The following is a 144,179-nucleotide window of genomic DNA, read 5'->3' as shown; positions in this document are numbered from 1 at the left end:
TGGTACGCAGACATAGTCAACTATCTAGTTTGCAAGCAATTTTCTGAAGAGTATACCGCCCACCAAAAGAAGAGGCTCAAACATGAATGCAAATTTTATTATTGGGATGAGCTGAATCTGTATAAGAGTGGGTCAAACCAGATTATGCGACTATGTGTACCGGATGCTGCTCATCAACGCATATTATCACAATGTCATGAATCACTATATGGTGGACACTTTGGAGGGCAGCGCACCACGATAAAAGTCTTACAAAGTGGGTACTATTGACCAACATTATTTAAGGATGCCAGAGATTGCGCAATGAAATGTGACCGGTGCCAACGCACGGGTAACATTTCATGGAAACATGCGAAGCCCATGAACATCATTCTAGAACTGGAGTTGTTCGACATTTGGGACATTAATTTCATGGGACCATTCCCATCTTTGAATAGTCACAAGTATATTATGTTAGTCGTCGACTATGTGTCCAAGTAGGTAGAAGCAATAACATGCGCCGCAAGTGATGCAGCAGTAGTCTCCAAATTCCTGAAGAAAAATATTTTCACGCGTTTTGGCACTCCACCTGCCATAATAAGTGACGAAGGCTCCCACTTTGTCAATTACTCTGTCAAAAATCTGCTGCTGAAATATAATATCCTCTAAAAAGTGGCCACCGCATACCATCCACAGACGAATGGTCAGGCTGAAGTGTCCAACCGAGAAGTTAAGTTGATATTGGAGAAGGTGGTGAAGCCTTCGTGAAAAGATTGGGCAAAAAAGTTGGACGATGCGTTGTGGGCATACCGGACTGCCTATAAAACACCGATAGGCATGTCTCCGTATGTGTTGGTATTTGGTAAAGCATGCCATTTGCCATTGGAGCTGGAACACAAAGCGTTGTGGGCGGTGAAGAAGCTCGACTTCGACTTAAAAGCAGCAGGGGAAGCAAGAAAGCTACAACTGGTCGAGCTTGATGAGTGGAGAACGCAAGCTTACGAAAATGCCAAAATATACAAAGAACGAGCAAAACGTTGGCATGACAGCCGGCTATGCGGTAAAAATCTCCATGTCGGACAAAAGGTTTTACTCTTCAACTCATGGCTATGGCTCTTTCCTGGCAAGTTAAAGTCGCGTGGTCCGGACCTTTTATAATTAAAGAAATATTCCAGCATGGTGCGGTTGAGCTAATTACTGAGGAAGGGACCCGTACATTTAAGGTTAATGGGAAAAGAGTCAAGGCATATTGGGGGGGTGATTTTCAGCGAGAAAAGACCTCTGTAGACCTGAGAAACCCGGAATAAAGGAAAAATGGAGTGGCCCCTGTGCTAGCATGCAACAAAAAAATCATCTGGGGCGCAAGTCTTCTAGAGTATCCTTTTGCTTACTTATGATTCATGTACGCTCATTACTACGAATTTTCAATTATCGTTTATCTATCTACATTTTACTTTTTTTAAGAAAAAGCGAGAAATTTTTTTGTTAACTTCTGTTTATTATTATTTGACCCTCTCAATGTTTTCTTTGCAAACGATCAAAGTACACAATTACAGAGGCGCTACATGAAAATGCAACTACTTTATTTCGTCACCGCATTGCAAAGAAAGAAGATCGCCGCAAAGCAGGATGCGTCAACGAAAAATGCGGGCGACAACGCAAATTTGGGGGTTGTATTCTTCCTTGACTTTATTCCAAATTCTGCATTATCACATTGCATTTTAATTTTGAAAATTTTATCACCGCATCCTCTTTGGTTACCACAATCATTTAACATTGATAATTATGATCGCTGCAAAGTAAGTCACCCCATGCTTTCTCTTTGCTAATTATGATTTCAATGATGAAATACATGTGTCTATTTTTTCATGTACACTAAAGTCAACTTAATTTTAGGACAATCTCCTCATGAAATATTTCTAAAAGTTAGTGGTTTGCTAGTTTTCTTTCAAACTAATTTACAAAACTTCCTAAGAGTTTTGCTAGTTTTCTAAAAGTTAGTGGTTTGCTAGTTTTCTTTCAAACTAATTTACAAAACTTCCTAAGAACATCGCATTACTTCTTTCAATTTTTTGGCAATGAGGACATTGCCGCATTTTAAATTTGGGGGTGAGGTATTTACTTTTGACCTTGCTATTTTGCTATTCTTCAAAAAAAAATCATAACGTTGCGATCGGATCCTACTCGTAGTTGGATGTCCGCATGACACACGTGGGGGCAAGCCAAAACGAAAGTAGGAATCGTGATCAACGCATAAAAAAAATGACCGCAACTCTGCTGCCGAATGGGTATGAGTTTAGTCTGAGAAAGAGCACCCTACCCGTAGTTGTATGTCCGCATGATACACGTGGGGGCAAGCCAAAACGAAGGCGAGGTACTTGGATCAGCGCAAGGTCAGAGAAAAATAATAATGTCAAAAATATGCAAGGATAAAAATCATTTAACACCCTAGTGAAAAAAAAATTTTGAAATAAATCATGCGATGTCATGGAATCTAGTAAAGTATTTTTAAAGGTTAAACTTGCGGTCCTTAGGTCTTAGAAATATCTTAAGAAGAGACTTGAATAAGAATTAAGAAAATTTTGGTGTATAGGATTTGAATATAGTATCCTTGAGAAATCTAGGAAAAGAGATTGCAGTCGACTTTCTAAAGGAAATCTTTAGCTTATGCTTGAGGACAAGCATTGTTTAAATTTGGGGGTGTGATAACGGACAGAAATGCACTTTATTACAATGCTAAGTTATTAAACAATGTAGGCTTGCGTTGATAAAATGTATAAGATTGCTTCCAAAAAGCATTAAGTTTATAACATTGCGGTCGCATGCGTTCATCGCATAAAAACAATTAACTTTTGTATTTTTGTGTAGAATATGCGTTGACGCAAAGTGTAATATGTGATCACAAGAAGGCAACGATCGAGTGTACCATTACCGCAAGGCTTTGCGGTGATCTGTGCTCGCAAATATTTGTTCAAGAAGGATTGCCGCATAGAGTCGGCGCAACTTGGTGGGCGCATCTGGGTGAAAAATATAATAAATCATGATGGGACAGAAAGCTGATGACAGTCGAGTCCGAATTAAGTTGACAAGCCGCTAATGAACTACTGTAGCAAGTACACTCAACTTTTCGGTGACAAATATTCGGTGCATTAGTTAGAGAATTAATGCCATCCCATCAGTGCAATCATAAGAGAGAAGAAGCCTTTCACCCCGAAGCTCTATAAATACCGAAGGCAACCTTCAGAGAAGGGGTTTTTCTTTTCGTCCAGTTCAACAGTAGAAAAATCTCTCCATAGTTAAAAGTAGCCTTGTTCTTAGATTTTCTTTTATTTAAGGCGGAAGCGAGAGAAGCAAGATTGTGCCGAGCGATCATTCCGGTGAACTTGGAAGAGTGCCTAAAGCGTCGAGATCGGAGAGAGGGCTAGCTCTGTGGAAGCAGAAATATCTTTTGAACAGAATAGAGTTGATAGTGTAAAAGCCTTGGGAAGCAGGGGATTGCTACTAGGCTCTCTATCCTTATCTTCCATTGTCATTTTGTACTTAAACTTATCTATAGAAATGGAATCTACTTCTTTATCTTTGTTCACTCTCTGTTTATTACGCATGAGTAGCTAAATCTGCCGAATGGGTTGAGAAGCACTTAGCTAGCATAACTGGGGATCTTCATTCTATGCGATTATCTTGTATTATGTATGCATCATTTGTCCATTAGAGATACTCAGAAGGGTAGTCTAAGGACAGAATCTAGACTTGGAAAAGTCAGGTTAGAATCTAGGCTCGAGAGAGTCAGATTAGAACGCATAATCAAGAAATATGAGCTTAGGAATAAGCATTGTTTGCTATTAACGCATCGCATGCATCCTAGAGATAGGGTATGATTATGTGCGGTCACCTTGTCGTTGTGTGCATCTTGCATCATTGCATAAGCAAAAAATAGAGACTTAGGAATAAGCTCTATGGACATTATCGCATTCATCACATGCGTCCTAGAACTAGGAGCACCGCATTTGCATTGGAAAATGATTTGCTGTCGCATGAGAATAGCATGATCGCATAGTCTGACGCATTCCCTGGGTAACGCTAGCTAAAGACCTTCTCAACCCGTTCCTCTACATATTTAGTGTCTCTACCGCATAATAAATCTTTTCTCAAATCCACCGCATACTTTTTATACCGCAAACAACAACCCAAAAACATTTATTTGATTTATTGGTTACTGCAAAGTCTTCTTGAAAATTATCACCGCATACCATTTTTCTTAGTCCCTGAGTTCGACCCTGGACTTACCAGGAAACTCAGTGGAATTTATATTTGGATTCTGCTAAGAAAACTTGTTGCTCAACACATTCCCATCACCGCAATTCATTCCATTATTTCATCACATAAAATAACGCATCAATTGGCAGATGCATATTTAGAACCACTTCCAAATCAGTCAAGAATTTTCTGAGCCATACTACTTATTTAATTGTTTCACATGCAGCTACATATTGGCTTCCATGGTAGAGTCAACAATACAACTTTGTTTGATGCTTCTCCATACTATAGCTCCTTCGTTTAGAGTGAATACTGATCCCAAAGTAGATTTCTTAAAATCTACATCAATCTGAAAATCAGAATCAGTGTATCCCGTAAGGATCAAATCCTTATAACCATACACGAGCATATAGTCCCTCGTTCTCCAAAGATACTTGAGGATATTCTTAACATCAATCCAATGACTATGTCCAGGGTTGAACTGAAACTTGCTGGCTATCCCGACTACAAAGAGTATGTCTGGGCATATACACAACATAGCATACATCAACCTCCCGACTGTTGATGCATAAGGAATTTTTTTCATTCTCTCAACTTCTTGAGGTGTCTTAGGATACTGTTTCTTAGACAAATAGATTATGTGTCTAAAAGGCAACAAACCTCTTTTAGAATTTTGCATATTATATCTTGACAACATTTTGTCAATATATGATGCTTGAGATAGTGCTAGCATTTTGTTCTTGTGATTCCAAACTATTTGGATTCCAAGAACATATTGTGCATCTTCTAAATCTTTCATTTGAAATTGCGATGCTAGTCATCTCTTCATGTCAGCAAGGAAACCTATCTCATTCCCAATGAGCAGAATATCAACATAAAGTACCAGGGAAGCTACAGTCTTGTTGACTATCTTCTTTCGTCAACATTTTGTTCAAAGCCATAAAATTTGATCGCAGTGTCAAATATTATATTCTAAGATTGAGATACTTATTTTAACCCTTAAATGGATTTTTTAAGCTTGCAAACTTTTTTCTCTTGACTCTGTTCAATGTGTTGGAATTGATACCCTAAATCTCGTAGAGTTCTATAGTTTGTAAACCTTATATGAACAAACATTTATGTGATTAATATTCACTTCTATCTATGAAATATATGATATTTTAGTTGCATTAATCACAAATCAATAAACTTACATCCAAGGTTATCGTTGTAACTTAAACATGTATGTGGAGACATACAGATGAATCATGTTTAATTGATAACCTAAATGGTCTGTAGTATATGGATAAGGTTAGGTACCTTATCCTAGTGACACTACGAGTATGGCCCGCTTTGTAGGTAATACAAATGTTGTAAAGTGCTACAAATGATCTGATCATGATCATTCATGTATTAGACATGAAGCGGGATATTCTATGCAAAGAAGTTTGTATAAGATCATACCACGAAATGCTTAGTCTCGTTATATAATGTCGTTCATAATAGAGACTTTTATTCCACTAGGATGAACATAGGTAACATGACCTTAATCCTGATTGAGTTGTGAACTCCTGCCTATGAGGGCGGTCCTTTGATTTGCATGGGTAAGAGTGGCCAGATCGCCGACTCAACAAGCCTACCATTTTGGGGATTAATCTTTTTAGAGAGCTAGGAACTCAGCTACACAAAAGAGAATTCACTCCTTTCCCGAAACAGGGGTAAGTAGATAAATTGCTCCCTTAAGGGCTGATTTCGAGTCTTGAATAATGTGGCGCCGCACTTTCTCTTGGCCAGAGAGGGGTTTAGTTATAGTGGGACTATGATCTATTGTTCATTAGAGGGATCAGTTGTACTTAAGGAGTTAGATGTAACTACATGGGCAAAACAGTAATTTGGCCCAGCTGTACTTACGAGCAATTTGTGAAGGGTCATCATACTGTTGATTGGTTATATCCAATGGACACAAATATATCTGTAGTGCGAAGAGTGCAGCTATCGATCTTTAGTAGAGTGCCTGACAGTTAACGGATGGTGGATAATGTGATTAAAAAGTTTTCACGTACCATTGAAGCTTCAGGCTACAGGTCTATAAGGTCCCCTTGGTGGCTCAAAATGATTTAGTCGATAATCAGTTTTTGGGTTAATTTGAAATGTTCAAATTAATAAGAGAGAATTTAATTATATATGATATAATTGACATAATGTATATGATACATTATAGTTTAATTAGTGAAACAAATATTTGAATATGATTCAAATATATTTTCTGTGAATAAGATTCATAGTTGTTAAATTTAATATAAATATGATTTATATTAAATGTCATAAAATAGAGAAAAAAAACTATGGTTTATATATTGTATATGATGCAATATTAAAACTATATGTTATAAATATAATATGATAAGTTGGTTATCATATTTATTTATATTATTAATTATATTTGATAATTATCCCATTTTTTCTCTCAAACCACCTTTAATGAGAAGTTAAACAGTTTTGTGGCAAATTGGGATAACTGAAATATGATTTTATTATTCCAAAGATCTGAGTTACACGATAGAGATCTACTACACGATTTCCTTGAGAGTCTATGCGATAGACACTTAGACTAAATGATTGGGAATTCTTTCTATGTGATAGAGTTGTCTTCCTCGATCGTCTTCCTCCTCCAACACCAAAAACACCCTCTAACCAAAATAGCCAGAGCTCACGTTTCTTGGGTTCTCACCCCGAGAATACCAAGGTAACCAAGTGGTTGTGTCTTCCTTTGGTTCGAGTTTGGTTGTTGTTGCTCGAGGTGTACGTGCTGTTCAAAGTGAATAAGTAAGTTCGAGGGATTTACTAGAGGAAAAGTTCTTCAAAGGTATAATCTCTAAACTCTATTTCTTATTAGAAAGCATGTTGTTATTTAGTTTTATGCATAATCTGTATTGTTGACTGTTAATGTTTGTTTCAATCTAAATGAGATTTAGACGATCCACTTCCGCTCAAAAGTTCTCTGAAAAACGGGTTCCTTAAATTGGTATCAGAGACAGGTTGTGTTCTGATTTCCAAATTCCATTTTCTATATTGAATCGTTTACAGTTTGGTGGATTTTATTTCTGCATTGCGTTTAATAGTTAAATGCATATGGATGTTGTTGATGGATGTTTCAGGATAGTTGTCTCTGTTTATGGTTTTCCTTTTACATTTACAAAAGTTATTTGTAAGGGCCCTTGCGTTTTTTGGCATAATTTCTTGCAATCAAGTATGTGTTCGTTTAGAGTTTTGAGTCGTTCATGAAGCAGCAGTCGCAAGGGTTTAGTTCGTTTCGGCAGAGAAGAAGAAACGGTGGTCACATCGTGTAGCTTAAACTAGACGATCGTTTAGATTTGGCTATGCGTTCATGTAGAGTTTCTGCACAATTGTGTAGCATTTGGTAAATGGTCGCATAGCTAATGCTACGCGATCATGTAAAGTGTTTACTTGATCGTGTTGTGTTGGTTACATGATCGCATAGGTGCTCGAGGTGTAAACGATCACGCGGTATTTGATACTCGACGCAAGACAAATGCGCTAAACGATCGTGTAGACTATCATGCTAATCGCATAGTCAATAGCTACACGATCGCATGGTATACGATACTCGATCATGTAAACTATCATGCTCATCGAATAGTCGTTAGCTACACGATCATATGGCATGCGTTACTCATAGCGCGTTGCACTATCACGTGGACTTTCATGCTCATCGCATAGTCCAAAGCTACGTGATCGTTGCTGCACGATCCTTTACACTCGACACGCGTTACTCGACGATTAGAGGATTTGCTACACGATCAAGCTACGAGGCTTCAAGGCGAGTAGTTCAAGACCCGATTCACCTGTTCGAACCAAAGGACTCAAACTTTTGTAATAGATTAGCCTGTCTTTTCTGGTTTTTAAGATATACTATCCCGGTCCATCAACTTTTATTAAACATGCATGTGATGTATGTTTATTTTATATGCCATAATATCATATAGTTTTAAAACCTACCATAGATTATGCATTTTTCATGCACCATTTTTATATTATATATGTTATAATATATTAGTATGCATGATTAAATTACATTAAGCATGCTCATGCATCATATAATATAAGAGTTATAATATATGCATGCATCATCTATATTATAAATGTTATAATATAAGGTTGAACGTATGTATAGTGTATATGCTTAGTTCATTACCTTATTATATAAAAGTTATATATTAGTAATAAATGAACATTGCACGAAACATGACATTTAGGCTTATTTATAATTGTTATAAATATCTTATGTATGTCTAGCTAGCAATGATTGAATGGTTTTAATTGTTTCATTTTTTATAAGTGTTATAATTAATGAAATTAGAATTAAAATCAATAATAAAGAGTTTCATGCACACTTTAGGCTTTAATCATTTTAAAAGTGTTTTAAAATTTGATTGAGATAGACTTAAGATCATGTTTCTAATGAGATTAGAAATCTAAGTTTAATCTTTTAAATCAGTTTAATAGGATTAAATTGATTCTAATAAAAGATTAAATATGTAACAAATGTATCTATAAGGGACCTTCTGGCTAAGGCTGGGGTACTTAAGTCGATGGAAACGTCGCAATCCTACCTGGGAACCTACCTGGAAAGGTAAATTAGATAGATTTGTTACATATATGCAAATTTGATGAAAGTTTGTTAAAGAGTTTAATAAGACTTGAATCAAACTTGTTTAATCATCAAAAGCAAGTGTTGTTTTTTAGCAAATTAAACAAACCACTTAGATAAAATTAGTAGTCGGATTTTCTAAGTTAATGGACCCTAGGTAGAACATTCAATGGGAGGTAAATGAGGTATATGATACTTTACTTTACTTCTACACGTTTCTCCCTAAAAGTTCACACCGTGAGATCTATCCTCGATCTCGAGGCACCTCTGAAGTGTCCCCTTACGGGTGGCATTTGGGTAGGTCAATACCAAGGCGAATAGAGAGAATGTTCATGGTAAATGGGAGTGGGACGTGTGACAACACATCCCTTGGTCTCTCTGTAACGACCCGACCCCCTAGGACTTAAGTTAGACCGTTACAAAATACATGCATGCATGGAACTTAAAACGACACTCTGTTATGGTGAAATAAATGTTAATTAAATAAGGTAAGTTCAAAAGAGTTTCATTAAATTCAAACATTAAAAACAACAGTAGGGTACCTATAAATCATAAATGATAATAAATAAGTCTGAAAACGATTCTTAATAGCAAGTTTTAAACATCAAAACTGAAAGTTAAGAAAAACATGAAAAGAAATCTAAATCTCATGAGCGGAAGCATAAAACTGATCCCAGTGGCTCGATCACGGATTCCGTTTGTCACTCGCTAGCGCGTCCCTACTCTTACCTGAAACATAAACATGAGAAATGGTGAGTATAAAATACTCCGTAAGTAACCTCACTACTGGGGTCAGGCTAGGCATCTATGTCCTCTAGATGCCTACCTCTAGTAGAACATATAAAATGCTCTAGTCCTCATGGGACACATTCATACATGAAAAACTTATTTTTATCCTACTATAGTTAAGTATGCCCACTATGTCTAGTAAGTTTCGTAGGACCCACAACCTCTGGTGAATCTCGAAGGAAACACAAATCTCTTACATACGTATGGTTATGCATACACCTCTTTCATGTAGACATAACCCACTTAATGTGTACCTCTTTCGTACACATGGTAACGTATACACTTCTTTCATATACACATAACCCATTGAATGTGTACCTCTTTCATACACATGGTTATGTATACACATAACCCACTGAGTATGTATCTCTTTCGTACATCCCAAATCCTCTCTATAAATGTAGGGATGTGTACCTCTTTCGTACACATGGTTATGTATACACCTCTTTCGTATACACATAACCCACTGAGTATGTACCTCTTTCGTACACCTCAGATCCTCTCTATAAATGTAGGGATGTGTATCTCTTTCGTACACATGGTTATGTATTCACCTCTTTCGTGTACACATAACCCACTGAGTATGTACCCTTTTCGTACACCCTAAATCCTCTCTATAAATGTAGGGATGCATACCTCTTTCGTACACATGGTTATGTATACACCTCTTTCATATACATATAACCCACTGAGTACGTACATCCCAGATTCTCTCTATAAATGTAAGGATGCATACCCCTTTCGTACACATGGTTATGTATACACCTCTTTTGTATACACATAACTCACTGAGTATGTACCTCTTTCGTACACCCCAGTACCCTCTAGGTATGTATCACTTTCATACACACCAGCCCTAGTACATCTCTTTCATGTACTAGTGCCCTTGGACGTGTATCACTTTCATGCAGTCACATAGTCTGGAAAGGAAAAAATATTGCATCTAACTTCATATTACATATAGCGGTCACATAATTATGAATTCTCTAAAATCTCATGATCAAGGCCTTGATCATGTTAATTAACCTCAACATACATAATTAATCTAGTATTAATGAAACCACTCTAGTACATCACTTTCATGCACTAACTATTGTAAACAATCAAACATTTGAAATTTCATAATACATCATATAGCTTACACACTTTCATAATAAATCACATAAATAAGCACATCAACAAAATGCTCCAACTTTTACCTAACTTTAAGACATTCTCATAGTAGTGCTGCTTAACTCATAATTTAGGGTCATGCTCAATCATCCTTTTAATATATCTCATAAAATTCTAAATCATACTCATACATTAACATGCTTCAGACATATTATCACATGTTTATATATCTTTTCTAAACAGTCCATTAAATCTCAAAACAGTCAAAATTATCCTTGTAACTAGTCTTACAATCCCCAACATAAATCATAAATTTATTAGCACAAAGGCGGTTCCAGTAGTAAGATTACTTGCCTCAACTTGGTAAAAAAATACAAAACAAAATCTCCTTAGAACTTATTTAGCACGCTTGAATCAACCTAAAGTTGTGGCTTGGTCCAAGACAAATTCCAATACTCGATGTAATTAGTCAATCTGATCATGAATTAAATCCAAAATCAATAACTTAATTTTCCCACTATTACTCTCAATCCAAAAGAATAACCATCCACCAACTTACAAAACTTACCGATTTTCACCAATTTTCTGCAAAACAAGATGGTATCTAGCTTGATGGTCAAAGCCTCAAAACTTTCAAACCTTGAATCTAAGTTTCAAACCAAAGAGAAGTTACTAATTTAACCCAAAATCAAAGGGGTGAACTTCATATCCCAAATTATAAGGAAAAATAAGTCCTACCCAAGGTTTTCCTCAAAATTCAGGCAAAGATCGGGACAATGGCGGCCGACGGCGCGTTGACTTGTGGTTGCCATAGATAAGCAGTGTGTGTTGCTGTCGGACGGCATAAAATGTTTAGGTTAACGGTTGGTAGTGAGGGTCTTGCATGAGGAGGGTTTGCGAGAGTGGGAGAGAAGAGGAATTTTTAGTTTACAGATTTTATTCACCAGCGATTACGAACAAACCAGAGCTTCAAACAACGATCCAACCGTTCAAAATGAAACTCTATATGTCTCGAATAGGCTGACCAAATTTGACACCATCTAACGGTTCAAACTCTGGAAATCGACAATTTTGTGAAAGCTATCGCTGAAAAAACCGAATTGCCCCAATTTTTTACCTCTTTTCACTCTCATTTAATTTCGAAAAAAATCTCAATTATTTTATTTTTTCCAAATTTTGAAAAGATAAATAAAATATTTTATCACAATATCTCCAAAATCTCCAAAGATTCTATTAAATTTAGAAATCAATTAACTTTTCAAATTATCTTAATTTAGGCTTCAAAAACCAAAATTAAAGGGTATAAGATCCATCAATTTGATACAAATATTTAAATCAATTCAAAACCACATGAAGTTAATTATCTTTTTTTTTTTTGTTATTTATTTTTTTTAAGTTGGCTCTAAAATCCAAAATCAAAGGGAAGCAAAAATCAATATTTTCAAGATAATCAGTTCGAATATCTAATCAATTAAATTCAATTTAACCAATAAAAGTTTTTCAATTATTTCAATTTAACCCCAATTTTCTAAATGAAAGGGAAATTTAAACTCAATAATTTTAGATAATTAACTTAAATTTTCCTGAAATTCGGGATGTTACACTATAGGTTGGATAAATTTTTTGTGCATCGCCTCGTGGCACCCTGGGAGTGTCCCCTTAAAGAATGACAGTTCTGCACAACTCTTTATTTGATCTCCATAAATGGATAGGGTTGTTTTAATCTCTTATCCTAATCAGTTTTTCCCTAAGGTTGGCTTAGGGTGGGACTCTAAGGCCTAAAATAAGGAGTTACACTTATACAGAATTGTTATGTTAACAAATTTTGGACCGAACAATGGTGTCTATTTGATTCAGTTATAAGGAGTTGTTTCTATCTAATGGTTGAAATTGTCTCATTCTAGTGAAAGGGCACTTGATCACCCTATGGTGACTTTTATCTTGCCTCACTAGAGCATCATTACAAAATAGATGTCACTTAGGGTGCACTAGAACTATTTTACTAAAACTTGATTGATTTTCTAAAAGTGATTTAGTGCAAGTAGACTTATTAAGTTTGTTCATTTTTAGCATTTTTATTATGACTATCGCTAACTATCTTTACTTGTCGTCCATAAACTGGCTGACGAAATTTACACTAGTTGGAAAAACACTATTAACACGATATTAATCATCGATGACCTTTTCTTCATCCTTTTGGAGAAGTGTCTTCGTATTCCACCTCATATTGTTGCTCGAAACATTTGAGAAGCGTACGAGCATTGAACACGGGCGAACAAAAAGGCCTGGGCGTATATCTTGGCCAGCCTTAACGATGTTTTGGCCAAGAAGCATGAGCCCATGATCACTACACGTGAGATCATGGAGTCCCTGAGGGGAATATTCGGATAACCGTCCGCGCAACTCAGGCACGACACTCTATAGTACATCTTCAATTCATGCATGAAAGAGGGAACATCTGTTCGAGAACATGTTCTCAACATGATGTTCGATTCAACGTGGCGAAAATGAACAGGTCGAGCATCAATGAGGCCAGCCAGGTTAGCATTATTCGGGAGTTGTTACCAGAAAGCTTCCTTCACTTTATTAGCAACGCTGTTCTAAATAGGGTTGACTACAACCTTACAACTCTACTCAGTGAGTTGCAGACTTTCTAATATTTGGTGAAAAGCAAGGAGAATAAGGTTGGTGAAGCAAATGTTGCTTCATCATCCAAAAAGTTCCATAAAGGTTCGACCTCTGGAGCTAAGTCTACACCTTCTTCCTCCAGAAAGTGGAAGAAGAAGAATGGTGGTAAGGGGAAGGCGCTTACTAACCCATAACCTACTACTCCAAGGGTAGGCAACCAGTGAGGGTTGACAAGGAAAAGTGTTTCTATTGCAACAAGGATGGGCACTAGAAGTGGAATTGCCCAAGATATTTGGCTGAGAAGAAAAAGGCCAAACAAGGTAAACGTGATTTACTAGTTTTGGAAACTTGTTTAGTAGAGAATGATGTTCTACTTGGATTACTAACTCTAGGGCCACTAACTATGTTTGTTCTTCATTTCAGGGAATTAGTTCCTGTCGGTAGCTTGGTGCTGATGAGATGACGATGCGAGTTGGAACCGAGCACATCTTCTCAGCTGTGCTAGTGGGTGGTCTCTGGTTGACTTCACAGAATAGATTTATCATTCTAAATGATGTATATGTAGTTCCCAAGTTAAATAGAAACTTAATTTCTGTAAAGTCTTTGCTTGAATGTAATTATCAACTAAATTTTTCTGTTAATAAAGTGTTTATTTCAAAAAATAGTGTTGATATTTGTTTTGCACAACTGGAAAGTAATTTTTATATGCTAAGGTCGTTAGCAACAAATGCCCTCCATAACATAGAGATGTTTAAAATTGTCGTAACTCAAAATAAGAGACTTAAAATTTCTCCTAAAGAAAATGCTCAACTTTGGCACCTAAGATTAGGACACATCGATCTCAATAGGATTGAGAGGTTGGTGAAGAATGGACTTCTAAACGAGTAAGAAGAAAAATTTTTACTTGTGTGTGAGTCATGCCTTGAAGGAAAAATAACTAAAATACCTTTTACTGGAAAAGGTTATAGGGCCAAAAGGTCTCTAGAACTAGTGCATTCAGATCTTTGTGGTCCGATGAATGTATGAGCTAGGGGAAGTGATGGATATTTTATCACTTTCACTGATGATTATTCTAGGTATGGGTACATTTCTTTAATGCAACATAAGTCTAAATCTTTTAAAAAGTTCAAGGCTGAAGTTGAAAACGCATTAAATAGAACGATTAAAACACTTCGATCTTATCGATGTGGAGAGTTTTTAGATTCTAATTTCTAGAACTATATGATAGAACATGCAATTATTTCCCAACTCTCAGCACTTGGTACACCTTAACAAAATGGTGTATCAGAAAGGAGAAATCGAACCCTGTTGGACATGGTTCGGTCTATGATGAGATACTCTTCCTTACCTAACTCATTTTGGGATTTTGTACTGGAGACTGCAGCTTATATCCTGAATTGTGTTCCCTCCAAGAGTGTTGCCAGAACACCTTTAGAGTTATGGAATGATCGTAAAGCTAGTTTACATCATTTCCATATCTGGGGTGCCCAGCACATGTGCTTGAGCCTAATCTTAAGAAACTGGAACCACGTTCAAGGTTATGCTTATTTGTAGGATACCTCAAGGAACGAAAGGAGATTATTTTATGATCTTAAAGAAAACAAAGTATTTGTATCGACAAATGCTACTTTTCTTGAGAAGGATCATATAAGGGAGCACAGACCTAGAAGTAAAATTATGTTGAATGAGCTTTCCAAAGAAACTACCGAAACTTCAACGAGAGTTGTTGAAGGGCCTATTGCCTCAACAAAAATTGTTGACGTAGGTTCATCTAGTAGGTAAAATCCACCTCAAGTGTTAAGGGAACCTCGACGTAGTGGAAGGGTTGCGAATCCACATATTCGCTATATGGGTTTAACTGAAATCCTAGCTATGGTAGCTGATGATGAGATTGAGATCCACTGTCTTATAAGAAGGCGATGAAGGATGTTGACAGAGATGAATGGATCAAAACCATGGATCTCAAAATAGAGTCTATATATTTCAATTCAGTTTGGGATCTTGTAGATCAACCTGATAGGGTTAAACCTATAGGTTGTAAATGAATCTATAAGAGGAAACGGGGTGCTGATGGGAAGGTGCAAAGCTTCAAGGCTAGACTAGTGGCAAAGGGTTATACCCAGGTAAAGGGAATCGACTATAAAGAGACTTTCTCACCTATTTCCATGCTTAAGTCATTTTGGATCCTCCCATCCATTGCCTCATATTATGACTATGAGATATGGAAAATGGATGTCAAGACTGCTTTTCTTAATAGAAATCTTGAGGAGACTATTTATATGGTGCAGCCTAAAGGATTCATAGTCCAAGGTCAAGAGAAAAATGTTTGTAAGCTGAATCAATCCATTTATGGACTGAAACAGACATCTTGATCTTGGAATATAAGGTTTGATACTACAATCAAATCTTATAACTTTAATCAGAATGTTGATGAGCCTTGTGTATACAAAAAGATCATCAACAGTTCAGTAGTTTTCCTAGTCTTATATGTAGATGATATCCTACTCATTGGGAATGATGTAGGCTTACTGACTATAGTTAAAAATTAGCTAGCTACCCAATTCCAAATGAAATATTTGGGAGAGGCTTAGTGTGTTCTTGGTATTCAGATCCTTCGGGATCGAAAGAATAAAATGCTAGCACTGTTTCAGACATCGTATATTGACAAAATGTTGATCAAGTATTCGATGCAGAATTTCAAGAGGGGCCTTTTGCCTTTCAGGCACGGAGTTACTTTGTCTAAGAAACAGTGTCCTAAGATACCTCAAAAGGTTGAGGAAATGAGACGGGTCCCCTATGCATCTGCCATAGGTAGTCTGATATATGCGATGTTATGTACTAAACTTGACATCTGCTATGCAGTGGAGATATTCAGTAGATATCAGTCTAATCCAGGATATGATCAATGGACATATGTCAAGAACATCCTCAAGTGTCTTCAGAGAACAAGGGACTACATGCTTGTGTATGATTCTAAGGATTTTATCCTTACAAGATACACGAACTCTAATTTTTAGACTGATAAGGATTCTTGGAAATCCACTTTAGGATCAATGTTCACTCTTAACAGTGGCGAAGCACCAAGCAGGTGTGCATTGCAGACTCCACCATGGAGGCTGAGTATGTAGCAGCTTTTGAATCTACTAAGGAGGTCGTTTGGCTTAGAAAATTCCTGACTAATCTGGAAGTTGTTCTAGACATGTCAAAGCCCATCACACTTTATTGTGATAATAGTGGTGTTGTGGCTAATTCTCGTGAGCCTAAGAGTCACAAGCCGACAAGCACATTGAGTGAAAATACCATCTCATCTGAGAGATTGTGCATCGAGGGACGTGATTGCCACGAAGATAAATTCGGAGCACAACGTTGCTAATCCATTTACAAAGGCCCTCACGGCTACAGTGTTTGAAGGTCACCTGCAAAGTATGGGTCTATGGGATAGACCCGGTTGGACTAGGGCAAGTGGGAGATCTTGTACTGGGTGTATTGTGCCCTAGTTTATTATTTTATGTACTTGTAATTTGATTATCTTGTACACCCCACTAGCTTTAGGACAAGTGGGAGATTGTTGGGGTTGATGCCCTAAATCTCGTACGGTCCTATAGTTTGTAAACATTATATGAACAAACATTTCTGTGATTAATAATATATGATATTTTATTCACTTTTGTCTATGAAATATATGATACTTTAGTTGCATTAATCACAAACTAATAAACTAACATCCAAGGTTATTGTTGTAATGTAAACATGTATGTGGAGACATACAGGTGGATCATGTTTAAGTGATAACCTAAATGGTCTGTAATTTATGGATAAGGCTGGGTACCTTATCCTGATGACACTACGAGTATAACCCCACTTTGTCGAGTATAACCCCGCTTTGTAGGTGTTACAAATGTTGTAAAGTGCTACAAATGATCTAATCTTGATCATTCATGTATTAGATATACGAGCATGGATATTCTATACAAAGGAGTTTGTATAAGAGCGAACCACGAAATGCTTAGTCTCTTTATATAACGTCGTTCATAATAGAGACTTTTATTTCACTAGGATAACCATAGGTAACATGATCTTAATCCTAAGTGAGTTGTGAACTCTATTTATGAGGGCGGTCCTTTGATTTTCATGGATGAGAATGCCCAGATCGCCGACTCAACAAGCCTACCATTTTAGGGATTCGTCTGATTGGGGAGCTGGGAACTCAGCTACATAATATAGAATTCATTCCTTCCCCAAAGTAGTGGTAAGTAGATAAATTGCTCCCTTAAGGGCTGATTCTGGATCTTGAACAATGTGGCGCCACACCCTCTCCTGGCCCGAGAGGGGTTTAGTCATGGTGGGACTATGATCTATGATTCATTAGAGGAATTGGTGGTACTTAAGAGTTAGATGTAACTATAGGGGAAAAACGGTAATTTGGCCCAGCTGTACTTACGAGCAATTTGTGAATGGTCATCGTACTGTTGATTGGTTATATCCAATGGACACATAAATAAATCTATAGTGCGAAGAGTGCAGCTATCGATCTTTAATGGAATGCCCGACAATTAACGGATGGTGGATAATGTGATTAAAGAGTTTAATTAGTTATTCACGTACCGTTGGAGTTTCAAGCTACAAGTCCATAAGGTCCCCTTAGTAGCTCAAAAGAATTTAGTTGAGAATAATTTTTTGGGTTAATTTGAAATGTTCAAATTAATGAGAGAGAATTTAATTATATATGATATAATTAAATTAATTCAATTATATATGATATAATTGACCTAATGTATATGATACATTATAGTTTAATTAGAAGAACAAATATTTGAATATGATTCAAATATATTTTCTTGAATAAGATTCATAGTTGTTAAATTTAATATAAATATGATTTATATTAAATGCCATAAAATAGAGAAAAAGAACTATGGTTTATATATTGTATATGATGCAATATTAAAACTATAGGTTATAAATATAATATGATAAGTTAGTTATCATATTTATTTGTATTATTAATTATATTTGATAATTATCTCATTTTTCTCTTAAACCACCCTTAGTGGGAAGTTAAACAGTTTTGTGGTAAATTGGGATAACTGAAATATGATTTTATTATTCCAAAGATCCAATTTACACGATAAAGATCTACTACACGATTTCCTTGAGCGTCTATGTGATAGATACTTAGACTAAATGATTGAGAATTCTTTCTATGCGATAGACTTATCTTCCTCGATCGTCTTCCTCCTCCAACACCAAAAACACCCTCTAACCAAAATAGCCAGAGCCCACCACTCTTGGGTTCTTACTTCGAGAATACCAAGGTAACCAAGTGGTTGTGTCTTTCTTTGGTTCGAGTTTGGTTGCTACTGTTCAAAGTTCGAGGGATTTACTAGAAGAAAAGTTCTTCAAAGGTATAATCTCTAAACTCAATTTCTTATTATAAAGCATGTTGTAATTTAGTTTTAAGCATAATTTGTATTGTTGACTGTAAATATTTATTTCAATCGAAATGGGATTTGGACGATCCATTTCCACTCAAAGGTTCTTTGAAAAACGAGTTCCTTCACAATGCACCCTTTTGGTTGAAACATATAAATACTTTCATCAAGATGAGCATTCAAAAAAGTTGTCTTAACATCCATTTGTCATATTTCATAATCATAAAAAGCAGCAATAGATAAAAGTATTCTAATAGATTTAATCATGGCAACAGGTAGTCTACCCCCTTTCTTTGGATAAAAATTTTTGCCACGATTTTAGCTTTGTAAATTTGTACCTTACCAGTTTGTTCTCATTTTCTCTTGTAGATCCACTTGCAATCAATAGACTTTACCCCATCTGATTTATCTAGAAGTTCCCAGACAAAGCTAAAGTTAGACTCCATTTCAAGGTCCATAGCTTTTATCCATTGGTCTTTATCTACATCCTCCATTGTCTGTTTAAAGGTCAATGGATCCTCTAAGCCATCATCAGGTATGACGACCTGAGTTTCTATTAAACCCATGTATTGATCAAGCTGTTGAACAATCCTCCCACTACGTCGAGGCATTCTCAATTTCGTGAGAAGGATATGACAAGTCAATTTCATTAACAACTTTTGTTGAAGGACCAACTTGATCAACAAATTTTGTTGATTTTTCTGTAAATTCTCTAGACATCTCATTTAATTCCAGTTTACTGCGAGTTTGATGATTTCTTAAGTGGTCTTCCTCTAAGAATGAGATCCACAACTACCTACCCTCTCGGACAGTTGGTTATTACTACTTAACTCAATGAGTGATCATAGGCAAGCATTTAAACAATCATACATTAAGCAAACAGGGTAATTTTTACAGAATAAGCTTAGTTCATCGCATTAACCCTCCCCCTCACCCCGTGAAAAATAGTTACTCATGTTAGAAGAGAAAATGAAGGTAGAGATGGAGAAGATGGTGAAGATAACCATGGTAATAATACGATGAAGATAGAATAGTTATTTACAAAACGAATAATCTCTTAAATAGAATGTAATACAACAACAAAAAGTAGTAGAAAAGTGAAAGGAATGCAGTTATCAGCAATTTCTTACTTCTAACATATGGATGTCAAGGCTACGAAGCTCCGATGATGAATCTGGATGAAGTTTGGAAGATGGAAGTTTTCTTGTTAAAATCTCAAAGTCTCTCTCTATGTGTATCTATGTTTGTATATCGGGCGTCAATGCTCTATTTATAGAGCCACGCACTAGAAACTGTTTGGAATTCCCGCTCTGATTAGTCATTATCATCTAACATGGTAAGTGCAGATGTCGACATATCAATCATAATCAACATTCTGGATGCTTGATAGAAGATCGCTGGGCTCAGAGATCCCGAGGCATGTGACCAATTGTTTGTTCATCGAGTAGGAGTTCAGCGCATGCAACGAAGTCCTGTGATCAACTGCAAAATAGACACTTTTGGCGCAATTTACTCATGATATGCGGTCAGCGAGAAACTTTAGTGCACTTTAGCATAAGAATAATATTCAACATGAATTCCTAGCCTAATCAACGCATATTTGCCTATTATATTCTAAGTAAAAGACTACAATAACTTGTATTTCAACAAGTTAACAAAGCTAAAATGTTGCTTATTATGAACTTGTTAGAAATGGTTGGTGGTTGATTGATGCTACTCTATGAAGATTTTATGATAAAACTAAATATGATAAATCTTTTGACAGAAACATAAGTTAATGGTTTGAACAAAAACTTGAGTCAACTCTTATTTTTATGAGTAGGGGCTAAGGAGTTCCTACAGGTTGCAGTGAATAGGACATACTTTTACTTAATGTGAATAAATTTATTTTTCAATTTGAGCTTTTTAAGTGTTTCGATACGGTTTCTTTTTCAACTAATTTCATACTTAAGCAAGCAAACTACCATTTAATTGTTTAAAGCGTGGTTTTGTCTTTTGTTAACATAAATAGGTAGTCCATGTTTCTCAATTTTGGTGGATAACCTCACCTTATGGGTGACTAGTTTTCATTGAGGCCAATCATTAAAAAATAAGCCTTCAATTAGTGTTTATCAAATGGTTATTCTCTCTCATTCCCTTATAAAGTTTTAAAGTAAATTGTAGGTTTATGGTTGCATTTACTTGGAGATAAAATAGACAGATCGTCGGTTGCAAGTACCAAACTATTGATGAGAGATTTTGGCAGGTACATAATACTTCTTCAATCAGAGTTATTTTGGGAAATTGCTGGAATGTTTCTGCATCTTTCAATATGCTATTTGGCTAGGTACATCGATATTGAATCAATCAAACGCGTAATTTTAGTGTTTCTTTCTTAGCATAGTTATTGCCCTAAGCTTTGTTGATGCTGAGCATATTTTTCAATTGTTGCTTGCTTTATTTCCAACTAAATTATGGAGGTGGGGAAGATCTGCTATGATTTTTTTCTGTTATTCATTTGTTTTTCTTTCTTCTTCTTCTTCTTCTTCTTCTTCTTCTTCTTCTTCTTCTTCTTCTTCTTCTTCTTCTTCTTCTTTCTTTTTTGTTTTTTCAGTTGATGCAAGTGATTCATATTTCCCTTGTTCCTGCAGTTTAGTAGTTTGGGTATTTATTTTGAAGTTTTTCGTTTTCTATTTTCATCTTAGAAATATTAAACATCTCGATGTGTTTCTTGATTTGATAGATTGTGATAACTTCTTCAACCTCACTCCAACAACTTGCTCAATTTCCTTATCGAAGATTTCAATGTCGATTTCACCACAAGTGAGAACTTCCTCACAAATTTCGATTCAATTCAACTCATGATCCATCTTTCACTTCATCCAACTCGACAACATCAAACTCTTTATCTAGTAGATAAACCTTTACACGAGCAAAAAGATTAGAAAAAAAATGAAAGTTCAATTATTCTATGATGTATAATCTTGAATGCTTGTGAAATTTATATTTTATCATCTTATATGGTTGCAAATTATATTTGGTGTACTTTTATTGTTGGATAATTTCTTTATTTTGTAATATATAAATGGATTATGCAATTTTAATTATGAAAGGAAGTTATAGAATTTGATGAATTATCAAGTATTTAATGTGTGTATTTAGCTAAAAATAAATATTTGTAATGTTAATTGATTACGACATTTCAATGTGTGAGTTGTAGCATAAAACTAAGGTTATATATGATATAATAGCATTAAGAAAAGGTCAGTATATGCTAAAGATAGCACTAATGAAAGTTATTATATGATAAAGATAATACTAAAAAAAACTATAATATGGTAGCATTAAGAACAAGTTATTATACATCAAAGATAGCCTTAATAATTAACGCCGTAAAATGTTTTCATATCAATGTATATATGTTATATCTTCTTATCTTTAATAGCATTGGTTATAGCTACACAAAAATGCTATAAAAAGTCTTGGACTTTTAATAACATGGGTTGTCAGGATCTATGTAAAAACGCTTAAAAGGAAAACGTTATAGAAGCCTTTTTAAGCGTTTTTTGTTAGCTAACTTATTTTTTATTTCTTGTAGTGAAATAGGTTTAACTTTCAAAAATCAAAAGTATGAAATAAAATTGTTGCCAAACGGAGCCTATTTTTTTTAGTTTTCAAATTTTGACTTTTTTTTTTTTTTTTTTTTTTTGTAACCTAGGTAGATAACAAAGGAAAAAATTTTAGAGGTGGAAATAGTGTTTATAGGCTAAATTTAAAAAAAAAAAAAATGAAATAAAAAATTAAATGGCTACCAAACGAGGCCATAGTTTTTTTTAACTTGTTTTTGTTTTTACAATTTGTCTAATAACTCGATTAATATTTTATTTAAGAAAGATGAAAACTATAGTCAAGAATTTTGGAGGAAATAAGCATAAATCTTTAGAAAAATAAAAATAAAAACGAAATCGTAATCAAACGGAGTCTATTTTTTTTACTATAATTAATTAATGTTTTACCCTAATGATAAATTTGAAATAATTATGAAAGTAGAAGTTAATGTATATTAAGGGTAAATATCAATTTATACCTTTAAACCTTTTGGTCGTATCAATTTAAGCCCTAGACTAATAATTTTATCAATTTAAACCCTATACTCCAAACTAATAATTGTCTCAATTTTTTTATCAATTTAAACTCTAAACTAATAATTGTATCGATTCAACCATTGAATTTTCATAAGTGTATCTATCTAAACATTGAACTTTCTTAAATATATCAATTTAAATCTTAAACTCTCATAAGTATCCAAATAAAATATAATAAAGAATTTAAATTGATACAATTATTAATTTAAAATTTAAATGGTAAAACTTCCAAAATTTTAGAGATATAAATTTATCATAATATTAAATAAGAGCCTTTTTCAAACAAGATGAAACCTCTTTTTTGCTTTTTTCTTTTTTTTGGTAATTTAACAATGGTTTAATTTTTAATTATATAATTCGAGATTTGTTAGCAAGTTATAAAATAGAAATTCCGAGCTTGCCGAAAATAAATTTGTGGGAATTATCTGTTAAAAAAAAAAAAAAAAAAAAAAAGGAATTGACAGCTGTGGGATTTGAACCCACGCCCTTTCGGACCAGAGCCTAAATCTGGCGCCTTAGACCACTCGGCCAAACTGTCTGTATTGAGAGGGAAATAGTAGTTAAACAATTAAAGTATAAATTAGAAGGAATTGGGCTCAGAAAAGAAAAGGCTAACATACGATGGAAAACAAACCGGCCCAATTAATTCCACAGGCACGCGCATGGCACGTGAGGAAAAATCCGAATCTGTTGTCCCAGTTGGTGGCGAAGCAAGCACAGCCTTATCAAATTGTGTGGCGAAGAATGCAGATTGTAGAATGTAGATAGAAAAATCCCCATTCCTTCTCCCAATCTTAACCCCATTTCTCAATCCGCCATTGTCATCTTCCTCAAACCTCCAAAACCTCCATCTCCACGCAGCCATGGCGAACGTAATCATGGCCTCTTCCAAGCCCCTCTCCCCTCCTCTTTCCATCTCCAACAAAACCCCCAAATTCTCCATCCCCAAAACCCTAGCCCTAATCCCATCATTCCTCAAAAAGCCCCAATCGATCTCTCTCTCCTCCTCTACTCTCAAATCCCTCTCCCTCTTCGCCGCCACATCCCTCTCCTTCGCTCCCCCTTCCCTCGCCGAAGAGATCGAGAAGGCCGCCCTCTTCGACTTCAACCTCACTCTCCCAATCATGATGGCTCAATTCCTCCTTCTCATGGTGGCTCTCGACAAAATCTACTTCTCCCCACTGGGTAAATTCATGGATGAAAGAGACTCCGCCATTAAAGAGAAGCTCAACAGCGTCAAAGACACCTCCGAGGAGGTCAAGCAGCTTGACGAGCAAGCTGCCGCTGTCATGAGGGCTGCTAGGGCGGAGATTTCGGCGGCGCTTACGAAGATGAAGAAGGAAACTCAGGCGGAGGTGGAGGAGAAACTGGCGGAAGGGAGGAAGAAAATTGATGCGGAGTTGCAGGAGGCATTGGCGAACTTGGAGAATCAGAAAGTGGAAACCATTAAATCCCTCGATGCTCAAATTGCAGCTCTTAGTGACGAGATCGTCAAGAAGGTTCTTCCCGTTTAAATCAATTTCTGTTGTGTCCTGTTCTTAGGGTTCTAATTGCCATACCTACCACCGATCTGATTGTCATATGGGTTTCGTTCTGTTTTGATTTCTACTTATATATATTTTTTGCCTTGTAATCATAATGAACGAACAATTCAATGTATAAACAATTAAACATCGTTTTTTTTATTTTTATTTTTCCACTTAAACTGCTTACTTTTAATTTATTGTTAATTCTCAATTTTACCCGTAATGTATTCAATTTTTCCAACCAAGCTCAAATGTTCTACATATCATGATATTTTTCAATTAATTAAGTCATTGGATAAACTTATATGGAGAAGCGTGTAGATGACTTTCGATGCAAGGTTTGCCTTGTTAATTACGTCTATTATAACAAAATTGCAAATTTGGAAGGAAGCTATTATCACATAAAATCTCTTCAGAAATTGTATGAAAATTAGGTTTAAAAATGGTAAAATAACATTAAGTTAATTTTGCATAATAAAATGCACGAGTGCAAGTGATTTTGAAGTGCCTAAAAGCCTCAAAAATTACATATTATATACTTAAATTTTTGCAATCCATTTTTCTATACCATTTAAATATAAAACTATACAAATTCAAGTGAGCAATACTTGGACATTACATCTCACTCTAATAACATACACAAATATAAAAAATATTTTGATAAAGAAATAAGAATAGGGTTGATAGATATTAACTATAACACACCTGAATATTTTTCAATTTAAGATACTCATCTATTTTGAGTCAAGATTATATTTGACTAACAAGTAAAAATTTCATATGCAATTATACACAAATTCTAACCGGAAAAAGATCATCATAGGAATATAATTGCCAATGGTAACAACTAATGGGAATAGCCATACTTAGATTGGGTCGATATCCGAGCCCATGTAGTTTGTCGAGTAAGTTTATGGGCTTTCAGAAAACACTAAAGCCACTACAGCCCAGCCCATAACAAACAGCCCATTCCAAGCACCAGCTTAAAAGTTGAAAGACTTTTCTGTTTAAATAATAGACAAAATAAGTAATAATAAAGAAAGAAAACAAGAAGAAGATGGGCAACAGCTATCAAAAAGAAAAATCCATCTTCATCTACAAAAGCATTTCCACATAAAAGGTCTCTTCAATGGGTCCAACTCTACTGACCTTTTTCCTCTAAAGCTTTAAAATTTCAATCAAACAACTCACTATTATATAGTGGAAAATCTCTACCAAGATTTATTTTTATTTTTTTCTCTAAATAATTAAATGAAAATTTAAAAAAAAAAAAACACACACACACACACAAACAAGTAGACAGTATCTAAGTGTGGCCGATCATAAGCTATAAAGTGCACATAAATAATTAGTTCAAGTTAGGTTTGCTTGGATGTGACTCTCTAAAGATAAGCACTCATCATTTCTTTTTACATATTTATTTTTTCCTTTTCTTAATACCTATATATCTTCCCATCCTCTCGTTTCTTTCGTTATCTTCCCATGTTCTATTTATCAATGAATGTGGTATAAATTTGACATATCATTGTATCAAAAAGTACCATATCCACTCTAATGTAGTTTTTGTCCATTTTACACCAGATTTAGCAAATTTTATCAATATCCAACCTTTTTTTGTGTGCCAATACATTGTATATTCAGTCAATCATACAAGGAATATTATTTGATTCATTATCAAATTGTCAAAGCTCACTTTTTAGTACTTGAAACGTTTTCTTATAATGTTTTCAAGAGATTCAAACAGATTCTAATTTTTATATATAAACAATTCATTATAGTGTTTTTTTTTTTTAACAAAAAAAAAAGTAACAATTAATTATAGTGTTGAACCGCGATTAACCATATATTTTTGTACATAATTTGTAAATTGACCAAGCATATGTTTGTGGAGCCCACGAAATATAAACTTTTGTAGGTTAATAACAATAATCATTTTCCCTACACCACTACTCTCTTAGATGGGTCGTTCGTAGGGTCAACAATTTGAGAAATGTTGTTTATTTATTAGTCTATTTCATGTGGGGGGGAAACCACACTTTTACTACGAGAATAATTGAGAATTTTTAGAATATATTAAAAAAAACCGAGAAAAAACAATAATTTACGTGAAAAACTATATAAAACTAGAGATAACTTGTTACTCATTTCAAAAATAAAATTCACTGTGTTGTTGTAATCAGATTGAATTTTCTCTCTTGATACTAATTATGGAAACATTTTTTTAAAATGTTTGTATCACTCATTTTCTCAACACTCAAATTAGAAAATATGAAAATAAAATTTAACTTAAGTTAACATACTTAAACTTGAAAGTGTTTCTAATTAAAAATTTTGAAACCAAAATCATAAGGTCATTTAATTATGTATCATGTATTACTTTCAATACCCCATTTAGAATTGAAACTCGTGACTTTTCCGTTCATTTTTACTGTTTAAATTTGTCTCTTCAAAAAATTTGCCAAAACCCAACATGTTACAATGTTATAGAGAAGTTTAATCAAATCAAAAGCTCAATATCATGATTATAACAATATTTAAATTCCCGTTTGATAATTATTTTGTTTTTTGTTTTTTGTTTTTTAAAATTAAATCTTACATATTTCTGAAGTACAATTGTCGAATTTTTAATTAAATTTTCAAAAATAAAAGTAAGTTTTAACCTCTACTTTTTTAAAAAAAAATTGGCTTGATTTTTTAAATCACTGGTAAAAATTAGATTATAAATTAAGGAATTTAGAGGTGATGTAGTGTTTATAAACTTAATCTTTAAAAATAGAAAACACAAAATGAAATGGTTACCAAACAAGAGGTAAATAATTCAAAAATGGGTTTTGCAATTTCACATACTAAAAAGTGAAATAAGACAAAAATGGAAATAAAACTAAAAATTATGGTTTAAATACTAGTTTGTTAATATATTTCTAGCTTTTTTTCAAACTACATGTACTTATAGAGAGAGTTGTTAAATACACTCTCAAATCGTATATGTCGATTATTGTACTATTAAAAGTAGATTATTAAAATGATTAGCAAGGTGAATGTACATGAATCAAAATGAAAAATTAAAAAAAGAAACAAAAAAACAAAAATAGTAATTAAAACATTAAAAATTGATTGGTTTCACATGCAAGTAAGAGGTTGTATTACTATTGACCTCAAAATTAGAATATAATATAACTCAACTGGCATAATACTTATACTATCGATCTCAAAGTTAGAGGTTTAATTCTCTTATCTCACATTTTAATTACAATATCTTTAATAAAAAAAAAAGAAAAAAAAATACATAAAAAAATTGATTGGTTTCACGTGCAAGTGAGTAATAATGAAATTGGTGAAAGAAACAAAAATATAAGAAAAGAAATTAAACGCCCGTGTGGGAGGGATCAGGGATGCAATATTTACTTTTTACTTTTTACTTTACCTAAGGTTAAAAAGGGAAAAAAAGGGAAGAAGAAGAGTGGTATTTGGGTTAGGGTTTGACTTGAGGAAAAGGGTAATGGTGGGGTCAAAGATCTGGCATGATCAAAATGGAGGGTGAGGATGTAAGGAAAAAAGAAGAAAATGAAATCTGGACGGTTGAAAAGAGAGATGATATTGTAATCTGAGAGATGTGAAAGGTGGTGTATGCAAAGCTCTTTAATGATCATGTTATCATGTTTCTGTGTTAGTACCCCTCGCGTGCCCTTCAACAGTTCTTTTTCTGTACACCCCCTTTTTCTTTTTCTTTTTCTATTCCCCCCCTCTTATTTCTCATTTATTTCCATCTTAGGCCCCACCTTTTCCCCTTCCCCACCATCTCTTCCCCCTTTCTTATTCTTATTATCCCATTTTTTATACATGTTTTATTTCTTTTTTTTTAGTACTATTTTCATCCAGATGTGTAGTTTTGTTGACTGATTGATACGACGGTGGATATGTTAATCATTAGAGATGTTTATTTGTTCTAGTTTTATTACCATTCTTTTTTCATTATACCATGCTCTATTGTTTGTCTTAATTATATAATTTCTCCACTCATATTACAGATATTTAATCTCTCTTTTATTCAATTAATTATTGACATATTTAAAACATACTCATTTCTTGTGATCTTAATTCATAATAATTTCATTTGTTGAAAAAAAAATTACTTGTTTTAAATAATATTATTGTGTTTGTTCATACTTGAGTTTGATATCAATGGTAAAATAATTAAATTGGTGTGTTACTTAGCCATTAACACTCCAATAATCAAATTTATAGAGGAATAAAGTTGAGAACTCAAAGTATTCTTAGCGGATCTTGAATGTATATTATTATGCACTTTTGCTTAGGTTAAGATATCGTTGTAACAGTCACTTGGTTAATTACTCATTTAGGTGATTAATTTGGCTGTTACTAATTTAGTTTGATAGTTACGTGTTGTTGGATTACTTCATTCGTGAATCCAACCATATGTAGCTGGTTTTAAAAACAAAAAAACAAAAAATTCATGGCCAACCCATAGGTCAAATTTGTATGAAGTTATGGCTCAGCCTTTGTCTTTCTTGACTAGATCAGTCTTTATAGTACTTATTGACTTCAATTCACTTCATAATGGACTATTCCATACGGTGACTTCCATACTTAGTCAAATAATATATTCATCACCACTCAAAACGTAATTTAGCGGTTAAGCGATAAACTTTGATTTTCAATATGATTGAAGAAAACGCCCAGGTTTAAATAAATTGTTTTTTATACAGAAAAAGACAAAATTGAAAAGTTTTAAAAGGTTGTTATTGAAATTTAAAAGGAAGTATGCAATATGGACAAAACTACATATTTAATATAAAAAGCCCTGTCCTATAAGTCAAAATTTCTATATTAACGTTAAAGATAGTCAAAGTGATTTGATACTTGGACTGTCAGTAAAAGTATAAAATATATATATTGCCATTGGATATTAGTTATTTTTTCTTTTTCCTTACCCCCCCCCCCCCCCCCCCCCCCAAAAAAAAAAAAAAACCTTTAACTAAACATCTCAATTACTTTTTACTGTTTTTAATTTTTTAGAAAAATAAATACTTGGAAATGGTTCGTATTTATGATTTCTATGTATTTGATGTGTAAACTATTTTAGTTTGGAAAGAAATTAGTTAACACTATAGCAAATAATTTTAAAAAATAATGAATATAAAATATTAAAAACGGTAATAAATAGTAAATACCGTATCAAATTAGAGTTTTGAAATAGTATTTATTGTAGTTAATTTGAGGTTTTGAAATAGTTTTTATTGTAGCAAGAGATGATTATTATATTTTGATGATAATCATTGCTCCAAACACCCCCTAATATATAAGTATTTTTTTTTTTCGAAAGATATAAGCATTACATTTTTTTTACAAAGCATCTAATATAAAATATATAACATGGGCAATTTGAATATTTGCATATAAATTTTTTACATCAAATATTTAAAATTTCAAAACATTGAGGTATTAGCTTCTTAGAAGTTGATGCTATTGCTAGAGGAGCTGAAAGATGTTGAGTCGGAGTGGTCAGGCAAATCTGCCACTTGGAGTGGGGTCTGATTCTTTGGAGATTATCGAGTTCCCTAATAATAAAGTGTCTTCATTTGATTAAATTTATATTTTCATTGAGAATATATATTTATTTATTTATTTATTTATGTTTGAGAATACTATTAAATTAGCCGATCACTTTTGTCACATTCACAGGTAGGAGAATAAAGTTGTTAATGCTTTCGTAAATTTGATATCCTCTCAAACTTGTTATTTGATGTATAGAGATATTTTGTAGATAGCATTCTCTCCTCATTCTTGATGGGAGCTCAATGAATAATTAATTGTGTGTATTTAACTAGGAAACATACTACTAAACATAAGAAATAATTTTTGAATGGAAAAGGACTAAATGAGAAAAAATAACATCAAATTTAAAATGTGAATGAAAACTTAGGGATTGCTTAGGAGGCTGAAATGCAATTAAGATTACCGAAAATCATAGAAGTTTTGAAATGAGTGAGAAATCAAGGACGGACTAAAAGTGGGTTAGTGAAGTGTAAAAACAAAAGAAAAGATGATTGGATTGAAAACTTTGGGAAGTAAATGAGTTTGTTGTTACATATTAGGCCCAAGATACTCAGTTTAAACATGGGTTTTGGGAGAAAAATCTAAAAATATAGTAGCTATTTTAAATATTTGCAAATATGAAAGTGTTAGACCAGTCAACTTTTAAATTTTTCTAATTTTCAATTTTGTCCTCCCTTATCTTGTTACATGTCTTTTTTTTTCTTTTTTTTTAAAAAAAAAAATCTTTCATCTTCTCTAATTTTTTCTTTCCTTTCTTCCATTTTTTTATTTTCTTTATGTTTCTCATTTTTATTTTATTTTCTTTGTCTGAATTTTTATTTTTAAAATTTTATTTCCTTTCTCTGATTTTTTATATTTTTTTTTCTTTCTCCGATTTTTTTTCTTTTTTTTATTTTCTTTCATTTCTCTAGTTTATTTTTCTTTTTTTATTTTCTTCCCTTGATAAAATGTTATCATGGATAGCATGTTATCAGTAATATTATGATATCATGCTATCAGTGAAAACTTTTATGCACGATCAAACAATCTTGAGGAATCATTTCATCTCAGATACTACATTACACAATACATAAATACTACTAGTGATATCTTTACATTGATAGTAATAGAAATATATCACTAACAATAGCTATCAATGATATCCTCTATGACTATCAATATAGAAGGATATCATTCTATATCCATATGCATCAATAACGACATACAAACATGTCACATGTATCAACAAATCAATCAAAAGGCCTCGATAGAAACATATCAAAACATTATCATTGATAGAAACATATAAACAATAACCACTATTTGGCGATCATTGATAGCAACTGATAGCCAATTTCTAAAATTGAAAGTTATAACTAATAGCAGTATCATTAATAACAGTTATCAATTATAGCAATTGATAGCATATTTCTCGAATTGAAAGTTGTCGCTGATAGTAGCTATCAGTTGCTATCACTAATAGCTATTAGTGTTATTTACTAATAGGAACATCATAGATAGCAATTCATAATAGCTATTAATTATAACAATAGATAGTACATTTATTAAATTGAAAGTAATCACTGATTGCAACTAACAACGATAGCAACCAATAGCATACTTCTCAAATCGAAAATTATCACCGATAGCTATCAGCATTCTATTGTGGAGCCCAAAACAGTCCGTTAATATAATGGAGGCAATGACCATAATTAGGTGGAATTAGGGGGGGTGTTTGATTGGTAAAAAATTGGGAATGAATTATGCATGAGAAAGAAAGAAAGCAGGGGGGCGTGGAAAGCACGTGCCGAGTATAAAAGTGTGATTTGGGCATTATGGTTCTGGAAAATGGTAAGAGATGACGTCAAGCGTATCTAGGCGAAGGGGGGCCCACAAGGTTTTTTCTTTTTTCTTTTTTTCTTTTTTTCTTTTTAAATAATACTAATAATAAAAAAAAGAATAAGAAGAAAAAAATGGTTGGTCAATGGGGGGAAGTGGAGAAGAAGACAAAGTGAGAAATGAAATAAATGATGTATAGTGTGGACATGGAGGTTGGGGGCTTAGGTCTTTTCCATCATGCTACGTGTACGGTGTGATCAGATTCGGCACTGCCACGTCGTCTTAGCTGTGATGGGACCACCTTTTCTTGGGGACCACTCTCACCCCCAAATCTCTGAAAATCTACTGCCACTTGATTCTCTGTCAACCCCCAAATTCTATCGCCAATTTTGGAAGCAACCCATTTATTACTCTCTTTCACGCTTTCACCCCTCCTTCCTTTTCATTTTTCCTTTTTCCCCCCACCTCTCTCTTTTTTCTCTCCCGGTAAATCTTTTTTTTCTCCGTTTCTTCTATATTAATATAATTACATCACATGCTTCAAATGTCCAAATCTCAATATTACGAAAATATCACATAAATATCAATTAAAAACATATATACTTCTTAAATAACTAAAAAAAAAAATTAGTCTTATAAAACTCTTACAAAGAATTCATGTGGCACCAACAGATTTTATTGAATCATATAGACCACTTATGAAGATTTATTAAATCATAACAACTAAATATTAACTTTTAAAATGATAGAGACTAAATTTTAACTTTTTTTTTTTCAAATTTCAAAAATTAAATTTGTAATTCAACCTTATTTTTAATATTATATTACATTAATAACAAAATTTGATACAGAGTTACATTTTTTATTTAGTTGCAAATTAAGTGAGTTGCATATTTAAACATATGTGTCATTTGACAAAAGGAGAATATTTGTATTAGTGGTTATTTGTGAAATGAAAACCCATCATAAACTATAAATTGTACAACTTTTTGAAAAACGTACTTATGTTGTAATTATTATTAAGTACTTATTGATCTCAGTCCATGTCATGTATGGGCCATTAGACTTATTACGTATAAACAATAAGATTTTTATTTTTATTTTTTTGAATATTATTGCAACTGTTTTGCAATAAAAACATCAAATTGAATCGATGGATGCGGCCGTTCTATATAATTGTGTTTTTTTTTCTTCTTTTAATTAAAGAAATGCCATTGAATGGAAAGAAACAAAGAGAGAACTAATTAAGTAATTGGAGAGAATTAAAATGATGAGAAAAGATTGTGGGTTTTCCCAATGATGTTTAAAAAGGGAAGCTGATATCAGGCCTTTAACTTTTTTGTTGAATAAAAGCATAACTTTAGGGTTAAAGAACTCGTGAACTCTTTGGAACCTACTCCCCTTGTATTTCACAATACCATCTTCTCTTTTAACTCATGCAAAAATTACTTTTTCCTTTTCACTCTCCCATATATATATATATATATATAAAGAAAAAAAGAAAAAAAAGTACGAACTATTTCATTCCACCAGTGTTTTATGGTCCTAAATCTAATGCACTTGGCTCATATAACATTATTAGCCTATTTGAATTCACTTGAAAATAAAATGTTTTTGAAAAATTCATTAATATTCATGTATTTCACAACTATTTCTCTATAGTATTCTTTATATAAAAGTTTGGATGGTTTTTTATATACTAAAAGTATCATTATTAATGTCGAACTATTATAAAGAAAACAATAAAATACTATGAAATAATAATTGTTGGCGGTGATGATTAGTGGCTGTCGGAATTGGAAGTAAATGACTTTTGGGACGTTTAGGGAATTTTAAAAATTATACAAATTTGAGAGAGATTAACCATTAAACAGTTAAAAGCCATTATTCTAAAAGTTGATTTCAAGTTGTTATCTTATATAATGAGTGGGAATGTTGAGATGGCATTTACAATCAGCTTAACTTGTCCATTACTACTTATGTGAAATCGACGAGGGCTGGACTCGACCATCCCTACGATCAAGATTTTTACATACTCCTCTCAACGACGGTGGACCCGTAGTGTTTCGTGGGTTTAGACCGTCTTGGTTGGCATGAGTTTATTGAGATGACTACCATTTTAGAAGAAAAAGGATAGGTTTAGAAGAGGGTGCTGATGAGAGTGAGAAAAGGAAGATTTGGTTATGTGGTAATGGTAGATTCGGAAACATAGGATTCTTAAAAAAAAAACTTTTCTGGGTTTCACAACGTTGCTTCGACTTCAGCCTTTGTTGCTTAGATTCACTCAAACTGTTTTAAAAGCTGTGTCCTTTTTTCCCACTTCCCAATCCAATCCCCCTCTTCCTCTCCCCATTCCCGCGCGTGCTCCTCACACCCCTTTCTATTATTATTATTTTAAAATTAAATTTAATTAATTATATCCTACTATAATTTCCAGTTGACTCTTGTAATATTTTTCTAATACATTTTTTTTTTCCTTTTAATTATTTATTCCATATCCCATGATCCCAACCTCATTGGATCATAATTGCACAAACTATTTCTTCATTTCCATCACCACACTCAAATTTTATACCCCAACTTTATTTCAATTTTAAAATGCGACAATTAAATGATAAAGTATAAGATTTATTTATAGTTTTATACTGACTCATGTGTTTTTAAAATTGCATGATAAAATGTCTCTTTTTAGTTTATATTGCACTCAACTTTCATAAGGTAACTACTATGAGAAAGTTGACTTTGATTGAACCATGAATTGAGTAAAAAAGTTTGAGAGGATGGGAGAAGATCTTTTGTGATGTAGTCATATGTTAAGTCAATTATGACTGCGCATGATTGAAGATCAAATATCACTCAAAAAAAGTGTATAAAGTTTGTTGTTACTTTTCTTCTATTATTATATATACTTGTTCGTCATTTTCATATACCTAATGATTTTTGTAGATTATGGGGTGATTCTACTCATTATTCTAATGGTTATTTTACTCTTAACATGTTATGGTCAATATTTTTTTTTCTTAGAATCAGATACTATAAGTTTATGATATATATTTTGTGTATATCTCTCCACCTATTTTTATGTACATGATAAGTTTGCTTGACTAAATACATCATTTTCAACATATAGCTAATTTACTTTTATAAACCGTATTGATTAGATCGAAGTCTTTAAAATAGATTCTACGATATTTTATTGGATTTTCTTATTATTAAAGGACTTGTATCTACCTTAATCTACCACTCTACCACCACTAATAAATGATATAGAACCATTTGTTAGCTATGGGAAAGACGCAACAATTGCTTAGGGGAAAGTTTTAGAGCGTTTGGTATTTTGTTCTTCCATTTGCATTTGCAATAAATTTCTCACTTAATTGTCAAAATCACCTTGTGATGATACATCACATCAATATTTATTGAGTCTCTTCAAAGATTTTTTTGGCAGACCATCAAATCTTGGGTAGTTAATTTCTACCTCCATTTATTTATTGCTCTTATTTTATACGTGCATACATACATAAATGACCATTGAATAATGGATGTCTTGGTAGTTAATTTCACTCCACGTTGGAAAAAAGAAAAGAAGAGGAAAAAAAAAAACTTGGGTTCCTTCAATTTTTAAGGAATACAAATTTAGCTTTTAAATTTTAATTTATATCGTTTCAATCTCTGTATTTATTTTTCGAATAATTTATACACTCTTGACATTAGTCATATTGTTGGATTGTTGTTATGATCATAAAGCTTTTATGTAGCTTATTATGATGCGCTCTGAGTCCTTGTGAGTAGTCTAGATGGACACGTATAGTTTACGAAATTGAAGTATCTAGACAATTAGTGCATCTAAGTCTTCGTCTTTGTGCTATAAGACTATCCTTCACATCGAGGTAGATTGAGACCCTTGGTTCGATTTGCTATTGGTGATGGACGTCGTTGTTTAGTTTGATTTGACCATTGGTTGGAAAGGGGCCTTATCCTCCAACAGTTTAGTACTATAGTTATTTTGGATGCATATAGTTCTCGCAAAGGTTGGTGCTTTATGTACCTTGGTACTAACCTTCTAATTCTAGAGAGATGGTTGATGTCTCTTTGCAAGTACATTTGATGGTGGTTAAGGTTAGTCGAGATGATAGTATAACATGGCTTCCTTTTCATTCTGGTGTGTTTTTCGGTCACTAGTGCTAGAGTACTTACGTTCTAGGCATCTTGTGGTGTCTTGGGATATTCTCCTTTAGGTTGACGGTATTATTTTCAAACATTCATTTATTACCTGGCTTACTGTTCGTAATCGATTACAAATGCGATATTATATTCATAGATATTTCTCTGTTATACTGAGTGACTGTGTGTCCGCATGTGCACAGATGGAGTTGAGTCTAGATATCACTTATTCTTTGAACTACATTAGGATGTTTTATTGTCCAAACTACATTAGGATGCAAAGTTTAATTGGATTTGTCATTTTAATGTCGGTAATCGGCTAAGGTGTAAGGTCTGGAGAGTTGTTTGGTATGTTTGTTATGTTGTTATATATCGAGTCGTCCTTAGGTGATTAGTTTGACTATTTAGTCTAAGGTTCTTATTATTATTATTTTTAAGTGTCGTGAGGCTTCTCTTGTGGGAACTCAATCGACTCTTCCTCTTAGGATATTTTTCCTTATGTTGTGTATGCTTGTTTTCCTTTTGTTTGGTTGGTTTTGTCATTATTCGTTCTTTCGTTTTTGTGACATTTTGTTCGTGTCTGGACCTCAAGCTGAGAGGTCACTCTCTTTTTACTAATCCATTACCTTTGGGGAAAAACTATGAATGATAACAATATTGTTACTTTTAACATTTTTTTTCTTTGTTTTATATATATATATATATATAAACACTCAAAGTAAAAATTTAAAAATAAACTCGAGTTTTATTTCAAATGACAAAATTAACACGATTTCATAAATAAAAACCATAAATTTATGTGGATCAGAGGATCCAACTTTTGGATCGTTACTCCATTTGTTAACATCAATCAAAAGAATGAATTTTAAACCTTAATAAATATTATTCACTTGTTTGACATGTGGGTAAATAATTTGATGCTATTCATTTGATATGTTTTGTTTTCTTTAATTGTTTTTCTTTGTTTGCTTTAAATTGTTTTTTAGTCAACGAGACAAAATAATTAAGATTTGTTTAAAATCGATGTATCTTCATCATCTACACTCGATGTTAATGAGGAAAAAAGTATGGTTTTACTTTATGCAATTTAATCAAATTAAATGTCTCACCACATATTTGTTTTCCATCACATTTCATATGTCTAGAAACAAATCTAGATCACTGTCAAGTAATCAAAATAAATTAAAATCAATAAACATGCACATTTAAGGCATATTTGATATTTGTACGGGTTTTTTTTTCCAAAAAAGATATTTAAACTGTTTTTTTTTTTTAATGACAGCTTGAGTGAGAAAATATCCGATTTAATTTTCATTTTTATTAAGAAAGTTTAGATACTATCTTAGTCCATAAATTTTAAATCTCATTCTATTTTGTTTCTTAAACTCGTCTATTTTAGTTCCTGAACTTTTAAAAAATGTTTATTTATTTTGATTTTTGCTATTAAGATTAAGTTAACTTTTAAGGATGAAATATGTTTAAGAATGAAATTGCATTTAACACGGGTTGAGCAAGATGAAGATGAAGTAAAATGCCAATGACTAGTGTGTCCAAATAGTAAATGGTCAAAATCTTGAACCCAAATGATTTTTGAGATCTCCTATAAATCGCTTAATTCAAAATTGAAATCATAGATTTTTTAGTGTGACTAATTTATTTGACAACCTAATCATAAAAAAATACAAGTCATTTAACCATCCTGTTTGAGAGTTAGCAGAATTTTAATAGCATAGACCATAGTAAGTAATTTGTATAAATTTAGAGACTAGAATGGACAATTTTAAAAATTTAGATGCTAGAATAGAAACTTTGATGGACAATTTTAAAAATTTAGATGCTAGAATAGAACCAAATTCAAAGTTGAGAGAAACAAAATAAGATTTAAATTTATTTGATTGGGAAAAAATCAAAATAAAACAAAACAAAATCTGGAGCTTTTAAATATAAAATAAGAAAAATAGTATGTTACAATCCATCCAACACATTTACTTTATAAGGACAAAAACAAAATTAAAATAATTACCTTACCAAAAGAAGGGTTAATTGTTAAATTCGTCTATATCAGAAAATAATAATACTAATTAAAAAGTAGAAAAACATGATAAACTCACATTTGTTGTGAATTTGGCGAGTACAACGAGAACACTATGAAAAAATATAATATAATAACAATACATAATAAAATAAATAAATATTAAAATAAAAATATGAAAATTTAAAATTCCTAAAATTCTCCAATCCTTTATTTGCTTTTCTCACCGATGTGTAAAGATCCACCAAATACTATTATTTATAAGCAATTTGACAAGTAGGAGGTAGAATGAAGTGGACACTAAGATAAGTATCTATACGACACTTGGACTTCATGTAGAATGACACATTAGGGTTGACAACGAGACGGAGCGGGGCCAGGGATGCACTCCTCGTCCTCGTCCCCGTGGGGATTTTTAATCCTCGTCCTTGCCCCATTCCCCATTTTGAGGAGTCGGAGTCGGGGTCGGAATCAAGGAATCCCCATCCGGGGATCGGGTCCCTGCGAGGAAAATTCCCTCGCCCATTAGTTTTTCTTTTTAATTTTTGAATTTAAAATCAATAATTTTTTGTATTTCTATTGAAATTATACACTTTTTAGGTAACAAGTTAGTATTATTATTGTTTTATTTATTTATTTATTTTAATAATAAAAAATATTTTAAAATTTAATAAAAAGTTAAAGTTAATTATATTAAAAAAATTAAAAAATAAAAACAGTAAGCTACTGTTATATATGTCTCATTAAAAACCTTACTAGGAAAGTTCCAATGGGAAAAAACTCTAGTGAAAGAAAAACAGTACATATTTCATATATATTTATACTATAAAATAATACAATATATTTACTACCCTCGTGAAAACGTCACTAAAGATCTTTGAGTTGTTGCATTCCCATGTTGTGCATCAATTTTTCAGAGGTTGCGGTTGGTAATGATTTTGTAAATAAGTCTGTCAGGTTATCTTTCGAACAAATTTGTTGTACAGTGATGTCACCATTTTCATTAAGACCATGAGTATAGAAAAGCTTTGGTGAAATATGTTTTGTTCTATCTCCTTTAATATATCATATTTTGATTTGGGATGTGCATGTTATGTTATCTTCGTATAATATCGTTGGAAATTTTTTTACTAGAAGACAAACCACATGTTCCACGAATGTGCCGAGTCATTAATCTTAGCCATACACATTCTTGACTAGCCTTGTGAATTGCAAGGATTTCAGCATTATTTGAAGAAGTGGCTGTTGTAGTCTATTTTATTGATCGCCATGATACCACAGTTCCTGCACATGTAAATAGATAACCTATTTGAGATCTATCTTTGTGTGAATAAGATAAATATCAGATTTTGCATAACTAACTAGATCAAATTTTGATTTATTTGAATAAAACAAACTCATATCAATCATTCCTCAGAGACAACAGAGTATCTGTTTAATTTCATTCCAATGTCTTTTTGTTAGAGAAGAACTATATCTTGCTAATATATAGATTGAAAAATGCAATATATGATCTTGTATTATTAGCATGATGCATAAGAGCACCAATTGTACTAAGATATGGTACTTCAAGACCAAGAAGTTTTTCATTATTATCTTGAGGTCGAAATATATATTTCTTCACATATAGTGAATGAAGTTCCACTGGAATGTTCAATGGATGTGCTTTGTCCACATAAAAACTTTTCAAAACTTTTCTTGTATAAGTTAATTGATGAACAAATATCTCATCTATAAATGCTCAATTTGCAAGCCAATGCAAAATTTTGTTTCTCCAAGATCTTTCATCTTAAATTATTTCTTAAGATATTTTATTGCCTTTGAAAACTCTTAAGGAGTTCCAATTATATTTAAATCATCAACATATACAGTTATAATAACAAATTCTAACTGTGATTTCTTTACAAAAATACATGGATATATTGAATTGTTTTGGTATCCTTCGTTCAACAAATATCCACTTAGGCGATTGTACTGCATTCGTCCCGTTTCAATCCACATAGCGATCTCTGTCACTTTATTGAATACTGTTCCCGGGAATTTGATATATGTTTTAGGTACCTTAAATCCTTTTGAAATTCTCATATAAATATCATCATCAAGAGATTCATATAAATATGTTCTGACTACATCCATAAGATGCATATCCAGACTTTTGTACATAGGCAGACCAATTGAATATTTTAGTGTAATTGCATTCACCATCGGAGAATACGTCTCCTCATAACCAATACTAGATCTTTATGGAAAAACCTTTTGTTATTAGTCTTGCTTTATATCTTGTGACCTCAATATTTTCATTTTTTTTTCTTACAAAAAACCATCTGTAACTTACAGATTTGACACCTTATGGTGTTCGAACTATTGGTAAAAAAACCTGACGTTTTGAACGTGAGTTTAATTCTGCCTCGATTGTTTTTTTCCACTAAAACCAATCTTTTCTATGTTGACATTATTCAACGGATTTTGGTTCAGAATCTTCATTTTCAAAGATAAGAGCAACATCATATGTAAAAATGTTGTTATAACTATATGAGTTCAATTTCATCTTTTTCCGGTCGTGACATAGTTTATTAAAGTCTCATTATTATCTTTATGTATGATACTTTTCTCATTAGTCATGTCATGAATTTCTTCTTAGGCATTTACATCCTCAACCAAGTCTTCTTGACTATTAATTATTTTTCTTTTTCGAGAATTTTTATCTTTGGAATCTACTAGTCTACCACACTTCTGGTGTATTCCAAACTCATTAGTGACAACTTGCTGTGTTGTGATATCAATTTTTGATGGAACATTTGAAGTTGGTATATGTGAGTTAGTTACTTTCTTGCATCTATAAATGCATTTGGTAACTGATTGGCTATATTTTGCAAATGAATTATCTTTTGAACTTCAAGTTCACATTGATCTGTACAATGATCTAAATAAGACAATAACTATACATTCCATGTAATTTCTTTTTTCAACTTTTTAATTTCTTCCCCTAATGTTGAAAAGTTTGTCTCATTAAAATGACAATTAGCAAACCGTACAGTAAATACATCACCTGTCAGGGGTTTAAGTATTTGATAATTGATGAGGAATAACATCCAATATATATTCCTAACTTTCTCTTTTGAGGACCCATATTAGTGAATTGTGGTGGAGCAATTGGAACATATACTGCACATAAAAAAAATTCTCATATGGAAAATATTTGGCTTGTGGCCATAAGTTAATTGTAATGACGAGTACTTATGATAAGCTACTGGTCTAATGCGTACAAGTGACGTTGCATGCAAAATAACATGTCCTCATACAGATGTAGCAAGCTTAGCCTCATAAGCAATGGTCTAGCAATTAACTGCAAACGTTTTATGATGATTCTATTAAACCATTTTGTGTATGGACATGAGCTATAAGATGTTCAACACTTATCCCAATTGACATTCAATAATTATCAAAAACTTTAGATGTAAATTCACCAACATTATCAAAACGAATGACCTTAATTGTATAATCAGGATATTGTGCTCTTAATTATTGAGCAAGTTAATCCTACAAATACAAGATTTTGACTTGATAATAAGCACACGTGTGATCATCTGTTGGATGCACCTATTAATACCATAAAATATTTAAATTGTCCACTTCGTGGGTTAATAGATCCACATACATCATCATGAATTCGTTTTAAGAATGCAAGTGATTCAGTCCCCACTTTGATTGGTGATGGTCTAATGATTATTTTTCCTTGAGAGCAAGCTGATAGCTCTAAAAAAAAAGCTATTATTCCTAATTTAATTTGGACTCGTTTATGGATTTTATGTGTTAATTGTATTATTTTGTAGTACCAAGCAACCGAGAGGTAGAACCTAGCATTTGGAGCTAAATGGGGTTAATCTGAAGCAATTTGGAGTTGATTTGAGCATTTGAGCTTCAAAGGAGTATAAATGACCAAACCGTCCTTGTGGAAGTGTCACAATGTTCGTTATATACCTAAGCCCCAACGATCGCGCAATGTCGAAAGGCAGTAGCATCAGACGCAAGGCAGTGTTACAAAGCTACGGATTCTTCGATGCGATTGCCAACCTTCCACGGGGATTTTCTTTAGACCATTCACAGGGTAGCGTTGCAACGTTACGGCTAATTCTATATATACTCTAATTCTCCCTCTTGCTCTAGAAATTAGATGGACTCAATTCCTAAATTATATTTACCCTTTGCATTTTAATTTCTTGCATGTTTTTAATTCTACAAAAAACAAAACTCCCACTTTGACTACTTTTCATAGTCAATTTTAGCTTAGAAGAGATCTAATTTTTTGTCTCACTATGGTTCAACGTCGTACTTATCACTATTGCTAGGTTTTTGTAGTAATAAAGTAGTTTGGTGATTTATAAGTATTCTTTTAATTGGTTTGAGGTTTACTAACGATGTAAATCCCAGTTTGTCGCAAGCATCACATGATAATTAATTAGATTGAAGAACCTTTTGGCTCTTCAATGGGTGTCTATTTGAATTCTCAACAATTCTCCTCATCTTTATAGATTCTGAATGACTTAATCGGTCAGCCAAATTGTAAATGTGTCTAGATTTATGAACTTCAAATTCATTATTGCATATGTTTTACTCGTATATGAGTATAATATAATCCAGAAGATAAAGCATAGAACTCTTTCAGTATACGTTTTTCATATGATATAAAAATACTCCATATTATTCTTTCTATCAGTCTCATTACGATAACCATTGCAACGTATATCTTTAAGACTAAGTAGATTTCTCTTTAATTGACTAGAGAACAATACATTGTCAATTGTGAATTTTATTCCTCTAGGCAAAATAATACTTGTTTTTCTAAATCTTTAATTAGGTTTGCAAAACCTGATATTGTATTAATTTTTATTTCCGGTATTGTCATTTTGGAAAAATGTTTTGTACTTGTAAATATTGTATGTGTAGTTGTATTGTCTACGAGACATATATCTTCTTTACTCATTTTTTAGTCATCTAGCATATGAAAATTATCCAGGTTTATTCATTAAAACAAAAAAATTACATTAAGAAAAATAATATTTGGAATACACAAAGGTCAACATCTACTAAGAGGAAAAAGAACATGGAGATGAATAAAAAAAACGTTAGAGTATAGATATTTTCAAAATTAAAGGAAACATTTGATGTTCCATAAATTCTTCCGATTTTCTCTTTAAAAGATTCAAAGAAGTCTGTCAGAACCAAGTTTTGAAGGAGCTTTTATTCAAGATTACCTACAAGCGGAAACGAATCTTTGCAATTCATTGTGACAGAATTCCACATATACATTCAAATATACTAAAATGCATTCATAATGCTAAAGAGACCGAGAGATCATACCAGATGAAGACTTCTTCTTCACAGCAAATCAGAAACTCAATCGTCTACCTCGAACAGTCTCAACACGAATAGAAGGAAACGGAGATGACACCATCACTCAGAGCCTCAGTATTCTTAGAATGAGAATCCATAGGTGGGCTTTGTTCGGATTTGGTAGAGGGAAGAAAAAAGAGAGATCGTATACAACGATTAATCAAGTGAGAGATAGGCTCGTCTATCGTATAGACAAAATGCTTGATCGTTTAGGTGAAGTATATAATTGTGTAGAAAAAAAGATAAGCGATCGTCTAAACGATCATATAGAAAAACTAAGCGATCGTCTATACGATCGTTTAGTAAATATCGGGCGCTAAACGATTGCTTAGGAAAAGGGTAAACGATCGTTTAGTAAATAGCGTGTGTGGGTGTAATCGTTAAGCGATCACTTAGCACTATCGTATAGGTAAATAATCGTACAAACACTATCGTATAGGCACATATTTTCTAAGCGATGACACACTTCAACACAGTGACCGCGCATCTCATGCTTAATACACATTGAGCTATTTATGCGTCTCAAAGTGATTTTTCAATTCATTCATCCGTTATTAAAATAGAAGAGATGTCGTCCCATTTCCCTTTTAATCGTCCAATTAATGAACAATGAATATGATCACATCATATTCATAACTTAATATCATATATCAATCATAGTATTTTTCCTCCACTAGATATAAATCATATTTATATCCAATTTCCTCCAAATTAATGTATCTCATACATAAAGCTAATTATATCATATATAATTAACTAGTTCAATTATATCATATATAATCGAACTCCCTCTTGTCAATTTGAACATTTCAAACTGAGCCAAAAATTGACTCTCAACTTGTATCTAAGCTACCAAAGGGACCTTATGGACCTAAGGCTCGAAGCTCCAACGGTACATGAATAGCTGACTAAACTTTTTAGTCATGATGTCCACCATCTGTAGTTGCCAAACATTCCACTAAAGACCGACAACTGCAATCTTCTTACCACATATATATTTATGTGTCCATCTAAAGGTCAATTTACCGTATTGCCCCTGTAGTTACATCTTACTCCTTAAGTCCACTAATCCCTCTAATGAACAATACAACATAGTCTTACTATGTGTGAACACCTCTCAGCCCATGAGAAGGTGTGTGGCACCACGTCGTTCAAGCTTCAGGATCAGCCCTTAAGAGAGCAATCTATCTACTTACCTCTGCTTCGGGGAATGAGTGAGCTCCATCTTGTGAAGCTGAGTTCCCAGTTCTCAAATCAGATGAATCCCCAAAGTGGTAGATTTGAGTCGGTACTCTGACCACTTGCACTCATGCAAATCAAAGGACCGCCCTCAATGGCAGAAGTTTTCAACTCATTTAGGATTGAGGTTATGTTACCTATGGTCATCTTAGTGAAGTGAAGTCTTAGTCATGAATGGAGTTATATGATGAGACATTAACACTTCGAGGTCAGGTCTTATCAAACTCTTTGTATAGGATGCCCCCGTTGCATGTCCACTACACGAATGATCAGGATTAGACCATCTGTGACAAGTCACAATATTTGTAATAATTCCACAAAGCAGGTCACGTCCGTAGTGTTACCAGGATGAGGTTTCCCTCCTATATCCATATACTACAGACTATTTTGGTTGTCATTTAAGACATGATCCACTTGTATGTCACTATATACATGCTTAAGTTACATAAAGACAATCAAGGATATTAAGTTTATTAGTTTGTGGTAAAATAAAAAACATCTAAACGTGCAAGTCAAGAAGTGAAGCAAATATCATATATATTATACATCACAAGTGTTCTTACAAAGTTGTTTACAGACTATAGGACACAAGACTTTAGGTCACAAACCCCAACAAGTTTGTCATATGGGATGGGTCAAATATGTCATTATCTTGGTATGCAAAATTTGCTTCCACATTCTTCCATTTTTCTTCTAAGGAGGCTTGATAGAGATTAACTAAGTGTTTTGACGTACAACAGGTATGTGACTAATGCTCAATCATTCTGCATCAGAAGCATTTATTTTCAATACCTTTTGAATTCTTATCTTGTAGAGCTTTTCCTTTGTGATCATCATTTTGTGTGGTTCTTTTGAAATTTAAATGATTAGGACGATTATCACAAAAATAATTATTTCTTCATTTGCCATGGTCATGAGCTCGATCGCGACCATGACCTCAACCACGATTATTAACATTCACAACATTCACTCAGGGAATAGTGTTGTTCTAGTTGGTCGAGATTCATGGTTTTTCATCCATAATTTGTTATTTCATTCTGTCACGAGAAGACATTAGATGAGTGCATAATATTTTCGAAATATTTCTCTTGATATTGCTACTGCAAGAGCATTTCTGAAATGTAGAACAATGTCTTATCTAACATATTGATTTAAAATTTTGGAGCCTAAAATGCATCCATTTACGATGAGCTTTAGGAAGAAAAAACTTTTTTTTTTTTATGATCACATTTTTTATTTCATCTAGGTGTATTTTGACATCAAACACTAATGACAAATAATTATTACCATTAATATCAAATGCTACAAATTCTAATTGTATAATACTTTTCATTGTAATACTATTACAAAATATTATATTTATATTAGAAATTTAATAGATATTAAATATGCAAAATAATATTATATCTATTAATTATAATGGAGAGAGAAAAATCGACATGCCTTTTGGACCTACCTTTAGCATGGAAAACGATAGGAGCTCGCGCTGATAACGTGTTGTGAACTTGAGGAGTTCAACAAGAACATGGATATGAGAAAATATAGTATAATTATAATATATATAAAAATAAATAAAGCATAGCATATAATAAAACAAAACAAAATAAGAAAATATAAAAATTATGTAAATAGAAAATATGAAAATTTAAAATTCTCTAAAATTCTCCTTCTCACCAATGTATAAATTACCAAGATCTATCAAATGCCACTATTTATAGGAAATTTGGCAAGTAAAAGGTGGAATGAAGTGGACACTAAGGATGAGTATCCATGAGGCACTTGAACTTCAGGTAAAATAACACGTGGTGGTGATTGAAGAATTGCACACGCTCTTTTAGGACACTGATAATGGATACTAATGTGCATTTATTTTATCATAATATTTATATTAACATTGATATTTACGTGATGGAAAAAGTTCATTTTAGAAAAAATAATAATAATAAAAGGAAAAAAAAAAGGCATTTGCACGAATCTTCATAGGTTTTGGAAATAAATTGGAATGTTATGTGACAGATAGGACAACAGGATAATTAAATTATCTAAGATAATGTGTGTGTATAAATATATATCGGGGCGGAAATGTATTAAAAGTCGGACCATGGATTCCGAATCAGATAGTCAAAATCTCGGGGCTCCACCTTTTTTTTTTTTTTTTAAAAAAAATTATTATTATTATTATTATTTTTTTTTTATTAACTACAAAGTTTGGTTCAAACTTGCAAATTGCACCATCATTTCCCTCTACCCTAAAATTTAATTTAATGAACTGATATCATTATCTAAAATGTTTCCATATGGTAGCAATATATATATATATATATTTATTGTATCAATGATTTCATCTTTTTGACACCTTCCTTTACTTGACAATTTCAAACTCAATATTGATATCACTACAAGAAATCTACCATTTAGTGACGAAAATCTAGCGACTAAAAATATAGCATCGCATCTCTAGGGATGAAATACACTTTTCGTTGCAGAGGTTGCGACGAATACATAAAAAGTCGCAAATTTGCAACTATAAATCCTGTTCGTCGCACAACTCATGCAATTAAAAAGTAATAGTCACATGGTAAGGTGCGACTATTGCCATTTACGTCGCACTATGTGACGAAACGTGGGAAAAGTCGCTGACCTAAATTGCGATTAAAACTCAATTAGTCGTAAATTGCAACTTTTTCTGCCTTTGTCGCGTACCCAATTAATTAGACGAGACATAATGGCACTATAAGGTATGTGACGAAACCACATTTAGTTGCATGATACGACGATTCAGGTCGTAGTCACAAATTGTAAATCTTTTCTCCATTTTCCTTTCTTCTTCGTTTACCGCATCATTCTTTAGGGTTTGTTTTTTTTCTTCTTCCAACCCAAAACTTCACGTCATCTGTCAGGATTTTTTTCTTCTCTCTCTCATCCATTAACCGCAATTACTGTCGGCACGCCTCTGGTAGCCTTCTGTTCACCACACATCATTGTCATAGGTGGGTTTTCTTCATCATCTCTCTCTATTCCGTTTCTATATCCTCATTTGTCGCGTCTCTCAACCTCATCTCGCAGGTCTTCATAAACTACCGAAAGTCGCAGCTATCGAGCATCTTTGCCCCTTGATTGTAATTTGGAGAATGGTTGTATAGTTTGTATGTGTTCGAAGTGAGTTTTGGAGGATATTTTGTGGGTTCAAAGTGTGGATTGGAAGTCATTGTGTGATTATGGATTGATGAGTTTAATGTGCAAGTTGGAAGTCGTTGACATTTTGGCAAGTAACATATAGTTGTGTCTATTTACTTGAATTATATGACTCCATTATAAGGTTGATTTCGTTCTTAATTAAGTCATTTGAAAGTTTTTAGGTCCTTCCATCATGTTGAAAGTAATTAATTATTCTTATTATGATAGAACATTGAAAGTTATACACATTTTTATTTATTTTAAATAAGTTTACGATAAGTTTATATATATCGTCTGATGCTTGTTCATAGGATATTTGAATTTATTATGTATTTAAAATATAACTTGGAGAACAGTTGTTAGTTAAATTGTATGTATTTGAAGTGAGTTTTGGATGATGCTTTGGGTGTTCAAACTGTGTTTTGGAAGTCATTGTTTGATTGTGGGTTGGAAGTCATTGTGTGAGTTGGAAGTTATTGACATCTTGGCCAGTTATCTAAATTGAGTCTATATGCTTATTTTTTTGGGTTGGAAGTCATTGTGTGATTGTAGAATTGGAAGCATTTGATTATTCGTTAAGCTCCTAAATTAAAAGTTTGTAGACTCTTCCATTGTGTTGGAAGCATTTGATTATTCCTATTATTATAGAATGTTGATATATATATATATATATATATCTACCTATTTTTATTTAATCAAAACAAGTTCATGATAAGTTTCTATATGTATGATGTTTTTTTTCCATAAGATAAATTATGGATAAAATTTGAATAAAACCGCAAAATAGACAGTGCAAAGAGTATATTGATGGAATAAGAACATTTATTAGTTTGGAAGAGAAACATGTTATGAAGGAAGAACATCATAAGAATGAAAGAAATAGAGCCGCTATAGAAGAAGAGTTACGAAGTCAACGAGAAGAGTACAATAGAAAATTCAGGGAAATGAATGAAATCCTAAAAAAATTTTCCGACGGAAGATCTTCTCTCAACAAGGTAATTTTATTAGTTTCAACTTATTTTCACATTAGTCAAATTAATGTTAAATTATGTATTGTGATTTTGGCTTGTGGTATAATTATGAATAGTTGTGTTTACCGTTAGAAATATTGGAGGGGGGAGGGGGGGGGGGGGGGAGATTAAGAATGTGTATAGTTATGTTAGGATTTGATGAGTTTATATTCATTATGTCATTTCATTATGTGAGATTGAGTTTTTATGTTACTTATGTTGTTATTTGATCATTTATTGTTAGGTTTGTTATCTTGTTGTGGTAGCAACTGAAAGAGTTCTATAGTTATTTATGATTGCAAAATGTATTGTTCATTGCAAAACACTAGTGAAAGAATTTTTGTATATGGTTCTTCCTATATATGTTCTCTTTGCACTGTTGTCTGTTCTCCCCTTTGTCTTCTTGGCTACCTCTTTCCATGGTCGTTTGTGATAATCACATAACTTAATTATGTTTGAAAATAGCTTGATATGTGTATATTTACGTGTGCAAGACTAAACTGAAATTTGGTGATAAATATTCACAATTTCTAGAATAATGCATTTGGTTTTGTATATTCTGAACTAAATCATGAACTTGTTGGTACGTATCATGATTTAAATTTTATTTTAAATTATTTCTTTTTGTCGTAGTAGATATTAAAGATTCTAGACATGTAGTAGTATGATATATTAGAAGATGTTGAATATATTAAATCTCAATTACTATGATATCAGGGATAATTTTCGTGATTTAACTAATATTGCATCTGATGTTTGCAACAGAGATAATGTTTGAAATTATTAATATTTTTGGAAAGATTATTAAATTTTTCGATGAAAATTATAACATCCCAAAATTAATGCATTGAAAACGAATGAACAAACAAACAAGCGTCGCAGTATGCAACAAATGAACAATTTCGTTACGCATTGCCTACAAAATAAACGTTGCGTCATGCGACAAAATAAAAAAGTCACATATTATGACTAAAAGAAAAAACATCGCATAGTGCGACGAAACAAAAAACGTCGCATACTGCAACTACGACAGAAAGTCGCACAATGCAACAAATATGGTAAGTCGCATGATGTGAACAATGAAGAAAGTCACATGTTGCGACTATTTAACTAAGTTGCATTATGCCGCGATAACGTACGACGTTTCCCTTATCATCGCTTATTGCGATGTTTTGCAAATAAACGACGCAAAAACCTTTCAGCGGCTAACATTTAGTTACAATTGGTTGCGAATAATATTTTTAATCACCAATAGGTTTTTACAACAAATGTTTTTCTTTAGAGACGATTTTTTTCGTCTCTAAATGCCGGTTTTCTTGTAGTGTATTGTGAAGATTGAGGATTAAGTGGGGATGAGAGCTATAGTTTGAGAGTGTAAGGATGATATGATGTTAGTGGCTTAACGCAATAAAAAAGACCGTGAGATCAATGAAATTTGCAAAAGCAATGTTGCTTGATGACATGTCATTAACCAATGAGAGAGACTTTATCCACAATTGTGTGAAAATTGACTATTTGATTATGTTGAATCTCCGTGTGGAGCATTTTTCACTTTAAAATATTACAATCACTACCAATACAACATCAAAGTTTTATTAAGGGATTACTTCAAATTTTGAAGACTTCTAATAATGTTGCACGTATTCTTGAAACTCATGTCCAAAGATATTATCGAAACAAAATATGATTTAAATATCAAACCCACACTTTAAGCTCATGTGACATTATAGAATTGGTTGGGACATTTATACACTCAATCAAAAGGTTATAATTTAAAATTCTGACCTTATGTATATCTTGCCGAACAAAAAAAAAGGTCATAGAAATTAAATTAGAACGTGGAAAGTAAATCGAAAAAAAAAATGAAGAAGAATTGTAAATTAAATAAGGGCGAAGGGGTTGATTTAGAGACGTGATTTACACGTGCGATGGTTTCGCGTGGGAATGGATGAGCTACTTAATTATCTGTTGCAAGGTATTATGGTCGGGACAACGTTGATAAACAAAACAAAACACACCCTCAAAAATATATTAAAAGACCCTCCATTATTCGAACATCTTAGATAAGAGCCATCTTTTCCAAACACCTCTCCTCCCCCCTTCCCCTTCCCCTCTCTGTTCTTCTTTCTTTTATTTTCTTTTGCCTCCAAAACCCTCCATTAGAAAGCCTCTTCTTCGTCTTCGTCTTCTTCTTCTTCTTCTTCTTCTTAAAGATTACTCCTTTTTTCACACTCAAATCCACTCTTAACAACAGAAATGTTTGCAGCAGAAAATGGTCTTAAAGGAGACCCCAGGCTTCAAGGCATATCTCAAGCCATTCGAGTCGTTCCTCACTTCCCCAAGCCTGGTTTGTTCTTATTTGTTCTTCATTTATGCTCGTCGGTTTGTATAGAAAATGATGATTTTGTAATAATTTTGAATTGGGATCTTCTGTTTTTAGTGGCAGAGTATGTTGGTCTGTTTTAAATTGTAATTTGAGATTGATATTATTTTTGGATTTTTGCTGACAGGGATAATGTTTCAAGATATTACTACGTTGTTGCTGGATCATAAGGCGTTTAAGGATACTGTCGACATTTTTGTAGATCGTTACAGGGGAATGAACATTTCTGTTGTTGCTGGTTTTCTTCCCCTTTCCTTCTCTATTTTTTTCTTTTTAACATAATGGAAGAAAGTGGTGTTTCTCTTACCGACATTGCCTGGTGTTTTTTCTTATTTTTTCAGTGATGAAAAGTTGTTAAGATTTTGTTCGATTTTATTTTTCTTGTAACTTTGTTGGTGTTTTTTTTCCCATCTCCCCTGTTTTTTATTTGTCAGCTTAAATAGAGAAGAACTATAGGTTTGTCGAGGAGTGATTTCTTCTTCTCGTTTTCTTTTTCTTTTTCCTTTTTTTTTTAAATTTTATTTTACTGAATTTAATCTTTCTCTCTCTTCATTCACACGGTTCATTGGATGTTCCTTGAAGGAAAGTAAAACTTTCTTCTTGTACTTTGCTGTCGACATCTCTTACCCCTTTTAAAAAACACAATGCTTTCGTAAGAAATTATGATTATCTTTTTAAACTTTTTTTCCCCTCAATTACCACTTCTATCAAACACGTTTTAGATATTTTCCTCATTAAATAGACTTTGATCTGATTTTGCAAATCCTGTATTTAGGGGTAGAAGCCAGGGGATTCATGTTTGGCCCGTCAATTGCCTTAGCCATTGGAGCAAAGTTCGTTCCTTTACGAAAACCCAGGAAGCTTCCTGGTAAAAGTTTTGATTTTCGTAGCATTTAGGATGTGGGGTTGGCTAATTTTATTAAATTTTTTTCATTTTTACTGTGTTATAGGTGAAGTGATTTCAGAAGCTTATGATTTGGAGTATGGAACCGATTGCTTAGAAATGCAGATAGATGCTGTTAAGACTGGTGAACGTGCATTGGTTATTGATGATTTGGTAGCCACTGGTGGAACATTATCGGCAGCAATTAGGCTTTTGGGTTGGTACTCTGTTTTTTAGTTTTATAAATTTTAATAAGAACATGATCTTGTAGAAGTTGAGGTTGGATGCCATAATTTTAGGATATTTCTTATCAGTAAACCTTAGAAGCAAATCCGCGGGAAATCTTTGCTTGTATTTTTGTCCATGGTTTTTTCCGAACTAGAAAACAAAAATATCGAATTCATAATGGGTTTTAGATTTCTTGATTAAAATCATTATTATGCATGATTATGTTTCCCTCAAAATCTTCAAAATAGGAAATTTAACTCAAATGGGTCCATCATTATTTTAATAATTTTGTTTAATTTAGGTTTAAAATTAATTTGATTTTTTTAATTATTATTATTATTTTTAAAAATTTTCTGTTATGTTGGTAGAACGAATGGGTGCTGAAGTAGTTGAATGTGCTTGTGTTGTCGGATTGCGCGAAGTTAAGGTAATAATCCTCAGAGAATAATCTTGTTTAATTAATTACTTTTGTAATTAAATTAACTAAACTTTGGGTTTTGAAATTCCTGGAAATTAAGGGACAGCGCAGGCTCAATGGAAAGCCACTTTATATCCTTGTTGAGCCACGTCAATTGGATGGTTGTTTCTAAGGTACATTTTAGAAGCCATAATCTTCCATGTCTGCCATGATTTTTCACTACAATTTAGTATCAATCTAGTGAAACAAGGAACCTATAATTCAATTGTGTGGTTATTTTCATTCCTTTCTCCAACTGAAAGTAAAATTTCCCTATTCATTATGATCTTTTACAATGATAACATAGAATATACCTTGCTCTAGATTATTGTACCTTTTTACAGCAGTAGCAGGGTTTGATGAAAAGTAACAGACATGAGTAAAACCATGTTTTTGACGTCGTGGATACAGGTGGGCGAGCGATATCTCTCGCATCTGCTTAGGCTGATATTGAGAAGATGATGCTTGAGCAAACAGGCAGAGACAGAGACAAAGAGAGAGAGAGAGAGAGAGAGAGAGAGAGAGAGAGATTTGATTCCTGCATCCAAAGTTTGAGCAGCAATGAATTGAAAGTGTTGGGTCCATTGTACTATTTTTTAGTGCTAAATTATCTTGTCCTTTCCCCAGGCTGTTATTTCAACAAAATCTTGAATGAACAAACTATTCTCAGATTCTGATATTCAAAAAAATCCATGATGTCTCATTTGTTGTACATGAATAGGATCCAATTTGTGTCGTTTCTTTCTTTTCTTGTGTTTTTTTCTTAGTTTTTCCTTCTGTTCCTTTTTGTACCTTTTCCCACTACTGTTCCTCTTTCCTTATATGCCATGGTTTACTTGTGGGATCGATTCCTTTAATTCTTAGATGGTTTAAGAACTTAAACATGGTATTCAAAACGTCAAAATGTAGAGAGTTTTATTGTAAATTATATGTATCATCATCATCATCATCATAAGAAGGCTACTAAAGACAAATTTATATGTTTTGTTTAATCTTTTATTAGCCTATACAGTATAATACAACACAATCATAGTGGGGGAACAAACCTAAGGTAATAATCCATTAATTTCCTTTGGAGAATTGCTCTGCCAACATGAAGCTTTATGCATGATCCTTTCTTTTTTTTATCTTCTTTTTCCTATTTGTCATGTTTCACTGTTCAGCTTTTTTCTTTTTGCTGTGGAATTGTCATCATTTACCTATGAGATGCCAAAGAGTGGGGTTGTTTTTATTTATTTTAAAACCTTGAAAAAGAAAATTAATTTGTCCTATCCAACTCCAGAGATGACGTATTTACTTACAAGAAAGAGCATCTCGTGAAATGACCTCCCAATCAACTTTCTCGGATCCAATCATTCTGTTCTGACAGCATGACGTAATTGGAGAAGAGAGTGGTTTCCTCAATCTAGCATTATCTATGAAGATATCTGATGGCAACTTCCTGGATTCTTCATCTATTATTGACTCATCTTCAATGTCATCCATTCAGCCCTTTTGTCAATCTCTGGACAATGAAAAAGATGCTAAGCACAATTAGTCTTATAAACAGATTTGACTATGAAAACAAAACTATAACTTGCAAGCAATTATAATCTGTTTTCTTACTTGACGTCTTCCCCAACAAGCAGTTCACAATAAAGTATAAACTACCTCTTCCTTGGCCTTTTCTTTTAAGTGCTTGATTAAACCTCTTTGACAAAGATCTTGACCGACTGTACATTACAACTAACACAACTACATACAATAACCACCTATCAATGTCAGCATACCAACTTCAGCTAACTTTTCTTAATTGGAAAAAACTCAGAAATTCAGATTCTTTTCCTTCTACACTAAAATAGTCTGCTATAGGTTTTTTTTTCCTATCTTTTCAGCTTGGTATTTTCAGAATCTACTTCCAAATCATTTATTGGTCCAAAGCAGGTAGCTCGTACAAAGTGCATATGTACATTAGAAAAAATTATAAGGGATAAAAAGACAAGCCCATTTCTCAGGCCCGAGGCCTATTGACATCCATGTGCAATTAGGACTTCAACCTAGAAGTAAACATCAACAGAAAAACTTAGAACACATTGAGTGGCTACTGCAATTTCCCACCTCGATTTCGAGTTATACAAGCCAGCAGCCCTCGGATGTCTTGTATAGAGAACTTACTACTCACCAATCAATTCTCTAACCAGATTCTTGCTCCCAGAAAAGTTTGATAGCTAGAGACAAAAGCCACTATATGCAATTAAAGGGATATTATAAAGGTATATTAGTATTTAGATAGGGAGGCTGTTATGTGATTTGGTTATAAATAAAGTGAGGAAGGAGAGAGTTAGGCATTTCAGTTAGTAAATTAGGACTTGAGAGAGATCCAAGAGGAGGGTGCAAGTACCTTGAATTACTAGTTTATATTGTAACTTTTCCTATTGCAATATGGATACCTAACACAAACATTCAAAATTTTATTGGTACGCCTTTAAGGCCTTCAACAACTCAAGAGTAAGCATGTGGCATGGTTAGTTGATCTCTCATAAATGCTAAATGTACCGTCCTGTGTGGGACTAGTTAGGTTTTTCTGCTACCGAATCCTAAACAGCGAATTTGAAATTGCCATCCTTCACTAACCCCTGTCGTTCCCAAATCTTAAGTGCTACCATTATTAGATATGATCCCTGGAACTACCTGCAACAAGATCCTTGAAGGCAATCACGATTGAATAGAAGAAAGAAACAGCAGTATCAGTATGAAAGCTGGACCCTTTTTTCCTCTGAGGTTGGTGTGTTTTCATCTTGGCATACTTGAAAAATGATAATTGGCCTTATAACACGAACTAGAAAAATAAGATGAACTTTAGGCAGAGCAGATTTTAAGCAAATATAACTAGAATTACATTAGGGAAAGAAAGAAAGGAAATTGTAGTTCCCCCATTTGCACTGTGGTGCATACATTAGGGAAAGAAAGAAAGCCACTGTAATGGTTACTGATGCAACAATGTCAGAGAGTATCATAGCCTTATCATCCATTCCTCTATAGCACTTTCTCTAGCATCAGTAATAATCTTGTCAGCAATAGTAACTGAACACATCTTAACATCTCTTGATATCAGGGGCTTAGAAAGTTTGGAGGCTTGTCGATTCTGATGAACAAAAACAGGAAAGCCACATCCTCAGGATATCCTCACGGCATAATTGTAACTAAACAATCAGATAATGTGTAGATAAGAATGCAGTGAGAGAAACAACAAAAGCTAGATGATTTCTGGAATAGAACTCAGCACAAATCTTCCTATAATCAACCGCAAATTGAGAACACTAAAGGAAGAATAGTTTACAAATTATTTCAAGAAATCATTAAACCTTCTTAACACTCCTTGGGTTGTGATAATTTTCATAGTTTACAAATTTGAAGCTTGTGAAACTATTCCTTACACATGTCAAGACAAGAACAGTACTTGGGTTGGTGGAGGGAGCTGCCACTGACTCTGCAGAGTGAATTTCTTACCTTATAGTAAACAGTAACCTCAGATATCTATAGGTTATGGGCACCCTAGCTGAAGCCAGCCTTAGTATATTTAATATAATATTATCAAATCTCTAAGAATTTAAACTTATGATAAATATTATGAGGCTAAATGGTTGCCTACCCAGGATTATGATCATAATTTATATATATACCCTGACCAACTTTATGCACATACAAAGTCCACAAGATCCGTGAGTATAAAAGATGAAAACCAATTAACAATTTAAGAAGTAACTCACCACAGATAATGCAAACCAACATTTCAATTTCTGGCAGATAGAATCCGAAATCTATTTAATGCCGGCATCAGACAGCCCTTTTATAATGCAAATAAACATTATCAAGGGGAGGATCAATCCATGGGGTGAAATGATTTCTGACAAAATGCTTTATTTCATCACAGATGAACACTGTAGAAGCAATTCATTTCGAATATTATTACACAATCAGATCCGAATCGCATGATTTTGGAAGAAAACCCAAGATGGCATTATCTGTTCATACCGTAAATTCACTCCATGTGAGCATGGTAGAAAAACAAGACATAACCATTAATTGAATGGTGATGGAAGAGGTTTGCGATTTACCCACTTCTGAGGTGAGGAATGAGGAGCAATAAATTGACTTTAGACTTCCACGTATATATACATACTAAGCTATAAAGCATATCGTTAAAAATCCTTAACATGAATTTTGTTGCTGACATTTCAATAACAAATTAATATAAATTTGATTAAATATCTGACATAAAAATTAAAAACAATAGAATAATTAATAGCCAATAAATATATATTTATTGTATTTTATGTTATTTCACAATAAATATAACACTGAGTTGCATGTGTGTTTAAGAATCTTTGAAATAATTGGAATATAAATTTTGATGGTGACATAAATTTTGAATAATATACTTTTGATGGGAGTATTATAAGACGATGGAATAACAATATAAATAATCAACTAACTCAAGAATAATATATTTGGTGAATATTGGTTTTGTTGATATGCTTGTGTAATTCAAGGTTAGAGATATATATGATACTAATACTTTTTTTAAATCTTTTGAATCTATCAAATTTGATCTTGTTGCTCATTGTGATAGTTTTCATGAATAGTTCTCCTAACACAATGAATAAACATGTTAAGTTCAAACACATGAAAAACAGATAAAAATTTTAGTTCAAACAAATAAAGATTATCTAAGATTCTGATAAAGTTGAAACTATAAAAATCCAATCAAAGATCTAATTAAAACTAATAAAATAATATTAATATAAAATTTCAAGTACTAACAAAAACTACATGCTTAACATTTAAGTTTTAAAATAACATAAATATATAAATCTTTGTTATAGTTGAAAAGGAAACATTTATATAATTTCCAACAAATTGAAAATTTAAAAGTGTTGCCGCTCTTTGATTGAATTCAACTACTACATTTCTGAATTCAAAAAAGTTATCAATGTTAATAACCCTCCCTCCTAAACTTTATCCTTTATTTTACATCTGTTCTTCTCCCACTTTCTTCATTTAAACACACTTTGATTTCTTATCTACCGACCCAATTTTTGTTTTATTTTTGCTTCTTGTAATTTATCTCACTTGTCTCCTTAAAAAAAAAAATTAATTAAGAAATAAGGAAAATGAAACTAAATTTCCTACTTAATTAGAATTTAGATTTGAGAATAACCTAAAAATTTGTTAGTGTTGGAAATGAATCTAATAATCAATATTGTATCAAAATTTAAACATCAAGATACTATTCATATATGATTTCCCCCTCAAATATAATAGTCAAATCCAATAATAAATCAAAATTTAAATATTACTATAACAATCATACATTTTCGTCTAGGCTTCACTTTGACATGATCCAATATATATATATATTTATTTTTTACAAATAACAAAAACTTCATTTATCATTCTACAATTCTTTCTATCTGTCATTCTTAAAATGGAGATGGGGCTAAAGAAAACAGGAAAACTTGTATTTATTCTTGAAAAAATATTTAGTTATCATGTGAAGGGTTGTGTACTATAGGGATGTGTCCATTTGAATTTTAGTTTTTATGTGAAGATATAATACATTAAGAGGATTCCGTGGCAAATGAAAAGGTGTAGTTATTATTTATTTTAAAAATATTTAGTTATTATGTAAAGTTAAAATTCAGTTACTTATTCACTACACAAAGTGATACATTTTTTTAGTTATTGTATTTGTCTGAAAGTATAAAATTTGGGGGGAAGAAACTCTAAAGAGTACAAATAAAGTGTTTTTAATTATAAACGGATGCAAATGTAATTTATACTTAAGTTATTTTTTCACTCTCTTTATTTTCTTTTAAACTTGTGTTATGTGAGCCCTAAATGTTGAGTATATGTTTAGCTTAATTGGGGCTAATTTTTGTGTTGACACATCTTTTTTTTTTTTTTTGGGGGGGGGGGGGGGATATGGGTATGATCTAAGAAGAAAGAGAGTAAAAAAAAAAAAAAAACAGAAAAACGGAGAGAAATAGAGGAAGAACATAGGCAATTCGGTTTTCCAAGGACATCTATCACAAAGTTATCTATTACTAGAGTTTTAACTGTTGGATCATGCTGAATTTTGGTTTGTCTGTTCGAGAAACATAGAGTCTTATTTTGAATGGTGGAATTGTTTTTTGGAGCTCTAATTTGTCCGTAATCACTGCTGAACAGTATTTTTGAAATTGGGTATTTTTCATTCTTTTTATCTAAGTGTTGATCTCTTATGTATGAAAGTATTGGTGGATAGTGAATCTTTATATGACTCATTTGGATTCTTGTTCCCTCAATTTCAGAATAACAAAAGTTGACAAGGCTGGAATCCTCACAAATCTTGTGGTTTTTACTCTTCTCATCGAAGGGGTTTTCCATGTGTAATTCATGAGTGTTATTTATTTTTAGTCTTCCAAAATTTTATGGTTTATTGTTGTACATTATTGGTTGATTGCTTGGTGATAATTTGGTGATTAGTTGTGGTGTATTGGAGTATTATTGTTTAGTTAATTGTCTTGGAGGTGATTCAAATGGATTGTTGATATATTATTAATCTGGGATCTATCATTTGGTATCAGAGCGAGTTTTAATTTAATCATTGTTATGGAGTCTACTAGTAATGGTGGAGGCAGTTCAATGATTAAAATTAACATTAACCAATCATTCCATCTGGAGACCGATGATGAAGGATTTGTTATATTGTAAATATTTGTTAGATCTAATTAAAACAACCACAAGAGCTGATGGCACCATCCATAAGCTTGCAAAACTAGAGAAAATGGAAGAAAAATACTGGAGAAAGTTAAAGAGAAAAACTTGGGGACTATTAGGCAGTGGATTGATATACATTTTCAACCATGTTCCTTAGGAGTTTGACCCATATGATTTGTGGAAGAAATTGGAAGGTCTTTATGAAAGGAAGATCACACATAACAAAACTTTATTAATCAAGCGACTTGTTAATTTGAAATTGAAGGGTGGGAAGTCTGTTACTGAACATTTGAGTGATTTTTAAGATATTATTAACAAGCTGACTATTATGAAGATTGATCTTGATGATGAATTACATGCTTTGTTCTTGTCGAGTTCTTTGTCGAATAGTAACTAATCGATCAAATGTGTATGAGTGATGAAAATGAGAGTAAATATGGTTTGCAAGCATACACTGTCGATAAGTAATAAATCTTGGAGTATTCCAAGAATCGAATCCCACGAGACTATTTATGCAGTTTAGTTTTTCTAAGAAAGTGTTTTTCGATGCAAACCAATTGGTAACTAGTGAATGAGTGATTTTTAGGTTAATGTCGATAAAAGTAGTATACAAGAGTGTTGAACAGGGATACAATTATATTCTGACCTTTAGGTTTCTATGCTGCAAGTGACGCGACCAAATCATATCAAGACAGTGGAATGTGCATGAACAGAAAACTACTCCTATTTGGTCTTGTGTCAAGTTTCTTTAGAAGATCTAAGCAGCTAATGCCTAATGTTTCCATGGTTAGCTGGATCTTAAATTAGTTCAAGTTTAGATTCTTTATCCTATGGTGTCCTTTATTTCTAAGGTGACCGACCCTCCTATTTCTAGGCTCATAGTCCCGTATTCCTTCGTGACAACAGTTTATATCTCAACATTTTTAGTATTAGGACTCCACTAGATTGCTAAATTAAGTGATCAAACTCAACAATATTTTTCTATAAGCTCAACAAAGGAAATGCATAAGGCAAAGAGGTATGAAACATAAACATTGCTCAAGCCATAAAACCCTAGGGTAGCCATATAACTAAACTCAGAGAATTTAGCTCATGAGTAATGATAAAAGAATAACTTTCATTAAATCATAAATCATAGCTACAAGATGATGTTCCATGAGTGAAAATAAAATAAAATAACTACAAGAAATAAATGAATATAAATGCTGAAAAACATACAACTCAAGAGGTGTTGGGACAAATCCTCAATTTTCTAATCTTTCCCTAGGTTGATTCCATTTTTTCAAGGAAGAATTGCTCTTCACCACACACTTTCATGGGATGAAATGACCTAGAGCCTTTACACCTCAGAGGAACTTTCGTTCTTGAGGCTACTGACTTAAGAAGTTGAGAACACGTCCAAGGACTGATTGAATGGTAGAAACGATGAAGAGAGGTGAAGATCTCGATGATGGAAAGTTGTTGCTTAAAATGAGATGCTTCTCCTCCATTTAAAGGCCCCAAATTGGTTGAGGAAGGTCAAGATTCATGTTTTGAGGGTTTACAAGGTGAAATCGGGGCTGCCCAACTAATTAAAATGTGAAAATCACAACCACTTTTGATTGGGTTAAATTCTTGAAAATTAGGGCTCACTAATGCGATCACAGTAAATCTAGTGATGCAGCCTCATCAATCAGAAATCTACGATTTGCGCAAAAGCACCTGCCAAAACCCACCAAATCACCTGCAAATCAGTAAATAACATCCTTTAGGCTCAGTCAACCCTCATAGGCTCATAATAACATTTATTTTTTTCCCCCTTTTTCAAGACCTAGCATATTTACATAATATTTCATGAATAACATTTTACACATAGGATCATAGAAGTTGAAGCGAATAACTCTCCTCCAAACTTAAGAGAGGCATGTCCTCATTGACTAGAGTATGAGAAAGGGTACAAATGATTGGGTTGATGTCTTGAATCTCGTGGATTTCATAGCTTGTAAATTCTTTATACACAAAATATTTACTTAATAAAATAAGATGTTATTTTATTTAACATTTCGTTTGCATGAACTCAATCAAATAAACTAAGATCTAAGATTATTTAGTGAACTTAAACATGTATGTGGTTGACATACAAGTGGATCATATGTAAGTGATAAACTAAATGGTCTATAGTATATGGATAAGATTGGATACCTTATCTTGGTGACACTATAGAGACGACCCACTTTGTAATTGTTACAATAGTTGTAAAATGTTACAAATGATTTGATCTTGGTTGTTCATATGAAGACATGTGAGTTGTGGTATCCTATACAAAGAGGTTGCATAAGATCAGACTGTGAAATGATTAGTCTCTCTTTATAATGTCGTTACGTGAAGAGACTTACATTTCATTAGGATGATCATAGTTGACTTGATGTTAATCCCGAGTGAGTTGTGAACTCCTGTTCATGAGGATGATCCTTTGATCTGTATGGATGAGAGTGACCAGATTCGTCGGCTCAATATGCCTACCATTTTGGGGATTTGTCCGAGTAGGGAGCTGGAAATACAACTAAATAAGATGGAATTCACTCATTCTCGTCTTGAGGGTAAGTAGAGGAATTAGTGGCTAGAGAAGGGTTTAGTTTATAGTTTGACTGTAACTAATTGTTCATTAGAGAAATTAGTGGTACTTAAGGGGTTAGATATAATTAAATGGGTAAAACGGTAATTTGGCCCAACTATAGTTACGTGTAGTTTGTGAAAAGTCAACTTACTGTTGGTTGGTTATATCAATGGACCTAGAAATATATCTACAATGCGAAAAGTGCAACTGTCGGTCTTTAGTGGAATGACTAATAGTTGATGAATGTTGATTAATTTAATTGAAAATTTCATTAATTGATCTCGTATTATTAAAGCTTCTAATCTATAGGTTCATTAGGTCGCCTTGCTAGAAAAGATAAAACAAGGAACGATTGTTTTCCTTGGAATAATTTGAATTGTCCAAATTTTTTAAGGGAATATAATGTGTTAATTATATTAAATTAATTAATATAAAGTATAATATATATTGATACATTGTAGTATATAATTAATTATAAATATGATTTATAATTAAAACTATATAATATTTGAGAGATGAATATTTGAATGAGATTCAAACGTTATTTATGTAAATGAAAATTATATGAATACTATAAGTTAAAGTGTAATGTGAATATGATTCATATTAAAACTATAAGTTATAAAAGAGATGTGCATTTTAATGTGATTAAAATGCATATTATATGATTAATTAAGTTAGTTAATTAATCATATAATATACTTTACTATATGATAATAATGTATATTTAATAAGTCCCCATTATAGGGAAGTTATTTCCATCATGATGGATGGGAGTTAAAATAACCCTCATCTTCCCTCTTCCCTAAGTGTTGTGTTGTGAATACATAGAAAAGTAGTTGCAATTTTTATGTGAAAGAAAAGGAAGAAAAGTCTCTCAAATCTCTCTCAATCTAACTATCTTTCTTTCTCTAAAAAACAAAAGGAGATCACCCTTCCTGTTTCTTGCCAGAGAATAACAAAGGCTCCAAGTGATGGTGTCGAAGAAAGCTCGGTATTCGTGCTATCTTGTTCGAGGGAGTAAAGTTGGTGTGCTCGTGATCTTGTACAGAGGATTTTTTAGAAGATTTCTACAGGGGTAAGTGTACATATTTCCTTTACTTTTTAGTAGAACAACATGCTTAGAGTTCTTAATGTTTTTCCTATGATATGTTTTTTGTAACACCCCGAATTTTGTTATTAATGTAATTTCAGTATTTTATAGTATTAAAGGGCATTTTTGGAATTTTAAAAACTTAAGTGTAATTATTGTGATTTGATTGCTAAGAACGGGGTGATTCATTTTAAATTGTTTAATCAGAGGGAAATTGTGGGAAATGGACTTTATGTCACACAAATTTAATTTGAAATTAATGTCAACAATTAATTACATTTTGGAAGGGGGTTATGTCACACAACTTTAATTTGAAATTAATGTCAAGAATTAATTTCACTTTGGAAGGGGGTTATGTCACACAAATTTAATTTGAAATTAACGTCAAGAATTAATTTCATTTTGGAAGGGAGGGGTGTTTCAATTTAATGGTTTAATCAGAGGGAAGTTATGGAGATGTGACTTTTAATGTTATACAAATTAAATTTTAAATTAATGTCAAAAATTAATTTCACTTTAGAAGGAAGGAGCTTTGTTTATTGGATATGAGTAAATGCTAGAATTAAATAACACTTATTTTATTCATTAAACAATGTGTATATTTATAAAACAATGAGACTCCGGAAGAATTAGAACATCAATCCCAACAATCTCCCACTTGTGTTAATGACTCGGGAGACTAATATACAATACAATATAAAAATGTACAATATACAATAAACTAGGGCATACCCTAGTATTATCTCCCACTTGCCCTAGACAAGATGCTGCATATCTCGCAGACTTAGACTCTCCAGGTTACCCTCGAACACTTTAGTTGTGAGGGCCTTTGTAAGGGGATCAACAACGTTGTGCTCCGATATAATCTTCGTGATTACCACATCACCGCGATGCACAATCTCCCTGATTAGGTGATATTTTCGTTCTATGTGCTTACTCTGACGATGACTCTGAGGCTCCTTCGAATTTGCCATAGCTCCACTGTTATCACAATACGCTATGATAAGCAAATCCATATTTGGAACAACTTCCAAATTAGAAAGGAACTTCCTTGGCTAAATAGTCTCCTTAGCTACTTCACAAGCTACTACATATTCGGCTTCCATAGTAGAGTCCACGATGCATCTTTGCTTGATGCTTTGCCAAACTACAACCACTCTATTCAGAGTAAACACTGACCCCGATGTTGATTTGCAAGAATCTCTATCGGTTTGAAAGCCAGAGTCCGTGTATCTTGTAAGGATCAGATCGCTGAGGTGTGTCTAGAAATTATGTGAATACTGGTGAAACGGCCAACCTAACGTAAGAGCCTAAGAATGAGGTGGGTGTGTGTTGGTTGAGGTATGCGATTCGCCAAGAGGGAAGGCTTGCATGGACGTAAGCTTATGCATTGAGAGAAGGCTGAAGCAGACAGCTTAATCATTGGTTGGTGGGCTAAGTGGCTTGATTAGAGGCTTTAAGCAAAAAATTAGTGGGACAGGTGGCACCTTAATGAAGAACCTGGTCATGTAAAATCTAATATAAAAGAAGCGTTGGAATGAAGAGTTCGATTGTGCAATTTGTTCATGCCAAATGAGAGAAATTGCTAGCAAACGAAGTTTAATCAATGTTGAAGTTGATCTAGGGCTGCCAGGAGGAGATACCCATGAAATCAAGTTGAAAGTTCCAGAGTTCCACAGATGCTTAAGGCTCTCAGGTGACCCGGGCAATCTGGAAAGATTGAAGGTTTTTTAGCTTGTTAAGAGAAATCAGAGGAAAAAAATTTGAGGTAAAGTAATTAAAATATTTAGAAACAAAGTCTTAGAAGGAAGTTTTGTGAGATGAGGTCTGGAAATTAAGTTATTTAAATTGGAAGCTGAATCTGAAATATTGATAGGATGAGCAAGGAGGCAGTTGCATCCTACGCATAAGCACACAACTGGTTGACTAAGGGTGTGCACAGTCAGGTGTCGATGAGGAAGTGTATGCGCTGGAGTGACGAGCGTTGGCCGTGAGGTATACGTGGTGTAAGCGAGGGGTTGCGAGTCACGTTGAGGTGTGTCTAGGGTTGCGGCCACAAGCGCTCAATGCATAGGCAAGGAGGGCGCATCCCAACGCTAATGAGCATCTACGTGCGAGTTGCCACCCATCAACCTAGCTGAAAAGTAAAATTGAATAAGTTTGGTGGTGTGTTGAATTTGCTTAAGTATTGGGGATGCGTTGAGCATAGTTTAGTATGATGATGCGTTGAGCTAGGCTATGCGTTGAGGAGATGTTAAGCTTGGTGTTAAGCTTAAATGTTAGAGTTAAACTCAAAAGAGACCTAGTGACATTAATCGAAGGCACTTAATGATGTCACAGGGTAAACCCCACTAGGGGAAGCTTACAATCCTTTGAGCATCCTTTAATTACCGATTTTATTATGTAAGCCCAATACATGCTCTACTTAAAATTTTTTCCGAGCATGTTATTCCTAAGGTTTGATGTGAGTTTTGAAGTATGTTTTCCCCTCGCTTTCAAATCTAAGTTTAAACCGAGGTATGATGAGTTTTAAAATGAATTCGTTAAGCATACTTGAGTTTTAATGCTTAGAAGCATGTTTTTACAAAGCATTCCTTGAGTTGAGTTATTCCTTATCACTTATATATTTATGATGGATGTTCTACTGGAATGCATGATGTTCTAAAGGCTGAGTTTCTTAAATACAAATAAGATTTTATGATGTTCTAATGAGGAAACCCGATACTGAAGGTATAAAGGTATTTGGGTCCCCTGATACCTAAGGTATGACGATATCCAGAGCTTAACCACATGCATGTAGGTATGATATTGTTGATGTTGATTGTATTAAAATTATTCTACATCAGCTAAGGATTTGACATTGAGCGATTGAGTAAAAGGACGCCCCCTCAACTAAGGGTAGACGATGATGTTTTCCAAATGAAATGAATGTTATTCAATGTTTCTAGAGTTCTATAACATTCTCTATAAATGTTATACTTTGATGTTTTCAATATTAGTGAACCTTGAGTTTCATAAAATTGATGCTTGAGTATGATTGTGTTTTTCTAGCATGTGTACTAGAAGCACGTTTTAAAAGTCACTCACTGGGCGTTAACTTACTTTTTCTAATGTTTTCATTTCTTCCCCAGGTAGTGGTCCACACCCCGGAGCCTAGCAGATCTGCCAGTCTACTAAACAAAGATTAAGACTTCTAGAGGAACTAGAACATAATTCATTTAGGTGTATAAGCTTGTCCTGTTCAATAAACTATTATGTACATATTGGGGATAAGGGTAACTTGAGATGGGTTCCATTGTAATCTTAACTCTTTTAGCATGTATATATAATTCATGCTTCTGAGACTGGTTGCGTGTGTTACTGAGGAATGTTCAGTGGATTGCATGCTTATAAACTGTTTACTAGGGCACGAGGCTTGTGAGTATAGGTTGCTAAGGTTGAGATTGGTAGTGGATGTCGTAAGAGGGTTGACATCTACTGCCTTCACATCTCTTTCTAGGTTAAAAAGGTTATTTTGGAGGGGATGTGACAAGTTGGTATCAGAGCATAAGATTTTGGGATTAGACACATGCATTAGAATAGGAAGCATGTAAATAATTTAATGTCCCTAATATATGCACATGATTATAGGAAGAATGCCTAGAAAAAGTGGCAGGCTGAGTAAATAGACGGCAGACAGGGATCGTGACCCTACCAGAGACCCCGTAGTTCAAAGGGATTGGGACACTATTAGAAATCCTGTTAGGAACCTTGAGGGGGGTAGAGATCGTGATACTAACAGAGACCCTATCGTACAAGAGACTACATTCGAGGGTGAGTCTAGTACCCTCAAGATAGAGTTGATCCTCAGATGAAGAATAGAGTGTTTGATAGGATTGCTCAGAGATTAGCAACAAGTGTGGGATCTATGCAAGCAGATCCAAAGAAGAAATATGGTATAAAAAGACTGAAGGCACTAGGTGCCACAACATTTGAAGGATCAGTGAGTTCAATAGATGCGGAGGTATGGTTTGAGCTGATGGAGAAATGTTTTGACGTGATGAGATGCGCAAAGGCTGAAAGGTCGGACTGGTTGTGTTCCTGCTCCAGAAGGGGGGCAGAGAAGTAGGGGAAGATCGTAGATTCCAGAAGTAGAAAATCTGAGATATTGACTTGGGGTGAGTTTAGGAAGGCATTTGAAGATAAGTACTATTCCATCTCATTTAGAGAACCAAAGAGGAATGAGTTTCAAAATCTAGTATAGGGCTCATTGATAGTAGCTAAATACGAGCAAAAATTCACTGAGTTATGTCAGTATGCACTCTCTATTATCGCTAAAGATAAGGATAAATGTAGAAGATTTGATGATGGTTTGAGGAAGGAGATTTGCACCCCAGTAACTTCCACTACTAATTGGGTAGACTTTTCCCGGTTGGTTGAGACAACCATGAAAGTTGAAAGGAGTTTAATAGAGGAAGAAAAAGGACAAAAAGACCGAGAAGAACAACAAAAATTCACTCCCACAGTATTAGGGAGTCGGAGCTTCAAGCTCCGCTTTAGTGGGCAAGTGGTGTCCAAAGGCAATGGAACTGGAAACCAGCAGAGACAGAACCAGATGAGGTCTGAATAGCCAATTGGTTTAGTTGGAGGATCTCAATCAGGACGTGCTGCTGAATCTATTATCAATTCTACCAGGAAACTTCCGTGTTCGAGTTGTGGTAAAAACCATTTGGGACCATGTTATGGTGGCAAAAATATTTGTTATCAGTGTGGACGGACCGATCATTTCAAGAGAGAATGCCCTTAGTTAATTCAAGAGGCGCATACTGAAAAAGAGCAACCTCTCAAACAGTAAATCGAACTAGAGAAGTCGAGGTTGGAGGAGAAGGCACTAATGAAGTCCAACAGAAAGGGGTAACTAGCAGACCTCGACAATAGGGCAGGGTGTATACGGTGACCCACCAAGAAGCTGAGGAGGCACCCAACGTTGTGGCTGGTATGGTATCTTTGTGACCATATTGCATATGTACTATTAGATCCTGGCGCTACTCATTCATTTGTTTCCAGCATGTTTATATTGCATATTGATAAGATGTTAGAAAATATGTCTGATGAGTTATTTATTTCTACCCCTGTTTGCAAGATATTAATGGTAAAGGAGTTTTATAGAGATTGTGATTGAGGGACAAAGTATGTTGATTGATTTAATCCTTTTAGAATTGTTTGAGTTTGATGCTATATTTGGCATGGACTTTTTAAGTAAACATCATGGCTCCGTTGACTGCTATAAAAAGGAAATAGTATTTAGGAGGCCTTGAGAAGTTAAGTAGTCTTTACAGGAAATAGAAGAGTTCTTCCTAATAACCTGATTTCATCAGCCAAAGCAAGGAAGCTATTGAGGAAAGGATGTAGTATTTAGGAGGCCCATGTAACAGTTTCACAATACAAGAAATTGGGCCTAGAAGATGTATCGGTGATGCAGGAATTTATTGATGTATTCCCTGAGGAACTGTCAGGCCTGCCACCTGACAGAGAAGTATAATTTACGATGGACCTAATTCCAGGTACAACTTCTATTTCACAAGCCCCATACAAGATGGCACCAGCTAAACTAAAAGAGCTAAAAGTCCAACTATAGGAACTGGTGGACAAAAGCTATATTAGGCCCAATGCGTTGCTGTGGGGAGCACCAATTCTATTTGTAAAGAAGAAAGATGGCACCCTTAGGTTGTGCATTGACTATAGACAGTTGAATAAGGTGACAATCCAAAATAAATATCTGTTACCGCACATCGATGACTTATTTGATCAGTTGAGATGAGCCTCAATATTCTCCAAGATATACTTAAGATCAGGTTACTACCAGTTAAAGGTTAGGGAAGCTGATGTTCCTAAGACCGCTTTTAGAACGAGATACGTGCATTATGAGTTTTTAGTCATGCCATTTGGTTTGACAAATGCCCCAGCAGTGTTTATGGATCTAATGAACAAGATATTTCATCCTTACTTAGATCAGTTCGTAATCATTTTCATTGATGATATCTTGGTTTACTCGATAGATAGGAAAAACATAAGGAGCACCTGAAGATAGTACTGCAGACATTACGAGAGAAGCAATTAGACGCAAAGTTTAGAAAATGCGAGTTTTGGCTTGACCAAGTTGTATTCCTAGGATACGTAGTGTCAACCACAAGAGTAAGTACAGATCTTCAGAAAACGGAAGCAATAGTAAAATAGGAGCGACCTATCTTGGTGTCAAAGATATGTAGTTTCCTTGGATTAATAGGTTACATAAGAGATTCGTGGAAGGCTTTTCAAAGATAGCTCTTTCGTTAACTAGCTTAACTAGGAAGGATGCCAAGTTTAAATGAACTGAGAAGTATGACGAGAGTTTTCAGAAGCTGAAGCAAAGATTGGTGTCCGCATCAATCCTAACCTTTCCAGTATCGGGTAAGGAGTTTGAGATTTACTATGATGCTTCCAGACAGGGGTTATGATGTATATTAGCAAGAAGAGAAGGTAATTGCCTATGCTTCTAGACAACTGAAAAAGCACGAGTGTGATTATCCTACCCACAATCTAAAATTAGTAGCTGTAGTATTAGCCCTAAAGATATGGAGACCTTTACCTATTTAGTGAACGATGCCATATATTTACTGATCACAAGAGTTTGAAGTATACCTTTAATTAGAAAGAGTTAAATCTAAGACAGAGGATGTGATTAGAGTTGATTAAAGACTATGATTGTACCATTGAGTACCATCTAGGGAAGAAGAATGTAATAGCTGACGCACTAAGTAGGAATGTGGTATATTCTAAAGCTACCCTTGTTTTAGTTAAAGGTATACTGCTACGAGAATTGAAAAGTGTTGATGCTAGGTTGACAGTAGGCCAAGCGAGGAGTTTGGTAGCTTTGGTATCTCTGGTAGATGATATTTTTATAGAGCAACCAGGGGATCCCAATCTTTAGAAGTTAACCGAAGCAGTAAGTAAGAACTAGAGATCAGATTATAAGTTGAGATCAAATGGAGTCTTACTTAAGGAAGGCAGATTATGTGTGTCTATTGTTGTGAATTTGAAGATCGCCATTCTAGAGGAGGCCTATAGTTCAGCCTATGCTATGCATCCAGGCAATACTAAGATATACAGGACCCTGAGGAAGTGCTATTGTTGGCCTAGAAAGAAAAGAGACATAGCAGAGTTTGTATAGAAATGTTCAGTATGCCAACAGGTTAAACCTGAGCGTCAAAGATCTATAGGATTGCTTAACCCACTTCTAGTACTAGAGTGAAAATGAGAACATATCACAATGGATTTCTTGTTTGGGTTACCCAAGACTCCGAGTGGTTATGATGGTATATGAGAAATAGTCGATTGACTCACAAAGATAGCTAAGTTCTTACCAGTTAAAGTTACTTTTACACTCAATCGACTAGCTAAGTTGTATGTGGATAGAATTGTGAGTCAGTATGGAGCTCCTGTGTCGATTGTATTAGATAGAGACCCGAAGTTCACTTCAAAGTTTTGGCCTAGTTTGTAGAAGGCTCTTGGTACTAAGTTACATTTGAGTACAACATTTCATCTGCAGACGGATGGACAGTCAAAGCAAACGATCCAAACTTTGGAAGACATGTTAAGAGCATGTGTGTTGCATTATACAAGCAGTTAGGATACACACTTGTCACTAATAGAGTTCACATACAATAATAGTTACCATTTTAGTGTTGGGATGGCCATGTACGAGGCATTGTACGAAAGATCGTGCAGAACTCCCGTTTGTTGGAATGAAAATTGGAAAAAGAAAACTAGTGGGGTCAACGTTAGTATAAATAACCTTGGACAATGTTAAATTGATAAGAGAAAATATGAAGATAGCTTGGGACAGACAGAAGAGCTATGCAGAGAAGCGAAGAAGAGAACTAGAATTTGAGATCGGAGATCGAGTATTCTTGAGGCTATCTCCATGGAAAGGAATACTAAATTTTGGTAGGAAAGGCAGGATGAGCCTAAGATACGTAGGACTCTACGAGATAATCGAGTGGATTGGGCTAACAGCCTATAGATTAGCTTTACCTGCAGAGCTATCAAGGATACATGACGTATTCCATGTATCATTACTAAGGAAATATGTACTGGATCCTTCGCATATTTTGCAAGGTCAATTGGTACAACTAAAGGAAGATTTGTCGTACGGGGAAGAGCTGGTACAGATTCTTGACAAGAAAGAACAGGTGTTGAGAAATAAAATAATACCATTAGTGAAGGTATTGTGGAGAAACCATGAAGTAGAGGAAGCTACGTGGGACACCAAGGAGCAAATGAATAGAAGATATCCCCACTTGTTTGATTGATGGAGCTCGAGGAAAATTTTGAGGATGAAATTTTCTTAGGGGGAAGTAAATTGTAAGCCCCTAACCCTACTTTACTAAGTAATTATATTTAAGCTTCTTCTTGGTTGTGTGTCAATGATGTTTGTGAAAATATATAAGTATTAAGAAGATAAGCCTCGAGTAGTGGCTGGATAACCAACACTTAGTAAGGAAGTTAGGTCGTGAGATGTTATGCACCCAAGGCTAAGGGAAGTTGTTGGATGGGAAAAGCATGAGATATGTGTTGAGGGGACATATCGAGGTTAAAGTGTCTTTGAGGAAGGACTTGGCTGAGGCTATCAAGGGATGAACTAACCTCACAAGGAGGTTAGTGAGGGTCAGGGCTGGTGGCGTGCAGGTAGCTAAGTTTCCTAGGTGAGCACATGGTAGGCGTCGAGTGATGTATGCGCCGAGTGTTATGAAAGAGTTTAGTAGGCATAACTCAAAGCGAAAGATAGGCGGCAACAAAGAAGACACTGGCCAGAAAACTTAGAGGTTGCAGTGTTGGCTATTCAAGGGATATGCGACGACATGAAGGGCACTGAGATGCATTTAGAGATTATGTGAATACTGGTGAAAAGCCAACCTACTGCAAGAGCCGAAGGAACGCGGGTGTGTATTGGTTGAGGTATGTAATTGGCCGAAAGGGAAGGCTTGCATGTACGCAAGCCCATGTCTTAAGGGAAGGCTGAAGCAGACAACTTAATCACCAGTTGGTGCACTAAGTGGCTTAATTAGAGGCTATAAGCAAAAAAATTAGTGGGACAGGTGGCACCTTAATGAAGAACTTAGTCATGCAAAATCTAGTATAAAAGGAGCGCTGGAATGAAGAACTCAGGTTATACAATTTACCCGTGCCAAATGAGGAAAATTGCTGCAAAAAATGAAGCTTGCTCAGTGTTGAAGTTGATCTAAGGCTGCCAGGAGAGGAGATTCCCATGAAATCAAGCTAAAAGTTGAAGAGTTCCACAGATGCTCAAGGTTCTCGAGTCACTTGGGCAGTTTGAAAAGATTGAAGGTTTCCGAGCCTGTTAAGATGAATCAAAGGCTGAAATTTTGAGGTAAGGTAGTTCAGATATTTAGAAACAAGTTCTTAGAAGAAAATTTTGTGAGATCAGTTCTGGAAATTAAGCTATTTAAACTGGAAGTTAAATATGAAATATTGACAAGATGAGCAAGGAAGTAGTTGCATCCTACGCATAAGCACGTAGTTGGCCGACTAAAGGTGTCCATAGTCAAGCGTGCGTTAAGGAAGTGTATGCATTGGTGTGACGGGTGTTGGCTGTGAGGTATGCACGATGTAAGCGAGGGGCTACGAGTGTGAGTTGAGGCGTGCCCAGGGTTACGACCACAAGTTTGACGCATAGGCAAGGTGGGGGCATCCCAATGCCAGTGAGCACTGCATGTGCGTGCTTCCACCCACCAACCTAGCTGCAAGGTAAAATTGAATAAGTTTGGTGGTGTGTTTAATTTACTTAAGTATTAGGGATGTGTTGAGCATAGTTAGTACGATGATGCGCTGAGCTAGGCTACGTGTTGATGAGATGTTAAGCTTGGTATTAAGCTTAAATGTTAGAGAAGCTCGAAAGGAGCTATTAACATTAACCGAAGGTACTTATTGATGTCACAGGACAGACGCCACTAGGGGAAGCTTACCACCCTTTGAGGAAGTAACCTAAGACAGTGAGTGATATGTTTTAAATGCTTTATAATTATCGATTTCATTATATAAGCCCATCCCAAGCATGCTATTCCTAAGGTTTGATATGAGTTTTGAAGTATTCTTTTCCCTCGCTTTCAAAGCTAAGTTTAAACTGAGGTATGATGAGTTTTAAAAAGCATACTTGAGTTTTAATGCTTGGGAGCATGTTTTTACAAAGCATTCCTTGAGTTGAGTTATTCCTTATGAATTATATACTTATAATGGATGTGATATTAGAATGCTTGATGTTCTAAAGGCTGAGTTTCTTAAATACAAATAATATTTTATAATGTTCTAATGAGGAAACCCAATACTGAAGTTATGAAGGTATCTAGGCTCCCTGATACTTAAGGTATGACGATATCCAGGACTTAAACACGTGCATGTAGGTACTATATTATTGACACTGATTGTATTGAGATTACTCTACATCAGCTAAGGATTCGACATTGCGCGATTGAGCAAAAGGACTCTCCCTCAACTAAGGGTAGAAGATGATGTTTTCTAAACGAATGAATGTTATTCAATGTTTTTAGAGTTCTATAACATTCTCTAGAGATGTTACACATTAATGTTTTTAATATTAGCGAACCCTGAGTTTCATAAAATTGATGCTTGAGTATGATTGTGTTTCTCTAGCATGTGTACTAGAAGTATGTTTTAAAAGTCATTCACTTGGCATTAGCTCACTTTTTTCAATGTTTTCATTTCTTCCTCAGGTAATGGTCCACACCCCGGAGCCTAGCGGATCTGTCAGTCTACTACTAAAAGATTAAGACTTCTAGAGGAACCAGGACATAAGTGTTTAGGTATACAATTTTGTCCTGTTCAATAAACTATTATGTGCATATTAGGGATAAGGGTAACTTGAGATGGGTTCCACCGTAATGTTAACTATTTTGGCATGTATATATAACTCGTGCTTTTGAGACTGGCCACTTGTGTTACTGAGGAATGTCTAGTGGATTGCATGATTATAAACTGTTTACTGGGGCACGAGGCTTGTGAGTACAGGTTTCTAAGGTTGAGATGGGCATTGGATGTCGTAAGAGGGTTGATATCTGCTGTCTTCAGATCTCCTTCTAGGTTAAGAAGGTAATCTGGGAGGGCGTGTGTCAAGTGTGTACTGACCCCCACCAGATTTTATAGGTACCAACGAGCATGGCAAGCTTGGTGATGCTAAAAATGAAGCTTGAGAAAGATCATCATATAGAATTTTGTCGTTGTTTACTTTCTTTGTGTTGGGAAGCTTATTTTATTTTGAACAATTATCTTTTGAGACTTTGGTTTATGTTCATGTTGTTTCAGTTGATTGAGTTGAAAACTTTGTAATAGTTCTTAGTTGATTCGTTTTTCATGTTAGCCTAAGTTGGACAATTCATTACATTTCGTTGAGTCTGACTAAGTTGTTATTTTGAGAGTATTCATTTTTCTGAAAACTCTTTTTGTTCTGTTGAGAGAAGTTTATTGATTCGAATGTTAGCAGAAGAGCATCTCTTTGAAACAGGTGCTAAAGTAATTTTTGTTTCATTATGTTTATGTCATTGTGTTGCTAAAATTTTTATAAAATATAAGAGTTAGTAAACTTAGTTTTAGGTTAAATTTTGGTAACGTCCTTAGTTTAGTATTGAAATTCGAGGTCGTTACACCAAGACCTATAATCCTATACAATAACACTTCCAACAGTTTCAATCACCTAAAGCTTCATGTATTGTTGCTTAATTTGCTCTATTGAGTAGTATGAGGTTTGCCTCCACTTACACCAAACTCTAGCAAAACTCAAGATCATAAACAAATGTATGGAATTTGAGCTAATCTTGTGTGAAAGAAAATTTCTTAAGTATCACTGCCACCTTAAATTTCATCTCAAATGCCTTAGCTTCCGTTCATCTGAACTTTTGTAGTCCTGTTATAAAAGACAAATGATAAAACTCAAAAAACCTAAAACATTGTCTCTTATCCATACTCTAGACCAAAAAAAAAAAAAAAACAATCTTGTTTTGAACACCAATGACCTTATACTATAACACTTCTAACGTTTTCAATCACCCTAAAGCTTCCATTATTGGTGCTTGAATTGCTCTATTGAGAAGTGTGAGGTTTTCCTCCACTTGTCCAAAATCTAGCAAAACTATAGATCACAAATAAATGTATGGCCGAGCTAATTTTGTGTGGAAGAAAAAAAATCTTAAGTATCACTGTCACCTTAAATTTCTTCACAAATGCTTTAACATCCGTTCATTCAAAATTTTATAGTCCTTATATAAATATCATAAATCTCAAAAAAATCCAAAACATTGTCTCTCCCCCCAAAAAAAAAACAACCACCGACCCATAATCTTATACAATAGCACTTCCAACGGTTTCAAACACCCTAAAGCTTCTCTTATTGTTGTGAAATTGCTCTATTGAGAAGTATGAGGTTTACCTCCCCTTTTCCAAACTCTAGCAAAACTCAAGATCACAAACAAATGTATGTCATTTGAACTTAATCTTGTGGGAAAGAAACATTGTTAACCATACTGCTACCTTAAATTTCTTTCCAAATGTCTAAACTCAGTTCATCCGAAGTTATAAAATCCTTATCTAAAAGTCATATGGTGAAACTCAAAAAAATCCAAAATATTGGCTTTTATCCATACTCTTGCCACCCCCCCTCCCCCCCCAAAAAAAGGAACTTTGTTTTGAACAGCAATGACCCGTAATCTTATACAATAGCACTCAACGGTTTCAAACACCCCAAAACTTCTCTTATTGTTGCTTAAATTGCTCTATTGAGAAGTATGAGGTTTACCTCCACTTATCCAAACTATAGCAAAACTCATGAGCACAAACAAATGTATGGCATTTGAGCTAATCTTGTGGGAAAGAAAAATTCTTAAATATGACCACTCCCTTAAATTTTTTCCTAAAATGCTTTAGCCTCCATTCATCCAAACTTTTATAGTCCTTATATAAAAGTCATGCCAAAACTCAAAAGATACAAAACATTGTCTCTTAGCCATAGTCTTGACCAATAAAATCCGAGTAGTTTTGACCACCAATGACCAATACTCATTTACACGAGCATTTTCTATGGTTTCAAATACCTTTAAACTTGACTTATTATTCATTAAATTGCTCTATTGAGATGTATGAGGATTACCTCCACTTGCCCAAACTCTAGGAAAACACAAGATTATAAATAAATATATGGCATTTGAGCTAATCTTGTGTGAAAGAAAAAATTCTAAGTATCACCGTCACCTTAAATTTCTTCTCAAATGTCTTAGCCTCCTTTCATCCAAACTAGTCCTTATTTTAAAGTCATATGCCAAAACTAAATCCAAAACATTGTCTCCGAGCCATTTTCTAATACCCTCAAGCTTCCTTATTATTTGTTAAATTGCATTATTGAGAAGTCCAAGAAGTCCAAAACATCGTATCCTTGGCATTTATTTTCTCCATCATCGTACTTGTCTGTATCGATGTTCAAGATGCCGTGACAGTGGACTACATACTTCTTTTTGGTATGATTCCAGATTGAGTTATGGGGTTCTTGAGTGTTTTTAATGAATTTTTCGTCATTTATTCGTTGTTATGTTTCAGTTAGATAGGTGTTGTTATGTTTCAGTTAGAAAAGTCTAGAAAAATTCGTTGTTTAGGAATCGAGTCTTGGCCAGAATTTTAATGATTTGGAGGTGCTTGAATGGTAGTCTTTCCTATCTTCTTTCATCAATTGTTTCTAGGACAGTATATAACTCTTGGTTACGGCCTATTAATCCGTCTAAAATTTATAGAGTTAAGCTCTTATGGATGATTTATTTCATGTTATCGATCATAGTTTGAAGATTAATTGGTTTAGAAAGCATTCAAGATCTAATATTGTGCCTCAAGGCTTACGCCTTCACCATATAAAAAATGGCGTAAGCCTTGTTTCTAGTGGTGGGCCATGCAAGTAATTAATCTTACACTTCTAAAATTACTGCAGAAAAGAAACTTCGTTCTCAAAGGACAATGGAAAATGGTTAAAACTTTGTTTCTAAATAAAATGCATGAAACGAGTTTTTAGGAATAGGTATCTAATGAAAGTACTACTGGAAAGAAAATAAGAAAAATACATGTGACCATCCAGATAAGTAAAGCTAGAAGTATCTTCAAGATGGAAACGTGGATCGAAACTTCTTGGATTCTCTAGATTTCTGATATGAACTATGTTCTGCAATGAACAAAAGAAAATTGAAGGCCATGAACTGTACATAATTAAAAATGCAAAATTGGAACACCAAACACCAGCATGGAATAATAATAGAATGATAATATGACTCTCTTTCTTACGGTTTATAATATTCTTCAAGTCCAACAACACCACCAACCATCCCAATTTTCAATCCGTCTATAACCTCACGTCGACAAAGTTCCTTTTTTTTCTCAAATAAGGTAATACATTAAGAAAAAAATTAGAAAGTTTCAAAAGAAATAGGGGCTCAAATGCAATAAATATTATGGACCAATCTATAGATCTACAAAAGATGGAACAAGAGACAGAAGCCACATAAGATTACCCAAGAAGGAAAATATATTAGCTATCGGTTTCTTCTACATACCGCTTAGACGATTTATCTAAGCGGATAAGATAGGAAATCCGGATCGAAATTGGGGGATAAAGGGTTTTAGGAGGAGGAAGAAGAAGGGACCTTGAAGAAGCTTTGACTCAAATACCTCAGTTTTTTATTTGTTTATAACTAACTTTGTGATGTAAACGGTTAGCTAGTATGCTTTATAAATACCTCTAATCTTTAAAACAAAAACAGAGAGTTATCATCATTTTTCCTAGTTTTCTGTAAACAACAAAAACCGTACACAATCTTCATCGGTAAAGAACTTGGATCTTTCCGTGGACTTAGGCAATCTTACCGAACCATGTAAACTTTGTGTTTAATCTTCTTACCTTTATCTTTCTTGTTCATACAATTGTCTTCTTTTTGCAAATCGCGCATCATACATTCACCATTCAAATCGCACCAAATAACTGAGTATCGAGTTCAATCGTGCATCGATTTTCGCTATCGAGTAGCTTCGAGTTGATCATTTTCACCTTCGAGTCGCATAAATTATTGTTCAAGAATCATTGAGTAAGATTGAGTATTAGTTCAGTTGTCATCGAGTTCCATCAAAGATTTAATAGAGATTCGTCAGACGAAGAAGGGAATTCTCATTGAGCATCGAGTAGAAAGACGTCGAGCGTCGAGTATCGATCATCGAGGATTTAGCAGAATATTTCTTAGCATTTTATTCATCTTTCCAGCGTTGATCTTGAATATTTGGGTCTAGTGAAGAGTGGTTAACCCAACAATTTGTGGTATCAGAGCGTTTGAAGATCATCAAGGTCAACATTCTTGGAGCATTAAGATACTCAAGAAAGCTAGACTCGTTACTCGATTAGATAAAAAAATGATCGTTGCAAGATATGAAATTGAGAAGTTTGATGGAAAGGGCGATTTGGGCCTATGGAAGGCCAAAATCAAAGCTATGCTTGGACAACAGAGAGCTCATAAGGCCCTTTTGGACCCATAAACTCTGCCACCTACTATATCAGCTCAAGAAAGGGAAGACATGGAGCTTACTACATATGAGACTCTGGTTCTTAATCTTAGTGGCAGCATCTTGACACAAGTGATTGATCATGACACGACCTACAAGATGTGGGTCAAGCTGGAAGGTCTTTTTGCAACCAAGGATCTCCTTAACAAGATGTATCTAAAGGAGAAGTTTTTTCACGCTCAAGATGGATTCTACCAAGCCTTTCTCAGATAATTTGGATGAGTTCAAGAGGGTAGTTTCAGAGTTTAAGAGCCTTGGCGAGAAAATTGGCGATGAGAATGAAGCTTTTGGTGTTATTAAACTCTCTACCCGAAGCCTATATGGCAGAGAATCAGTTATCATTAATGGCATCATTTCAGCATTAAGAACTAGAGAGTTAGAGCTTCAGTCAGTAAAAAAAGAGCAGCCTAGTGCAGAGGGGTTGTTTGTCAAAGTGAAGAACAAGTAGAATCAGTCTAAGGGGAATAAAAACCAGTCAGGTGAAGAGCACAAACCTAAGACCAAGCTGAGATGAAACTACTGCAAGAAGAAAGGTCACTTGATGAGAAATTGCTACAACTTGAAATAGAAAAATCAGGAAAAAGAGAAGGATCAGAAGGGAAAACAACCAGAAGCTTCAGTGGTTGAAGGTTCTTACTTTTATTCTAATGCCTTAGCCTCCATTAGAAACCAGACCAACCAAATCAGTCCTCTTGGGAAGCATGACTGGGTACTTGACTCTGGTTGTACCTATCATATGAGACCTTTCAGACCTTGGTTTAGTACTTACAAGGATGTAAATGGAGAATCTGTGTACATGAGAAACAATGAAGCCTGCAAGATCAAAGGGGTTGGTTCAGTATCCTTCAAGCTAAAAGATGGATCAATCAAACTTCTAAGAAATGTGAGACATGTACCTTTACTCAAGAGAAACTTGATATCTCTAGGTATGTTGCACTCCATTGGGTGCGAATGCAGAGGAAAAGGTGGAGTTCTTGAGGTGATCAAGGATTCCAAGATTGTGTTGGTTGGTGAAAAGGTCAATGACCTTTATATTGTGAAAGGAGTAGAGATGATGACAAGTGCTTACACGGTTTCAACAACAAGTTTAACAGAGGTTGACTTGTGGTACAAAAGACTATCCCATATTAGTGTAAAAGGGATGCAAGCACTGTCCAAACAAGGTATACTGCCCAAAGGTATTAGTGAGCGCCTTTCCTTTTGTGAACACTGCATTCTAGGTAAAGCAATCAGACAAAGTTTCACAAAATCTCAGCATACCACCAAAGAAATATTGGATTATGTCCATTCTGACCTATGGGGACCATCTCCTACACCAAGCCTTAGTGGCTCAAGGTATTTTCTAACCTTTATAAATGACTTTTCTAGGAAGAATTGGATATGCTTTCTTAAAACTAAAGACCAAGTTTTTGGGAAGTTTAAGGAATGGAAAGCCATGATAGAAAATAAAAAATCTAAAAAGTTAAAATACTTTACAATCGACAATGGGCTTGAGTTTTACAATGAATACTTTGACAAATTTTGTAGTGAGAATGGTATAACTAGGCATAGAACAGTGAGGTATACACCTCAACAAAATGGAGTTGCTGAGAGGTTAAATAGAACCATAATGTAAAGGGTTAGGTGTTTACTTTCTGATGCTATCTTAGGAGAAAATTATTGGGCAGAAGCTGCAGCCTATACTGTGTATACCTTGAATAGGTGCCCTCACACATCTTTAAAGTTGCTTACCCTTGAGGAAAAGTGGACTAATCATCCTCCTGACCTAGATAACCTCAAGGTCTTTGGATGTGTAAGGTTTGTACATCAAAATAAGGGAAATTTAAAGGTCAGAGCAGTCAAGTGCGTGTTTGTAGGCTTTTACAGAAGGTAAGGGTTTAAAATGTGGCACCTGGTTGAGAGGAAGTTCATAGTGAGCAGAGACATCACCTTTAGGGAACAAAAGATGTTTATACAAAAGGAGAAAAGGCTTGAAGATGAAGGTGAGTCATTCAACAGAAGAATTGAGGTGGAGTTACCCACCCACTAAGCAACCAATAGAGTCTAGCCAACCTAGTGACATAGGAGAAACTGAGGAAGATGTAGAGGAACATGAGGAGACAGCAAGTGAGCAGCCTGATTTAAGTCAATATGTCTTAGCTAGGGATACACAAAGGAGAACCATTACACCTCCAACTAGATATATTAAAATGAACTATATGAATCTGGTTTTAAATGTTGTTGTAGCTCCTACTAACTAAGAACCAACAACCTTTGAGGAAGCAACAAGTTGTGCTAATTCAAGGGATTGGATAGAAGTTATGAATGAGGAGATGCATTCACTAAAGGTGAATGACACTTGGTCTTTAGTTCCTCTACCAAAGGGTTACAAACCTATTGCCTCTAAATGGGAGTTCAAACTTAAGGAAGAAGTATACTGTGATAAAAAACCTAGGTATAAAGCTAGATTGGTTGCAAAGGGGTTCACTCAAAGAGAAGGAATAAACCACTTTGAGATATTCTCTCCAGTTGTCAAACAGACTTCCATAAGACTTCTTCTATCCTTAGTTGCTCAAAATAATTTAGAATTGTATCAACTAGATGTCAAAACTGCTTTTCTTCATGGACATCTAGAGGAGACAATCTATATGACGCAACCTAAAGGATTTGAAGTTAAAGGAAAAGAAAATCTCTATTGCTTACTCAACAGTCTGTATATGTGTTAAAACAATCATCTAGGTGCGGGTATAAGAGATTCAATGACTATATTTCTAGTATTGGATTCAAAATAAGTTCATTTGACATATGTGTTTATGTAAATACAAGTTCTTACAAGGACAAGGTTTACCCACTCATATATGTAGATGATATGTTGCTGGCAGGTAGGTCCAAAGGAGATCTACTGTTAAAAACCTCTTAAAAAGGGAGTTTGATATGAAGGACTCGGGAGAAGCAAGAAAGGTCTTAGGAATAGAGATCCAAATGAACAAAAATGAGTCTATTCTAAGCATCAATCAGTCCAATTATTGTGAGAAGATCCTTAAAAGGTTCAACATGAATGATGCTAAACCTGTGTTCAACATGAATGATGCTAAACCTGTGAGCTTACCTATTGCTCAGCACTTTAAGCCTTCATCAGCCAACTCTCCTAAAGATTCTGATCAAGAACACCAGAAACAGATGGTTATCATACCCTATAGTCAAGCAGTCGGAAGCTTAATGTACTTAATGATTTCTACCAGACCCAATCTCTCATTTTCAACTAGCTTAGTAGATATATGTCTAATCTTGGTAAGAGACACTGGGAGGCTACTAAATGATCCTAAGGTACTTGATTTGGTCTAAAAACTCAAGATTAGTCTACCAAAGGTCAGCTGAACCAAACTTAGAACTTTATGGATATGTGGATGTTAACTATGCTGGTGATTTGGACAAAAGGAGGTCCTTAACAGGTTAACTTTTCCTTTATGGTCCTAATTTAATCAGTTGGAAAGCAACACTACAGCCTATAGTAGCTTATCTACAACAGAAGCTGAATATATGGCTTTAACACAAGCAATCAAAGAGGCATTGTGGCTTAAGGGATTGCTGAAAAACTTTGGAATAGATCAAACAGTGAGTTGTGACAACCAAAGTGCTATTCATTTGTCCCAAAATCCACAATACCACACTAGAACTAAGCACATTGATATCAAGTATCATTTCATTAGAGATAAAAGTGAGACAGGGGAGATAGAAATTTTAAAGGTTTATACTTCAGATAATTCAGTTGACATGTTAACAAAACCTGTTTCAAAGCTTAAATTGATTAAATGTTTAGAACATGTTGGTTTCGAGCTTCCAGACACAGGGGAAACAAAATGGTCAGAATCAAGAAGATCAGAAGATTGCAAGGCATTAGAGTCGAAGTGGAGAATTTGAAGAAGCTTTGACTCAAATACCTCAGTGTTTTATTTGTTTATAACTAACTTTGTGATGTAAACGGTCAGCTGGTATGCTCTATAAATACCTCTGATCTTTAAAACAAAAACAGAGAGTTATCATCATTTTTCCTAGTTTTCTGTAAACAACAAAAACTGTACGCAATCTTCATTAGTAAAGAACTTAGATCTTCCCGTGGACGTAGGCAATCTTGCCGAACTACGTAAACTCTGTTTTTCATCTTCTTACCTTCATCTTTCTTGTTCATACAATTGTCTTCTTTCTACAAATCGCGCGCCATACATTCACCATTCAAATCACACCGAATAACTGAGTATCGAGTTCAATCGTGCATTGGTCTTCGCTATCGAGTAGCTTCGAGTTGATTGTTTTCACCTTCGAGTCGTATCGAGTATTGTTCAAGAATCATCAAGTAAGATCGAGTATTAGTTCAATTGTCATCGAGTTCCATCAAGGATTTAATAGAGACTCGTCAGACGAAGAAGGGAATTCTCATCGAGTATCGAGTAGGAAGACGTCAAACTTGAGTATCGATCATCGAGGATTTGATAGAATATTTCTTACCTTTTCTTTATCTTTCCAGCGTTGAACTTGAATATTTGGGCCTAGTTAAGAGTGGTTAACCCAACAGACTTGTTTCCAAGGAAACCTGTTGGTAACTCAAAACTGCAAATTAGTTTTTGAGTTGGTCTAGTCAATTCCTAGTTTCTAGGAAATAGTTGAAGTTATTTTTAGTTATAGTCAAGTCTAAGTTCCTATTCTTGTGGAGTTAGTAGGATTAGTTGTTAACATTGTGGAATCTATTTTTAGATTCAAGATATGTATTTATATGGAGTTTTCTAGAATGAAATACACACTTCCCATTTTTCTCATTTCCCTCTCATTAGTTAGAACAACAGTGGTATCAGAGCCCTCAATTCTTAAGGGATCTGTGAGTGAGAATCAGTGAAATATCTCCGAGAGAAACTGAGTGATACACTGTGAGAGTTGTTAAAGATGGAATTAAGATCAAACAATATTTCTTTATTGGCTCCCAATGTGTTTGATGGTAAAAACTACTTAGCATGGGCTATCAGAATACAAGCCTACATATAGGGTTGTGATTATTGGGAAGCAATTGAACAAGACTATGAGATTGCTCCACTTCTTAATAACTCAACAATACATCAGATCAAGATTCACAAGAAGAGGGTCACCAGAAAGGCAAAAGCTCGAGCTTGCCTATATGCAGCTGTGTCTCCCGCCATATTCAACAAAATTATGGCCTTGAAGTCGGCAAAGAAGATCTGGGAGTTCCTCAAAAGTGAGTATGAAGGTGATGAGAGGATTAAAAGCATGAAAGTGTTGAACTCGATGTGAGAATTCGAGAGAATACAAATGAAGAATTCTGAGTCCATTAAAGAGTACTTAGATAAGTTGATTGGGATTGCTAATAAGGCAAGAGCATTAGGAACCAATTTATCTAACAATAGATTGGTTTAAAAGATTCTAGTTTCAGTACCTGAGAGATATGAAGCAACCAATGCTTCCTTAGAAAATACTAAAGACCTCTCAAAACTCAAAGTGATAGAAATGGTTAGTGCTTTGCAAGCACAAGAGCATAGGAGGTTGATAAGACAAGAATGAAGAATTGAGGGGGCATTGAAAGTTAGAGTGTAGCAAGGAGAAGGTGGAAGAGAGAAGAAGATAAGTGGCAGCAGTAACTCAAAGTCTGCTGCAAAGGATGCTGGTAGTACATCAAGCACGTGGAAAGCAGAATCATCCAAATTTCAAATGTTGGAGAAGACCAGATGTGAAATGTAGAAGATGTCATTTATTGGGACACAATGAACGATTCTGTAAGGAAGTAAAAACTCAACAGCAAGAAGGAACACATGTTGTAGTACAACAAGAAGAAGAACAACTCTTTGTGGCTACTCTTTTCTCATCAATCACTCAATGTGATGGTTGGTTGGTTGTTGATAGTGGGTGTACCAATCACATGACAAGTGACAAATAGTTGTTCAAGGACCTTGACAAGTCATTTAAGTCAAGGGTGAAGATAGGAAAAAGTGAGTATTTAAAAGTAAAGGGGAAGGGCACAGTGTCAATAGAGAACTATGTTGGAACCAAGTTGATTACTGAAGTGTTGTTTGATCCTGAAATTGACCAAAACTTGTTAAGCATTTGTCAATTAGTAGAGAAGGGATTCAAAGTGTTGTTTGAAGAAGGAAAGTGCCTCATTTCTGATTCCAATGGGAATGAGTTGTTCAAAATAAAGATGCAACATACACTCGAGAAGGAGTAGATAACCTTCAAGTGTCAAGTCAATGACATTGAGTTATGGCACAAGAGATTGGGGCATTTTCATCAAAAAAAGGTATACACAAGTCTGAAGAATTGATTTTTCTGAGACTTTTGCACCAGTTGCAAGAATGGATACAATCAAGTTGCTACTAGCTGGGTCAGCCCAACATGGATGGAAGGTGTATCAACTAGATGTGAAGTCAACATTCCTAAATGGAGTGTTAGAAGAAGAGATCTATGTTGAGCAACCAGACGAATTCATCATACCAGGACAAGAGCAGAAGGTTTATTTGTTGAAGAAGGCTCTGTATGGGTTGAAGCAAGCTCCTAGGGCATGGTACAACAAGATAGATGATCACTTGCTGAACCTGGGTTTTATGTGAGTCGTTTTCTAGCTCTTAGGAGCAAGTTAGGTGTTTGCAATATTTGAGTTAGGAGGAGAATGTTAGTAACTCAAAACTGCAAATTAGTTTTTGAGTTGGTCTAGTCAATTCCTAGTTTCTAGGAAATAGTTAAAGTTATTTTTAGTTCTAGTTAAGTCTTTTTAGTTCTAGTTAAGTCTAAATTCCTATTCTTGTGGAGTTAGGGGATTAGTTGCTAACATTGTGGAATATATTTTTAGATTCAAGATATGTATTTATATAGAGTTTTCTAGAATGAAATATACACTTCCCATTTTTTTCATTCAGAAAAAGCTCAGAATTCATATGGGCGCCGGAGATATGTCCGACGGCAGAGATATCGACGCTCCAAAAGCTTCGAGACTGACTTGCCGCAGTCCCAGCTCATTCCTACCGCATCGTTAATGAATGTTTCTGTTTTGTTGATGATATTACCAGCCACCGTCAATTTGCCTTGTACCTTCGAACTCCAAAAAGATCCAATTTCTCCGAACGGCGCGGCGGCGGAGGCGGTGGTAGAAGACCAGGTCCGGGTATGAGACCGTTGTTGAAATTTGAAAGATGGAGACTGAAATCTGACTTTTCAAAAGACGGGCTCTGGGTTAGCGTATTGGTTTCGTGTTATATATTAATAAAATATATATTTTTGTAACGGTCCGATATTATTCCGTGTAGACCAAGACTTCCCATTAATATATATTAAAAGTTTAGTAAAATTTGTTTTTCTTTTTCCTCTCAGTTTAATAGTACAAATAATGACTAAAAAACTTTTGGTTTTTAATTTTTATACTTTGGTGTGATGATTTAATATATGAACGTTTGTTTGTAACGCTATTCTTTTAAATTAGCAACCATTTAATTCACATAACTTAAAAGCTTGTAACAACTATGAAAACAGATATTAGGTTAAATTACAAAATTAATTTTTGTCTTTTTAGTATCTTCATTTTTAAAATTACAAATTTAATCCTTAAATTTCGACCTATTAATTTTTTTTTAAAGTTTCACACAAGTTCAAAGTTTAGGTTGTATTAGACATAATATAAAAAATTATATAAATAGAGAATTAATCTTTTTTAAAATTTTAAACTTGACAATGACCTATTAAGCACAAATGAAAGTTTATGAACTTATTAGATATTTTTTAAAGTTTATTGATCAAATAAACACAAATATCAAAGTTCATGAAACAAATTTATAATAGGGCTAGTTGCATAAATGGAATTCAAACCCAAAATAATAGAATATGTAATACAAAAATAAAATAATTGCATATGTGGAACAAAAAATGGTAAAAGACTAAAAAAACTCACGCCTAACCACCGTTTTGATTGCTTCTTCCCCATTTTCTCAAATTGAAAGTCAACACTGATAGTCACAATCAGTGGTAGCCACTGATTGCGACTATCACTGGTAGTTGCTATCAATTACTATTAGTGGTAGCTTTCAATTTGAAAAATATTAATACAATCTTGAAATTTAACTTTTAATTACTATCACTTATCAATGCCTATCAATGATAGACGACTTTTATAAGTTGTTATCAATAGTGAAAGAAAACCAACACCTTTGAAAGATTGAGTTATGCCAGTTATGAAAAACTATTAATGGCTATCACTAATAGACTTTCATCATCAACTTGGAAAGATTAACACAGTAGCTATCACTAATAATCTTTTATCGTGGCTATCACTAATAGACTTTCATCAATTAGAAACAACATTGAAATATTAACACTTAAGGCCAGCAATGATAGACTTGTATAACTAGTTTCAAAGAACTTCTATCACCGGTATCACTTCTATCACCGGTATCAGCAATGATAGAACTTTCAAAGAAACTCGATATACAGATTTCACCTAACTTCTATCACCGGTATCACTAATATCACTCATATTATGGTTATTAATGATAGTTTCTTTCACTGATAACATCGTTGATAAGATGCTACTAATGATCCTACTGATATCATGCTATCAATGATAGCTCTTTATCACCGATAACATACTATCAATGGTAGCTTCTATCACTAATAACGTGTTATTAGTGGTAGTTTCTATCACCAATAACGTGCTATTAGTATTAGCTTCTATTTTCGATAACATGCTATCAGTGATAACTTCTATCAATTATAGCTATTGACCACCTTATTGTCCCTTTCCTCGTCCTTTCCAAGCATTCGTACGGTCCCTTTTCTTTTCGATACCTCTCAAGGACACTTCTATAAAAACAAAGAACAACCAAACCAAATCCTTCTTCTTCATTTGATTTCGTAAACAAATATTACGGTATATAAATACACAACTATTTCAATTTGTGCCTTTCATTTTAGGCCATCTATACCTTTTTTTTCAAATTTATTTTTTTTATAGACATCATACTCTTAAAGTCGGAGAAAAAACTATTGGCCTGTCCGATATCGTTCGCATTTCTCATTTTTTGAGAAGTAAACTTGTTTAATAATTATTTTCATTTCTTATTTCTTACTTTTAAGAAATGTTTCTAAAAATTGTGTAAATTTTTGGACTGAAAAATAGTTTCTTTCAAATCCATTTTCATTTGCTATTTATATTTAATGTTTCGTTATAATAATCAAACTTGACGATTGATTTGTTGGTGCTAAGTCACTTATGAATTGGGTATTTTTAAGTCTTGGGTATGAAACTCAATCTCGTAATTTTTATGAAAAAAAAAAGGAAAGAAACAAAAATCGGATAAAGGAAAGATTTTTTTTTAAAAAAAAAAAGAAAGAAAAGAAGAAAATTTTATTATTTATTACAAATATCCTTTATAATATAACAAAAATATTGTTAAGATTTAATAAAGTTTTATATGGAAAGTGCCAATTAGAAACCAATTTTATAAAACCTTAATCACTCCACAATAGGAACCAACACTTAATTTTGATGATTCTTTTATAGTATAGATTAACTTCTTGTCCATTTGAAAGCATGATGATTTAATTCTTCCAGAGATTAAATTATATTTTTAATTTAAAATATCCTAGATTAAATTATATATTTAGTTCCTAACCTTTCAAATTTATCAAACCATGTCTAATTTTCATTTTTATATCTAATAAATTTCGAAATTTTAAAATATGTCTAACACCAAACAATTAATTTTATGTCTAATAATTCGTTAACCTTTCAACTTCGTGTCAACTAAGTTCTTTAACATATTTGATATATTTGTTTAAAATTCATGAGCCTATAAACATAAAACTAAAAGTTTAATATTCGAGTAAACATAAAATTCAATTTTATATATAATAAATTTGTTAATTAAAATAAAAGTTCCATCTCAATTAGACACAAAATAGAAACATTTGGTCTTGTTTGGCAATGATTTCCTATTTAATGTTTTTATTGTTTCCTCTCAATTCAATTATGATTTTATTTTTTTTAAAAGGCACACTTGAGCTTCCAGCAGTTTTTTTAAAAATTATTGAATTTAGTTTTTAAAACACTGCTTGATTTCTAAAAATATTGATAGAAAGTCGATAACAATTTTTTTTTAAAAAAAAAAACTTCATAATAATAGTATTGTTTCTACGTTTATTTTATTTTATTTAAAAAAAACTACAACAAATTAGATGTTTAAAAAATAGACCTTAAAAATCTTTGAACATTTTGAAAGTTTGAAGACTTATCATAGATAAAATAAAAAATTTAAAGATATATTAGACACAACAACAGATAAGAATTAAATCTGTAATTTAACTCAAATATTATTTCAATATTATCCATGTAAAAATAACAATGGATAGACATCTCGAAGAGATAAAGAGTAGAATAATGCAAATTTGATCCATATGATTTGAAGAAGTTATAATTTAGTCCTAGTAGGTTGTAGATAGAACTTAGTCCATATTGACTATAGTTTGATAAAATTATCATAAATAATCTCTATTTTATATGAATTGTCTATGAGAATTTTATCAAACTATAAAGACTAAACCATCAAACTAGGTTTCAAACTATCAAATAATTTATGATATTTTATCAAATTATAAATATTAAATTCTAACCTTTTAAAATTATAGACACTAATTATATTTTAAGAAAAAAACTATATACCAAATTCTTTATTGAGAAAAATACTTTTTGGTCCCTATGTTTTGGATATAGTATCCATTTGGTCCATAGGTTTCAAAATGTTACACATTTAATTCTTAAGTTTTGAGTTTGGTTTTAATTTAGTCCCTAAGTTTTAAAAATGTTACAATTTTATCCTTGAAATTTGAGTTTTGTTTTAATTTAGCCTCTAGGTTTCAAAATTTTACATTTTTAACTTCATTTTTCATTAAATACCCACTTTCAATCATTGATGTCAATCTTTCTCAACTAATTTAAAATAATCACGGAGTGGAATTTTAAATTTAATTTTAAAAGTGATGAAAAATAATGAAATTTAATTAATTATTTTAAATCTATTAAGATACCTTAAATACGAGAAATTAGTGTTTAGTGAAAAGATGAAGTTAAAAATGTAAATATTGAAATTTACTAAAAAAAAAAGAAAATTAGAATAAAACTCAAATATTAAAAATTAAAATTGTAATATTTTAAAATTTAAGAACTAAATTAAAATCATAAATAATAAAAAGTGTAAAATTTTGAAAGGACAAAAAATTTAGGGACATTTTTTCAAATGATTTGATTTAAAGGAAGGGAAAAAGAAAAGGGTGGATAGAGTTGGACACAAATATCAAGAGAAGCGAAAGGAGTGCCTGGCAAAATGGGAACCAGAAGCGACACGCGCAAATACGAACCTTAAGACCAACCGAGCTCCAGCCGCCACATAAATTTACACTGTAAAAATTTATAATAATTTCTATCCAACGCCGCTGCATTTTGATTGGTCCACGCTGGCATTTGAACCCTTACGCCCCTACGTCGACCGGGAATTTCTTCCATTTGGACCTTCTTCTTGCGTCTACGCTGCCGGTGCTAGGTTTCTATTTAGAGCAAAGTCGATAACCGAGATTTCCCTTACTTTTCTCTTCTTTTGATTCTCGAGGTAATAGTTTACAGGATTTCAACCTCAATTTCTTACCTGAGATTTTTTAGAATTCTTATTTTTCCGTTTGTTTTTGTAGGGAAATTTGAAGTTTATCTCTGTTTGTGTTTGTTGAAATAAAGTAATTTGTGTGTTTGATTTAAGCCTCTGTTAGCTGCAAATACTTTGTTCAGAAGATTTTCCGTCGATTTCGTGGCGGAAATGGGGGGGATTTTGTACTGAAAATGTAGCGAAGGATTAGGAAATTTGAAATATTAGGGTTTGTTTTTCTGTTTAGGTTTAACCTTTAATTTAATGGATGAATGATGTCAGGATTTGAAATTAAATATTCGCGGGAAAGTGAAACTTTTAATCGCGGGAGTTGATTATTCTTATAATTATTCCCCCTGTTCACTGTTTCATAAAGCTACTAGTGCTATTACAATATTTCTTATTGTCAGTTTGAGTTAGTTGCTTTCAGTTATTTTGTTAATTTGAGTTTTTTTTTATCATTTGATATAATCCAAATTAAGTAGATGTAATCTCCCTAACTCTCTCATTGCATTTATCTTATTATTGTCGATTTCATGGTGAATGTCTTATTTGGGAAAGCTGAACCATCGATGTGTAATTTGTTAGTTGATTGTTTTCTTTACTTGCTTGCTTGCTTGCAGTATAAAAATTAGCTATTGGTTATGACAGGTACTAGACATTCTATTGTAAATTGCTGAGCTCTGAACCAAGAAATCTCACTACATTATTGAGCCCCTTTTACGGGGTTCAGTGTACAAACTAACTTAATCTGCATTGGGATACTATCCTTGCACATCACTGTTTTCAGCTCATTCAACGATGGTTCATCCTGGTTCAACCCAATTTTCACATAAATTGGGGATTCAAAGTGTTCATGGATGCAACAAGCTACATATTGTATGTCATTCACAAACTTTTGTTTGATGTGGTCAATGCTTTTATTAAAGGCCGACAACTCTAATTTTCATTTATTGATTTCAACCCACACTGCAGAGTGTCAAGGGAAAGACTCGTCTACATCTTGTTACTATAGTTCCTACATCACACGGTCTGGTATGGATGAAATACTTTTCAAATTCAACATTCGACATTTTTTTTTCCGTCTAATTAAGGGTTACATGTAGAAGATTTGTTCTCTCTCTATGTGTCTCTGTGTGTATTATGTGTAAATTGATGCTCTCTCAGTGTATGTGGAAGCTCATAAAATCCTCTGCATTCTTTTAGTTGGTGAAAGTATGACGTTTTCAACATTATTTGGATGCTTGATGCTACAGATAACTTTCTTTATTTAATTGTCAGAGGCACGATCCTGGAAGTCTTCAGCTCTTACAGAGTGTAAGACGCCCGATGTATCCTGTGTCTTCCAGAGCAAATGTTTTTGTGTGTCGATCTGTTCTGGAATCAGGTGGTGGAGCTGGGACTGCTGTTCTAAAATCTGCAGCTGTGGTTTTGACAAGGTATGATTTCATTTGATATGGAGTGCTATAGCAGAGGAAAGAAAATGCATTTCCTTTTGGTAGTAGTCTATCCCAAACCGTAGAACTTGTTGACTTCTAGTGCTATTACTTATCGTCATAAAATTATAATCTGTCTCATTAATCTTGGAAAGCTAGTTGACATTGCTGCTTTCTGCATGCATTGATTGTTAATGGTGCAAATCACAGTCGGTTAATTTGTATCTTAAATATTCTTTAACATCATTTTCAATGGAATAGTGACCATTAAGTTGGTTATTGAACTTGACATGCACCAAATGCTTTAATCTGACTTGGTTGGCTATTTCCTTTTGTCCATCATGTTTTTTTGTGCCCATCAGATACTGATCCGGTTACTGCAATTTTCTCCCAGGTCTTATGATGCTTTACGTGGCAGTCCTCTGTTACTTAAATTAATTCCAGCAGCTTGTGTCATTGCTTTTGCTGCTTGGGGTGTTGGACCTCTTATGCGTTTGGGGAGGATTCTATTTCTTCATGTATTGATCTTAATATATAATTTGATTGTATTGAGCTAGTAGAGCAAACACCTGATCAGCCTGATTAGTTATGGAAATTTTGTTGCAGGAGCCAGATGGCAGTTGGAAGAAAAGTAGTACATACTATGTTACGACTTCTTATGTTCAGCCTTTACTGCTTTGGACTGGAGCTACGCTGATTTGCAGGTGAGCTCATATCTGTAGTCTGCACTATTAGGGCTAGCAATCTTTGGCTGATGATGATATGGGTACTAATTGTAGCAGTTTTCTTTCAGGGCATTGGATCCAGTAGTTTTACCTTCAGTAGCCAGTCAGGCTGTCAAACAACGACTTCTGAATTTTGTTAGATCTTTATCTACTGTTCTCGCATTTGCCTATTGTATATCCAGGTGGTTTTGGGCTTCAAATTTGCCTGTGAAATTTTTTATTGAGTGATGTTCATCTTCAATTTAAGTGTTGCTAAACTGATTGGGGTCGCTGATATCTTAAAATTTGCATGTCTTCTTCGAATTTCGCTGATACATGCTTGATTGCATGTTTATGAGATAAAATGCATCATTTTTTATTCGTCTACTGAAATGGATAATTTAGCCTCGTTAATTGTTTGTCTGATTGGACCATATCATGAATTTTGATTCTAACAGGCCTTAACCTTGATGCAGCTTGATTCAACAAGTACAAAAATTTGCTTCTGAATCAAATGACTCGAGTGATGCAAGAAATGTATGACATCCTCTCTAATTTCATCTTCCCATTCTTCTTCTTTTGGTGTCATTTGTACATCTCCTCGCCATTAATCATTTCCAGTTTGAACGAGGGTGGATATTTTTTGTTGTGTGGATACCCTTTAAAACAATTCCCGCTAGCTATTGAATGGACAACTTAATGGTGGAGAGCAAAGTCATAGATAAACGCTACCAACTATACTAAATAAAATCAAAGCAATTACAAAGCTAACCTTACATGCCTACATAACTTGGATATCTTTAATTTCTTTTTAAACTTGACTTCATTAATGATAGATGGGCTTTGATTTTGCCGGGAAAGCTGTTTACACTGCAGTCTGGATTGCTGCTCTTTCATTGTTCATGGAGTTGCTCGGCTTTTCAACCCAGAAGTGGCTCACAGCTGGGGGTCTTGGAACTGTATTGCTTACCCTTGCTGGTCGTGAGGTAAACCTTCACTCTCCTACACATTCTCGTTTATGAATGTTACAATTATGACCTTACAATATTTTTAGGTTAATTGTAGAATGTGCCATTACAATTCGGAAGTCACTGTCTTCTTTCCGTTTATTAGACGGTCTTTCACCAGACAAGTTTATTCCATAATTTTGATGTATGCAGATATTTACCAACTTCCTTTCAAGTGTCATGATTCATGCAACACGACCATTTGTGGTAAATGAATGGATTCAAACAAAGATCGATGGATACGAAGTATCAGGAACGGTTGAGGTTTGTAACTCTTTAGCACCACCATCACCTTAAGAAATATGTTGATAAGAGCAAAAGGGAGAACATATCGATTTGGTTTTAGAATTTCTCAAGTTTTGGTTGATTTTCCTTTCTGACATGGATTTTTTCTTTTCCCAAATGCAAGCACGTTGGTTGGTGGTCGCCAACCATCATCCGAGGCGATGATCGTGAAGCGGTCCATATTCCAAATCACAAATTTACTGTTAGTATTGTGAGGAATCTTACCCAGAAGACTCATTGGCGTATCAAGACTCATCTTGCCATCAGCCACTTGGATGTTAATAAGATTAATGTGAGAATCAATTTGTCTTTCACACCTGTTTACCCTATGTTCTTCCCATTATATGCCGTCTAATAAAAATTTGGTTTCAATGTCCAGTATATTGTAGCTGATATGCGCAAAGTTTTGTCCAAGAATCCTCAAGTTGAACAGCAAAGGTTACACCGCAGAATTTTTTTGGATAATGTCAATCCTGAAAACCAGGCTCTTATGGTACAAATTGGCTCTAGTTATCACCCTTCTGTTTCATACTTAAATTAGTTCACATGTGCTAGACTGTGATCGGTCAAATCAAATGTTAATTAACAAACAGGAAATTGAGAACTTAAATATTATTTGGTAAAGCTTTAAAGATGTGTAGTTACAATAGGGTTCACCGTGTACTCCAATTGGAAGCACCATAAACAACCAAGTCAAGACAATAGGGCATGTCTTTTGAACGTCTTTGGACACTTTGTAAAACTCCCAATTTACATATTTGCTTCGTTTTCCCCCAAGACTGACCAGTCAATCACGAAACTTTGGTTAAGATAATGGTGGGGGGAGGGAATGGTAGTTTTGAAGAGAGTCAAGTGGTGGGTGAGGGAGTCATTGGTGCAGATGATAATTGAGCTATTCCTTCATAGTATTTTGTATGCTGCATCTATCATGGCAATTTCTTAATCTGGTTGCAGATAGCTTTAGAGAAGATATTTTCTTTTAATCATGCTGTAATTACTTACCATATTGTAGATCAAATACCAAATACTTTGATTCATTACATTGTTTTTTATCTTTTGCCATTTTGATGTAACTGATTGGCCAGTATTACCCAGCAAGTAAATCTGATATCCATTTTAAATATTATAGTCTTCCTCTTTAGGGCCGAAACCTGCAACACTCTTGCCTTCATTTTTTTCGTGGAGGATGTTCTGTATTTTCAATATTCTATTTTTTTCCCCTACAAAGTTATAACCAATTTCTTTTTGTTCCTGCAGATTATGGTTTCTTGCTTTGTGAAAACTTCTCGTTTTGAAGAATACCTGTGTGTCAAGGTACGACTATATTTTGGTGTTCTAGAACTATATGGTTGACCTTGGCTTGTACTATATCGCATGTTTGGATTTTGGAATAACTTTGGAGAAAAAATGCTTTTAATATAAAATTGATTTTTCTATAAGGAAATTCTTATAAATAGAAAAATCCAAAAAATATTTATACTTTATAGCAAAAAAGTTCCAAGTGCTTTATAAATTGTAAATATTTTTAAATATTTTTTGATATTTAAAAAGACCCCTTTTCTGTAAGCACTTTTGAAAAAAATTAATAATTTAAAGTATATTTGGTATTAGCTTATTGACTAATTTTAGATGATCGAGAATGGTTCTTAAAAAAAATCTTAATAAGTAGTAGTTCAAAAAGATTGAATTAAATTTAAAACTCTCTCTTTGAAGAAACACTCTGAGAGATAGATTATCTAAAAAACAACATGAAAGTATTTAATAAAAAATCCTTAAAATATGTGGTAAGAAATAAAAACATATTTATAATCGATCTAATAACTTTTGAAAATAGACCAACAAATGTCATTTAAAATAAATTTGAATAAAATGTAAGCTATGGTAACTTTTTTTCTAATTTCAAAAGTCTTTAAATTAGAAGGTATTCCAAACACCATGTTTAGCTAACTTTTAGTTCTTATTTATTCATTTTTTTTTTTTGTGCTGATAATCACCTTGATTTGGACATAGCTTTAAGTTGCTACAGAATGTGGCAGTGGTTATTCAAGTATCTGAACTATTAGCTGCCAATTGATGTGCAGGAGGCAATTCTCTTGGATCTCCTCAGGGTTATCAGCCATCATAGGGCCCGGCTCGCCACACCTATTCGCACTGTTCAGAAAATATATGGTGAGGCTGACTTGGAGAATGTACCATTTTCCGACACCATGTATTCTCGTTCGGGAGCTACTAACCGTCATCTGCTTCTTATCGAGCCATCTTATAAAGTCAATGGTGATGATAAAACCAAAGTCTCTAGTCGTTCCACTCGTCCATCAAACGAAGAAAAGGAAGCCAAACAAGAGGCAGTCTCGACGTCAGGGACAAAAGCCCCCGACACAACTGGATCAACATCAAATCTTGATATGAAAACAGACGATAAAAAATCGATTTCTCCATCTGGTACTACACCTAAGCCTTCAACAGGATCGATATCCAACACACAGACACCAAATCTATCAACCAGCATTTCAGAACAAAGCAGCGCAGAAAAGCCAATAACAAGCAATGAGATAAAAGGACTGAATTCCAAGGACAATATGACACGAGGGACTCCGCCCAAAAGATCACCCTCAGCTTCTGGTCCCATCAGCGAGAAAGCTGATATTCCTTCCTCAAGCTCACAGAATAAGCTAGACAGCGAGAAGCCCTCTGCATCGCCATCAGTAGCAAGGCCACCATTGGAGGAGAATATTGTTCTGGGAGTTGCTTTGGAAGGCTCCAAAAGAACTCTTCCGATTGATGAAGATTTGGATTCAAAAGAAGTTTCTACGCAGAGGAATGGGTGTGAGTTTCCTACCAACAGCAAGGATATGAAAGATGGCCAAATGCCTGCAGTTCCAGGTGCGACAAAAAATGATTGATGAGTAGGCATCTCGAGGGTTGCTTTCTCCCAATTATTACCCCGATTTTTGAAGCGATGCGAAAATGAAATGCAGAGCTGCATTTTTAAGCAAGCATTTTGCAGGCTCGCCAGTGTAAAAAATTCATATCTTGTTCCAAAGGCAATGTTGGCTACGCTAACTTTCCCCCCAGAAAAGAAAATAGGAAAAAAAAAAAAGGATAATTACGTTATCATTCTTATTGTTAAATGATTTCTCAGGATCAGTCTGTCATTAGTGAGTTGAATATACATTAGAACTGGGATAGATTTAGCAAATTGAGCATAATTTAACTGGTTTAGACATGTACTTTGAAGAAGGTTGACAGATGAATAACGTGACACCTGTAAAGGTCACATGGATGTAAGGGTCAAAGTAAAACATTACATTTTTCTTGGGCTAACAATGAAACAAGACAACACAACCTAATTACCCTCTTACCTCATGGCGATTATGATCTTTCCAATTTAAAGAACAACTTTGAAAGAAGTCAAACTCAAAGTTATAATAACATGAAGCAGATTTGAGTAATGATAAACTGTGAAACATTACATATTAAGATACAATGAAGTAGGAGCATGTTCATTTCTCTAAGTAATGTTGAGTCAGTACGAATAATGAATGATACAATACAACCAATCAAGTGAACAATTCAAACTATGATTATATTCGATTCAAGTAATGATTGATACATCATCAACCAATCATATGAATGTTTTCAGAGCATGCAATCAAGAATGATGATTGAGAAATCAATTTGAGCAACGATTGATACAACAAAGCATGCAATGAAGATAAATGTTTCATTATTGGGAATCTTTAATGTATATAGATTTAAACCGACCGACTTCCCAATGAAATAAACTGTATAACGTTTGAAATCGAAACTTGGAGCACGGTAAAAAAAATCTACATATCTGGTCAAACGTTAGCGCACATGCAATCAGGAGCAGGATAAGTGTATATGGATTGCTTCTCTTTCCTTAACCTGATCTGTCCTTGTCTATTTTTATGTCCAGTGAGAACAACCTTCCTGAATTCTGACCATTCCATGCTCTTATTGAGGAACAACTGACCTAACAGTACCATGTTTGGCTTTATAGTTTTCATGTTCAAGTATGCCCGATGTCCCACCTGATTATATGAAAAGAATTCACTTCCTTTTATCAGTGTGAACCTACAGATAGAACTTGTAACCATGTTTTGGCAATGTACTTTATATTGATTATGATGCTATTATATTGGTTTCAAGCTCATGCATATACGTTTGAATGGTGTATTGGGTTAAATTATAGAAAATGCCTTTGAACTTTGCTATTTGTTTAAAAAATACCTTTATTTTTTCAAAAATTGCAATATTGTCTTTGACCTTTTAAAAATGTTTCAAAACTAGCCTTGAAATAGAAGTCCTAAACGTCATATGAAAATTGGGATCATGTGGTGGTGATCTAGAAGAAAATATGGATTGTCATACCATTGAAAGTCATTGCCATAATATTCCAAGTCCCTGTTTCCATCCAACTTTCTAATGGATTTCTATTCCAATGATAATCTTGAAATGTTATGAGAACTTAAGGGTAATATTGCAACTTTAAAAAAAATGAGTTTTTCGAAACAAAAGCGGGGACATTTTTCAATAAAAAGCATAGCAAGAGCGAGAGTGAGAACCAAAGTTTGCACAACTCAACTAACAAATAGATGCGTGAGTGTCCAAAAGGTTTATAGTTCGAATCCTCCTACTTTCTATTGTAGAAGGAAAAAAAAAAAGAGGTTTGGCTCACCAGAGCATTGTGCATGTTTCCAGGCGAGGCAGAAATGAAGATGTCGCTGTACATGCTCACATAATAATCAACAGCAGCTGACAATGATGCTTTGCCTGCTACACCAGCACGTTCCAAGGGAGAGGTAAGGCTCTTCTTATCTTCCAGCAGCGGGAATACTTTGCGCAAAGTTGAGATCCTTGCTTCCCCACCATAAACCTGAAATAGACACGACCATTTCCGAAACCTTAGAGAACTCAGACTACTTAGAAGACGTTAAAAGAAGCTTTCTACCATACAATTATCAACTCCCCTAGATTCCCGTTGATAGATTACTTCCACATTCCTAGCAAAGAAAAAAATTGACCTCGTGTATAGCAAGGTAGACGCGTGTACTATTGCTAAACCCCAAAGCAGCTAGCAGCAATCCTATCTCTTCAGGAGTCAATGGGCAACGACCCTGATATCTCAACTCTTCATCAGTGAACTGTGAGTTAGGAACCCTTCCCTGCCAAATCACTTGACGATACTTTGCAAGAGCCAGTCTCTCAGCTTTGCCCCCACCAAACTCACAAGCTGAATGAGCAGCCATATCCTGCAAGGATGATTTGTAGAGATCATCACAATACTACTGGAATTGAGACAACTGTAAACCGCAAGACATTTTATTAGATAGAAAGGCCAAAAGTTAAAGCTAATCTAATTAAATAAACTTGGTCCTTGTTACATGAATATAGCATATTAATGGTCGTTGCAAATTGTAATGTAGCCATTAGACTGGATCCAGAACATAAAGCCTTACAGAAATTTCAGTATTTTCTCCCTGCATTAGGACTATTCCATATCATCCAAGATTACAATTTGAACCGTAAAAACTCCTAAGAGATGATAGCACTATGAATGGGCTGAAGTGAACAATGGAATCAATTCAAACTTCTGATATTGAAGGTTAATTTATAAAGTTTAATAATTGTTTTAAAAAAACCAGGGAAGGTACAGACCTTATCGAATCGGAGATGCAATACAACAAATTTCCCACGTTCCAGTTTTCTTGTCTCATCTGCTAGCAGATTCTCAGCTCCTTCTATTTCCTTTCGTTTTGAAGGGTAACGAAGGCGATTGACAATGGTATCTCCTAATTCAGTGATGCCACGAACAAAAGCTAATGCCTTGAAATTGACTTTACAACGCAGATGCTGAATCTCAGTAGGCAAGTCGTTGAAAGACAGACGATGAGAGAATGGAGCAACAGCAGCAATCCCATAGCTGTTACCACCAATTGCATTCCAACTCATTTATAAATGCTACACGATGTAGGATACTAAAGACAGAAGGCAGATTATGTGTGAAATACGCATGTTAAAATGGATTATCTTGGCAGGTACATGCGAGAACGTGATTTTGGCAAATAAGTGGGTTGGGTTCAAAATTTGTGACTAAGAAGAAAATATGTACGAGAGTTAGTTTTCCAATCAAACCACCACCGAACCGACCATTCAAATTGATCTCAACTGTCGAGTAAAAGTAGGGTGGTTCAATCAGTTTTATTCTTTACATCTTTTTTCTTCTGGGGGGGAGGAAATTTTCCCAAACCGACACCGACCGACCGATTTCGATTCGGTCTATCATGCTCACCTCTAGAGAGTAGTGAAATTATAAAAATACAGTAGTCAACATGTGAATTTCCTGAAAATCAAATATCCTGAATTATGGGCAGGACTTACCTCTTCAGTACGGGCAAGACATTTTCCAAGTACCAGTTTGCAGAAGCATGGGTGGGAGCTGTTTTAATTCTAGTATTGCGGATTCCAGTAGCATAGTATTCCCTTGTGCTCCAGGAGTATTCAGTAGGCAGTTCTTTGACTATTAATACATCATCACGCAGGACATCAATAAAGTGATCGACATCAAAAATTTCTCCAAATGAACTGGTCAGATAAAAAAAAAAATATTAGCAACTCTTTCCTGGACGACCCCCACCTCCCCTCCCCACCCCACCACCACCAAAAAAAAAAAAAAAAAAAAAAGGGATTACATTGTCAAGAGACACCACAATTAACTCATTCCTAGTACCTTGAATCCTTCCAAACAGCATTAACTTCAAGATGAGGTATGACCAATGTTGCATTCAGTATTCGGGCAACAGCAACTGCATCACAGATCTTTCACATGGGGTGGGGGGAGGGAGGCTAAGTTATTATGTAGCTAAAGAAGCCTGAAGGATAAAATGTCATTGAATTGGAATTGGTTTTACATTTCATCCATAGTTTGAAAGATGGCGATGATATTAACAATAAAGAACAACATTTACCTACCCCCATTCTTTGCTGATTCAATCCTCCATCTAAGAACACTTGAATGTAACCTTGAGGTTTTGTTGGTGATACTGCATGGTATCAGATGCGTGTATATGAGGAAGGACACGTCTAAAAAATGCAAAAGCAAAAAATTGTGAAGAAATTCCGCTCAAATATCAATGTGGTAAGCTAGAATAAGGAATACTAGAACTCGAAATTTGGCCTTCAAATCGTAGTACTCACATTCCGTTCTTGTAGGCTTCAGACAAGGTTTCCATCCTTGATTTGGCAATGGAGACCATATCTCTCTCTGGTCTTCTAATGTCTGAAATGCCATATACGGAACTCATTGTAAGAAACACCCTAAACAAAAAACTTCACTAAACTATTTAGCCTCCGCCTCATTTAATAACCATTTAGTCTTTAAAATCGTGCTTATTTCCTCACCATTGTTTGCCATGATTTTCATCTTTTTACTAAGGAAACATTTGGCGCGTAACTAAATTCAAAAAACAAAAACAAAATTTTGAAAAATATAGTCCCATTTGATATCCATTTGGTTTTAAAAAATTAAGCTTATAAATACTACTTCCGCCATAAATTTCTATGTTTTCTTGTCCACTTTCTTTTCATGTTTTCAAAAATTAAGCCAAGTCTTGAAAACTAAAAAGAATAGATTTAAAAAACTTGTTTGTATTTTTAGAATTTGACTATTAGTTTAAATGTTTCTTTAAGATAAATGAAAACATAATAGAGAAATTTGAAGTAAACAAGCATAAATTTCAATATTCAAAAAACTAAAAACAAAATTGTTATCAAATGGTACCTACCTTTATTTAGTTTTTAAAACTTGGCTTGAATTTTGAAAAACACCCCTAAAAAGTAGATATCAAAATAGAGGAACTCATAGGTATAAGTAGTTTTTATAAGCTTACTTTTTAGAAATAAAACGAGGTGTTTGGCCCAAAGAGTTGGAGTTGGAGAAGTGGAATTGTGAACTCCACTTCTTATTTGGTCCAAGGAGTTTTTGAATCCCACAACTTAAAAACGTCAATTTTGCTTTATTAACTACTTACACTATGAGTTCCACGACTTCAAAACTCCACTCTCGGTCCCATACACCCTCTAAATGATAATCAAACGAGCCTAAATATTTTAATTAAAAAAAATTGGAGATGGTTAAAAACTTAAAAGAAACAAGCAAATAAAGGATTGCTAACCGTGATATGATGCAAAGCACTTTCTAGCAAAATCGGGTGCCTTGGTCTTGGAGAAATCCACTCCTGTTATATCTAAGAACATCAAATATTTATATAAAATAACCGTCTGCAAAACTATCTCTGCCTCTATGGTTATCGGATACGTAAGAAGGGGGGGAAAAGAGGGAGATTTTGAAAAAATAAAGAAGAAAAGGAAAGCAAAAGAAAAGTTCGTAGAAACTGCTTTTCCAACCAAAAAAAATGAAGAGAATGCCTAGAAAGAAAGAGGATTAGAAATCAAAGGTTCTTTTACTTCATTTTAACTCTGCAATCAAAACAAATCAATATGAACATATTTTGCTAAACTCGGAAATCATAGAAAATCCCAGGTACAATTAGGGCAAGCAAGCAACGGATCTCATTATAAATTGCAGTTCAAAGACGAATCGTTGAGGAAACGTAGGGAAAAGGATAGGAGTGGATGAAGAACTTACAGAGAACAAGGAAGGCGAAGCGCGACCCAAGGGTTGGAAGAGATTGGGGAAAAAAAGAGGAAAGAGAAGAAGAAAAACAGCAGCAAGAGCTGCTCTGTGGGATTGGTTCCGATGACTGTAGTAGTGAAGCTCCATTGTTGGTTTTTTGGAGATCACAGCTTGGATTGGACACTGGATTTTGACGGTGAAGATGACTCGTAGTTAGGACTGAGAGGAGAGCCCAAAACAGTTTTTTCCGTTTTCTAATGCTGAAAAATTGACACCGCTAACCAATTTTGAGCCTCGAAATGAAAAATATTCCACTTTTTAAATACAAAGTTAAATTGACTTTCTGAAGTTATGGATTTACTTTTTCCTTTTTTATATATTTTTTTTTCTTATTTTCTAGTTTTTTTTTCTTATCCTTGTGTTTTTCTTCTTTTTCTCTGACACAACCACAACTTCTCCAGCATGGTGATTCTACATAAACAACACCAGTGCAACTAAGAGAGCGAGAGAAACGAGCGTGAAACTACACAGAGAGTACAAGAGTGCAAGAGAACAAGAGAGCGGAGAGAGATATGTGAAGGAGGAAGGCGATGTGAGAGAAGAAAGAGATTGAGCGAGAAAGTGAGAGAGGTCATTCTGTGATTGAAGAAAAAAAACCTCATTTAAAAAAAAAAAAAAAAAAAAAACAAATCTAAGATTACTTAACCAATTTCCAAAAAAAATAAATTTGACTGACTAAATCTAAGATTTATTGAAAGTATAAAATTAAAATTTAACATTTAAACGTATGTGGACTGAGATTGAAGAAACTCCAAGGTACATAGACCAAAAAGGTGGTTTAATTAGAAAAACACGGTGACTTTATTAAAGTAATGATCTAGGTCTAGCCATTTTTTTTTTTCAAAATGCATTTGATTTCTCCTTATTTCTTAACTAGTGTTAAACATTTGAATACTTAGTAAAAATTCAACTAAAAAAAGATTAGGTCTCATTCAAGTATTGATTTGGTTTTTTATTTTTAAAAATTGTGTTCGTTTTCTCACAAATTCTCACTCATAGTTTTCATATTTCCTACGTAAACATTTGAATTCTTAGTCAATTAAAAAAAAAAAAAAACTTAATTTTACTTTAATTTTGAGAACACTTCTAAAATGTAGACAACAAAATGTATAGACCAATAGATGGAAGTGATGTTTATAGGCTTAATTTCTAAAACAAAAAAACCAAAAATCAAATGATCACGAAATGGAGTTTCGTTTTTTAACTTTGTTAATGAACTTTCAAAATTACAAATTTAGCTCTTGATATTAGTATTTTTTTTAAAAAAAAAATCATTTTTTTGTTAAACACAAAAGTTGAGCTAAAATGTTTTAAATTTGTTAGTAACATGTTAGATACCGAATTAAAAATTCAAGAATCTATTAAATATAAAGTCGAAAGTTTAAATAATAAATAGACAACAAACTTGGGTTAAACTTGTAACTTAATCAAATTTGAATGTCATGTCATCATTTTTTAACGATGTTTTAATAAATAAGCGGAGTTTTAAAATCTAAAAAATATTATTACTATTTAAATTTTTAAAATGGGTTGTTTTCAAATATAGTAAAATGAGCCAAATTATTTACAAATATGGCAAATGTCAATGTCTATCACCGATAGATAGAGATGGTTTGTTATATTTGAAGATGTATCTGGTAGTTTTGTCATCTAAAATAATTATCTCTTTAAAATTTTACTTGTTTTTTCACATATTCTTCACAACGCTGTCATAGTTTTAAAATCTTGTTTTTCAATGTTTTTGAAATCAAAAGATTAGGCTTTAAAATTTTGGTTTTGTGGATTTCGATTAAGAATTAAAATATTTCGTTAAGAAATGCGAAAGCCGTTGAGAAAACAAACCTAAATTTCAAAAAAATAAAAACGAAAGACGAGCATGGAAGCGGATAACAAAGCAGAAAAACTAGTATATGCATAATTTTTAAAATCCAAATATTTATGAAACAAGCCCTTGATCTTTAAGTTATAGTATATACCAAATTAGTCTTCGTGCATTGAAGTCATGTTTGATAATCATCTCATTTTTTTTAAATTTTTTAAAATTAAACTTTATAAACATTAAATCCTCGTAATTTTGTATGTTTTGATATCCAATTTCTACTAATATTTTTTTAAAAATCAAGTCAAACAAAAAAATTTTAAAAAAAAAAAAGAACAGAAATTTTGTTTTGTTTTTAGAATAAAAATTGAGAAGAAACAAATAATAAAAAATGACAAATTGTCCCAACTAAATTATACCGAGTGAAAAAATTCTTCACTTTTATCAATCTTGTACTGTTACATCAACTTACTAGGCTCATTGTTTATAATGCCTTTGTGATTTATCTAAAATACTTATAATAAACCTTTCTAATCTCTTGGTCAATGCATTTGTGATTTATCTAAAATACTTATAATAAACCTTTCTAATCTCTTGGTCAAGAATACTAGCATAAAACTATGATCATAGTGGAAGAAAATATATACTTGTTTTTATGGAATAAGATTGTTTTCTTTCCTAGGGCAATAGCAATAGCAATAATATCAATGCTATTTACTAGAATCGCCACTGACAAATATGCTTCGACATTGGTAAAGAACTTCATCAGTAGAGCAAACAGTTTCAAGAAGCTTTGATTTTTTTCCAAAAAATAGAGGAAGCAAACAGCGTGTTGCTGGAGGTGGAGAGGAATTAAAAAACTAATCCTTGATATAACTAACATGAACATGGGTACATCAACCTTTACCCAAATGAATTTTCTATCGATATGAATAAGTTCATATGGAGCCATAACACTATTGACAGCATGGCAACCCAAACACTATTTCTGACATTATCATTTACAAATATAAAAGCAAAGAACACACCAACCAACCTTTTCATCTTATAACTCTGCATCATCTGACAAACCTTCTCTGACACCGTTGTGACTCGCTTCTTCGTGGTGCGGCAAATGCCTTGGTTTCTTTGCAGGGGGTTGCTCGTCTAAGTCCACCTTAGTAACCGAAGCAACCACCAGAGCATCATCATGCTCGACGTCTGTTTTGGTTGTTATATCTTCGTCCAGATGCGGCGATGTAAGGAGAGTCTCTTGACATATGGGATCATCAGAACCATTATTTTCTTCGTTAGTATCTTGAGAAAAGATAACGGCATCGACATCTTGCACCGTGGTAGCAGCAGAAGTAGGGCATTCTGCTACAGGTTCCAGGTTCTCCTTCTCGATCGATAGAGGCCTTTTTCTGTTCCTTTCTTCTTTGTTAGCAGGACTTGCTTCCCCAACATTGGAATGCTCAATGATTCCCACATCTTCCAAATCATCTGCTGGGGACGAGGTAATACCCCTGCCATGCTCTGGTTGAATAGACATGCATAAGTCAAAAGCAGCGTCAGATTCAAGGCCTCTTGATGAACACGGAAACCGACAAGCTTGAGATGTCATTGCATCAATTGGCTGCAAACCATCCTGTTCTGGAGGTAAGTACATGAAACGGTCTCCAGTTTCTGTATCTGCGTCCTCCTATTAGTAAGAAAAAAATTTATAGCATCAGAGCTGGCAATCATACTTACAATTGTTCTCTACTGGAAATTTTGGAAATGGTATCGTCTAGAACTAACGCACAGGAATTGCTTGAAGATGACAAGGAAATATTGTCTAACTTAATTGAAACTGAGAAAAACAAAAGAAGACAATACTTTTGTATCGGAGAAGACATCGAAAAGCAAACACTTAAAACCTAACCAATTAATTTTTTTTTGGAAAAAAAGAAAAAAAAAAAAAAACACCCTAGAGAACATATAAACTCTAAAGACAAAGCCAACACCATTGAGTAGACAAGGAAGAAGTCCTCTGAGACCAAAAGTGAAAGGATCAAACCACAAAACAAACTTCTAAACTGTTGCTTCCAAGCTTGCAATTACTAGGAAAAAAACGCAACTTCTTATGGGCAAAACAGCAAGGCTCAACATTCTTAACGTTGATATCAGCATGACTCATACATTATTGCCAAGCATATGAAAAAAAAATATATGTATATATATAAAAACGAAAAGATTGTGTCAATTTGCTTTCTTAATTGTTCTCAAAGATAAATATCAAAATCAACGAGCTCCTGCTTATCTGACATAAAATAATGCTCCCAGTTCTCTTAGATAATAAGAGAAGCAAACATACCTCCAGCACAGTACCATTTGAATCAAAATACGATGATGTTTGAGCAAAAGATTGATAGTGTCCAAGTAATGATCCATTAGAGGCACCCGGTTCGAATAATTCTCTGACAACCAAGCCAGAACCATCAATAAAGTGGTTGTGTCTACTCGAAGATTCAGATAATAGAGTAATTTCGATCCCATCAACAGCTTGTGAGCTTGACAAATTGTGATTGCATGCCACGGCTGGGCTTCCTCTTTCCGGAAGAAGCTCCAAACCAGTTTCATCCTCATTATTGGATGGAAATTTAGACAAGAGTTCATTACTGCAAGCAGCTGTGGACATTTCTTGAGATCGGTTTTCAAGGATTTCAAAAATTAATCTCTGTATTGAAGTTCGCTTGAGGTACGCCTCAGCAGGTAGGAACCAATCCACATTAAGCTGGGGAGATTCGTTAAAAATAAATCAAATTAGTCATGCCTAGTTTAAAAGATAAAAGCAAATTCAAGGAATTATATTACAATTCATTTTTGTGAACTCAAAAACTCTGTTAGACTACACTCACACATACAAAACGCAGAATATACTCCAGCTATTTTATGTTTCTGACAATCCTTTTTTTTTAAAAAAAAGAACAACAGTAATAAGTGTTCAAATTTATCTTCAAGTCTCAAACTGCGACACATGTCAATTGACCTACTTAGTACGAGTCATGTGAATTGTGAACATGTCGTGTCGAGTGATCTGAGAATCATTAATGCTTTCAATGAGAGTGAGATCAGAGATGGCACACATCGCATTTCACACCGCTAGTCCAATTAACAAAACAAAAGATCCCTCTCCTTTCTTCCCCAAGGAAAAGTAAAAGATCTTTTAGAAGGATGAAGGGTGAAAAGTAGATGTGGAACAAGGCTTCGAGGCTGATGCACAAACCAACTTGGGAAGGGACTTGAACGATGAGAAATGAAATGAACATGAGAACAAGAATTTTTTGGACAGCATCAATAAAGAAAATAAAAGGAAGAAAATTAAGCATTATAAATTAGAGATAAACCATAAGAAATTATGAACCTAATCCCATGCATCTTTTCTGTAACTCGCAAAATTGATTGAGAACACTCCATTTAAGAGGAGGCCTTTTCTTTTAGACCCTCCAATTTAGACTCATAGACCTTTCATGCCTAGGCCTTTAGGTTGTGATCTCTTTAGTTGATAATGAAGTTCTAATCTCTTTCGAAAAAAATTGAGGAAGTTATTTTGCTACTAGTATTCGTATTTTGCAAGGAAAACAATTTATTAGGCCGAAGTGGTTCACAAGAAAATTAGTTATACTTAACAATTACAAAAGTTGACATTCTCCAACAAAAACAAAGGGTGCAAAGCAGAAACTTACGAATTTTGAAAGCTTGGAGATCTTGAACGGGCTGAAATCAAGAGGAGCTTCTGCCAGAAAAAGTTCTAGATAATGGAGCAAAAATAATCCGCAATCAAATGAATTTTCCTGTTGCGGAAGCTGACATGAAACATGCAGGACATGTAAGACAGTCCCCCCAAAAAAAGGAAAGGTAAAGAGAGAATGAACGTAAGACAACAATATTAAACATCATGAGTTAGCAATAAAGGAACCAGTTCATTTGAGTTACAGTGGGCTCAAAGCAGGATTAGTGGCACTATGATTGGAGCTTAATCCCTCATTTCGAGATAGGGACAGAGTTCTGTGGCAGGCTAGTTTTTTTGCTGTGGTTACGGGAAATTTGAATTTGAGAGAAATAGTAAAATTTTTATGGAAGCTGAGAAATCTCGGAGGAGGTTTCAGAGGTTGCTAGTTTAGTTTTGTTTTCATGAGCATTTGTTATCCAACCTTTTTGTAATTATGAGCTTGGTTTTTTTTTTTTAGATTGAATTTTCTGTAGTTAGTGAGTGAACTCCTTTTTTGTGGGCTGCTTTGAATATCAATACAATGAAGTTAACAGCCAGAAAGTACCTCGAGTGTGAGAAACCGAAGGTTCTTAAATTTTGTAGAAATATCTTCAGGTGTCTCCTTGTTTCTCTCTTTCCATTCTTCCAGCAAATAACTGCCATATCATCACCGAGTCCCAGTGATTAAGGAACTTGCAAAAAAAAATTAAAATTAAAACTATAAATGCTGAGAAATTGGAAGGAATAATTGGAGGCGGCTCATTTTATAATCCATTACAAAAACAAAATGCTAAAAGTAGAAAGGGCGAAAGACAGAATCAGCAAATTACTACAAAATCTTTTCTATGAGATAGCAAGCTACATTCATCTGAAAAAGTGAAAAAGCAGGAGTGAGTACAAGGATAAGATGTCAACGAATAGGTTTATTGTGCTTGCTTTGGATGGAATATCCCTAAAAATGTTAGATCCTTTGTCATGGGCTCTCCATCGCAAGATTAACACATTGAACAAAGCATGAAAGTTACAGCTATTGCCTCGATTCAAACTTGAAGCCCAACTCAATGGTGTATTCTTGATAAAAAAATGAAATCAGATCTTCGAGACTCTACGCTAATTCCAAATTCCAAAGGCTACTTCATAAATTAATTTTGGAAAGAGAAGTTTGCCACTTGGGACATCTTGTTGAGATGGAATCTCCCTGATAAGGAAGTAAACAAATGGGCATTGATGCTTCAAGCCTTGCACAGCCTGAGACTCAGTCACGATCCAAAAATGGGTTTTTTTTCACTCAGCTCAGCCACTATTGCTCTTTCTAAGAATCATGAACTTCAACCTTGATCTGAGAATACAGTATTATGGGAAGCCAAACTCCCCAAAAAAGTTAAATTCCTACGGATCCTAATCCCTAATCCAAGGCAAGCTTAACACAAATGATATGCTTCAAAGGAGACTTTCAGATTTCTTCTATCTCCTCTGCTCGGTGAGTTCTTTGCAAATCAGACTCGGAAAGCCATACTACATTTTTGTTCGCTTCTCTATAGCTTATGATTGTTAGATTAATTTATTCTCTGTCTTTGGGTTGAGCTGGTGCTTTCCTAAGCCTTTAATCAACCAGCTTCTCATTGGTACCAATTTTAAGGGCCCTTCTAAAATTCTTTGGACTAATGCAGTTTGCTCAATACTGTGGCAAAACTGTGGCATGTCTGGACAGAAAGGAATCACAGAATTTTATAGGGGCCAGAGTCTATTACTGCTAGTTTATGGAACCTTATTTCCCTCCACGTGTCATCTTTGTGTTCTGTCAACATTTTTTAATTATGTTTTTGATTCACATCCTTGCCAAATGAGAGGCCGTCTTGCCACCCTATGGCTTCTTGGGGATATCACATTCCCCTTCTCTTGTATATGCCTCTTTGATCTATATATTTCACTTTTCTATAAAAAGATAATAATAATAATAATAATAAATAAATATTAAATACTCAGTTTCTTTTCATCCACACTCCAATACAATTTCATTACTAACACTGCTTCATAGGATTTTTCCTTTTCATTTGAATGGATGACCACGAAGAAGATGCTCTAGAGTCAAGCTTTTGGTTGAAAAAGGCTAAATTGTAATCTTGCAAAAGAGTAACACCACATTCCGGCCAGGATCAATGGAGGAAAAGGTGATCAAGGTTCTCCTCGCTTTACAGAGAGAAGAAACTTGGTGACATTTTTTTTTTTTTTTTTTTTTATATTCGTGAGTGTTCAGGCCAACTTACGCGTACCTCGACTAATCTCACAGGACAACCCCAGGCCAATATTCGTGAGTGTTCAAGCCAACTTATACATAAGATATTAACATTAGGTAGGTGGTCAATGGTCATCATGGATTGAACCTATGACCTCTTAGTCCATCATCAAGGGGATGTTCCCTTATTGAACATTAGGCCAACCCATGATGGTTTGGTGACAAAGTTCTACTATAATTTTTCCTCTTCAATAAAATTTTTTGCTTTATTAAACTAATAAGAGAGAACAAAAATCAAACATACGTAAACAAATTAAAACACTGCAATGCAAAGTCTCTCCTAATGCCTTTTGTAATGACAAATCGCCCCCCAATACAAAATTATACTAATTCCCCCCCCCCCCAACACACACACACTCTTACAACCTAGGAAAAGGCGTCCACTTCCTAACAAAGAGGTTACACAAATTGCAAAGATACAAAATTATATTACTACACTTGATCTTAGCCAAAAGGCCGAGAAAGGTATGATACAAAATTATATTACTAAAACAAAAGAATGGTTAAATTAAATTTTTTTAGTTCCTTAACTTTAAGATCCGTATCTATTTGGTCCTTAAACTTTTGAAATACAAATTTAGTTCCTAATCTTTCAAATTTTTTAACCTTCCTAAATCTACGAGACATGAAATTTAAAGTTTGGGGTTTCATTAAACATTTTCATATATAATAAATCCATTAATTTTTTTAAAATTTTGAATTTGTTAGGACCTATTAGAGACAAAATTGAAAGTTTAGAGACCTATGAAATTTAACAACCCCCCTAAAAATGATAATAATAGAACTTAAAAACAAAAGGCAAGAAAACAATTACTTAGCAGAAGATGAAAAGAGGTTGGTTGCAATATGCAAAAGAAGGCAGGTACTGAAAACACTTCTGAAGTTAGCATCAAACTTCTCAGTAAGGAAGAGACTAATTCTGTATTAGTAAATAAAAGTAAGATGCAATGTCAAACTAACCATGACAGAAAGATTCACCTTTTTTCGGATAGCTTAGATGCACTGTTCAAACTAATAAACTGAACTTCATAAAAACTATAAAAACAAAGGAACACCTTTGGATGAGATTTTTAAGACCTCCGTGACTTCCTTTAATAGAATCCATATGCAATATACACGGTACTTTCATGGACTTCATCAGGTTTTCATCTGAAACAAGACAGAAGTTATTACTGAAGGGAGACACATATTAGCCCAATCCCAAAGAATGAAGAACTTACCGCTACATCTAGCCACTTCACCAGGATGGCATATGACCATTAAGCTCCAGTGAAGGCTGTTATGATAAACATGTAAAGTTGAAAAAGATACCCACTTCAAGTGATGTTTAGCTTATGACACAAGGCAAAAATCTTTCCAGAAGAGAAAAACCTTACTTAAAGTTTATAGGGATGAAGATATAGTCCTTGTCAAATAAATCCACTTTCCGTGTCCATTTCCGAACACGTAGAAAGGCAGCTCTGCCATCCGATGCACTAGACGGATCTTTGTCAAGGTCTGCCAGCTTCCTAAAGAAAAAACTATTGAAGAAGTGAAATCTATGCTTCTCCTTGGGATCTATCTGGCTCTTCAAATACCTGCCAATCAATTCCATTTAGAAAGGGTGTGATCCAATATTTGCAATAAAAGTTTGTTAATATGAAGACCAGTCAGCCATGCAAAGTAATGGTGAAATTTGAGAATTATGGACCACAACTTTAAATGAGAAGCTGAAAATCCCAATAGGAGAATATACAGGGGGAACACCTCTGATAGTAACAGTATTCAATCATGATTACAACCAATCGCTATATAATTTGACTCACTGGATGTAAAAGTCAATGATTGTGTCATTGACAAATGTCTCTGGTTGTAGCAAGTCAACATCCCTCTTACTAATGGAAACGGCATCTGGATCTCCTTTGGGATAGACAACTTCTTCAAAAGGCTCATCAAAGCTGCAAACAGACTCATATAAATTGGAAGGGGAGGGAAAAAAAAGGTGGCCACCGCCAGATAATATACTGAAGTTCATGTATCGATCATCTAATAAAGAGAGCATACTTTACAATTACAAATAGAAGGTGAAACAAGGTTGATCCGCATGCATGACATTTCAAATCTCATAGCATAGTAAATATGAATCTTTTACTCAAAATTAACAAATGTAGTTTAAGAAGTATATACGAAGAAAATTACAAATAAACTAACCAAATGGTTTAAAACATGAAGACTACCTTTAAAAAGAAAAAAGTAAAAAATTCCACTCACTTGGGAAAATAATGTCTCTGCCCATCTAAATCATCATCGTCTGTTCCTATTCCCACACTACAAGACATAATAGAGGTAAACAATAAATCAATGAACAAGAAAGACCAATATATGCCAAAGGGAATCACAACAAAGTTCATAGGTGAATGCAACCAGTGCATGCATGTTATCTGAGTGACTTATTCTACAGAGAGCTGTCTCAACCATGAAATGAAGAATGTAAACCATAATACTTCTTTAGAATATGCCACATAAATTGGTGTCTTTACATAGTGTTTTAAAAAGCCCTCTCAGGCGTGCACCTAGGCTCAAGACTCAGGTCTAGTACCTCACCTTTTCAAGGCAAGCCTAACAAAATAAGGGCTTTTGTGAAGCCCCAAGACTCAAAGCCCTGGACCTTGGGACTTTTTCATTATTTTTAAAAATTATAATAATTAAGGTTTTTCCTTCTTTATTAACTAAAGAAATCAAAATTACTAAAAGCTTAAATGCAAAATTTCTTGTGTTTAGGGATCCTTTTTTTCCATATTTCCATTTCCACTATGCTTTCTCTTCTTAATGTAAGCACCTCAAAACCCACACTTTTTTCTGCACCTTGCGCCTTGAGCTTTAAAAACAGTCTTTATGTAATGCCAAATTTATAACTTCTATTTTTAAAAAACTACATATGAACAACAATATAATGACACGGAAAACGGATTACTTACTCGAGAGAAATATTCCAAATAGCCATGTATCTGGAATCCAAAGATCTGATTTTTTGTTGTTTCTCAGACCAATAAGAATCAACAAGAGCAATCTTCACTTCCTTAATGCCTGAATCAAGTTCATAGGCAGTACATATTTGTCAAACTAACGACAAGAAAGATTTTTATCACATTATTGAGAACACTGATGAAATGACACAGGAAAGAAACCAATGAGGATGTCTAGAAGAATATAAATGTTAGCCCATAGTTACCAAAGATTTACGTTGAAATACTATCAATTTTATGCAACTGAAATCTAATTCCAAAAACTCAATGTTGCAGAAGTTCACTGACCAGAAGTGTCACACACATTATCGCATTCACCAGCATCCTTCGATATAACATGGAGCTTGATCATCACATATTCAACCTGTATGCCAAAAGAAAACTGGAAAATCACAAAAGAACTCAAATATCATGAAATTTAGTTTCTAAAGACATAACCACTCACCCTTTGAAAGCACTGGCACTCAATATGAATGAGATCATCAACTCTCCATTCAAGGTTCAGGAACTCATTGCTTCCATAATCAGCAAAACCATTAATTTTGATTCCATTATGTGAAAAGGTTAACGAGGGACTGGCATAGTAAAAATCTCCGCAAACAATATAATCAGGATAAAGGACAACCTCCTCATTAAGATCATCCTATGCATTGAACGGAGGAAAGCTTCAGTACCCAAATGCATATATTCTGGACAATAAAATTTGATGACTACTATCTGCCTATGGAATTGATATAATAATAATAATCTTGAAAAAAAACAAAAAAATCATCCTAAGTTGTAAACAATTCTATTACCCACAAAACAATGTGAAATTAGACGTCTCAGAATTAAAATTACAAACATAACTTGATAGAAATTTCCAATATCAAAGAAGATGCATCATGTTTTACTATTTCATTTCTTTCTTCCTAACCTAACCTAACCAGTGCTTTTCCCTTCAAACGCTCTTTGAGAATAAGAGGAAACTATAGTCTCCTTCAATATTTAAAAAAAAAAAAAAAAAAAAAAAAAAAAAAAAAAAAAAAAAAAAACTTGGCATGGACTGACAATGAAGAATCCGTAATAATACGAACAACGTGAACATCCGGACAACCTACACTTCTCATAGAAGTAGTTAGACTTCAAAAGTCCTGGATTCCCAGTAAAAAATAATGAAAAATAAGAAATAAGTTTCAGGAAAAATTTAAGACATAAGTGCGTGAAATTTTTCTCTGTCAGTTTAAATAGTCACAAGGAAGAAACTTACCTTTTCATTGTCAGATGAGCAATTATCTGAAGACTTCCCGTTCAACAAAACTGAAAATTGTCCAAAAAAATTATAGTCAGAAAAGGTAACAAAGATAGAATACGAGCTTGTTTCATGACAATAGTAATTAAGCATTGTTGTTTTAAGGTCAATCTATTTACTCGTCTAGAAAATATTTTTCCTTGTTCACTAATAAATTGACTAATTAAACTCATGTTTCTATAATCAATCGATCCCCCGATAGAATCAGGGGCAAACGCCTACAAAAAGATCATTTGGATTTAAGGAGTCACTTGGATTTATCCAAGGTTTGTTTGTTCCTTATCCCAAAAATCCTATTTCAAACGGATCTAAAACGATTTAGAATTAAGAAATAGGATTTGGTTTGTTTATATTTAAATATAAAAGATCTCTAATATATGTAACTTCTCATCATCCTTGGACTGGAAAAGGGTGACTCACGGACAATCGGTTCGATCTATTTCTTTATCTCCCCATGAATTGTATGCTTGTAACAATGGAGATAGAATTTTCTCAATTCTTATCAATTAGGCATATTGTGTCGATTCTTTTGAGTAATATATCTGGAAATCCCAATTAATTCCTTACTAACACTGTTTCGAACACAACAAGTACATTCCAAAATAACTGTTACTCGGGCTTGAGGACAGGTTTTATTCAGGGCAACTCTTGCACGTTATATGTGATGTAAGTTCTTGGAAACTTCTGTTTGCTGCAGGCCGTATACCAAGTCGATGGAAGATCTGTTGTCTAATTTTTCAAATTGAAGGGGGAAATTTAGGTTTTTTCAAATTCCTTTTTCTGGTTGAATGGGGCAATGGCCATCCGTTGAAAGATTTGAACAGGAAAAATAATAATAATAATAATATTTACAACTTCTTGTAATAGGAGGAAGGAGAGTGGCAAGGTATCAACCTTGGTGTCTACTAACAAAGCCATTAGAAATGTGCCCTTACTGTTCAAATCAGTTGATTGAAGAGTTTTTTCTTTTCCTTCTTCTTCCTTTTCTTTTCTTTTCTTTTCTTTTCTTTCTTAACATCAGTCCCCTTTCAAAATCTTTCTTATTGATGCATTTTACTCCCTTTCTGGGAAACAACAACCAAAACAATGTTGAAATAAACAAAACAAATAGAACATACCACCATCCTCTACAGTTTCTGAAGGAGGGCTCATTGGAGAACTCCCTTTCATGCTTCCATTAGGATTTGAAAGTGCATCAACTTGCTCCCTCTGTAAATTGTAAAAAAGTGTTAATTGAACATAACTGACACTCCTACATATCTAAAAAGAAAATAGTGTTCAGAATGCAGAAAGTAAAGTACTTCAGCAGTAAACTCAGGAAGAGTGCAATTTAAACCCAGTGTAGGACTTTGAGAGCTAGATCCAATTTTTCCAAGTTCAGAGCAAAGGCTTTGTGTCACATGATTATCTACTTGCATTAGCATATCTTGTGAATGGCATTTCACTTCTGTTTCTGTATTGGGATCCAATTGATATTTCTCTTCTTCCATGATTTGCTGCTCTTTAGTTGTGCCCGAAAGATTAAGTGAAATACCATTAGCACAACCATGATTGCATTCCTCCAAATCAACATCCATGTGTGGATTTTCAATCTCCTTCCCTTCAATAACAAATCCATTGGTCACGGTTAGTTTATCTTCATAAATTTATAAAATGGATGACCATCAACAAAGGAACTAATTTTGAAGTTAGCCAAAAAAGAAAAAAAGGGATTGCTGTTCTGCAGTACCATTGTTGAACGGATATTCATTAAAGAAATGGCACAAAAAGAAAGCAATTCTGAAATGATAACTTAGAGAACGACAACCCATAGAGTGAGAAATGAATAGCACAACAGCATGGATAAACATCACGATAGTTTATATTTGTTTTCAGATACAGAAAATATTCAAACATGTCCGGAAACTAATTATAATAGCAATCTTCACTAATTAATGATACCAGAGTGTAAAGACATTTGCCGTTCCATAAGTTTTTTTCTTTTTAGATGAAAGATGAGAAAATATCATTCCAGAAATCCTTTTCTCAGACGTGAATCTCCAAAGGGATCAAACTCATCTACCCCTTTTGACAGCGTACAAGTTAGCCGCAGAGTGGGGGGAAAATGCACTTTAATTCCCCATTGGAAGTAAGCGAGCAATTAGCGATAATTCCATGTAGTGAAACACCACAAACAGTTAACATGTGGCCAGAAATTGTAGTACAATTCACTGGACTACCATTCAATAGGTTTCAAATTCGTCTGTAGTTGGCCGAAAATCGACAACAAAGAACCGATTAACATTCTACGGACTACTCCATGATCTACCTAGGGCAAAAAACAAACGGAACGAATATAGCGATCAAATTTCACTTCGCATAACTCCAGAAAAAAACCCCCTAAATCATCTATACCAAAGAACCGATACTCTGTTTCCAATCAAAATTAAGGACTCATATCCAACTATCTGGTACTTACGCGTATAAATAACATAGCAAAAATGAAGTAATTTCAAGTTGAGGAAGACCTACCACATTCGAGAAATTCATACTTCAAAACAGCGTTAGATTCGACATTAGGGTTTTTGAATTTGCTGAGGCGCTTCTCGGAGATCAATTCAGGAAGCTCATCTTCTTCGGTGAAATCGAAGACTTCGAGACTTCTGACGGAGGCGTTCTTCATGACGAAGAGAGGGAGGAAGGGAAGATCGGTGAGTTGAAAACGAGTCAAAAGGGAGCTCAGTGTGTTGACATTCGTAAATCAGAGCGCAACCTCCGATGAACAGGGGAAGGCAAGGTTTAACTAAACGCAGATTTGTGACAAAGCTTTTTTGGCCCACTTGGGTTGAACCAATGACATGAATCAGCTGGATGCTCGTTCACGCCTTTGTTTGTTGATTTAATTTAAATGCACTTCTGCTTTGAGAAAGTTTATTACAACTTACTTACTCCTTAGGTTTAAATACTCTAAGAGTATAAAGGTACCGAAAATCGATCAAACGGATCGAAATACCGAATTAAGATCCGTCGGTTGAGACTAGAACTTGATTGATCTGTTTTTTATTTTCATATAAAAATTTTAGAAAATCAATCGACCGACCGATATATATATAAAATGTTTTTCTAAAATTATTTTTTCTAAAAAAATAAGTATAAAAAAGTAAGGTCATTACCATCAACCTAAGTCCAAGTCTATTGCCTTAGTATTGATTTTTTTTTTTATGTTACCTAAATTCCAAACCCACGTCATAATTGATTTAAATTTTTCCTAAAAAATGATTAATTTAAATTTTAAAAAGTTGCAAATTATGTTAACCTAACAATAACACTTCATCTCATCTTTTATTTTCATTCACTTTGGCTTTTCTTATAAAAAACAAAACAAACAAAAAAGAAGACAAAATCGAACCAGCCGATCGTCAGTCGAATTTCATGCACTTTTTTTGTCAATTTTCTCCCAAAATCGACGCCAACTGACCAATAAACACTCATACTCCTTCATTATAGAATGAGTATAGTTTAACGATAATTAATAATTTTTTTATTAATTGATATGCACTTCTTTTTATATATGGAGGCAATTGCAAAGCTAAAAAAAAATAGTAAAATTAGGTCCATAGTCTACATATAAAGATTTTGCAAAAAAAAGGGCAAAATAACAAATTTAGATCAATTGAAATAGTCGAATGACCAATATATTCTCACTGTTAAAAATGCATGATTGTATTTGATTGTCATTTGATATCATCTGATTGGCAATGATACTAATTGCTATCTAATTGTTATCTGATTACTATCTGATTGTTATTTGATATTGATTGTAATTTGATTGCTATTGTATACTGAAGCCAATGATATTGATTTACTATCTGATTGTTGTTAAATTGATATTTGATATTGATTGTTATCTAATCTTCACTGATACTAATTGCTATAATTGTCGTCTGGTTTTAATCAAATACTAATTACCAATGATATTGATTTCTATTTGATTCTTGACTGTTTGCTGCTTGATTATTATCTGATTATTGTTTGACGATGATTATTAATGATACCGATTGTTATCTGATTACTATTTGATATCAATTGTTAATGATACATATTGCTATTTGATATTGATTGTTATCTAATTATTATCTCATTGTTATCTTATACTGATTGCTAACAAGAATGATTTACCATCTACTCGTTGCCCTAATTATTATTTGATATTACTTGTATATGATTGCTAATGATATTGATTGCTATCTAATTGTTATTTGATTAATTATTGTTGGGTTGTATATCCTAAAACTCGCAATTTGTAAAATTAAACATATTCTATTTGCAATAAAGATGTTATTAAGGTTTATTCAATAAAATTGTTATAAAATATGTAATTTGCAGTTGTAAAAATTAAATCCAATAAACTAACGAACCCCTAGCTATATCATGAATACTTGAACCTCATGTGGAGACATAAAAAGAGGATCAAGTTTGGGTATATAGCTAAACGGTCTATAAGTATAAGGATAGGGTTGGGTACCTTATTTTGGGGACACTTTGGATACAACCCGCTTTGTATTTGATAGAGACATACGAGTGGGGGCATCCTATGCAAAAGATGTTTGCATAAGACCGGACCACGAAATAGTTACTTTTTCTTTATAACATCGTGTTAAAACTGACTATTTCAATTTAATGACCTAAGGTATCTCGATCTCAATCATGAGCTAACTATGAACTCCTGTTTATTTAGGATTATCTTTTAATTTGCATGGGTGAGACTAACTCAACAGCCCCGCTCATTAAACCTCCCATTTTAGGGGTAAGACCGGATAGATAGCTGAAGGCATAGTTCTGCAAGACGGAATTCACTCCTGCCTACTTTAGAGTTAGCAGATAGGTTTTTCCCTTAAGTACTGACTCCTAATCTTGAAAAAAAGGGCCCCGCCCTCTCTATTGGCTGAAAGGGACTCGATTTATTGGTAGGACCATAAACCAATTGTTCATTTAAGATCAGCAAGGACTTAAAGAGCAAGATGTATTATAGGAAAAAAAAACGAAAAAATTTGACCCAGCTGTTAATACGAACGACCTATGAATGATCGATTTACCGATCATGGTTAACTCAAGTGGACATAAATATATCTACAGTGAGGAAAGTGTAGCTATTGAGCTTTAATAGAGTGATATGGTAATTAATGAATGTTGATTAGTTCGGTTTAAAGAGTTTAGCCGATTAATCTCAGATCGTTGGAGCTCATGATCTGTAGGTTCATTAGGTCCCCTTACAAGCTCACAAACGGATTAAACCTAGGAATAGTGTGATGAGAAAATTTGAAAACGTTCAAATTCATTTTAAGGAAATTATTAATTATATATGATATAATTAAAACGTTTAATTATTGAATTAAACGAAATTGAAGAAGTGGAAAACATTTAAATATGTTTTAAATATTACTTGAATAGAGATTCATGTTTTTTAAATTGGTGTGTTATATTAATTTAATATTTTGATAAATTAATTAATTAATTATTTAGAATTAATTTTTTAATATTATTTTTTGAATTAATATTTTGTGTAATTAGTTTTAAAATTTTGAAAATTTATTTCAAATTAAATTTATTTGAATTTTATGTTAAAATTCATTTAAAATTAAAATTGGAAAAAATGTGCTTTTCCTGCTTCTTCCACTTCACCTTACACCACACAAACTTCTCAAAAGTGGTTCGAGTGTCATTACCTCATGGAAGAAGGCTACATGAAGAAAGAGATCAAAACTAATCGAACTTTAGCTGCTGGTTTTAGACATGCAATTTGAGAAATTGAGGGAAAAGAGTTCTCTTTAGGTTTTGACAGTTAATTTGAAAATTCTCCAAAATTTCCTTCAATTGATTCTCATTTTGGATCTCACAAGCCAATCTAAGGGTTAAGAGGATAGTAGGAATAATCGAGTGGTTGTCTACAACTTGCTGGAGTAGAGATTCAAGCTATAATTGAAGGAATTTGAAGAGTTCATCAAAGGTCAATTTCTTAAATCCTTTTATTTTGTTGTGAACATGCTTACTTGGTTGCTAAAATTAATGGAATTAGAGTGCTTAAGATCCAAATTGCTTCCGCTTTTTGATTATCAACACCAACAAATATAATATTAATGGTCTATTATACCAATTGCTATCTGATTTTTGTCAAACTTATCTAATACATTTACGAAGCCGTAAATCCATAATTATATTATTTAATGACTTTCCATTATACTGATTGTCTTCTGATTATTATATAATTACCTTATATTTTTTTGTCAATTAGTTAGTAGTTTCTAATAGCCTTATGATTGTAATTACTTTCCAATTTTTATTATGATTACCTTCTATCTGAATTCAGAATCACGACCATAGACAAGCAACTACTACGGTTGTTGGTCAGATGGTTAAAGATAAGTTTACACGCATAGGACGTATTTATGAACTCCGTCATATCATTGAGGATATGAGGAGAAATTATGGCGTGAACATAAGTTACGATAAAGCGTGGCGTGCAAGGGAAGCCGCATATGATCTTACTAGATGCACTCCAGAATACTCATATGTCATACTACATGCTTATGGGGAAGCATTAAAAATAAAGAATCTGGATACAGTGTTTAAGATTGAACTTGAATATGATGTGCATTACAAGTATATGTTTGTGGCATTAGGGCCTTGTATTAGAGGTTTCGCAAAATATCGGCATGTGATAATTGTTGATGGGTCGCACTTGAAAGGAAAGTACAAAGGAACCATGTTGGTTGCAGTTTCTATGAACGAGAACAATCAATTATACCCACTAGCATATGCAATAGTGGACAATGAAACCGATCGATCATGAAAATGATTTATGTCAAATTTAAAATGCACTATCGAAGAACCCGATAATATGGTATTTGTGTCCAATTGGATGGTATCTATCAGCAATGCTATTCGTGCATTTTTTTCCCACGATATTTCATGGATTGTGCACGTGGCACATAGAATAGAATATTATTACAAACTTTAAGGACAGTACGATCGTTGGGATGTTTAAAGATGCAGCAAGGACATTTCGCGTGATAGAGTTCCAGATAAAATGGGACGAACTTTGTAGTTGTTGAGATGGTGTTGTCACGAAATATCTGCAAGACATAAGTCTTCAAAGGTGGGCACGAGTTTACAAAATAGAACAAAGATATGACAATATGATGTCCAACAGTCCATAGTGTTTCAATTCGTTAACTAAAGAGTATCGACTATTGCCCATAGTATACTTGATTGAACATATTAGGGGAATGATCCAATCGTAGTTCTACAAACGGAGGAATTACTGGGCATCTCAAACGACATTGCACTCTAACTACTGTAAAACCCAATTAGCAAGTGAGGCTGATAAGAGTAGACGATATCAGTTGAGCCTATTGATTGTTATCGGATCTACGTATGAGATAATCAATTGGATGATATTGTGAATCTTCACACGAAGGAATGCACGTGTAAGGAATTCGACTCACTTGGTATCTCATGTTCGCATGCAATTATGGCCGCCATGGAACGAAACATACCCATCCAAAGTCTTTGCATTCGATTTTATACAATGGACTCTCTAATGACTGCATATGCGGAGCCTATAAATCCACTCGGGCACATATCTGAATGGAAGAGACCTCCTGGATATGTAGAAAAGACTATCCTTCCTCCAAAGTTTGTGGCACAAGTCGAGCAATGGAGAGTAAGAAAAATACCATCCAAAGGAGAATTTGCAAACAAATAAAATGTGGTAGGTGCGGGAATTATGGATATAATCGACAAAATTTTAGTGAACCACTCACAACTGTGTGACGTACTGAAAATGGCATAACTGACTCAAATATTGGTCGAGGTTGATTGTCTAAATATAGACCTAATTGGCATTTTAATTATCTCAATGTACTCACTCTGTATGTCTCGATCTCTCAGAATGTCACTCATGCTCTTGTTATGTATACTCTTACAATGTCACTCATGCATAAACTCATGTTTTATATATAGATTCTTATAATGTCACTCATGCTTATGTACAAACTCTTATGAATACCATCAGAATGTAAGTCTCGCTCTCTCTCAAAATCTCGTTCTCTCAATGTATTACTCTCTGTATAAGTGTTTCTCTCCCTGAAAGTTTCGCTTTCTTTCAAAATCGCGCAATTTAAATTATATAGTCAGAATGAGTAACAGATTCTAGTGAAGTTTTATATACATTTTTTTTAACTGAAAATTGAACTGGAAATTTATTCCAATGAACTGAAAATTGAAAAATGAGGATCAGTAGGTGTACCCAGACATCTCAACTATGTTGACACCCCATAGCATCCTCATCATTTCCAATGCGAGATACAATAATTCAGAGATTACGAACATAGAAAATACAGGTTTTATACACATAAAAAATATGGAATGTTCGCCTACAACTGACACACTAACTGCATCCTATATTCACTCATTCTCTCCTGAGTGATTACGGAAGGATCAATACCAGTCACCAGATGTTCTAGTAATTTTACTGCAAAAATGCCACAATTAAGTGACCCGTGCTATATGTTGGTGCTGATAAGTGAGGGTGATTTTCCAACGAGATATGGATAGGTCCGGCTTTAAATGTTCCACATCACAGTAATTAAGTAGGGATGTGTTGTGATAGTCAATAGCTCCAGCCAAGTCCCCAACTTCGTCATTGGTGTGTGTGATGGTAGTAAATTGAGCACGAATATATGGCCTCTATTAATGTCCAATGCAAAGACCATCCAGTGCTCACTGATGTTCATTGTCGTATACACGAAATTCACATCTTCCCATTTGACATCAAATTTACCGGTGATGTAGTCCTTGAACGTGCCTTCATCCTCCTATATTAGGGCAGCCTCTAGTTTATGCTTATTCTTTATTCCTTTAAATACCCCGCTATGAGTATTAAGGAGACTCTGCAAAATAAAATGAGAAGTTAACTAATGAAATATATCATAGTAAAATGACTTTGCACAACAAAATATATCAAAGTTTACCGTTACTCCAATTGGCAAGATGGTGAACTTGTGCATGCACATGTCAGGTCAGTTATAAAACTTTTCTTTCATAAAATGAAATTGAGTATTTTATGGTCTGCACAAATAATTACTATGTCATCCAAAGTACAAGACATCCAATTGTAAAAAAGTCAAGACTAGGAAACTTACATCGCACTCAACCAACGAACTTGGTTCAATCAATTCCTTGAAAATTTGATTCCATCGTGGCTTAAAGGAATTCTCTTGAACCTCGTTATTTGTATTCTCATCGGTGATCTAACCCATCATTTCTGTAAAGATATTAAGTGGAACATCATGTGCTACATTGTACCCGACAATCTCTTTGAATAATGACGTAGGCACGCCCGAGAGAGGATACTTAACCTTTTCAGACAGAAGGTATACCCTAGAATCCACATATTTTGTTATTTTCTTCTTTATTTGAGCTGAAGGTATATATTTATCAACACCTTTCCTCTTACAACTAATTCTTCAAGATTCCTATATAAACAGATAACAAAAAATTACTCATCAAGAAATATAAAAAAATATAATTTCGAATCACGAAATATAAGTAAAGATTTTCGATTAATAAATTACTCATGAATGTAACTTCTTGCATGGTCGTAACAATATTAAAAGTGTCGGCCTCTGGATGTCAAAAGTGTTGGCCTTTGTATGTGGCAAGGTGAGTAAGTCAAACGTATCGGCCTCTGGATGTGAGATGTCAGTGGGTGAGGACACGTCAGACTGTGTATATGGGACGTCTGCCTCTATAGGTTGGATGCCAGTGGGTGATGTTGTGGTATTGGGCTCTATAGGGGGGATGAGAGTAGGTGTAATGGTGGTATTTAGAGGCTCTACAGGGGGGATGGGAATATGAGAGGTAGTCGCAGCAGTGGTATCAGTATCAATAGGTGGGATGAGCGACATCTGATGGAATTTATATGCATGCAATGGAGGCATTCATAATCAATAAACACTCTAATTACATTTAATTTGAGTTCTAAAAGCATGCAAAAACAAACAGAAAAGGGTTCCATTGAAAACATACCCTTGAAGAATTCCTCCCGTTCCAAGTTGCTCCTCACGAATTCTCAGCTCCAAATTTATAGTGAACCACCAAGTTTTGTAGATTTTTCCACTAACATTATATAATTTTCAATTTCTATTATTTTAATTCAAAATTAAACAAATACCAAATGCAATTTTTAAAATTGAATTTAAAAATTGAAAATTAATTTGATTATTAATTAATTAAAAAAAATTTAATTAATTAAGTAATAATTTGATATCAAATATTGAACTAATCAAACACCTAATTCATACATGAATCCTATTCATATAATTAATATTTAAATATTATAAACTCTTCAATTTCTTTACTTTTGATACATTAAATGTTAATTATATGGAATATAATTATACAAATCCTAATTACAATTTGAACACTTCAAATTGAAAAATCCTAAAATCAATTTTGATCATTTCAAATTGAATTTCATTGAACACTTCAAATTGAAATCATTTCAAATTCACTATGTGGACCCATGAGAACTACTGCACATGGAGGTAATCGTTATTTTCTCATATTTGTCGATGATTATAGTAAAAAAAACATGGATTTATCTTCTAAAAGAAAAGAGCGACACTTTTGAATGTTTCAAGACATTCGAAGCAATGGTTGAAAATGAAAGTAACCTGAGATTGAAAACATTGCATTCATATATGGAGGAGAATATATTATTTTTGCAAATTTCTTGAAGGAAAATGGAATCAAGCATCAGAAGATTGTTCAAAGAACTCCTAAAAAAATGGAGTTGTGGAGAGAAAAAACAGAATAATAATGAAACTTGAAAGAAGTATGTTGAAGGCCAAGAAACTTCCATATCAATTTTTGAGAGATGTAATAACTTGTATAGTTTATTTGTTAAATCGAGCTTCAACTAAAAGTGTGCAAGGTATTACTCTTCAAGAAGCATGGAGCGGATTAAAGCCAACTATTAGTCACCTAAGAGTATTTGGGTGTATTTCTTACTCTCATATTTCAGATGGGAAAAGAGGTAAGCTAGAAGATAAATAAAAAAAGTGCATTTTTGTCAGGTACAATGAGAACTCCAAGGCTTATAGATTATACAACCCTATGAGTAAAAAAGTTATTATTAGTCGAAATGTCAAGTTTAATGAAGCAGAATTGTGGAAATGGATGCAACAAATGAAAACCACAATCCATTACTAGTTGACATGGGTGGCAAAGAAGACGCTCGAGACTTGGATCTTGAAGAGACTCAACCAGTAGCTTCATCTGTTGGGTTTTATGTCCTAAAACTTGCAGTTTGTAATATTAAGTATATTCTATTTGCAATAAAGATGTTATTGAGGTTTATTCAATAAAGATGTTATTAAGGTTTATTCAATAAATATGTTATTGAATATATAAATTGCACTTGTAAAAACTAAATATAATAAACTAAGATCTATGGCTATCACATGAGTACTTGGACTTTATGTGGAGATATAAAAATGGACCAAGTTCAAGTAGATAACCAAACGGTTTATAGTATACGAATAAGGTTGGCTACCTTATTCTGGTAACACTTTCGGATGCGATCCACTTTATATTTAGTACAAACAATGTGATCCTGAATTGTTCATATGGAGACATGCGAGTCGGGGTGTCCTATGCAAAGAGTTTGTATAAGACCGAACCAAGAAATAAGTCGCTCTTACTTTATAAAGCTGTTAACTATTTAAGATAGACTATTTCAAATTGATAACCTAGGTAACTTGACCTTAATCATGAGCTAACTATGAACTCATGTTTATTTAGGATTATCCTTAGATATGCATAAGTGAAGGTTGGCTCAACAGCGCTGGCTCAATAAGCCTCCTATTTCAGGGGCAAGATCGATAGATAGCTGAGGACATAGGGTGCAAGACGGAATTCACTCTTACCCGCTTTTAGGATAGTAGAAAGGTTGTTCTCTTAAGTGTTAATTCCAGGTCTTGAATAAAAGGCCCCACCCTCTCATTGGCCCGAGAGGGACTAGGTTTGGTGATTGGATCACAAAAATCAATTGTTCATTAGAGGATCAGTAGGACTTAAGGAGTAAAATGTAATTTTGGGGGTAAAACAACATTTGACCCAGCCGTTATTACGAACAACATGTGAAGGTCGACTTACTGATTATAGTTAAATCAAGTTGACAGAAATATATCTACAGTGAAGGGAATGCAACTATTGGGCTCTAGTGGAGTGACCCGATAGTTAACGAATGTTGATTAATTCAGTTTAAATAGTTTATCCAATTAATCTCGGATCGTTTGGAGCTCATGATCTGTAGGTCCATCAGGTCCTCTTACTAGCTCACAAACAAATTAAACCTTATAATGGAGTGATGATTTAATTTGAAACATTTAAATTAGAATTAAGGGAGGTAGTAGTTATATACAATATAATTACACATTTAATTATCGTATTAAACGAAATTGGAGAATTGGATAATATTTAAATTCAATTTCAATATTAAATACATAAATAAAGATTTATGTTTTTGGAATTTGTGTTTAAATTTAATATTTGATACTAAATTAAAATTTGATTAATTAAATAGTTTAATTAGTTCTTAAGAATTAGTTTTATTTAAAATTAATAAAATTCTATATTTTATTAATTATTGGATTAATATATATATATATATATATATATATATATATATATAATTTTGAAATTAAGATTTCAAAATTTATAAATTGAATTTTGAATTTAATATAAAATTATGAGAAAATCCACTTAGTAGATTTACCCCACGTTAAACACTTAATTCCACCAAAATTCTACTTGCTTTTATGCCTTTGAGTTGTCAACTTTGCAATGTGATTGCATGAGTGAAGTGGACCAAAAACTCAGCTTTGGTGTTGAGATGAGGACATGCAGCTAAGTTTTGCTGATTTTTGGAAGAAGAAAGGTTATTCACTAAAAATACAAAAATCGGTTTTCTCCTCTAAAAAATTTCCTAAATTATTATTCATTTTAGATCCCACAATCCAATCTAAAGTTCTAGAGAATAGTAGGAAATATCAAGTGGTGGTCTACAATGTTTTGCTGAGGAGATTCAAGCTTAATTTGAAGAATTTTTTAAGTCTTCAAAGGTAATTTCTGAAATGCTCTTTTCATTCTATGAACATACTTATTTAGATGCTAAAATTGTTGAATTAGAGTGCTTAATAATCCTAATTTCTTCCGCTGATTGCATGCTAATTCCATCATTAGTATTCGAGCATGATTTATGCACTCAATTCGTGTTAATTTTAGCTTGGTGGGTGATTTTCATAGGTTGTATGAAAATGATTTCTGGTATAGATAATTTCAGTTTTGGCATTTAAATTCTCTTTAATTAAATGTTAATTGTTATAATTGGCTCTTTGTTTCTGGGCCTTAATGTGTGATTAAGAGTTTGTAAATTTGTTAGAGTCAATAGAGTTGTAATTAGGTTAAAATTGAAGAAAGTAGCAAGAGAGGTCAACCACAAAAACTCAACTTTGAAGCCACTGCCAGGTAGCGTTGCAACGCTGCCCACAGAGTGTTGCAACGCTATTCTTCAAGAGTTCGAGGCATTGTAACGTTGTTCATCCTAGCCCAGAAAGTGTGCACGCGACCCGACCAGCGAATCAAGTGAACCGATTTGGCCGGTTCGGGTCTAGGAGGACCGATTTTGACTGGTTCAACCCATTTTGATGCTTTGGAGGTCCGACTCGAGCGGTTCGGGTTCAAGTCGAGTCAGGTCGAGCAATTCAATAGTATTTTTGAGTCTTTTGGAGCCCGTTTTTATTATTATTGTAATAATTTAAGCTAATTGCTTGCTTGAAATGCCAAAACTGGTCCATATCAGTGTATATTTAATTATTTATGCTTTGTGAATGCATATTATAATTAAATAAATCTTGTATGTGTATATAGTATGCCATGTAGATTTAAAATCTCACCATAGGAAGTATGTAGCATGCATTGAAAGTATGTTATAAAGAATTATAATATATAGTATGCATGTTTTAGGGTTTCAAGTATTTAACATAAAGTGTTATATTAAATCCTGAAAATTCTTGATGTTTGTTATGGATAAAAAACATGTCTATAAGTTTTATAAGTTGTTATAAAATTAGATTGGGCATTTACAATCCATAACAAAGATAAAATGCATGCTCACCTAGTTAACAAATAACAACATCTTTTAATAGTTAAAATAGGTCGTTATCTTATAAAATTTGATTATAAACTCAATCGGTCTATAATCCTGTCTATGGTTGGAGGTATTTAAGTTGACGGTTTATGGAATGCCTCCTACTTGGGGATTATAACCAAATAATTGAGCGTTGTTAACTCGATTTTATGAGCATGCGTGAGCAATGTGAGGTTTTAAATCTATTTTATCACCTAGACATCATAGATTAAAATCCAAATATAAACATTATACTTAGATAATCACTTAGACTTAGGTAGTTTTATTAGCTGGAATATACCTAAGTAAATGTTTACCTAAAACAAATAAAACACTTCAATGGGAAATTAATAAAATTCACGTAAACATGAGACTCATGCTCGACTTCGTGTCACCGTAGGAGTGACCTCCATTCGGAAAGTGTTTGCATGAGTCAATAGAAAGATGAATAGGGAAATTCGTTCATAGTAAGTGGGTGAATAATGTGTTTCACCGTATCATGCGGTCTCTTCCATTAGTTTGGATCGTGAGATTCCTATGTTGCACTTGCTTGTCATTTTTATGCGACATAAGCTAGTCGTTTTATGGCGGTTATCCCCTCGGAGGGTTGTAACATGGGATTCAGAATAACTCAAACTCCAAAAATGGATAGGATTTCTTAGGTCCATTCCCAACCTTGACTCTCCAATTCGATAGCATCGTTGAGGCCAACCTCTGAAGTCTGAAAATGGAGGGTTACACTTACAAGAGTTACTAAATGTTAGTAAGTGCTTGACCAAAAACGATAACTAAATAACTATAGGAATAAGAGTTATTATGAAGTTAGTGTTTAATCAATAATGTCTTGCTTCAGTGAAGGAGTATTTGACTGCGCCAAGCATCTATTCTGACTCACTAAAGTATCATTGCAAATAAATAATTTGAGTACATTATTACTTGTGCTAAAACTAAAATAGGATTTAAAAGCAATTTACTAATTAGAATTTGTTTATAATTTCAACATGTTGAAGTCTTGAATATTACACGTTTCCAATATATTTAACGGTTATGATTATTCAACATGGAAATCGAACATAAATGTAATATTAGCGGATGATGATTTGAAATTTGTTTTAACAGAAGAATGTCCTTAATTTCCCAATTTATCAACAAACCAAAAAGTTTGGAATACGTATGATAGATGGATTAAGGTAAATAAAAAGGCCTGAATCCTTATCTTAGGAAATATATCTGATATACTAGCTAAGAAATTTGAGAACATGGCTTATGTTGAAGAAATCATGGATTCGTTACAAACATTATTTAGTCAATGTGTCAGGAACGATATTGATCGAAGAAGTTTATAACTATGACATAAATGATAGAACTTCTATTAAATAACATGTTCTAAATATGTTAAAAGTGATAAACACGAATGTCTTAGATGAGGAAACACAGAAAGTACAACAAAGTGAATATGATTTATTTGTCATTGAGACATGTTTAGTGAAAAATGTTGAATTAACCTGGATATTAGATTCGGGTGCCGCTAATCATATTTGTGCTTTCGCTTAGGAAACTAGTTCATGGAGATAACTTACAGAAGACAAAACAACTTTTAAGATAAGGACCGAGGAGGTTGTTTCAGCTAAAGTAGTGGGAGATATGAAGTTATTTCTTAAAGATAGATTCATTTTACTTGAAAATGTTTATTACATTCCATCAATGAGAAGGAATTTAATATCTATCTCATGTTTGCTAGAATAGAAGCATAAAGTTTCTTTTGAATATAATGAAGTGTTCACTATTTCAAAAGGTATTAAAACATATTCTACAAAACTGAAAAATAACTTATATGTGTTAAAACCGACTGAGACAAAAGTTGTTTTGAATATTGAGATATTTAAAACAGCTAAACTCAAAACAAAAAATGGAAAATTTTCTTCTAATGCTTATCTTTGGCACTTAAGACTGGGTCATACTGATCTCAATAGGATTGAGAGATTAATTAAGAGTAGACTTCTAAATCAGTTAGAAGATAACTCTCTATCACCATGTGCGTCTTGTCTTGGGGGTACGATGACCAAAATATCTTTTACAGGAAAAAATTTTAGAGCTAAAGAACCCTTAGAGCTAGTGCATTCAGACCTCTGTGGTCCGATGAATGTTAAAGCCTGAGGAGGGTATGAATATTTCATCAGCTTTATAGATGATTATTTAAGATATGGCTTACCTAATGCACCATAAGTATGAAACACTTGAAAAGTTCAAGGAATATAAGGCAGAGGTTGAGAACCAATTAGGTAAAAAGATTAAAACACTCTAATTAGATCGAGGTGGTGAACATATGAACTTAAAATTCCAGAATTATTTGACAGAACATGGAATTCAATCTCTACTCACAACACCTGATACACCTCAACATAATGGTGTAGCATAAAGGAGAAATAGAATCCTGTTGGACATGGTTCGTTCAATGATGAGTTATGCTTAATTACCTAGTTCTTTTTGGGGACATGCAGTAGAGACTGTTGTGTATATTTTGAACATAATTCCCTCGAAAAGTGTTTTAGAAACACCTTACGAGTTATGGAGAGGACGTAAAGGTAGTTTACATCACTTCAGGATTTAGGGATGCCCATCATATGTACTAGTGCAAAACCAAAGAAATTGGAACGTCGTTTGAAAATATGCCTATTTGTATGCTATCCTAAAGAGACAAAAGGTGGTTATTTCTATAATCCTCAGGAAGATAAAGTATTTGTATCGACGAATGCAATATTTCTCGAGGAGGACCACATAAAGAATCATCAACGTCGCAGTAAGCTAATATTAAGTGAGATGTCTAGAGAAACTACAGATAGATCAACAAGAGTTGTTGATCAAGCTAGTTCTTCAACAATAGTTGTTGATGAAACTGGTACTTCACATCATTCTCAAGAGTTAAGAATGTCTCGACGTAGTGGGAGGGTTGTTCGTCAGTCTGATTGTTACATGGGTTTAACGGAAATTCAAATTGTCATACCTGATGATGGCTTAGAGGGTCCATTGACTTTTAAATAGACAATAGAAGATGTGGATAAAGACCAATGGATAAAAGTCATAGACCTCGAAATGGAGTCAACGTACTTCAATTGAGTCTGGGAACTTGTAGATCAATTAGAAGGGGTACAATCTATTGATTGTAAATGGATCCACAAAAGAAAATGAGACCAAGGTAGTAAGGTACAAACCTACAAAGCTAGACTCGTGGCAAAAGGGTTTAACTAAAGAGATGGGTGGACTACGAAGAAACCTTCTCTCCAGTTACCATGATCAAGTCTATTAAAATACTCTTTTCCAATACTACTTTTTATGATTATGAAATCTAAAAAATGAATGTCAAGACAACTTTTCTGAATGGCTATCTCGAAGAGACTATTTATATGTCTCAACTAGAGGGGTTTATAGAACAGGGTCAAGAGCAAAAGTTTTGCAAGCTTAAAAGATCCATTTACGGGTTGAAATAAGCGTCTCGGTCCTAGAATATGAGATTTGATACTGCGATCAAATCTTATTGCTATGAATAGAATGTTGACGAACCTTGTGTTTATAAGAAGATTGTCAACAAAACTGTAGCCTTTCTAGTTTTATATGTTGATGATATTCTGCTCATTGAGAAATATAGGATTCCTTGCCAACATTAAGCGATGACTGGTATCACAATTTCAAATGAAGGATTTGGGAGATGCACAATATGTTCTTGGGATCCAAATAGTTTGGAATCGCAAAAACATAACACTAGCATTATCTCAGGTATCTTATAGACAAAATGTCGTCAAGATATAAAATGCAAAATTCCAAAGAAAGGAATGTTACCTTTCAGGCATGAAATTCATTTGTCTAAGAAAAAATGTTATAAGACACCTTAAGAGGTTGAGGTTATGAAACGAATTCCCTATGCATCGGCAGTTGGAAGTTTGATGTATGTCATGGTGTGTATACGTCCCGACATATGCTATGTAGTTGGAATTGTCAGCGGGTATCAGTCCAATCTTGGATTTGATCGTTGGACTGCCATTAAAAACATCCTCAAGTAGTTTCGGAGAAAATGGATTATATGCTCGTGTATGGTGCTAAGGATCTGATCCTTACTAGATACACTAATTTTGACTTCTAGACCAATGTGAATTCGAGGAAATCAACTTCGAGGTCAGTATTTACTCTGAATGGAGGAGCTATAGTGTGGAGAAGATAAAACAAAGTTGTATTGCTGACTCCACCATGGAAGTAGAGTACGTAGCTACATGTGAAACAGCCAAGGAAGTAGTATGACTTAGAAAGTTCTTGACCAATTTGAAAGTGGTTCCAAATATGCACCTACTAGTTACCCTCTATTGTGATAACTGTGGAGTAGATGTAAATTCCAGAGAACCTAGAAGCCATAAGCGCAGAAAACACATCGAGCGTAAGTTCCATCTCATCGGACGTAAGTACCAGCTCATCAGGGAGATCGTACACCGAGAAGAACATAGCTGATCTGTTTACAATGGCCCTCCCGGCTAAAGTGTTCAAGGGTCACTTAGTGAGACTAGGACCATGAGATAGATAATTTTAGGGCAAATAGGAGAAATATTGGGTATTTGATGCGCTAGTTTATTGTATTTATTCTCTCATACCCAACATTGTATATATTTGTATATATATAAACCCACTGGAGTTTTAGTCCAAGTGGGAGTTTGTTGGGTTGTATGTCCTAAAACTCGCAGTTTGTAATATTAAACATGTTTTATTTTCAATAATGATGTTACTGAGGTTTATTCAATAAATGTGTTATTGAATATATAAATTGCACTTGGAAAAACTAAATCTAATAAACTAAGATCCATGGATATTACATGAGTACTTAGACTTTATGTGGAGACATAAAAATGGATCAAGTTCGAGTATATAGCCAAAATGGTATATAGTATATGAATAAGGTTAGATACCTTATTCTGGTAACACTCTCGGATGCGGTCCACTTTGTATTTAGTACAAAAGATGTGATCCTAAATCGGTCATATGGAGACATGTGAGTGGGGGCGTCCGATGCAAAGGGTTTGTATAATAACGGACCGAGAAATAAGTCACTCTTACTTTATAACGCTGTTTATTGTTTAAGACTAACTATTTCAAATCGATAACCTAGTTAACTTGATCTTAATCCTAAGCTAACTATGAACTTCTGTTTATTTGGGATTATCCTTAGATTTGCATAGGTAATGGTTTGGCTAAATAAGCCTCCCATTTCAGGGGTAAGACCTAGTAGGTGGCTGGGGACATAGGGTGCAAGACGGAATTTACTTTTACCCGCTTTTAGGATAAAGAAAGATTGTTCTCTTAAATACTAATTCTAGGTCTTGAACAAAGGGTCTCACCCTCTCATTGGTCCGAGAGGGACTCAGTTTGGTGATTGGATCACAAGAACCAGTTGTTCATTAGATGATCAGTGAGATTTAAAGAGCAAAATGTAATTTTGGGGGTAAAACAACATTTGACCCAACCGTTATTACGAACAACCCGTGAAGGGTCAACTTACTAATTATGGTTAAATCAAGTGGAAAGAAATATATCTGCAGTGAGAGGAGTGCAACTATTGGCTTTAGTGGAATGGCCCGATAGTTAATGAATGTTGATTAATTTAGTTTAAAGAGTTTATCCAATTAATCTCGGATCGTTAGAGCCCATAATCTGTATGTCCATGAGGTCCTCCTACTAGCTCACAAACGGATTCAACCTTAGAAAAAATTGATGATTTAATTTGATACGTTCAAATTAGAATTAAGGGAATTAGTAATTATATACGATATAATTACTCGTTTAATTATCGTATTAAACAAAATTGGAGAATTGGATAATATTTAAATTCGATTTAAATATTAATTACATAAATAAAAATTTTTGTTTTTGGAATCAGTGTTTAATTAATTTAGTATTTGATATTAAATTAAATTTTGATTAGTTAAATAGTTAATTAGTTGTTAAGAGTTAACTTTATTTAAAATTAATAAATTTGTATATTATATTAGTTATCGAATTAATATATATATATATATATATAAAATCTTGAAATTAAGATTTCAAAATTTATAAATTGAATTTTGAATTTAAATTAAAATCATGAGAAAATCCACTTAGTGGATTTATCCCACATTAAATACTTAATTCCACTTGAAATTCCACTTGCTTTTATGTCTTTGAAGTGTCAACTAGAAGTGCGATATGATTGCATGACTAGAGTGGAACAAAAACTCAGCTTTTGGTGCTGAGATTGAGGACATGCAGCTGAGTTTTGCTGATTTTTGGAAGAAGGGTTCTTCACCAAAAATACAAAAATCAATTTTCTCATCTAAAAAATTCCCTAAATTCTTATTCATTTTTTATCCCACAATCCAATCTAAAGCCCTAAGGAATAGTAGGGAAGATCAAATGGTGGTATACAATATTTTGCCGAGGAGATTCAAGATCAGTTTGAAGGATTTTTGAAGTCTACAGAGGTAATTTTTGAAACTCTCTTTTCATTCTATGAACATGTTTATTTAGATGTTAAAATTGTTGAATCAGAGTGTTTAATGATCCTGATTTCTTTCGCTGATTGCATGTTAATTCCATCATTATCTCCATCTTCACACTTCACAAGTGATGAAGAAACTACTCCAAGGAAGACAAGAAGTATTCGTGATATCTATAATACTTCAAGAAGAATGTTGGACGATGAACATGTTGATTTTGGTCTATTTACAGATGTTGATCCTATATACTTTGAGGAGGCAATTCATGATGAAAAATGGAAAGATGCAATAGATCAAGAAATTGATGTAATTAGAAGAAATGATACATGGGAATTAGTCAAACTACCAAAAAATAGGAAATCTTTTGGAGTCAAATGGATCTATAGAAACAAGCTGAAGCAAATTGGAGATGTCGAGAAATACAAGGCAAGGCCTCTTTGTGAAAGTGTATAAACAAAAGTACGGTGTAGATTATGAAGAAGTTTTTATACCTGTGACCCGCTTGGAGATTGTTCGATTGCTTCTAGCCCTTGCAGCATAAAATGGCTGGAAAGTACATCAAATGGATGTCATGTAAGCTTTTCTAAATGGGTATTTAGAGGATGAAATATATGTTGAGCAACCCACTGGTTATGTCAAGATTGGAGAAGAAAATAAAATGTGTCGATGGAAGAAAGCATTGCATGGACTAAAGTAAGCACCAAGAGCCTGGTACAGTCGTATCGACAATTTTTTCTTGAAGAATGGCTTCAAAAGATGTCCATACGACATGCTCTTTATACGAAAGAAGATAAAGATGGTAATTTCTTGAACATTTGTCTATATATTGATCATTTAAACTTTACGAGAAATTCAAACATGATGATTGCATATTTCAAAGAGAGTATGAAGAAATAATTTGAGATGACTGATATGAGTTTACTTCATTACTTTCTTGGTATTGAAGTTAAGCAAGGTGATGATGGGATTGCAATTTTCCAAAAGAAGTATGCAAGAGATTTGTTGATAATGTTCAAAATGGAGAAAGCTCATCCTGCCAATACTTATATGGAACTAGGCTTAAAACTAAGCAAACATGATGATAGCAATGGTTTTGATACCACCATCTATAGAATTCATGTTGGGAGTTTAATGTATTTAACTACGACCAGATCTAGTCTTATGTTCTCAGTCAGTTGATTGAGCAGATGTATAGCATCACCAAAGAGAAGTCATTGGGAAACTGGAAAAAGAGTTGTTAGATATATTCTTGGAACTATTGATCATGGATTTCACTAATAAGAAGAACTTGGATAATGTGCTTGTTGGCTACAGTGATAGTGATTGGGAGGAAATATTGATGATTACAGAGTACTTCTGGGTATGTATTTAATATTGGTTATGGAGCAATTTCATGGGCATCAAAGAAGCAGGATGTTGTAGCATGATCAACAACGGAAGCTGAATACATTTCTTTGTCTACAGCCAGTTGTCAAATACTTTGGCTAAGAAAGGTACTACATGAATTAAAGAGTCCCGGGAGGAAGAGACCGTCATGTTTTATGACAATAAATTATCTATTTCACTTTCAAAGAGTCCTATCTTTCATGGAAGAAGTAAACATATAAAGATCAGTATCATTTCATCAGAGAATTTATCAAAGAGGAGAAATATGCAGACACATTCACTAAAGCATTAAAGAAAGACTTGTTCTGGAAAATGAAAGTGAAGCTCAGAGTCATGGAACTCTAGCTTAAGGAGGATGTTAGAAATTAAGCTAGATACATGATGGATAATACATTTCTAGATACATTTCCAAAATGGTAGATCCTAATAAAATGGTAGAATTTATTAGTATTTCCTCATAGTTACATATGAATTGTAATTATTTTTCATTTATTTTAATTCTGCATATTACCGTAATCTCTCACAAACATTTTGTAAGGGTATTTGTTTAAAATGGTAAAACTACTTTTCAAATCTAGCAAAATGTCACTGTCTATCATTACCTATCATTGATAGACAGTGATATTTTACTATATTTATGAATAAGTTGACACATTTTTCTATATTTGTAAACAGCCCCACATATAATATATAGCATTATAAATATAGGTGATATATATGCACAAACTTTCCACGGCAAAAAAAAATTAGGACGAAGTTGACCACTTTCTCTTTAATTTTTTTTTTTTTGAAAAAAAAAAAAGAAAAGAAAAAAAGAAAGAAGAAGAAGAAGAACAGGCTAAATCCCTTCCTTTTGATTTGATAAAACTTCATAAAGAGTCCAAAAGTCTCATAAATAGAAATAAATCAAACTAGCATTTTTAAGTTAATTGTTCTTATATACAAACTTATCTAAGTCACCTGTTAGGTTAAATTACAAATTAGATCCGTGGACTTTGAGATAATTGTGTCTATTTTGTCTATGAACTATCAAAATTACAAATTTAGTCCATAAATTTTATACATTTTAAAATTTACGGATCTACTAGACACATGAAATTGAAAGTTTAGAGTTTTATCAGATATAAAATTAAAAAATATATATATATATATATATATATAATATCAATTAATTTTCCAAAAACTTCAAATTTGTTGGTGACTTATTATTCACAAAATCAAAAGTTTGAAGAATTTATCAGATAATTTTAAAAGTTTGGAGTCTAAATATACACAACTTCAAATTTCAAAGACTAAATTTGTAATTTGGACCAAATTAATATTTAGACCTCGAATTTAATGAATTTTCACTTATAATAAGATTGCTAGAATAAGAATCACCATTAGCTATAACACACTCTTAATAAAAAAAAAAAAAATAGAAATATATAAAATATATAAAACATGCATACAATGAATATACTATATAGTATTTCAAAAAAGATAAGTCTACTTAATTTATTTTGTTGATAGCAAAATCTGTCTAAGGGAACTCACCTGACTTTCAGGTGCCTTCAGTGGTGAATTTGTATTTTAGGAGAGGAAATTACCTACAAGACAATCAAAAGGGCAACACATTAGTGTGGTACTTGCCACAGACACTCTGATGCTTGAGTCAATATTTTGCACAAATGTCAAAGTAAGTAGTTTCTGAAGGAGATGAGATTACCTTTCATGGGGTTGTCGTGTTCTATTTATAGTTGAGTCATAGAGGTCTTTCTTATCCCAATTTGAGAAGGAGATCTATTTCCTTTTCTTACTCTCAAGTTGGACACATAGGGCTTGGGGTCAGGCGACTTAGGATGTTCCAACAAAGAGGGTCAATCCGGATCGACATCAATATAGAGGATTTTGTGGCCTTGGCCTTGGCCTCTAGGGTCGAGGCAAGCCTTGGGCTCTCAATGCCCATATTGGCCTCGATTTTGGTCTCTGAGGCTAGGGCGGGTCAAACACACTCTTTTAAGCCCAACGTATCCTCCCTTTATTTATTAGAACTCTTCTAGGCCTGCTTTTTAGCCAGTCTTAGGTCCATTTCTTTGGTTAAATAACTCTTTTGGTTCGATCTTAACCTTTGACCTTTTTTTGGTCCGAAATTACCTATGACATTAGTCCCCTACTCTCGTATTTAGACTCAATGACTTGCCTTGTTGGCAAACCAAGATCTCAATTTGGGAATAAACTTGTGGTGGTTTGAATGTTTTAGCTCATTCTAAGCCTTTTTTCTAGACTTGTTGGTGCTCTCCCATCAAGATCTACACCTTTTGAGTTCTCGCTTGAGTGTATGGCCACTTGGAACGACTTATTTTGATTAGTTCCCAGGTGAGCCTTAGATCACACTTTTATAATGGGTCCTTGATTTTCAGAGGATCGGTTTACAAACCTTTCCTTAAAGTCTTTGGAGTCAACCTTCATCAGTTAGCTTACGAGATTTCTTAAGTGTATACAATGTATATATTTTTTTTTATTAATAGTAGTAATAAAAATAGTAATAATAGTAACTTTAATGGTGAGGATTATAAGTCATACCAATTTTTTAGGAGGTGGGGTGTGCCATGCATGTGACTACCTCATGGTGTTGTATACTTATCAATCTAGGTTTGGCCAAAAGTGAGGAGGAGTCAGGTTGATGGTGGTGTTGGCCCGACGGATGAAGGGGTTTTTTTGTTGGGTTGTATGTCCTAAAACTCACAGTTTGAAAACATTAAGCATATTCTATTTGTAATAAAGGTGTTATTGAGGTTTATTCAGTAAAGATGTTATTGAATATGTGAATTGTACTTGTAAGAGCTTAAATCCAATAAACTAACAAACCCCTGGCTATAACATGAATACTTGAACTTTATGTAGAGACATAAAAGAGGATCAAGTTTGAGTATATAGCCAAGACGGTCTATAAGTATAAAGATAGGGTTGGGTACCTTATCCTGGGGATACTATGGATCCAACCTGCTTTGTATTTGATACAAATGATGTGATTCCAAAATCGTTCATGTAGAAACATGTGAGTTGAGGCATTCTTTGTATAAGACTGGACCACGAAATAGTCAATTTTCTTTATAACGTCATTTACTGTTAAAAATGACTATTTCAACTCGATGACCTAAGGTAACTCGATCTTAATCCTAATTTAACTATGAACTCCTATTTATTCAGGATTATTCTTTAATCTGCATGAAGGATCCCAATGAAGGATCTTTGAGTAGAAGCGATGGATTGTCCCAATCTTCCCAATTTTATATAGAATCAATATATAGTAATATGCATTTAATTAAAAAACAATATAACATGCTAATAAATAAAAATACAAAAGAATAAATTAGGGTTATTGGAACCCTTACCTTTTGAAGAACGTTTCTCCAAATGGGAAAACAATCTCCAACCGGATACTACCATGAACGTAACCTCAATAATCTTAGGTGAGAACCCAGGAGTGTATGTGCTCTAGTGATTTTGGTGAGGGAAGGGAGAGTTGAGAGGAAGAGATGAAGGAAGATAGGAATTTGTTCTCACAGAACTGTTCTTGTTATTCTGTCTTCACTCTCTCTTTTTTTGCAGAAAGAAGAAGAAAAATGTCAGAAAACCCAAAAAAAAAAATCCACATACGTGATAGGGAGAGAATTAAGGGGAGGGAAGTTATTTCCCTCCCTTTAATTTAATTTTAAAAATAAAATAAAATAAAATAATTTAATTTTAATAAATAAAAAACTCATATATATATGTATGTAAAAAAAATTATTATACATATATATAAATAACTATATGATATATCATATATAACATATAATCTATAGTTTTTATATTACATCAAATACAATATAAACTATAGATTCAATTCTCTCTCGCAAATGATTTTTAATATAAATCACATTTACATTAAATTCAACTACATGAATCCAATTCATATAATTAACATTTGAATCAAATTCAAATATTTATTTCCTCTCAAAAATACGTAATATAATATATCAAATACATTACAATAATTATATCATATATAATTAATTACCTCAAGTAATTTGAACAATTCAAATTAATCCAAAAATCGAGTCCCATTGAATCCCATTGAGTTACTGAGGGGACCTCATGGACCTGTAGCTTAAAACTCCAACGATATGTGAATAATTAATTAAACTCTTTAATTAAATTATTCACCATCCATTAACTGTTGAGCACTCCACTAAAGACCGAAATTGTACTACTCGCACTATAGATATACTTCTGTGTCCATTGGATATAACCAATCAATAGTACGATAACCCTTCACAAATTGCTCGTAAGTACAACTAGGCTAAAATTATCGTTTTGCCCTTGTAGTTATATCTAACTCCTTAAGTACCACTGATCCTTCTAATGAACAATAAATCATAGTCCAACTATGATCAAATCCCTCGTAGGCCAGGAGAGGGTGTGGTGCCACATTGTTCAAGCCCTAGAATTAGCCCTTAAGGGAGCAATTTATCTATTTGCCCTAACACTAGGGAAGGAGTGAATTCCTTCTTGTGTAGTTGTGCTCCCAGCTCCCCAATTAGACGAATCCCCAAAATGGTAGGCTTGTTGAGTCGACGATCTGGCCACTCTCACCCATACAAATCAAAGAACCGCCTTCATAGGCAGGAGTTCACAACTCACTCAGGATTCAGGTCATGTTACCTATGGTCATCCTAGTGAAATGTAAGTCTCTATTATGAACGACGTTATATAATGAGACTAAACATTTTGTGGTCTGGTCTTATACAAACTCCTTTGTATAGAATATCCCCGCTCACATGTCTCCACATGAATGATCAGGATTCGATCATTTGTAGTACTTTACAACATTTGTAATATCTACAAAGTAGGCCATACTCGTAGTGCCACCAGGATAAGGTATCCAACCTTATCCGTCTACTACAAACCATTTAGGTTATCACTTAAACATGATCCACTTGTATATCTCTACATACATGTTTAAGTTACAAGATAAGCTTAGATGTTAGTTTATTAGTTTGTGGTTAATGCAACTAATTTTGAAATAAAATATCACATATTTTATTACATAAATAAAAATGTTTGACAAACTATGGGACCCTACGAGATTTAGGGCATTAACCCCAACACTGCAATGGTGAGAGTGACTCAACATCGCTGCTCAATAAGCCTCCCATTTTAGGGGTAAGATCAGATAGATAGCTAGGGACATATTTCTGCAAGATGGAACCCACTCTTACCCATTTTTAGGGATAGTAGATAGGTTGTTCCTTTAAGTACTAACTCCTAGTCTTGAACAAGAGGCTCCACCCTCTCTATGTGTAAACTCCAAATCCTAACTTCCCTACTTATATATGTTTACTTTTGAGATTAGTATGATGAGTGGTTTAATATTAGAATTAATGTGTAATTGTAGGGAAATATGTGAAGAATAAAGAAACAAAAAGGGAAAAATGTTTTAGGATGCAAGTTTGGCTCTCGGGTGAAGTGGTGAGAACCTAGCAAGGGAAAATATGGCTAAGTGTTGGTAGGGTTTAGCCTATGCATTAGCCTTGTGTTGGGCATTGAAGGAGAGCTTTTATGCATTGACCTTACTTTTAGAGGTTAGACGAGCTCTTGTGGAGGTCAAGTGTGGCCGAGTGTGGGAGAGCTAGGCATTGGATTGTGCACACTAAGGTGGTCTTGTTGAGCGCTTGTAACCCTATGCGTTGACAAGGCATGAGGTAGCCAAGGGGCTTGCGAGGTTAGTGAGCATGCGGGCAAGGTAGGCTAGGCGTTTGCGCAAAGCTAGGTGCTCAGCTTAGCGCACGTGTGCATGGTATGAACTGAGCGTAAGGTTGGGCACAAAACAATGAGCGCAAGACGATAGGGTATACAATGTGCACTGGGGTTGCACGATGAGCGCAAGGTTGACATTGAGGTTGGGCGTGCATGCTGACCAGTGTGCGGTGATGAGCACCTCTAGGTACTCGATACGCGTTAGAGTTATGCGATGGCGCTATGAAGTATGCTATAAGGTATGCGATGTACGTTGAAAGACTGTGCGGCTATTTGGGAAGCATTGGCAATCTTGGCGCAAGGTACATGAGGCATACGATGCTCAATGGTTGTGCATTGTGGAAGGCTTAATATTGGTTGATGATGTGTTAAGACTAACTTTGCGTGGGCTAGGACATGCATTGATCTAAGAGCATGTGACCATAGGAGGGATGCAATGGCCTTAAGGTGAGCTATGCGTTGATGATGCTGAAGGAAAAAGCTTACGTTGGTAATTAGGGAGCATAATCAGCTTAAACCACCGTCAGTTGAGCCAACTGTCATGCTTAGGATAGTTCTTATCTCTTTAAGGATGAGGTGGCAGCTTAAGGTTTAAGATGAGCATGCAGCTGCTAGTATAAAAGAGAAGCTTGAATTCAAATAGAGGATTTGAGCAACTCACTCTTGCAAATAGAGTGATTCCAGAGCCATTCAAACCCTGATTGTGTCTAGTTGCTGAGGTTGGGTTTCCAGAAGAAAATTCCAGAGGAATCAAACTAGAGAGTGAAGAATTCGACTGAAGGTCAAGCTCTCGTGTAGGTATGGGCCAGTCTTGTTGATTTGAAGATTCCAGCCAAACCACGAGGAGTTCTAGGCTTAAATTTTAATGTAAGCTTTCTAAAACATTTTAGAGCAAGTTTGTACAAGGAAATTTCTTGAGAAAAGGCCTGAAAAATTAGTTATTCAAATTATAGTGTGAATCTGGAAATCTTAAACAAGCAGGCAGTTGCTTGGGTTGAACAAGCAAGCAGCTTGAAGGGCCAGACAGTGACACTGGTGAACGCACGCGTTGAGGGCTGAGTTGTGTGCAAGGGACGAGTTGGTGAAAGGATGTGCTAAGATGTGTTGAACCATGCAACACATGCTGATGTCGTAGGTGCAAGAGAGTATTGTATAGGCGTTGAACTACAAGTAGAGTGAGCGGGTTGTGCAGCTAGGCGTGTAGGATGTTAAGTGCAAGGTTGCGTTGGAGCGTGTTGGCGCGTGACTGAACGAACGCATGGGGCATGCGTTGATGTGCCACAAGCTGGGCGCATAGGCTGAACAATTAGTGCAAAGGCTAGCTATGCATTGGGTTGTATGAGCGTGAGCTGAAAGATTGGACGCACCTGGATGCATAGGAAGCT

General features: G+C 34.0%; 6 protein-coding genes, 2 long non-coding RNA genes, 1 other non-coding gene and 1 pseudogene across 13 annotated transcripts; 5 read left to right on the top strand and 5 right to left on the bottom strand.

Moving 5' to 3' along the window:
- Positions 1-20,897: 20,897 nt before the first annotated feature.
- LOC150036587 (uncharacterized) lies at positions 20,898-21,961 on the top strand. The gene is made up of 2 exons (XR_016529443.1): positions 20,898-21,094; positions 21,572-21,961. It is a non-coding gene; the product is annotated as an uncharacterized LOC150036587 (long non-coding RNA).
- A 1,470-nt stretch (positions 21,962-23,431) lies between these two features.
- TRNAL-UAG (transfer RNA leucine (anticodon UAG)) lies at positions 23,432-23,511 on the bottom strand. Its single transcript has one exon. It is a non-coding gene; the product is annotated as a tRNA-Leu (tRNA).
- Positions 23,512-23,650: 139 nt separating this feature from the next.
- PDE334 (ATPase, F0 complex, subunit B/B', bacterial/chloroplast) lies at positions 23,651-24,658 on the top strand. Its single transcript, XM_039030808.2, has one exon. The coding sequence runs from the start codon at positions 23,837-23,839 to the stop codon at positions 24,485-24,487; it is 651 nt and encodes a 216-aa protein (XP_038886736.1). The 5' UTR covers positions 23,651-23,836; the 3' UTR covers positions 24,488-24,658.
- A 26,243-nt stretch (positions 24,659-50,901) lies between these two features.
- LOC120076709 (adenine phosphoribosyltransferase 5-like) lies at positions 50,902-53,355 on the top strand. Its single transcript, XM_039030607.2, has 7 exons — positions 50,902-51,257; positions 51,421-51,531; positions 52,069-52,161; positions 52,244-52,393; positions 52,773-52,831; positions 52,923-52,995; positions 53,273-53,355. The coding sequence occupies exons 1-6, from the start codon at positions 51,167-51,169 to the stop codon at positions 52,992-52,994; spliced, it is 576 nt and encodes a 191-aa protein (XP_038886535.1). The 5' UTR covers positions 50,902-51,166; the 3' UTR covers position 52,995; positions 53,273-53,355.
- On the bottom strand, positions 53,272-56,978 carry LOC120076710 (uncharacterized). 4 transcript variants are annotated; one of them, XR_016529133.1, is made up of 4 exons: positions 56,876-56,978; positions 56,611-56,781; positions 54,163-55,985; positions 53,272-54,060 (listed from the first exon to the last, which is right to left on the bottom strand). It is a non-coding gene; the product is annotated as an uncharacterized LOC120076710 (long non-coding RNA). The 4 variants fall into 4 exon arrangements; XR_016529134.1 differs by having other exon boundaries at positions 54,163-54,365; positions 54,467-55,985; positions 56,611-56,963; XR_005481623.2 differs by having other exon boundaries at positions 54,163-56,043; positions 56,611-56,963.
- Positions 56,979-71,135: 14,157 nt separating this feature from the next.
- On the top strand, positions 71,136-71,621 carry LOC120076137 (uncharacterized). Its single transcript, XM_039029913.1, has one exon. The coding sequence runs from the start codon at positions 71,136-71,138 to the stop codon at positions 71,619-71,621; it is 486 nt and encodes a 161-aa protein (XP_038885841.1).
- An 18,605-nt stretch (positions 71,622-90,226) lies between these two features.
- LOC120076907 (mechanosensitive ion channel protein 3, chloroplastic-like) lies at positions 90,227-97,133 on the top strand. The gene is made up of 14 exons (XM_039030869.2): positions 90,227-90,554; positions 91,236-91,463; positions 91,560-91,619; positions 91,866-92,023; positions 92,415-92,538; positions 92,627-92,724; positions 92,814-92,927; positions 93,201-93,261; positions 93,561-93,710; positions 93,885-93,995; positions 94,141-94,308; positions 94,396-94,509; positions 95,274-95,330; positions 96,098-97,133. Exons 2-14 carry the CDS (start codon positions 91,386-91,388, stop codon positions 96,917-96,919), a joined length of 2,115 nt encoding a protein of 704 aa, XP_038886797.1. The 5' UTR covers positions 90,227-90,554; positions 91,236-91,385; the 3' UTR covers positions 96,920-97,133.
- Positions 97,134-97,721: 588 nt separating this feature from the next.
- Positions 97,722-103,020, bottom strand: LOC120076908 (O-fucosyltransferase 31-like). Its single transcript, XM_039030870.2, has 10 exons — positions 102,688-103,020; positions 102,215-102,277; positions 101,238-101,319; positions 101,013-101,083; positions 100,771-100,859; positions 100,422-100,625; positions 99,699-99,963; positions 99,065-99,292; positions 98,719-98,916; positions 97,722-98,071 (listed from the first exon to the last, which is right to left on the bottom strand). The coding sequence occupies exons 1-10, from the start codon at positions 102,820-102,822 to the stop codon at positions 97,859-97,861; spliced, it is 1,548 nt and encodes a 515-aa protein (XP_038886798.1). The 5' UTR covers positions 102,823-103,020; the 3' UTR covers positions 97,722-97,858.
- Positions 103,021-105,323: 2,303 nt separating this feature from the next.
- Positions 105,324-117,794, bottom strand: LOC120076906 (Cysteine proteinases superfamily protein). Of its 2 annotated transcripts, XM_039030868.2 has the most exons (16): positions 117,391-117,794; positions 116,181-116,479; positions 115,998-116,088; positions 114,838-114,887; positions 114,034-114,231; positions 113,877-113,952; positions 113,541-113,649; positions 112,834-112,890; positions 112,389-112,520; positions 111,960-112,160; positions 111,804-111,859; positions 111,639-111,732; positions 108,853-108,943; positions 108,262-108,381; positions 106,890-107,309; positions 105,324-106,235 (listed from the first exon to the last, which is right to left on the bottom strand). In XM_039030868.2, exons 1-16 carry the CDS (start codon positions 117,539-117,541, stop codon positions 105,600-105,602), a joined length of 2,781 nt encoding a protein of 926 aa, XP_038886796.1. In that variant the 5' UTR covers positions 117,542-117,794; the 3' UTR covers positions 105,324-105,599. The 2 variants fall into 2 exon arrangements, with proteins under 2 accessions (XP_038886796.1, XP_090168693.1); XM_090312567.1 differs by lacking the exon at positions 112,389-112,520.
- Positions 110,977-111,052, bottom strand: LOC120076937 (U2 spliceosomal RNA; annotated as a pseudogene).
- Positions 117,795-144,179: the final 26,385 nt, after the last annotated feature.

This window comes from Benincasa hispida, chromosome 4 (genome assembly GCF_027475165.1).
Source record: "Benincasa hispida cultivar pf3 chromosome 4, pf3_genome.v1.1, whole genome shotgun sequence".
In the NCBI taxonomy this organism is placed as follows: Eukaryota; Viridiplantae; Streptophyta; class Magnoliopsida; order Cucurbitales; family Cucurbitaceae; genus Benincasa; species Benincasa hispida.
The sequence above is the reverse complement of the archived record's forward strand: the minus strand, read 5'-3'. Positions and strand labels throughout refer to the sequence as shown.

Excerpts from the sequence above, each read along its gene's own strand:
- LOC120076906 (XM_039030868.2), bottom strand. The coding sequence starts at position 117,541 with ATGAAGAACGCCTCCGTCAGAAGTCTCGAAGTCTTCGATTTCACCGAA. Across the intron at positions 116,480-117,390 it reads GTATGAATTTCTCGAATGTG|GGAAGGAGATTGAAAATCCA; the intron begins GTAGGTCTTCCT and ends TTGTTATTGAAG. Across the intron at positions 111,860-111,959 it reads TTCATCCCTATAAACTTTAA|CCTTCACTGGAGCTTAATGG; the intron begins GTAAGGTTTTTC and ends TTATCATAACAG.
- PDE334 (XM_039030808.2), top strand. The coding sequence starts at position 23,837 with ATGGCGAACGTAATCATGGCCTCTTCCAAGCCCCTCTCCCCTCCTCTT.
- LOC120076709 (XM_039030607.2), top strand. The coding sequence starts at position 51,167 with ATGTTTGCAGCAGAAAATGGTCTTAAAGGAGACCCCAGGCTTCAAGGC. Across the intron at positions 52,162-52,243 it reads AAAACCCAGGAAGCTTCCTG|GTGAAGTGATTTCAGAAGCT; the intron begins GTAAAAGTTTTG and ends ACTGTGTTATAG. Across the intron at positions 52,394-52,772 it reads GGCAGCAATTAGGCTTTTGG|AACGAATGGGTGCTGAAGTA; the intron begins GTTGGTACTCTG and ends TTATGTTGGTAG.
- LOC120076908 (XM_039030870.2), bottom strand. The coding sequence starts at position 102,822 with ATGGAGCTTCACTACTACAGTCATCGGAACCAATCCCACAGAGCAGCT. Across the intron at positions 101,084-101,237 it reads GAAGCCTACAAGAACGGAAT|TATCACCAACAAAACCTCAA; the intron begins GTGAGTACTACG and ends GATACCATGCAG. Across the intron at positions 98,917-99,064 it reads TCTACCTTGCTATACACGAG|GTTTATGGTGGGGAAGCAAG; the intron begins GTCAATTTTTTT and ends TGTCTATTTCAG.
- LOC120076907 (XM_039030869.2), top strand. The coding sequence starts at position 91,386 with ATGGTTCATCCTGGTTCAACCCAATTTTCACATAAATTGGGGATTCAA. Across the intron at positions 92,024-92,414 it reads GCAGCTGTGGTTTTGACAAG|GTCTTATGATGCTTTACGTG; the intron begins GTATGATTTCAT and ends ATTTTCTCCCAG. Across the intron at positions 92,539-92,626 it reads GGAGGATTCTATTTCTTCAT|GAGCCAGATGGCAGTTGGAA; the intron begins GTATTGATCTTA and ends ATTTTGTTGCAG.
- LOC120076137 (XM_039029913.1), top strand. The coding sequence starts at position 71,136 with ATGAAGATAGCTTGGGACAGACAGAAGAGCTATGCAGAGAAGCGAAGA.